Source organism: Mauremys mutica, unplaced genomic scaffold (genome assembly GCF_020497125.1).
Source record: "Mauremys mutica isolate MM-2020 ecotype Southern unplaced genomic scaffold, ASM2049712v1 Super-Scaffold_100095, whole genome shotgun sequence".
Taxonomy (NCBI): Eukaryota; Metazoa; Chordata; order Testudines; family Geoemydidae; genus Mauremys; species Mauremys mutica.
In genome coordinates, this window is record NW_025423264.1 from 1,033,109 (window position 1) to 1,174,631 (window position 141,523).

The following is a 141,523-nucleotide window of genomic DNA, read 5'->3' on the forward strand; positions in this document are numbered from 1 at the left end:
GGCTCCCTCACTAACAGCTGAAATCAGGGAGAGCTGTGTGAAGTGCAGGGCCCCAGGGGTGCCTGAACAGGGGGGAACAACACCCCAGGACTTTTAAACATGGGAGGGCTCTGCCTTGCCACTTTGTAATGACTGTAAGGTCGAGTGAGGGTGGGGAGGGGACGGAGAGCAGTGAGCGGGAGGAGGGTCTTGGGGGAAGAGGCAGCGTAGGAGCGGGGCCTTGGGGAGAAGGGGGGGCAGGGGCGTGGCCTCGAGTGGAACGGGTGGGGCTACTGTTTGGGCTCTGGTGGCTGCTACTTTTAGGCAGGGCAAGTGCGGGGGGCAAGTGGGGCAATTTGCCCCACAAGCCCTGGCCAAGAATCCTTTCCCTGGCTAGAGGCGCCTTTTTAATTTTAACTCACCCGGCAGCGCTCCGGGTCTTCGGATGCACTTCCGCAGCGGGTCCTTCAGTGCTGCCGAAGATGCGGAGCGAGTGAAGGACCCGCTGCCACTGAAGACTCAGACGCCGCCCAGTGAGTACAAGCACCGCAGCGGGTGGCTCCTTTTTTATGTCCGCTCCCCCGCTTTGCCCCAGGCCCCCCAATCCTCTGGGCGGCCCTGCTTTTAGGGAACCTGTTCCGCTCCTGGTGGGACCACAAGGTGTCAAATGGTGCCTGGAACCCTTAAGAAGGATCCACCCCACCAAGTACAACACTTGTCGCTACCTGCTCTCAACCCCACTGAGAATGTTCTGGGGTCACTACTTGGCTTTATCAGAATAGGGGGGTCTCAGAGAATTTTAATGAGCAGATGCTCCAGTGGTGCAATTGGTTAGCATGCAGTATTTATGGGGCAGTGCTGAGAGGAGCTATGCTGAGGTTGTGAGTTCAAGCCTCACCTGGAGCACTGGTTTTCATTAACCCAGTGGCATCAACCCCTCATTTGGCCCTGTGGAACGTAGAATTCCAGCCCAGGGGACCCTGAGAAGGAGTCAAAAATGCCCCTTCAATTATTACCTCCTCTCCAGAGGACAGGTGAGATCTACAATCCTTTCTCCCCCTGCCAGCAGAGCCTGGAGTCCTGCCCATGGCGTCTGTACTATTGACAAAGACTAAGTGACAGGGACAAAACACTCAAATCCCACCTGGTGCAGGGAGCCAGGTTTCTTCTTCAAATTCTGTCGTTCGTACATTTCCAGGTCTGGGAATGTCTCCCAACAGCATTGAATGGGAAGCTGCCTGCGGAACAGTTACACTGCACAGAGCTCCTGTGGAGGAGGGGTGGGAATTAGTAACATTTTGAGGATTGTTTGGGAAATGAGCCTTTGCTGACAAGGGTTGTCTCTGTTCATATTTCACCTTCAGGTGTTATGCTGAGGGATCTTTAGTATATTTTTGGGAGGTTAATAACTATCTCCTCAACTTTATTTACTCAGCTTAAAAATTGGTGTCACCTGATTTTTGCATCTCCCTGTGAAAATGCAACTGACACGTGTGGCTTTCTACAGGGGGTCATGATGTTAAAGTTGAGGAATTAAGTCTCTGTACTTCGGGGGGGGGGGCTGTTGCTTTTTTACAGCTGCCTCACGGCCAGGCACACCGGGCTGTTAGCTGCACCCACTTTCCTTGCCAGGGGCCCCTGCTGAACCCTGGGCGGCTGCACTGCCGTGCTGGGGTGACTCTGCAGGTGGAGAAGCTGCTGTGGAGCAATGTAGAGCAGGTGCAGGAAGGAGCCGGGGTCACTATTCACATTCTGAAGTGTACAATTTTCCAAATTTGGGAATAGATTCATCGATTCATAGACTTAAGGTCAGAAGGGACCATTATGATCATCTAGTCTGACCTCCTGCACAATGCAGGCCACAGAATCTCAGCCACCCACTCCTGTAACAACCCCCTAACCTATGTCTGAGTTATTGAAGTCCTCAAATCGTGGCTTAAAGACCTCAAGGTGCAGGGAATCCTCCACCAAGTGACCCGAGCCCCATGCTGCAGAGGAAGGTGAATGTCTGAGAACAATTCTAGGGGAAGGTGAATGCAGAGCAATGACACTGGAGTTGCCCAGACCTCCAATGGGGGCAGCGTGGAAATTAATAATGGGAAGATCATTTGTGAAATTAGTCGTCACTGACAAGATTTGTCTCTGTTCCTATTTCATGCTGTGGTGTTAGTTAGAGGAATCAGTACAGATTTTTACTATATTAATTAAACAATTTTATTTAACCAAGCCAAAAACTTAATGTCACATATTTTTTCTCTCTCCTAGCAAGAATGAATTGAATTTTGTGACTTTCTGGAAAGTTCAGCGAGATTAAATGTGGGGAATTCAGTCTCTGTGTTTGTGAGCTGATGTTTTCCTCTCACAGGTCAGTGCCTGCATTGAAATACCAAGAGGGATCTAAGGGCTGGTGTACGCTGGGCACTTCACTGGCAGAGCGATGTCTCTCAGGGTGTGACACCCTCCCCAAACCCATCTAGTTAAGGTGACCTAAGCCCTGGTTAGATAGTGCTAAAGAAAAGGAAGAATTGTTCTGTCTATGTAGCTGTTACAGGGATGGGAAAACCCCTCCAGTCACTGTTTACTCCCAAGTGCTATAGCAGTGCCACAGCAGCATTTTAAGTGTAGACAGAGTGAAAGTAGATGTGGCTCCAGTTCGCACTGTGGATGCTCAGGTACTAAGGCTATAATAATAACAACAGCGCAGTTCTTGCATAGTTGGCAGGATTCAAACCTGCGCGGGGAGACCCCAATGGATTTCTAGTCCATCGCCTTAACCGCTCGGCCACAACTACTTGATATGTGCTAGTTTCACTACATGATGATTCTGTTCTCACTGAATGGTCACTTCAAATTGTTTGCTCAGACCAGCTTCCCCAGCACACTCATGGCTGCATTAGTGTAAGTGTATCGTGGGCTGAACAGCGAGAATTCCTGCCCATTTCTCTTCCGGTTGGAGCAGGATGAGAGTGTGTTTGTGTGAATGACATTGCTGTAGATTGTTGTTCATTCCCCACTCTGACAATTCAGACAGTCCCTTTCCTAGTCAAATCTCCAGCACATCATTCCAATAGCAGGGGGCAGAATTTCTCTGAGGCACTGAGGGCTGGTGCGTGAATTCAGTCTTGCATTCCACCCTTGATGTTTCATGGACTAACAACAGCAGCAGAAAGAAAGAGCTGAGCCAGGGATGCAGGTGCCACGTCCCCTCTGTCTGACCATCACATTGCAGGAGAGAAGGGTTCACTGGAATCGAATGCCCTGGCTCAGACCAGAGACACAGGGAGGTTTTGCTGTTCATGGATCTGTGCAAAGGAAATTTTGTCTCTGTGTGAAACTGAGGTCGGAAATGAAACATCCACATGGTGGCCCAATGCTCTAGGGAATGTGGGTGAAGGACTCGGGCTGAGAATTGATTTAACAGGGGTTTGTTTCAATTTATTCCCCTGATTAAAATCTATGGCTAAAAGGCAGCCACTGTTGTTAGTACTTGTACCTGTGTAGGGACACCCCAGTGGGTGTCAAGTCCATTGCCTTCACCGGGGCAGTCGATTATTTTATCAAGGTACAAATTTCTTGGCCAAGGCATAGTCAAGGTCTAGACTCCAGAGAAAACAATACACTGCTGATAAGAAGAAGTACATCAAAAGATTTTGCAGCCACCATGGGCATAACTATGATGTGTCGTGTTTCACTCTTTATATCTGGCACCACCTCCTTTCCCTTTAGCCTTGTAGTTGACTAAGGGCAAAGCTGAACATCTCCTCAGATACCAGGGAGTGTTTATGTTCATTCCTGCGAGCTACACAGGGGTTTGATGTTGCTGCTTTCAATCCTCTGGTTCTGCCGGGATAAGGAACAATTCAGTCTGTCACTGAACTGAAGGAGGAAGATCAGGTTTTGACAGGGAGAGGGACGCCGCCTCTTAAAGGTGTTTGTCTGACTGGCAGTCCTGCTTCCCAGGTCTTGCCCGTGGGGCTCCAGCAGTTTTGGGACCGGGTCACTCCCTTGGCCCCACCTCCCACCCCCAGGGGCCCCGTTAGTGCAGCGGAGCTGAGCAGCATCTGCCTGCTCACTCCAGTGGCTGCCGGCCCCTCCCCATGGCAGGGCAGGGTGGGTCTGTGCCTCCGCGCGCTGTCCCCACCCCGACCCCCCTGCAGGCAATGGGACGCTGTGGGGGCGGTGTCTGGGGGCAGCAGCACACGGAGGCCCCCCAGCCTGCCCTGCCTTGGAGCCCCAGGTAAGCGCCACACTCCTGACTCCCTCCCAGAGCCTGCACCCCCCTCCACACACGCCTGCCCCCAACTCCCTCCCACAGCCTATGCCCTCTCCCTCCACACACCCCCTCCCGCCCGCCCCAATCTCCCTCCCAGAGCCTGCACCCCCACCCCTCCTCCTGTTCCCCCCACCCCCTGCCCCAGCCCAATTGCTGCCGCTGCTTCATTCATCCTTTGGCGGCAATTTGGCAGCGGATCCCTGAGTCCCTCCCGGAGAGAAGGACCCACTGCCGAATTGCTGCCGAAGAAGCGGCAGCAGTAGAGCTGCTACTGAAGTGCCGCTGATCGTGGCAGAGCTGCGCCCCTCTACTTTGCGCGCCCGAGGCAAGTGCCTCACTCGCCTGGCCCTTGTTACAGCGCTGCAAACTCCATCCCAGAGCCTGCACCCCAGAACCCCTCCCCCACCCAAACTCCCTTCCAGAGAGCAGCCTCTCACCCCTTCTGCACCTAAACTCCCCCCAGAGCCTGCACCCCTCCTGCACCCCAATCCCCAGCCCCAGCCCAGGGCCTGCACCCCAGGCCTCCTCCCCCCACCCAAACTCCCTTCCAGAGACCAGCCTCTCACCCCTTCTGCACCCAAACTACCCCCAGAGCCTGCACCCCTCCTGCACCCCAATCCCCAGCCCAGGGCCTGCACCCTAGACCTCCTCGCCCCACACAAACTCCCTCCCAGAGCCTTAGGCAGGTGGGGGGCGGAGTTTTGGGGGGCAGGGTCTGGGCAGTATGAGTGACATTATTGGCCCACTGGGAGGACTGGAGGACTGGCACTGGCGCTAAGGTAAATGGAGGTTGAGACCCTGCTTTAAGGGATTGGAGCAACGCTGGAGAGACTGACAGGCAGGGAGCTGGGGAGCTGTGTGTGCCCCAAGGAGAGTTGTTGTTGTGCTCTGGTGACACAGAGCGGGGGTGGGGAGTTTGTAAGCTGTGGTGTTTGTATAGAAGAGAGAAAGTTTACTAACCCTCAGGTTAATAACTGTTCCTGCTCTGGGCTGTACATGACACTCTCTGTTGTGAGTGTAGGTCAGTGGGTGAATGTTTCCTTCTAGGATAATAGGTTCCTAGTTCCAATCCAAGTGATTCCCTTTAAAAACTTTTTCAAATGAAAATCAATTCCCAGACCCATCTCCAGTATGTTCAGGAGTTCGCTGAATTGGGGTGGGTGGGGCTTGAAATGAATTTAAACACTCAGCATTTTCCTGTGCAAATGAATAAAGACCTAGCAGAGCTGTCCAGCAGCTGAAATCAGTTCCAGTCCTCGGCGTCTCTCAGAGGGACACTCAGTAGCTGAGGCACGTGGGACACCTCTGTGGTGAGGACAAGTGAAAAAATGCTGGATTCAATGAAAGCTGAGCCCATAGGAGGGGAAGGTGAACGGCAGCACCACACAGGGTCATAACACTCAGACACGGGGCTTCACTGTCACCTCCCCTGTGTTTTCCATCATTTCTATCCTAAGGAACACACCCTCCCCCTCCCCCACACACTGTCACACACAACCTTCTCCCCTTGAGCCCCATCCCACCCCTACCCCTCTCCCCCCACACGCCATGGGACACAGCCTCTCGGTGACTCACCCAGATGGGGGCTTGTCTCTGCATCTCCCCAACAGGGGAGCAGAGAGCCGAAAGGGCCACAGGAGACCAATGGAGCTAGGCAGGAATAGAAAAGACTTCCCCTCCCTTCCCTTCCCTTCCCAAGAGTCCCGTTAATCTCACCCATGAGACATTCCAGCACTGGGTGGGCTCAAAGCACCAACCTTCCCCTCAGCAACAGAAGGGGGAACCAGCTCTAGCACATGGAAGGAGGCTCCCCACCTCTGCTGCTGCCATCCTGCAGCCTTTAATATAGATTTGTTTTAGCTAATGCAACCCCCCCCCCACTCCACTAATCCATCCATGAAACATGGAGCCAAACTCCTGAAAACAGGGTCCAGTGGTGTAATGGGTTAGTGCCCAGGACTTGCAGAGCAGTGCTGAGTGGAGTCATGCTGAAGTTGTGAGTTCAAATCTCATCTACATCTCCTTGTTCCATTTAAGCAAATGGCTTCTGCCAATCTTTTTGCCCTGCAGAAAATACAATTGCAGCTCAGAAGACACCAAGGTCCCCTTGCTTTACAGAGAGCAGGGCAGATTCCACAGATCTACCAGGCTCTGCTCTCCACCAGCCGCCTGTGTCAGGAGGAGTCAGGCAGAGCCCAGAGCGCTGCCCCCGACTCCCCCTCAGTCTTTGCTCCCCAACCCACCTGTGTGCTCACCCTCTTCGCTGTGAGACTCAAACCCTGCCTGGCTTTCTGTATGTTGGGTTTTTGTTGTCTGTCGTGTTGATGTGCATGTGGGTCCTGTGTGATTTTTGTGGATGCCTTGCATAGTTTTGTGTGTGTGTGTGTGTGTGTGTGTGTGTGTGTGTGTGTGTGTGTGTGTGACTTTTGCATGCAGATTGTTTTTTGCTAAGTATTCTTTTGGTATGTGGTTTTTGTGCTTTCTTGTTGTGGGCTTTTGCTGTATTTTTTGGTGTGGATTTGTTCTATGTTTTGTGTGGCTTTCCCTTATGTGTCTATGGCTCTGTGTGCTGGGTGGGTTTGGTTTTTGTTTATGTCTGTGTGGGCCTGTGCAGTCTGTGATGTTCTCTTTCTCTCTAGTTGTCTCTCTGTTTGTATCTACATGTGTAAATTCACTGGAACTTTTCAAACTCTCCACAGCTTTGCCAATTTTCACCAGGAATTGTACTCATTAACAAATTCTCACTTGTTCCCTACCAGTTGGTGACCATTGCCCCAGGGGCCTGTCAGTCTCAGGGGCCTGATTTCCCATTGACCCTTCCCCCTTCTATTGGGACTGGGAACTAGCCAACCAAAAAACCCCACTCAGTTTTAGTAAAGGGCCAACAGTCCCCTTACACAAGCTGGGCCTGTGAGGGAGGGAGAGCTCAGTGGTTTGAGTATTGGTCTGCTAAATCCAGGTTTGTGAGCTCAGTCCCTGAGGGGGCCATTTAGGGATCTGGGACAAAAGTCTTTCTGTAGATTGGCCTTGCTTTGAGCAAGGGGTTGGACTAGATACCTCCTGAGGTCCCTTCCAACCCTGGTATTCTATGATAGGGTCACCAATGTTCAGAGAAACTAGCACAAGCTGGGCCCATGGTGTAAGGGTTGGCATGCTGAAATCTGAGTTCAAATCTCAGTGGGACCTTGTGGTAAATCCCTGGAGATCCAAGTGCTTTCCTATCGCCAGCTGTACAAGAACGAGTTGTTTACCTGGTGCTGAGTGACTCATACCCACTGGAGCCAGGTCTTTGGTTGGAATGGGGTCTAGAAGTGACTATGGTTTGACAGGATGTTTGGGATTTCTGATGCCCACAAGTTTGGCCCTTGTGCTTTCTACCACACTTTTCCTCTTGCCCACATGGCGCTTGAAGAAAGGAGTGTCAGGGCCAGGTTTCATAGTCAGGGAAAGGCAGGAGGGAGGCAGAGTCCCAGGCTGGAGCCCAGCACACCTCTCCTCCTCTGGGCACCTAGGACAGAGGTGGCTGGTGCTGACAGCTCCAAGGGAAGCTTAAAAGCCACAGAGCAACCAAGGGCAGGGCAAGAGGAGGGGAGAACCATGCCTATGTGAGGCCAGCAGACAGCCATAGAGATGCCCAGACAGGCTGCTCCCTGCTCCCTGGCATGCTGAACACCCACTGAAAACCACCCACAGCCAGCTGCTGATGTGGCCAACATGAGAAGATGGTAGGAAAGCAGGGCCAGCCCCCCTGGTGGGGCCTCTTACCATTCCCACTCAAGGTGCTGACTTTGGCAGTGGGGCAGGAGATTTTACCCCAAGAGGCTTTTCCCCAGCTGGCAAGAAGCAGAGAAACACCCAGGCTCCCAAGGCACTATGTAGCAACCCCCTCAAGCACAGGGACAGGCGCACACTTGGAAGAGGGAAACTGCTCCACACTCTAGCCCGGGCAGCCACCCATTTTCTTTGGCAAGTCAGGAAGGGCAAAGGCGAGACTGGAAGCACCTGGGGCTCATGCCCCAGCCTTTGTGATGGCCACCCCCCAACTCCTTCCCGGGGCTCTAGCTGAAGCCAGAGCATTGGCCTGAGCGGCCAAGAAGAGGTTCCAGCCCTGAAGGGAGCAGGACGTTCAGCACAAAGGTAAAACTGCACAAGCACAACCACGAAGGGACTCAAACCCTCAATCGCCTGATCTGAAGTCAGACGCCTTATGCGTTAGGCCACGTGGTCACAGGAACAAAACCTCTCCAAGCACTGATTTGGAAAAGGCAGACACTGTGTTTCTCAGGTCCTCTACTGAGTGGGGCCGAGACTCTCTGGGCACAAGAAGTCGAGTTCCCAGCGAGATGTGAGACAATTCTCTGGAGCCAGGTACAGGACTTGGCAGGGAGGCTCAGGCATGAGGGATTGAGGTGCAGCAGATGGACCGGCTGTCTAGGTGCTTAGATTTGGTCTCACTGAGGAGAAGGAGGAATCCTGCTGATAGGCAGTGGCTGTGGAGAAAAAGTGGGCTGTCCAGGCTGCTCCGGTCTCCTTCTTCCAGCTCCTCATCTGGCTGAGCTGCTCCACCGGCCTGGACAAGTCCTGTGCATGCACAGCAAATAGCCCAAGAGCCATTTCTGCCCAAACCTGTGCTGGGGGGTGAGCGTCTGTCTTCCCTGTCCCATCCGCGCTAGAGCAGACCACTAGATTGAGAGAGACAGTCAACAACTATTAAGGCTAAGATTATATAAAGGGGGTCACAGAATTTGTGACTTTCAGAGATCTCAGTGACATTTTCCACCTCAGCCCTGGGGCAGCAAGACTGGAGCTGTCGGCCGGTGGGGGCCTCACAGCTATCAGCCACCAGTGTCGGAAGGGGCTCCCACAGGCCCATGCCACCACGGATGGACCCCACAGCTCCCAGCTGCTGTGGGTGGATCCAAGAGCTCCCAGCCACCACATGGGACAGGGGGACGCTGCAGCTCCCAGTGGGGTGACTGGGTTATAAGGTCCGGTCAGCCATGCTGCGGGGCTCAGGCAGGCTGGTCCCTACGTGTCCTAGGGCACCGCGCTGCACCCTGGAAATGGCCAGTAGGTCCCCCCTGCTGCACCGCTGACCAGGAGCCCCCGAGGTAAGTCTGCACCCCAACCCCCTGCCCCAGCCCTGAACCCCCCCAAACCCAGAGCCCCCTCTTGCACCCCAGAGCCCTCACCCCCCTGCCCCAGCCCAGAGCTTCCTCCCACACCTGGAACCCCTCATCCCTGCCCCCACCCAAGAGCCATCACCCTGTCCTGGACCTCGACCCCCTGTCTCAACCCACAGCCCCCTCCTGCACTCTGAATCGCTCGGCCCCACCCTGCAGCCTGGAGCCCCCTCCTCCACCCCAAACCCCTCATCTCCCCACAGCTCCCGCAGGCAGACCCTGGAGCTCCCAGCAGCCATGGGTGGCGGGGGAGCCCCCACAGCCCCACACCACTGCGTATGGACCCTGCAGCTCCTACGAGTGGACCCCAGAGCTCCCAGCTGCTGCGGATGGACCCAGGATTTCCCAACAGGCCTTGATGGCGGGAGGACCCTGCAGCCCCACGTCATTGCTAATAGACCCTGCAGCGCCGAAGCCCCTGGAGCTCCCGGCCGCCCCAGGCAGGAGAGGAGCCCCCAGAGCTCAGACACCGCAGGCAGAGCCGGGAGCTTCCAGTCACCGGGGGGTGTGTGAGGAGAAGCCACAGCCCCCGGCCATTGCAGGTGGCCCCGCAGCTCCCAGCCGCCGCGGGCGGGCGGACGCCAGAGCCCCCAGCTGCCATCGGGACCCCGCGGCCCCAACGGGCAGGAAGCGTCACCCCGCGACTGGCAGAAAACAGCCGCGCGCGGAAGCCCCTCGCGCCCTGTGACACCCCCCCCAGCGCTGCGGCTTCTCGCCAGGCGGGAGGCGGCGCCGCTGCTGCGGTCTCGGTTCCTCCGCCCGGCAGCGGGACCCGGCCCCGCGCGCCGCTTCTCGCGGGCGGCGCTGAGCGCACAAGTCCCTGGCGGCTCCTCCCCGCATCGCTGTCAGACAACGTCACCAATGGGAGATGAGCCTGTCAGAAACATCAGTTGGGGAGGGCCCAATGGGAGACCAGCTTTCAGAGACATGCCCCACACGAGGGCCAATGGGAGATCAGCTGTAAGAAAACACTAGGCAGGCCAAGGCACCAGCCAACCAGGAACCGCCCCTGATCTCAAACACCCAGACAGCCCCGCCCCCAACTGTCCTATGCCCCACTGCAGCAGCCACCACCAAGAACGCTTCTGTCATTTCCCCCCAGAACCCCCAAACCAACTCTCAATTTACATCAGAAAAACTCCACCAAAAATAGAAAAACCAACCTACCTTCCCCCACCCCCAGCCCCTTCCCCATGTCTGGCAACACGCTCCCAGCTCAGGGTGACATCACACTCCCCGTCGGAGCAGGCTCTGCTCAGTCCGGCTCCCCACACCCTGCACTAAACATGTGGGGCCCAACCCCAAAACTTACTCCTATTTTACCCCAATGGTCTCAAACTGTCACTTTTAATATGCAAATAAGGTGCTGCCACACTCAGGCCACTCCCCAGCTCTCCAGTGGAACAACCCGATAGAAAACCAGGTGATATTTAAATTAGCCAGGACGTCGCTCAGTCATTTTGTCTGCTCCCAGCAGGTGGCGCCGGAGAGCTCCGAGCTCGCTCACTTCCCTTTCACGCGTCGGCTTCAGCCCCCGGGTTACAAACGCACCAACCGGGGAGCAGGAGTGCGGGGCTGCTCCAGGGTGACCAGATGTCCCATGTTTAAAGGGACAGGCCGGTCTGGGAGGACTTTTTCTTATATAGGAGCCTATTACCCCCCACCCCGTCCCGTTTTCCAGTTTCTTCAATGTCACCGTATGGGGCAGCTCTGCGGGGACGGACTTGCACACTTGGGAGCCATCAGCCGGATCTGCGTGCCTGGGAAGCTGCGTCCCTCCAGAGACGCTTGAGAAGCCAAAGGGGCTGTGGGTGAGTTTGTGATGAGGTGAGTCTGAAGTGTGGAAGGGGGAGGGTGGCAAGAGGAGGTTTTGAGAGGAAAAAAGGTGCTGCTGAGCTGGTAGGGGAGGGCAAGGTCCCAGGCGGGTGTTGTGTGAGGAGCTGTGTAGGCCCGGAAAGGCGTCCTACTGGGCAAGGGCAGGTGAGGAGGGCCAGGGCTTTTCCCAGGGCTGTTGCTGCGGCCAAAGCCTTTGGGAAGCAGAAGAGGGCCAGGGGTGTTGTTGCCTGCTAGGGCCCATGCGACGATGTAGGTGTACGCTGACCATAGCTAGTCTGTGGGAGCTGGGGCCTCTCACGCGGGAGACCGGGGTTCGATTCCCCGACGGGGAGGGTGACCCCTTTTGAAGGGGGGACAAAGAAATCCCTGGCCTGCCCACCACATGCCTTGCATTCTCCTTCGACGGCCACTTCCCTTCGCACCCTGCACTGATGACTTTCACCTCCAGAGAGACAATTACCTCGCAAGGACACTCTCGCCCTAGCCAAAGCCTCCGCCGGGGCCTGCCCGTGGGGGCACGTTTCAGAGCGGCAAAGGGAAATAGGCTGGCCAGGGGCATGAGGACAATGGCCCAGACAAACGGGGAGGGACTTGGTCCAGGGGTGGAGGAAGACAGAAAAAGGGACAGGCATGGGATTGGCTTCCTCTCTTTTTTCCTTTGCTCAGCATTTGACCTGTGACTGTAATGGGGAGACTTGAGAAAGACCTGTGGCCGCCGGAAAACCTGCATCTTTTCCGCTGGGCTGCTGCCTGCGCTCCCAGCGCCTGGCCGTGATCGTATAGTGGTTAGTACTCTGCGCCGTTGTTGGTGTCACTGGACGTAGCTACCAGGTAACTCGGGGGGGGTGGAAGACCACGAGTGTCGATGAAGCCCCCCTGCTCTGGCTCTAAGTGAGCCACAGTAACTCCATCTTGTGAACTTTAAGCAACCTACATACTAACAGCCTAAAACCAGAATATGTGAGAGTCAGCTTTTCTAGCAGACAGCTGCGGTCCTGCTTAAACTAACAAAAGTAGTGATAAGAGGGGGAGGAAAGGGGGAGAAGTCTTCATGTGCCTGAGCTGACAAGGCCAACAGATAAACATGCGGATGAGAACTTTTCTAACAAGCTATAATGTAATGCCTAATGTAGCTGCAGTTAACAAGGGAGGGGTAGGGGGGGAATGAAACAAAGGCTTTTACAAACAGGTTGACATATAAAAAGGGAAAATTGCTTGTTTTTGTTGCGCTGGATTTGAGATACTGTTTCTCCTAGTGCCTGCTTTGAGATCTCAAATAAACTTTGTTTTGCTTCTCCACCTTGGTGTGTTTATTGGAGCGAAGCACACCGGGCAACGAACCACTGTTGCTGTCGCCTCAGGCCTTTGGGCCGGTAACAGTTTTGGCGTCCCTGGGTGGGCTCGAGGCAAAATTTAGCCTTGCCCGGATCCCTCCTGGTGGCCGACGGATTGCGACAACGACCGACGCCCAGCGCGCGCCGGTGACTTCATCGGGGGCCTCGGCGGAGACGTGGTTTAGTCGACCCCGGAGGGCACAACGGTGCAACGCACAGATAAGTGGAGAAGCAGCTGCGGGCGACTGTGAGGAACCGGTCCTGTGGATATGGTAGGAACGGTCCAGTGGTGTGGACTTTTTGCCTATTAGGACCTGGGGACGCCCAGTGTCTTCATATTCTTAGAGTATGGGACAGGGACAGAGTACAGCCGGCAGAACACAGTGTACACCCCTAGAATGCATTCTAGCCCTCTGGGATGTGTTCTCATCAGATTCAATGCTTAGAAGTAAACTAAAAAGGTTCTGTACAGTTGACTGGCCTCAATATCAGCTAGAGGACCAGGAAAGGTGGCCACCAGAAGGATCACTTAATTACAACACGATCCTTCAATTACTTTTGTTTTGTCAGCGAACTGGTAAATGGAATGAACATCTCTATGCATATATGTTTATGATGTTAAGAAATAGGACGGATATTTTATATAAGTGCCATTTGACTCCGAAAGACTCGGTAGTAACTGCTGCTAATCCCCAGAACCCTCCCACGGTTGTAATGGCAGAATCGGTGTCCCCTTCGGCTCCAACACCCCCACAGGTTCCAGGGAATGCCCCCTCGGTGGGATTGTATCCGTTGATTACTGAGAATGTGGTAGCCCGTCCTGGAACACAGGAGCGTGCAGCCCAGATTGTGCCAGTGTACTCTCATGTTCCTTTTAATCCTGTACACCTAGCTGCCTTTAAGGCAGAAGCAGGGGAATTCTCAATTAATCCAGGTCGGTTCATTTCAATCTTTGAAGGGTGTCTAGCTAGCCATAAGCCTGACTGGGATGATTGCAACATACTTATGAGAACTTTGTTGTCTGAAGTGGAACGGAGTCAAGTTATAGCTAAAGCTAGAGAGGAGGCACAAAGAAGGTATAATGAGGATAGAGAAGGAAAACCCTTGCCAGAAGCTGTTGTCCCCACAGTGGACCCCGGGTGGAATCCGAATGAGGAGGGGGGTTTGAGGATGCTTAACTCCTATAAGGAATTGCTTATGTATGGCCTCAGGCACTCGGCTGTCCAACATAACAACTGGGCAAAGCCGTATGAGCTAATCCAGGAATCAAAAGAGAGTCCAGTGGCTTTTCTACAGCTCATTCGGGACTCCATCCGGCAAAGTACTAGCGCAGACCCAGACGATCAGACAACTGAGGCAATCATAAAGGGTATCTTTACTAGCCATGCGGCCCCTGATATTAAAAGGAAATTGCAGAAAAAGGAGGATTTAATGGGAATGTCTATGGCTCAGATTTTGGAGACTGCCAACAGGGCCTATGCCCTTAGAGAGGGAGAGAAGGAAAAAGGCAAGTGAAGATGATGTTAGCGGCGGTGCAGGCCGGCGGCAGAGGAAAGTCACAGAAAGGTGAAAGGGGCCGGGGAATGAGAGGCCGTGGACGTGGGCGCCCTGGTCCCCAGGAAAGGCGTTTGGGTCGCAACCAGTGTGCCATATGCCGGAAGGAGGGACATTGGAAAAATGAGTGCCCTGAAAGGGAAGATACCCCCATGATGGCAGCAGAGGATCAAGATTAGGGGTGTCAGGGGAGACGGACCATCCTGCCCCCGGAACCCCGAGTAAAAATGAGGGTGGGAAATTCAGAAATAGACTTTTTAGTAGACTCTGGAGCAGCACGAACTGCCGTGAATCAACCCCTTCAGCTGCCAGTAGCAGACTCCCTTACAGTGGTTGGTGCCACGGGGAAAGGAACCAAGTGCCCAGTATATGCCCCAGCAGAATGTGCCTTGGGAAACACAACTATATCTCACAAGCTGGTTTACCTCCCTGACTGTCCAACATCCCTATTAGGACGGGACCTGCTTTGTCGTTTGGGTGCCACTCTGCATTTTACTCAAGATGATATAAACCTTACCTTACCCCCTGAGAATGCCTGGATAATGGCCCTTGCAGTTGAACCCTCAGCCATGCAAGCCCCAGAGTGGAGCCAGTGGGAGGACCAGGTGTATCCCCTTGCCTGGGCATCAGGGGTCCCCGGAAGGGCAACCCATCACACCCCTGTTAAGGTTCAACTCCTCCCAGGAAAAAGCCCAGTGCGGATCAAACAGTATCCAATTAAAAGGGAAGCCAGAGAGGGACTGCAAAAGCCTATAGCTCGATTCCTAGAGCATGGGGTACTACGAGAATGCCAATCAGCTTGGAACACCCCCATCCTGCCCGTGCAAAAGCCCGATGGGACGTATCGGCTGGTACAGGACTTGAGAGCAGTCAATGAGCGGGTTAAGACTCTGCACCCCCTTGTTCCAAATCCGTATACACTGTTAGCCTCTATAGGGGGGCAGTATACCCATTTTTCAGTCCTAGATTTGAAGGATGCTTTCTTTACAATTCCAGTTGATACCCAATCTCAGGAGATTTTCTCCTTCGAGTGGGAAGACACTGGAAGGGTTAAAAAACAGCTCTGCTGGACTGTGTTGGCACAGGGATTTAAAAACTCCCCTTCGCTTTTCGGCCAGGCGCTGGCCAAAGACCTGCAGGAGTGGAATACTCCGGACGGGATCCTCCTCCTGCAGTATGTAGATGACCTGTTAATTGCGGCTGTGGGATTAACCCCTTGCCTCCAAGCCACTGTGAGCCTCCTGAACTTTGTTGGGCTCCGAGGATACCGGGTGGCTCGGAACAAGGCTCAAATTGCCCTCTCAGAAGTACAGTGCTTAGGGTTTCACATAAGGCAAGGAGAACGGCAGCTCTCTAACGAAAGAAAGGAGGCTATTTGCCAGATTCCTATCCCAAGCAACCGGAAAAGGCTTAGGGCATTTCTGGGCATGGCAGGCTTTTGCAGAATGTGGATCCCAGAGTTTGGACTGTGGGCAAAACCTCTGTATGAATGTGTTAAGGGAGCGGATCATGACCCCTTTCACTGGTCCCCAGAAGCGGACAGGGCATTTAAAATCTTAAAGAGGAAGTTAATGGAGGCTCCAGCCCTGGGTTTACCGGATCTATCTAAGCCGTTCCAACTGTATGTACATGAGAGAAAAGGGGTAGCCCTGGGAATGCTTACTCAGCTGTTAGGTGCTTGGAAACGTCCTGTAGCCTACTTTTCCAAACAACTGGATCAAGTTGCCAAGGGGTGGCCAGCATGCTTGTGGGCGGTCGCAGCCATGGCCCTGGTGCTTGGGGAAGCTGAAAAATTAACACTGGGAGGAACTGTTCAAGTGTATACTCCCCACATGGTCCAAGCCCTGCTGGACACTAAGGGTGGTCTCTGGCTCACTCAGGCTCGGGTGGCTCGGTACCAGGCAAAATTGTTAGAGAACTCTGAAGTTACCTTGCAAACCTGTCCCACCCTTAATCCAGCTACCCTGCTACCAGAAACAGAAAAGCAGGAACATGACTGTCTGGATGTCATAGATGCCCAATACTCCAGCCGCCCAGATTTAAAAGATCAACCGCTCTCAAATGCAGACTGTGAGTGGTATACTGATGGGAGCAGTGCTGTCATAGATGGGCAAAGGAGGGCGGGCTATGCTGTTGTGACCCTCTACGATACAGTGGAAGCAGAGAGTTTACCTGCTGGAACATCTGCCCAGCTTGCTGAACTAGTGGCCTTAACCCGTGCACTTGAACTGGCAAAAGACAAACGGGTTAATATTTTTACTAACTCAAAATATGTTTTTGGGGTATTGCATGCTCACGCTGGTCTGTGGAAACAAAGGGGAATGTTAACTGCTCAGGGTTTTCCGGTCAAGCATGGGTCTCAAATTCTCCAGCTTTTAGAAGCAGTACAGCTCCCCTCAGCAGTAGCAGTGATGCATTGCAAAGCTCACCAGAAGGAGGACCAGGATGTAACCAAGGGCAACGCTAGAGCAGACAGGGAAGCCAAGCGTGCTGCTACCCTGAAATCACCAACAGAGGAGAATGCCCAAATGCATGCCCTCATTCCATCAGTAGGTGAGCTTGCAGCCCCTAAGTACTCCTCTGAGGACAGAAACCTGGCTGACAGGCTTGGTCTCCAGGAAAAAGAGGGATGGTTTTACTCCACAGAGGGAAAAGTCCTCCTGCCCAAGGGCTTAATCCGACCAGTGCTGCAAAAACTGCATCAAACCACCCACGCAGGCAGGGAGGCTCTTACTCAGCTCATGAGCAAGTATTTTCTAACCTCTTGACTTAGACCCCTAGCATCCCAGGTACAGGCTGAATGCCTACTCTGCCAAAAGAATAACCCTCGACCAGGAGTGCCAGTGCTGCCAGCTACCTTGGAACCTACCCCAGGCCCAGGATTGGTGTGGCAAATAGACTTTACTGAGTTTCCTAGAACCCAAGGGTACAGGTATCTCCTCGTCATGGTGGATCGATTCAGTGGATGGCCCGAAGCCTTCCCATGTCGTAACAACACCGCCAAAACAGTGGCTCTTAAGTTTGTCAAGGAGATCATTCCCCGCTTTGGGCTCCCCGAGTGGATGGAATCTGACAATGGGGCACACTTTACATCTCAAATTGTTCAAAGGATTTCAGATGTCTTGCAAATCTCCTGGAAGCTCCACACACCGTGGCGACCACAGGCCAGTGGTGTAGTGGAACATACTAATCAGACACTCAAGCGACACCTCTCTAAGATTTGCCAGGAAGCCTCTCTTAAGTGGCCTGATGCTTTGCCCCTTGTGTTACTCCGCATTCGTGCTCTCCCCAAGGGCAGGTTAGGGATTAGTCCCTTCGAGATTATGTTTGGAAGGGCATGGCCTCTGGATGGTACACCGGTTCTGTTAGGGGAGTGGGAGGTAGGCTGCGGGTTTTTGTCTCAGTACATATGCTCTCTGTCTGCTGTTCTTTCTTCTCTTCACAGGTATACCAAAGATTCACAGCCTCCTCTACTGGATACCCCGGTCCACTCCTTGCAGCCAGGCAATTCTGTACTCGTTCGGACCTGGAAGGATGAGCCTCTCCAAGAGAAGTGGAAGGGACCCTACACCGTCCTGCTTGTTTCCCACATGGTGGCAAAGGTCGAAGGACACAAGAACTGGATTCATCACTCTCGACTGAAAGCAGTGCCTGCTCCTGAACAGTGGACTGTGCAGCCTGCTAAAGAAGCAGCTTCTAGCGACGATTTGGGACTTAAACTGCTATTCAAAAGACAATAAGGGTCGCTGGGAATGCCCTGTGATCTCTCTGAACAGCCACAGCGCACTTCCCACGAGCACCCTGAGCATTGGTTTTATCTATTCACAGAAGGCCGACCTAATTTCTGGTCCTGGTCCTTTTATTTTCTGCTTTGTTTGGTGGCTTTCATTCTTATCCATTGGGCATTTGGGTTGCTGTAATTGCCAGTATGGGTTCAGGTTTAGGGTCTTTTACAACATTCTTTTTTGTCACAGAGGTATTCCTTCTGTTCCCTCCTGTTACACCCACAGCACATGCAGAATGGGGACCTCTCCCTACAGATATGGCTACCAATACATATGAAGCCCTGAAAATTGCTTTTGCCCGTGAGTTTAATCTCTCCAACTGTTGGATATGTGCCCAGATTCCCCATCATTCAGCGGGGCTGCCCTGGCGTGCCATTCCCCAAAATTGGTCTGATATTTGCCAGGAAATATTGATAACTTCTTATAATATACGGCAGCCTCTTATGTCGGGCAGAGTTGGAGGAAACCTAAGCCATAATTGTTCTCAGGAGCGCTTTTATAGTTTGACCAACAGCTCCTGGCAACCCTTTGGCAACCTCTTACAGAAACCTACCCCCATCAGACTCCGGGTTGTACCCCAAGGTCTGCTTTGTTTTAGGGAGCCTTCTTCACCTAATGCCCTATGGTTTGCAGGTAATAGTTCCTGTCACTATTACTTGTCTCCAACAACTAATGTTACAATCCCCTTTCTCAACAGCACTGGCCAGGATACTGGGGAAGGACTCCAGTACTGGCCCCCTCATATTGCCACCCAGCGCCAGCAGGGGATTAATGGGCTGGTTGCTAATGGACAGGCATTTTTTATGTGTGGCCGTAATGCCTACAAGTGGCTCCCACATGGGTGGCATGGAAGTTGCTATAAAGGATTCCTTGCCCCTCCCCTCCGTGTTGTGGCCCACGCTCCCTCAGGTCGCTCCAGTTACTACCGGTCCCTGAGAGCTACCCTTGAACCCATCGGTGAGGGAGACAGGTTTGGAATGATATTCCTCCCTTCTTATGGAGTAGGGCGAATGGCCCAACTTTATAAGAGACTTTCTGTATTCCTTACTCAATTTGCTAATGACACCCTGGCCATAGACAAAGGCATAAGTTCTGAGTTATACCAACTCCGGTTATTATCCCTGCAAAATCGCCAGGCCCTGGATTATATTTTGGCCTCACGGGGCGGGGTCTGTGCCCTTATTGGGGACGAATGTTGTATTTATGTCCCAGAATCTTCACAGGATATTAACAAGCACATCCTGTCAGCTGAACGGGCCTTTAACCTGTGGAAGGCCCAGGAAGCAGAACCTACTATTTTTGATTCCCTCTGGGGTTGGTTACCTGATCTAGGGGGATTAGGGGGAGGTATTGTTCGCCTCCTGCTCACAGGTATTGTAATCTGTTTTGTTCTCTTTCTTTTGCTCGCTTGCTGTAAAGCACTTATACATAAGCTTTGTACCCCCCATTCCCCAGATGTTCCCTTGTGCCCCTTAATTGATGACCCTGATTGTATGGAACTTAATCACTTTTTGTCTTCAGAGTATGAGAAAACTCTGCCAAAGGTTGTTGAGTGTTCTCAAAGGAGGAATTGTTGGTGTCACTGGGCGTAGCTACCAGGTAACTTGGGGGGGTGGAAGACCATGAGTGTCGATGAAGCCCCCCTGCTCTGGGTCTAAGTGAGCCACAGTAACTCCATCTTGTGAACTTTAACCAACCTAAATGCTAAAAGCCTAAAAGCAGAATATGTGAGAGTCAGCTTTTCTAGCAGACAGCTGCGGTCCTGTTTAACTAGCAAAAATAGTGATAAGAGGGGGAGAAGTCTTCATGTGCCTGAGCTGACAAGGCCAACAGATAAACATGCGGATGAGAACTTTTCTAACAAGCTATAATGTAATGCCTAATGTAGCTGCAGTTAACAAGGGAGGGGTAGGGGGGAATGAAACAAAGGCTTTAACAAACAGCTTGACATATAAAAAGGGAAAATTGCTTGTTTTTGTTGCGCTGGATTTGAGATACTGTTTCTCCTAGTGCGTGCTTTGAGATCTCAAATAAACTTTGTTTTGCTTCTCCACCTTGGTGTGTTTATTGGAGCGAAGCACAGCGGGCAACAAACCACTGTTGCTGTCGCCTCAGGCCTTTGTGCCGGCAACACCCTGGCCGCAGCAACCGCAGTTCGAATCCAGATCATGACATTGCTTTTTGGGGGGGAGGGGCTATCCTGCAGCACGCCTCGTGGCTCAGTCTGATGGCGTCCGTTTGCAAAGAGAGCCATCAGCCGGTCCTTAGTTTCTGCTTGGTAAAGGCAAGTCAGTGGGGTTCATCGGTCAGAAAAAGAGTCCCAGGACTTCTTGCTGGGCGCCAGGGTCCAAAAGCAGCGCATTCCCTCCTGGAAAGGGCTGTGTTTGGAATGTCCGTCCAGTGCGCGTTGAAGGGAAGGATCTGCGTGCCTGGGAAGCTGCGTCACCCCAGAGGCGCTTGAGAAGCCAAAGGGGCCGTGGGTGAGTTTGTGATGAGGTGAGTGTGAAGTGTGGAACGGGGAGGGTGGCAAGAGGAGGTTTTGAGAGGAAAAAAGGTGCTGCTGAGCTGGTAGGGGAGGGCAAGGTGTTGTGTGAGGAGCTGTGTAGGCCCGGAAAGGCGTCGTGCTGGGCAAGGGCAGGTGAGGAGGGCCAGGGCTTTTCCCAGGGCTGTTGCTGCGGCCAAAGCCTTTGGGAAGCAGAAGAGGGCCAGGGGTGTTGTTGCCTGCTGGGGCCCATGCGACGGTGTAGGTGTATGCTGACCATAGCTGGTCTATGGGAGCTGGGGCCACTCACCATGCACCTTTCCTTGTTAGTATAGTGGTGAGTATCCCCGCCTGTCACGCGGGAGACCGGGGTTTGATTCCCTGACGGGGAGGGGGACCCCTTTTGAAGGGGGGGACAAAGAAATCCCTGGCCTGCCCACCACATGCCTTCCATTCTCCTTCGACGGCCACTTCCCTTCGCACCCTGCACTGATGGCTTTCACCTCCACAGAGACAATTACCTTGCAAGGACACGCTCGCCCTAGCCAAAGCCTCCCCCGGGCCCAGCTTCGGGGCCTGCACGTGGGGGCACGTTTCAGAGCGGCAAAGGGAAATAGGCTGGCCAGGGGCATGAGGACAATGGCCCAGACAAACGGGGAGGGACTTGGTCCAGGGGTGGAGGAAGACAGAAAAAGGGACAGGCATGGGATTGGCTTCCTGTCTTTTTTCCTTTGCTCAGCATTTGACCTGTGACTGTAATGGGGAGACTTGAGAAAGACCTGTGGCCGCCGGCGAGGTAGGTGGCCGCCCCGAGAGCACAGAGCTGAGCATTTTCCGCTGGGCTGCTGCCTGCACCCCCAACGCCTGGCCGTGATCGTATAGTGGTTAGTACTCTGCGCCGTAGCCGCAGCAACCTTGTTTCGAATCCGGGTCACGGCATTGCTTTTTGGTGGGGAGGGGCTATCCTGCAGCACGCCTTGTGGTTTTTCCATCCTGGTGTTACAGAGATAGTGTACTTTCTTTCTTTCTTTTAATAAAATCCTTTTCTTTTTAGAACCTGATTGATTTTTTCCCTTGTTTGGATTTTCAGGGGAAGTGGAGGGGGAAAAGTGAATCCCTCTTTGTTTGATTCAAGGAGTTTGAATCAAGGTATCTTTCCCAACAACTAGGAGAGGGGGAAGAAGGTGGGGGAATGGTTTATTTCCCGTAGGGTTAAGAGTCAAGGAGTTTGGATCTGTGTTCCCCAGGGAAGGTTAGGGGGAACAGGGCGTGTGCTAGACACTGGAACTTCTAGAGGGTGGCAGCTTTACCAGATCGAAACTGGGATTTAAGTTGAGAGGGGCCCATGCAGGTCCCCATCTTGTGGATGCTAAAGTTCGAAGTGGGGAATAAACCTATGATGGGGCGATGCCCGCATACTCCGAGCCTGTCGACTAAGGGCTCCTGATGAGCGTGGTGGACGGGAGAGTCAGCCATCTGACTTTTGGCCTTGCTGCCCGTAGCGGTCAGGCCAAAAAATCAAAATCCATCCTCCCCAGGCCCACAGCCACCCAGGGGCTCCTCTGCACCATCTTGCCTCCACGAGTGCCGCACTCTGACCAGCTGAACCAGGCAAGCCACGGGAAACTTCTCAAGGTCTTCCCCTGGTGTGGGCTTGGATGCGAAAAGCACCTGGCCGTTCATCAGCTGTTGCAAGAAGTGTGCAGAGTAGGAGTAGCGATGGGGCTGTAGCTTTCCACAGCATCTCAATTTGGGCAGCTTTCCATTCCCCTTTTCTGTGTAATGTCCCTCCCATGGGTTTCACTTGCGGAGCTGTACGACTCTGGCAGGGTGGCCATTTAGAAATCTTTTCCTTGCTTTTCTTTTTCGCCTGGCCCCAGCGTTAGGACCGTTTGGGTGTTTCAGAGTGTCTGTTTTCCCATTTGGAGGCATTTGGAAGTTTGGAAGGGGAGCCGAAAGAGGAGTCTTTTTCACAAGCAAGTTGGCTTTCTGCACAGGTAGGGCCCTTGGCCGTAAAGGTTAGCTCCGTCAGTGCGTCTGCATGGGGTTCCTCCAGTGCCTCAAGAGCCCGTGCTAAACTCTCGGTGTGGGGCGTTTGGCTTGCGCCAGTCAGAGTGCGGTGCCTGCGTCTTCCCAGAGCTGGCTCCCGTGAGGCGCGCATAACTTGGGAGGAAAGGGGTAGAAGAGAAAGCAAGTGAAGCTGACTTGGAGTGGTGGTGCCCCTGGGGGGAGTGGTCCTCCTGCTCCTTCCTGTCGGAGGGGTGGGCTTGGGGGGTCTGGCTGTGGGCGGTGGGAGGATGGTGTCCAGGGAAGTCCCAAAGGTCACCCTGCACCGGCGGAGTGTGAAGCCTCTCCCCTAGGTTGGGGTGCCGAGTATTAAGCCTTCCTCTGTGGCTTGGGCTGGGGAGCGTGATCCGGCGTCGGGTACATTTGGGTGGAGCCGGCGGCCGGCAAGAATTCGGGCCATCAGGTCAACCGCCTGTGGACAATGGGGGTGAGCCGGCAGGCCTGCGATTTTGGCTTCGCGGGCGTGCAGCTCAAGCCTGGCCTCCTATGAGCCTAGAAGGCAGCTGGCCGGGCTCACCCATCTCCAAGTTCCTTTCAGGCAGCAGGTGGAGCGAGGAGCCCAGGGAGGGGAGCCCAAGGAGGTGTCAGGAGCTTGGTGCTGCCCGGCGCCTGTGCCCAGCAGGGCTCTTGCCCACTCCCGGCCCACCTGGTTTTGGCCTCTGCCACCCCTAGCAGTCAGCCAAAAGAGCAGAAGCCACCCTCTCCCTCCTGGAGTGGCCAGCATGGGGCTTGAACCCATGACCTTGGCGTTATTAGCACTATGCTCTAACCAACTGAGCTAGCCGGCCAACAGCAAGCCCTGTCTTGCCTGACCCTTTTGGAAGGAGTCACTGGCTGGCGCGGGGAACAATGTGGCCTCCGTTATCGAATGGATGGATCGAGACACCACCTACCAAGGTAGGGGAATTAGCTCAAGTCTCATGTCGAGCTGCAGGCGCCGCTGTCCTCCCAGGTAAGATCCCGGATGATTCGGTGCCTCTTTCCCCCGCCCACGTGTCCGGGTACCTCTGCCCCCCATACAGAATCCTGGGTGTGTGGGTGTCCGTCCCTCTGCAGAGGATCCCGGAGTGTGGATGCCCTTGTCCCCCCCCCACAAGAACCTGGGTGTGTGGGTGCCACTCTCCCCCCCTAGAAGATCTCTGGTGGGTGGGTCCCCAGGGTGTGAGTGCTCCCATCCCCCGATACAGGCTGGGGGGGGGTATAACTGGCTCTCCCTGTCCTGCCCAGGCGGTGCTACAGCAGCTGTTCACAGGGGCAGCAACCCCACTGTCAACCTGCAGCTTTAACCTGCTCCAGGGGTGACCTACTTCACCCTCCTTTGGGAGCCCTGGGACCCCGAACTGCCCAGAATCACCTGATTGATGCCGAGCTTAGCACAGACACCGGCTCAGCCTGGCAGGGAGCAGCCCTGAGCCCTGACAACCAGCTTCCCTCCGCCTCCTGCTGCACAGCGAGGATCCCACGCGAGAGGCTTCGTGCCCAGTTTGTTCAGGAGCGTCCCAGGCTCCAGCTGTAAACTCTGCTCGTCAGTTCTAATCTTTGGCCACACGGGGGCGGCACTAACGGTCCCATCCAAATGCTGTTTGCATTCGACCCTTCGGATCGCAGATTGTAACCCGCGGGCAGATCTCTGAGCGCAGCCAAATCCTTCCCCAAACTAAACATTGAAGCAGCAGCTCCCGTTAGAAAGATCAGAATTTTTGCCTTAAAAACAAGGAAAATGTCTACAGCGAGAGACTGAAGAAGCTCAATTGATTTCACTGACTGGAGGTTAAGAGGCGATTTAATCACTGGTTTAAATACGTTTTACAAATTCCCAGAGGGGGGGATATGTGATTTTAAAGGGTTCTTTAATTCACCAGACAAAGATTGAACAAGGCCCCATTGGCTCGCAGTCGATGTCAGAAAATCCCAACTGGAAATGACCATTTTTTAACCGTGAGGCTAATTATCTAGTGGAACAAGCTCCGCAAGGGAGGTGCTAAATTCCCCATCACTTGCAGTTTGTAAATCAAGACCACAGCTCAATACCTGGTGTGTGGGTGTCCCTGTTCTGCATTTCGGGATCCCTGGTACATGGTGCCTCCCTCCCACCAGTTCAGGATCCCCACAATGGGTGCTCCCATCCCGCCATACAGTCTCTGCGGGGGAGGGGGGTGTATAAAAAGAGACCGTGTCTCACTGTCTTGTCCAGGCTACGCTGCAGGGGCTATTCACAGGCGCGATCCCACTACTGATCAGCACAGGAGTTTTGACTTGCTCCGTTTCCGACCTGGGCTGGTTCACCCCTCCTTAGGCAACCTGGGGACATCACCATATTGATGTCAAACTTACTGTGGAAACCCGATCGGCACAGCCCCCTGACCAGGCCAGAGAGAGCAGCAGGTTTCCCCTATTGTTTCCTGCTCTTGTTTTCTTGACTACTTTCTCCTCTGCACCAAGTTGTGCTTTTGCTTTGTGAGCCTGGCTAGCTCAGTTGGCAGAGCATCAGACTTTTAATCTGAAGGTCCAGGGTTCAAGTCTGTGGTCAGGTGATAAACTACTCCCCAAGATCTTAAGGTGTCTTGCTGGAGTCCTCTTTGATGTTACTTTTTCTCTTCAGGATTTTCTCTTTCCTCAGAAGCATCTTTTTGTGTGTGGGTTTGCAGGGGCAACTTCCTGACAGCCCCTCTGTCCTTGCAGCCTGGAGGAATAAGGGCCTCTGGGCATAGAGCATGTTCCTCCCCTGCACACACACACACACACGTACAAACACACAGAATATCGTTAAGGAATTAGAATCACCTGCTGCCTTTCCCTGTCCTGCTGGATCCCCAAACGAGGATGCTCTTCAGCCTAAACCCATGTCCCCTCTTTTCCCAGTGCCCCTCAATCCCAACCCACAGGACCCCCCGCCTCACGCTGCTCCTCAATCCCAACCCACGGCTCCCTCCATCCCTCCAGCAGCAGGTGCTTCAGACCCCCTCAGGAAGATTTTCTTGCAAGGTTTCGTGTATGAGTCTGCATGTGGATTTTACAGTATGTTGGAAATAGGTTGGGTTGCTTGCCGAAATGATCACTTGTGGCTGGTGTTGGATTCCCAGTCTCCTTGTTATAGGGTCAGGAGAAATAAAGGGTTGTTATCCTTGTTGTGTGAATCGAGGGCAGCACAACTGTGCTTGGCAGATCCCGATAGAGGGACTCACCCTCAATTCAATAGCACTTGCTAGGCAGGGGACATAGTGACTACGGTGCCTTCTTATTTTCCCCCTTTTCCACCCAGGATGGCAGGTGAACTCTACAGAGGCACCTCTGGGCTTGCACTGACTAAGGACAACAGCTGTGAGTGGGGTGCAGACAGGGGATGGCTCATGTTAAAGGACTTTTGGTTGCTGGACTTACGAACCGTAGGGAGAAGGACACTGCCCAGCTTATCTGGGGGGGTGGATCTTTCCCTCGTGGTTTATGTTTGTGTGTTGGGGCTGCTGACATGACTTCTACTAACCCTGGGCTTACATTGCAGTGTAGACATATCCTGAGAGGGCATCTATATTGTGACAAAATCCCGCTGGTCTGGATGGTCTGATTTGGGCTCCTGGGGCTCAGGTTGTGGAGCTAAAAACTACAGCGTAGACATCTGGGCTCAGACTGGAGCCCAGGCTCAGAGACCCTCACCCCTCGTGGGGTCTCGGAGGCTGGGCTGAAGCCCAAGTGTCTATGCTGTAATTTTATAACCCTGCAGCACAAGCCTCACAAGCCTGAATCAACTGACCCAGGGTTTGAGAATAGTGACTTGGGTGTGTTAATGGCAGTGTAGACATAATGCTAGGCTATGTCCACACTGCAATGAAACACCCACGGCTGTCCCGTGCCAGTGCAGTCTCCCAGGCTAGGGCTGTGGGGTGGTAAATTTGCAGCGTAGACATCTCAGCTCAGGCTCAATACCGGGCTCTGGGAGCCCTCAAGGTTGGGAGGGAGTTTAGCAAGCAAAAAAGGTAAAATGGCAGTGGAGTATTACCCTGGACTCAATGGCATTTCTCCATTGGTCTGTCTGCTTTGGGGCAGGGACAATAACACATCCTGCTGCATTCGTTATTTCAAAGGGCGGTTTAGGATTTTCATTCTCACACACGGTGCACAAAGCAGGACTCAACCCTCGGTGTAAACTAAATGAGCTGCCCACAGGTTCTGGCAGCCACAATGAGCCAGTTGGTGTGAGAGCCCAGATCTGCCCCTGTCCCAGAGGAAGCAGGATCATCTGTGACAGGCTGGACCACTGACCTATCAGCTCTTAACTCCCAAACTTTCAGTAAGTCTGTTATCAGTGCCTGTAATTTAAACAACTATACTGGGCTGGACCAAAGAGCTCTGTGTTTTGCCCTCCCACAGTAGCCAATACCAGGTTGCCCAAGAATTAGTCAACAAGGCACCACTGGGAATTGAACCCAGGATCTTCTGTTTACAAGACAGGTGCTTTAACCAGCTAAGCCATGGTGCATGCCTGTGGCAACATCACTGTGTCTGCCCACACCTGACTCCCTGCCATCCCCACTGGGGCCTGAAAAGCTTTGCTTGTGTTTGGATTCTGCAAAGCAGAGGAGCAGGTGAGGTTTTCCTTGCAAGCTGTGTGTGTGTTTGTGTGTGTGAATCTTTGGCCAGGTCTGCACTACAAGGTTACTTCAGCATCATTATATTGCTCAGATGTGTGAAAAACACACAACGCTCCCTCGGTCGGCAGTTTTTGGCTGGTGCACACACTGCAATACCACGTCTGGCGACAAAATTGCCCTGTTTTGGTGACAAAATAAAACCACCTTGACGAGAGGCCTAGAGCTTTTTGCAGCAAACTTAAAGTGACAAATGTCAGTGTAAATGCTGCTGCTCATTATATCACCATAACTGGTTTCCACCAGTATCCCACCATGCCTGCCGTGAACTCACCTGCCCTGCATTCCTGCTACAGAGGTTGGGCCCCTCCCCTTTCATAGCTCCAGAAAGTTGTGACAGCTGAGCCACTATCTATACCGGGATTAGCTTGATAGAACTGCATTGCCAGCCTAAGTAATGTAATTACACCAACCTAATTTCATAGTGTAGACCTGTCCAAAGAATCACACACACACCTTGGGAGCAAAACTTCATCTGCTCCTCTGCTTTACAGAATCCAAACATGAGCAACACTTGTCAGGGCCCAGTGGGGATTGGCAGAGAGTCAGGTGTAGGCAAACACAGCACTTTAAGCAACAGTTGGTATCCTGGGTTAGCTGGTTAAAGCCCCTGTTTTGTAAACAGGAGATCCTGGGTTCAACTCCTTGTAGTCCCTTGGGAATGGCTTTTGGGGCACCTGGTATTGGCTACTGTCAGAAGACAAGATTCAGAGCTAGATGGACCTATGGTTTAAATTACACTCACAGGCACTGATAATAGAGTTACTGAAAGTTTGGGTGTTAAGAGCTGATAGGTCAGTGGTCCACTCCCCTCAATGTGGTTTTACCATTTCCACTTGCTAAACTCCCTCCCAACCTCTATAAAATTACAGTGCAGACATATGGGCTTGAGCCCAACCTCTGAGGCGCGAGGGTTTCTGAACTCAGGCTTCAGCGTGAACACAAATATCTGAACCACAGTTTTTAGCCCCTCAGCTTTAGCTCCACGAGCCCAAGTCAGATGACTGAGGCCAACCCTGCTGCCATCTTTATCCCAGACAAAGGCTGCTGTTGTTAGTCCATGAAACATCAAGGGTGCAATGCAAGCCTGAGTTCACGCACCAGCCCTCAGTGCCCCAGAGAAATCCTGCCCCCTGCTATTGGAACGATGTGCTGGAGATTTGACTAGGAAAGGGACTGTCTGAATTGTCAGAGTGGGGAATGAACAACAATCTACAGCAATGTCATTCACACAAACACACTCTGATCATGCTCCAACCGGAATGGAAATGGGCAGGAATTCTCGCTGTTCAGCCCAGGATACACTTACACTAATGCAGCCATGAGTGTGCTGGGGAAGCTGGTCTGAGCAAACAAGTTGAAGTGACAATTCAGTGAGAACAGAATCATCATGTAGCAAAATAAGTGCATATCAAGTAGTTGTGGCCGAGTTGTTAAGGCGATGAACTAGAAATCCGTTGGGGTTTCCCTGCGCAGATTTGAATCCTGCCAACTACGCAAGCACTGTGCTGTTGTTGTTATTTTTGTAGCCTTAGTACCTGAGCATCCACAGTGCAAACTGGAGCCAGATCTACTTTCACTCTGTCTACACTTAAAATGCTGCTGTTGCACTGCTATAGCACTTTGGTGTAAACAGTGACTGGAGAGGTTTTCCCATCCCTGTAATAGCTACATGGACAGAACAATTCTTCCTTTTCTTTAGCAGTATCTAACCAGGGCTTAGGTCACCTTAACTCTATGGGCTTGGGGGGGGTGTCACACCCTGAGAGACGTCGCTCTGCCAGTGAAGTGCCCAGCGTACACCAGCCCTTAGATCCCTCTTGGTATTTCAATGCAGGCACTGACCTGTGAGAGGAAAACATCAGCTCACAAACACAGAGACTGAATTCCCCACATTTAATCTCGCTGCACTTTCCAGAAAGTCACAAAATTCAATTCATTCTTGCTAGGAGAGAGAAAAAATAAGTGACACTAAGTTTTTGGCTTGGTTAAATAAAATTAAGTGTTTAATCAATATAGTAAAAATCTGTACTGATGCCTCTAACTAACACCACAGCATGAAATAGGAACAGAGACAAATCTTGTCAGTGACGACTAATTTCGCAAATGATCTTCCCATTATTAATGTCAACGCTGCCCCCATTGGAGGTCTGGGCATCTCCAGTGTCATTGCTCTGCATTCACCTTCCCCTAGAATTGTTCTCGGACATTTGCGTTCCTCTGCAGCGTGGGGCATGGGGTCACTTGCTGGAGGATTCCCTTGAGGTCTTTAAGCCACGATTTGAGGACTTCAGTAACTCAGACATAGGTTAGGGGTTTGTTACAGGAGTGGGTGGGTGAGAGTCTGTGGCCTGCATTGTGCAGGAGGTCAGACTAGATGATCATAATGGTCCCTTCTGACCTTAAGTCTATGAATCTATGAATCTAGTCCCAAATTTGGAAAATTGTGCAGTTCAGAATGTGAATAGTGACCTCGTCTCCTTCCTGCACCTGCTCTACATTGCTCCACAGCAGCTTCTCCACCTGCAGAGTCACCCCAGCACGGCAGTGCAGCCGCCCAGGGTTCAGCAGGGGCCCCTGGCAAGGACAGTGGGTGCAGCTAACAGCCCGGTGTGCCTGGCCGTGAGGCAGCTGTAAAAAAAGCAACCCCACCTCTAGAAGTACAGAGACTGAATTCCTCAACTATAACATCATGACCCCCTGTAGAAAGCCACACGTGTCAGTTGCATTTTCACAGGGAGATGCAAAAATCAAGTGACACCAATTTTTAAGTTGAGTAAATAAAGTTGAGGAGAGAGTTATTAACCTCCCAAAAATATACTAAAGATCCCTCAACATAACACCTGAAGGTGAAATATGAACAGAGACAAACCTTGTCAGCAAAGGCTCATTTCCCAAACCATCCTCAAAATGTTACTAATTCCCACCCCTCCTCCACAGGAGCTCTGTGCAGTGTAACTGTTCTGCAGGCAGCTTCCCATTAAATGCTGTTGTGGGACTTTCCCAGTCCTGGAAATGTACCAACGACAGAATTTGAAGAGCAAACCTGGCTCCCCACACCAGGTGGGATTTGAGTGTTTTGTCCCTGTCACTTAGTCTTTGTCAATAGTACAGACGCCAGGGGCAGGACTCCAGGCTCTGCTTGAGGGATCCTGGCACAGGGGCTGGGGGGGCAGGGGGAAAGGATGGTAGATTCTGACCTGTGCTCTGGAGAGGTGAAGGGGGCATTTTAGACTCCCCCTCCTCAGTGTCCCAGGGCTGGAATTCTACATTCCACAGGGCCAAATGAGGGGATGACACCACTTGGCTAATGAAAACCAGTGCTCTAGGTGAGGCTTGAACTCACAACCTCAGCATAGCTCCTCTCAGCACTGCCCTATAAGTACGGTGCGCTAACCCATTGCGCCACTGGAGCACCTGTTAATTGCTATTATCCCAGTTTCCTAGGTTGATAAAGGTGAGGAGTGACCCCAAAACATTCTCAGTGGGGCTGAGAGCAGGTAGCGACAAGTGTTGGTACTTGGTGGGGTGGATTCTTCTTAAGGGTTCCAGGCCCCATTTGACCCTTTTGTTCTTCCCTGTGTAATAACAGAGCTGGTTAAGACTCAATGGAGAGTCTTGCTGCAGACCAACAGATCTGAAATCACTGAGAACCAGCTCTACGCATTAGTCCTGCTTTGGGACAGTGTCTCTCATGCAAGAAACTGCCCAGTCTGCGCTAGCAGTGAGGCTCCCTCACTAACAGCTGAAATCAGGGAGAGCTGTGTGAAGCGCAGGGCCCCAGGGGTGCCTGAACAGGGGGGAACAACACCCCAGGACTTTTAAAAATGGGAGGGCTCTGCCTTACCACTTTGTAATGACCGCAAGGGCAAGCGAGGGTGGGGAGGGGATGGAGAGCAGTGAGCGGGAGGTGGGGTCTTCGGGGGAGGAGGCAGTGTAGGAGCAGGTCCTTGGGGAGAAGGGGTGGGGCAGGGGCGTGGCGTTGAGTGGCAGGGGTGGGGCTACTGTTCGGGCTCTGGAGGCCGCTACTTTTAGGGAGGCTCTTCCGCTCCTGGTGGGACCACAAGACGTCCCAGAGGAGAGAGAGTGGCCAGCAGAGCAGTGACAGGGTGGAACGGCAAGTGGCCGGCAATGTGGCCAGACAGCAGAGGGAGAAAGGGGCTTTTCCCCCGGGATGTGAGAGGTGAACTCTGGGTTTTCACTGACCCAGGACAGCAGCTGTGGGTGAGGTGCAGTGAAGGGAGGGGAACATCCACAGAGCTTCTGGGGTCTGGATTTAGGAGCCCGAGGAAAAAGGCCACTGCCCAGCGCACTGTGGGTGGGTGTTTTGCTCATAGTGTTGTGTTATGAATCCTGATTGTGGTGTTTTCCCAAGTTAATACAAGGTGATTTTCCTCCTTTTTCTTAAAGTTTCTTTTCTACACTCAGTGCGTGTGAGTGGGGAAAGTATCGCCTCTTAGAGGCACCCAGTGGCCAGGGTTAGTTTCCCCAGGTTACTGGGTGGGGGCTTAAGCAGATTGTGGGTTGTATTGTTGAAGAGGAGCCCCAAGCACCTAAACAGGGAATTGTAACTTCAACCTTCAGAGTAAGAGCCAGAGGTGCTGCCAGCTGAGCTAGCCAGGCCGCCTAAACGTATTAACCCCTTTCACCCCAAGAGCAAACACCGGGTACTTCTGTGCTTCTCAGCAGCTGGGAAAAAGCCTCTTGGGGGAAATATCTCCTGCCCCACCACCAAAAGGAGCCCCTTGAGTGGGACCAGTCAGGGGCCCCTCTTGCTTTCCAACCACCTTGTGATGCTGGCCGGCCGCAGAACGAATGCTGGTCTGTGGGTGGCCTTCAGTGGGGGTTCGGCATGGCAGGGAGCAGGCTGGCCGGGTGTCTCTGTGGCTGTCTGCTGGCCACGCATACGCACGGTTCTCCCCTCCTCTGGCCCTGCCCTCGGCTGCTCTGTGGCTTTTAAGCCTTCCCTTGGAACTGTCGGCTCCAGCTGCCTCTGCTCCAGGTGCCCAGATGATGAGAGGTGTGTTGGGTTCCAGCCTGGGACTCTGCCTCCCTCCTGCCTAGCCCTGACTGTGAAGCCTGGCCCTGGCACTCCTTCCTTTAAATGGCATGTGGGCAAGAGGAAGAGTGTGGCAGCTGCAGGGACCAAAGTTACGGACATCAGGTGAAGCAGCGAGAAACAACCATATGATCAATCCACAGGACTCTCTAGCCAGACTGTTAAGTTCTAGGACCCCAACCTATAGCCGCCAGCCCATTGAACCAGCCAGACCAAAGACCTATCTCCAGTGGGCATCAGTCAGCCAGCAGGAGGGAAAAAACTCACTCTAGTTCACCCTGAGAGAGGGTAGCCAAACACATTGAGCTCCAGGGCTTTGCAGCAAAATCACATATCATCAGGAGGTCCCATTGAGATTTGAACTCAGATTCCAGGATTCAGAGCCCTGCGTGCTGCCCATTACACCATGGGACCTGCTGCTATTTCATTTTCTAGGCCCCCGTGACTTTCAGTTGGCTGGCTTCCACTCTGCACTTATTGCTTCCACCAGCGGCTTCCTCTCGCAGGACTCTCTCTCCTCCTCCTCCAGCGACTGTGGTCCTGCTCTACCAGATCCGCAGGTCCTGCCCTGAGTCCCTGCATCCCCCTGCTTTGTCTCCATTCCCTGCAGGCTTTCTTTGTCCCAAGGACACTCTATCCAGCACGTAGCATAGAAAAACCTTAAAGTTCTGTCCACAGGCAGGTCCCTGCATACCTTGCTGAGGCACAAGGCATATCTGCCTTCTCTCAAGGGGTCAATTGTACAGCTGATGGTCCTTAATGACCCATCAAACAAGCTAGACAGAACTGACACCAACTTGTCTGGGGTGTTCCCTGGAAGCAGAGCACAAATTTGAAATACGGGCAGCATAGAGCCAAAATTCATAACATCAACTACAAAAATGATACACATCTAGAGATAGCATCATTATAATCAGCCAATCAGAACCTCTCCGTAGACCCCTTACACGACAACCTTTCTACAATAGTGGCTGCAAATATAGAACAGTGGTCCCAACGGTGATCTGTACAGTTACAGATTATGTCAATATCGTCACAGGAGGTGACACGGCATCAGTGAGACTGATACTGGAATACTGCCTCCAGTTCTGGTGTCCTTATTTGAAAAAGATGTTGTGAAATTGGAGCTGGGGCAGCAAAGAGCCACCAAATGTTCTGAGGGCTGGAGAAAAATGCCTTCTAGGGAGCTATTGAAAGAGCTCAACCTGTTTAGCTTATCAAAAGAAGATTGAAAGGTGACTTCACTGAAGTGTTGAAGTGCCTTAATGGAGAGAAAAGATTGGGTATGAAAGGGCTCTTTAATCTAGCAGAGAAAGGCATAACAAGACCCAGTGGCTGGAAGGTGAAAAGAGACAAATTCATATTACAAATAAGGCACAAATATTCAACATCGAGGATGATTCACCACAGGAACAAGCTACCAAGGAAAGTGGTGGATTCTCCATCTCTTGATGTCATTTAATGAAGACTAGATGGTTTTCTGGAATGTGTTTGCCCCAAAAGTAGCTATTGTGTCATACAGGAGGCCTGTGATATGCAGGGGGTCAGATTAGATGCTCTAATGGTCTCTTCTGGCCATAAAGTTGACTAATTTCTGAAAAACTGACTGTAACATTGAGAGCAGCGTCTGATGTCTAACTGGCCTGCTTCCTATGGGTTCTATCCCTGGCTCTGGGAGCGGAGGGGGGTCTAGAGGTGAGAGCAGGGGGACTGGGAGCCAGGACTCCTGGGTTCCATAGTGGTGGCTGCTTTTTCCAGTGTCTCCATCCCTACAGATCCCAGCCCAGCCCCCTAGCAGAATCTGACTGGGGGAGGGGGTTGCCCTGCCACTCCAGACTCATGATTCGAACCCCTCCCCCCACGGGGTCTGACATCATGAAATCTCCCACCCCGCAAGTCCGAAAGTAGGAGCCCCTCTCTGCATGCGGAGGAAGCTAGTGAGTTTCTTGGGGGTCTCTGGCGGAGGTGACGGCACCCACCAGACACCCACTCCTGGTTGCAAGGAGACCCCCCTGCACCCTCCTGCACTGCCCCCTGCTAGGAGGGGCTGGGGGCGCCCAGCCAGGGTCAGGAGGTGAGATGGGGTCACAGTGGCAGGAAGGGGGCAGAGCTGGGGGTGGTGCCAGGTCTGGTACTGGCTACACAGGGAAAAACACACTGCTCCCCCGCAACACACACACACACACACACCCCTCCTGGTGTTGGGAGGGGAACAGGAGAAAGGACAAAAGAAGCAAGAGACAAAGAGAAAGGAGGAAGGGATGGATGGATGGAGGAAAAGGTGAAACAAAAAGGACAAACCCTAATGTCCCCGGTGATTCTAAGGGACAAAATCCCAGGTGCAGAATAAAATTCTGCCTCCTTAAATTCGTGTTTTCCATGCCTAGAATTCAACTGTCACCAGATGGATCAGACTGAACAGGTTTCAAACCTCGAGGAGGCTCTTACCTTCTAAACAGGGATGGCTGTTTTCTAGTAAAATCAGGAAAAGGGAAGGAGAAAACTCGAAAGAGGTTCCTCCTGGCACTCACGTACTGAACCCGAATACTCTCTCAGTCCTCAAAGAGAGACCTGGAGAAGGAGACTTGCTGAAGCAAAGCCACAGGGGTCTCTGAGGTTTCCCTGGCCCCTCGCCCCTGTCCTGCCTGGCTGATGTCAGCATCTCTCTGTGAGGTCACCACCTCCCCACCACCTTTGACCAATAGTCTGAGGTCCTGCAAAAGGCCTTTGTGATGTCACTGCCGCACCCCTCCCTTGCTGTGCTAATGTCCTGCCCCTGCCCAGGCACTTTGGAGGTTTGAGCTACTCCCTGTGGATCACCCCACTCAAGGAGCGTTCGTTCTAGGAAGCAAGCCGGCTAGACAGGAAAACATCAGACGCTGCTCCCAATGCTACACTCTTTTTTTTCAGATATTAGTCGACTTGATGTCCAGAAGAGACCATTAGAGCATCTAATCTGACCCCCTGCATATCACACGCCTCCTGTATGACACAAGAGCTACTTTTGGGGCAAATACATTCCAGAAAGGCATCTAGTCTTCATTAAATGACATCAGGAGATAGTGAATCCACCACTTTCCTTGGTAGGTTGTTCCTGTGGTGAATCATCCTCGGTTTGAATATTTGCGTCTTATTTGTAATATGAATTTGTCTCTTTTCACCTTCCAGCTATTGGGTCTTGTTATGCCTTTCTCTGCTAGATTCAAGAGCCCTTTCATACCCAATCTTTTTTCTCCATTAAGGCCCTTCAACACTTCAATGAAGTCACCTTCTCAACTGCAGCTGGATGCAGTTCTTGTTCTTCTGCACAGCGTAGCTCCTGGAAAAGAGGGATCTGCAAATGTACATTCATATGATACCTTTGTTTAATTGATGAAAACATAAACTAGACACTTAGAGGATTGGAACTGATTTCAGCTGATGGACAGCTTCGCTAGGTTTTATGCATTTGGACAGCGAAATGTTGAGTGTTTACATTCATATCAAGCACCCCCATACAGTGGAGCTCCTGAACAGAATGGTGAATGGAAATGAAAATGTTTTCCTTTTGTTTAAAAAAAGGACAGACAGTTATAAGAGAACATGGGGGTTTTTACTGAGGACTACTTGAGTTACAGTAAAGCACTCTATCACTGAGCTATACCCCCTTGACAACAGGAGTATAGAATTGTGATCTCCAGGACTTTGCAGGATAGACCCTGCTTCATCGAGCTCCTTTGCCATTCCCAGCCTACAGGTGGTTTTAAAATTGGGGTTTGATTAAACTTCTTAAATGTGGTAAACACCAAAGCTTGCACACCCACTGATATAGTTTCTCCCACTGACATAGCTGCCACATCTTGTGAAGTGGATTAACTACACCCACAGGAAAAATCTCCCCTCAGCATAAAGCAGTGGTTCTCAAGCTGTGGGTCAGGATCCCAAAGTGGGATGTGACCCTGATTTAATGGGGTTCCCAGGGCTGGCATTAGACTTGTTGGTGCCTGGGGCTGAAGCCAAAAGTCTGAGCCCCACCACTCCCCTGCTTCTGCACAGTGTGGAGGGGGTTGGTGCCTCTTTCCAGGGGCATGTAGTAAGTTTCTTTTGGCAGAAGGGGGTTGCAGTGAAAGGAAGTTTGAGAAATCCTGGCATAGAGCTTCCGAATATGTCTAGACTTGGCTCCTTGTGGCACTGTGGGTGATCAGACACTGAAAGTACAGCCATGGAGACACCACACACCAGCCTTGCCTAGAAGGAAAGAATCAAACCTCCACAGAAAAATGCCCGTTGCTTTTTAACTCATCTCCCTAAGCCCTCAGCCACCACCACTTAACAAAGGGGCTTTTCTACACGATGGTTCTGGTCTCACTGAAGGATCATTTCCAATTGTTTGCTCAGACCAGCATTAGGGAAAATGGTGCCCTGGGCAAAGCTTGTACTTTGCCCAGGGTCTCAGAGAATGATAAGCAACAGTACTTATAGGGCAGTGCTGAGAGGAGCTATGCTGAGGTTGTGAGTTCAAACCTTACCTGAAGCACTGGTTTTCATTAACCAAGTGGCATCACCCCCTCATTTGGCCCTGTGGAATGTAGATTTCCAGCCCTGGGACATGGAGTAGAGGAGGAGTCAGAAATGCCCCCTTCACTTATTACCTCCTCTCCAGAGCACAGGTGAGAATCTACAATCCTTTCTCCCCCACCAGCCCTTGTGCCAGGATCCCTCAAGCAGAGCCTGGAGTCCTGCCCATGGCGTCTGTACTATTGACAAAGACTAAGTGACAGGGACAAAACACTCAAATTCCGCCTGGTGCAGGGAGCCAGGTTTGCTCTTCAAATTCTGTCGTTGGTACATTTCCAGGCCTGGGAATGTCCCACACAGCATTGAATGGGAAGCTGCCTGCAGAACAGTTACACTGCACAGAGCTCCTGTGGAGGAGGGGTGGGAATTAGTAACATTTTGAGGATCGTTTGGGAAATGAGCCTTTGCTGACAAGGTTTGTCTCTGTTCATATTTCACCTTCAGGTGTTATGTTGAGGGATCTTTAGTATATTTTTGTGAGGTTAATAACTATCTCTTCAACTTTATTTACTCAACTTAAAAATTGGTGTCACTTGATTTTTGCATCTCCCTGTGAAAATACAACTGACACGTGTGGCTTTCTACAGGGGGCCATGATGTTAAAGTTGGGGAATTCAGTCTCTGTACTTCTGGGGGGGCCTGTTGCTTTTTTACAGCTGCCTCACGGCCAAGCACACCAGACTGTTAGCTGCACCCACGGTCCTTGCCAGGGGCCCCTGATGAACCCTGGGTGGCTGCACTGCCGTGCTGGGGTGACTCTGCAGGGAGAGAAGCTGCTGTGGAGCAATGTAGAGCAGGTGCAGGAAGGAGACGGGGTCACTATTCACATTCTGATCTTCACAATTTTCCAAATTTGGGAAAAGATTCATAGACTTAAGGTCAGAAGGGACCATTAGGATCATCTAGTCTGACCTCCTGCACAATGCAGGCCACAGAATCTCACCCACCCATTCCTGTAACAAACCCCTGACCTATGTCTGAGTTATTGAAGTCCTCAAATCGTGGCTTAAAGACCTCAAGGTGCAGGGAATCCTCCAGCAAGTGACCTGAGCCCCATGCTGCAGAGGAAGGCGAATGTCCGAGAACAAGTCTAAGGGGAAGGTGAATGCAGAGCAATGACACTGGCGATGCCCAGACCTCCAATGGGGGCAGCGTGAAAATTAATAATGGGAAGATCATTTGCAAAATTAGTCGTCACTGACAAGCTTTGTCTCTGTTCCTGTTTGACACTGTGGTGTTAGTTAGAGGAATCAGTACAGATTTTTACTATATTAATTAAACACTTAATTTTATTTAACCAAGCCAAAAACTTAGTGTCACTTATGTTTTCTCTCTCCTAGCAAGAATGAATTGAATTTCGTGACTTTCTGGAAAGTGCAGCGAGATTAAATGTGGGGAATTCAGTCTCTGTGTTTGTGAGCTGATGTTTTCCTCTCACAGGTCAGTGCCTGCATTGAAATACCAAGAGGGATCTAAGGGCAGGTGTACGCTGGGCACTGAACTGACAGAGCGACGTCTCTCAGAGTGTGAAAAACCTCACCCCCCAAACCCATAGAGTTAAGGTGACCTAAGCCCTGGTTAGATAGTGCTTAAGAAAAGGAAGAAATGTTCTGTCCATGTAGCTATTACAGGTCTGGGAAGACCCCTCCAGCGACTGTCTACTCCGAAGTGCTATAGCAGTGCCACAGCAGCATTCTAAGCGTCAACAGAGTGAAAGGAGACCTGGCTCCAGTTTGGACTGTGGATGCTCAGGCACTAAGTCTACAGTAATAATAACAGCACAGTGCTTGCAGGATTTGAACCTGCACAGGGAGACCCCAATGGTTTTTTAGTCTATCATCTTAACCACTCAGCCACAACTATTTGACATACAGCTGTGTCATTACATTATTATTCTGTTCTCACTGAATTGTCACGTCAAATTGTTTGCCCAGACCAGCATCCCCAGCACACTCATGACTGCACATCAGCGTAAGTGTGTCCTTGGCTGAATAGCGAGAATTCCTGCCCATTTCCCTTCCAGCTGGAGCAGGATGAGAGTGTATTTGTGTGAACGACATTGCTGTAGATTGTTGTTCATTCCCCACTCTGACAATTCAGACAGTCCCTTTCCCATTCAAATCTCCAGCACATCGTTCCAATAGCAGGTGGCAGGATTTCTCTGGGGCACTGAAATTTTTTCAGGGGGTTGGTGCATGAACTCAGTCTTGCGTTCCACCCTGGATGTTTCATGGACTAACAACAGCAGCAGAAAGAAAGAGCTGAGCCAATATGTCCCTGGCAGGGATGCAGGTGCCACGTCCCCTCTGTCTGAGCATCGCCATTGCAGGAGAGAAGGTTTCACTGGAATCGAATGTCCTGGCTCAGACCAGAGACACAGGGAGGTTTTGCTGTTCACGGATCTGTGCAAAGGAAATTGTGTCTCTGTGTGAAATTGAGGCAGGAAATGAAACACCCAATGCCCTAAGGAATGTGGGTGAAGGACTCGGGCTGAGCAATGATTTAACAGGGGTTTGTTTCAATTTATTGGCCTGATTAAAACTATGGCTAAAAGCCCCCTGTAACAGGGGCTGCGGGACAGGACAGGCAGTTCTGCGTGAAGTGTTCAGAGCTGCCCCGTATCTGCCCTTTCTCTGCACCGCCCCTGCTCCCAGAATGCACCAGGCCCTGGACTGAACTCTTCCCCTGCCGGCCGAGCTGGTTTCCTTTGCTGTGATCCTGTTGGCTTGGCAGGGGGGGAAGTGACAGTCCCACCCCAGAGCCAACGCCCCCCTGTCACCCTGCCCCCTGACCCCCAGCAGTGCAGGTCAGCCAGGAGCTGGGCCCTGCCAGGCACTCAGGGGCGTCTCCCCTGCAGCTGGGGGCTCTCCCCAGCGTGGTCTGTGGGAGCTCGCGCAGTAACGGGGCAGCGGCAGCAGCCGCGTGGTGGGTTGGGCTGGTGACCCGGGTCCATCTCCTGGGGCTGGCTGGGTTCATGCTCAGGCGACTGGCCCCAGCCACCGGCCGAGCCCCGCGGCCACGCTGCTGCTGTTACCGCACTAGCCCCTCACGCCCCCATTCCCTCACTGAAGCCAGGAGAAGGTTTGCAGGGAGGAGGGGGGGGGTTGACCCCAATATCCCAGAGCTGATTCTCCTCACAAAGGGGTGTGTGCATGTGGTGGGTGCCGTGTGCAGCGCCCTGTGCCCATGAGGAGGGGACCGGGGCTCTGCCGGCAGGAAGATTTATCCTGCAGGAGCCCTGCCTCCCTCCCCCAGGGGTTCCCCTGGAGCAGAGAAGCTTTGAATCCTCGCTGGAGACTAGAGACGCCTGAGCAGCACAAGCTGCCTGGCAGAGGTTCTGGATCAGGGCCTCACGGGCACATTGGGTTCATTCCTTCAGGGCTGCCCTGCCCAGAGCCAGGGCTGCTCTCACTCCCCAGCACAGAGGGGGCTGCAGGCTCTTTGCCAAGCTGGGTCCCAGCTCAAGGCAGATTTAACACTAGCAGGGGGCCCAGGCATGTGCTGGTGCCGCTCAGGGAGGGAATCTGGGCCAAAGACTGATTAGAAATTGGGTAACACTGAAGTGGGACTAGAAAGACCCTTGCTGGGACGTGGCGGGTAGGTAGCCCCCATTGTGTACCCTGCCCTCGCCGAGAAGTCTCTGGGAGAGTGGATTCTTCCTGATGGGCCACCAACACGTCTCATTGGTCCTGATGTCGGCTGCTCCTTTGCTGATACTGACAAGCTAGTTGTGGGCCTTCCCCACTCACCCCATAGCTCCGGGATGCACAGACAGCAACACTGGTGTGGAAGAAACGAACGCCACTCTCAGGTTTCAAGATCCTTAAGATCACTGACTTGCCAATGTAATTGTCAGGGGGTATAGCTCAGTGGTAGAGTGTTTGACTGCAGATCAAGTGCTCCTTGGTTCAAACCCACGTATCCCCTTAAATGCCTGGCACTTCAACAAAAATAGTTGCATATCCATTTCCATTATGTTCAGGAGCTGCACTGACTAGCGAGGCCTAAAATGAATGAGAACACTCCCCACTTTCCTGTGCAAATGCATAAAAACCTAGCAAACATCTCCCTCCAATGAAATCAGCTCCAATCCTCTAAGTGTCTAGTTTATGTTTTCATCAATTAAACAAAGGCACATGAAGACACATTTGCAGGTCCTTGGCCTCCATGGGCTACAATGTGCAGAAGAACAAGAACCACATCCACGTGGGAGGCATGGACTAGTCTGTATTACATTTGGTAAGTAAGTTGCCATTCGGACTGAAAACTCTCCTGGAGGTGGACAGGAGCCTGTTGCAAAACTAAAATAACCAAGATTTACCAAACTCCCTGTTACACATTCAATCCTCTCTTTTTTCTATTCTATTAAACTGGGAGCAAGTTACCAGTGACCCAGGGCTGGGGCGGAAGGAGGGTGCAGGTGGGGGGAGGAGCGCAGGGCTGGGGCAGCAGGGGGTGTGTGGGTGGGAGAGCACTGGTAGGGGGAAAGGGGAGAGTCGAGAGCTGGGGCAGCACAGGGTGTGTGGGGGGGAGAGCCCAGGGCTGGCTTGGCAGGGAGGTGAGGGTCAGGGGGTAGAGCCCAGGGCTGGGGCAGCAGGGGGGTGCGAGTGGTGGGAGGCCCAGAGCTGGGGAGGCAGGGGGTGCAGGTGTGGGGAGGGGAGAGCCCAGGGCTCAGGCAGCAGGGGGATGGGGGGGCAGACAAATATTTTTTTGCTTGGGGAGGCAAAAAACCTAGAGCCGGCGCTGCCTCCACATACCGTGAGGTAGGTAGGAGCCAGGGGTGGCTCTAGGAATTTCGCCGCCCCAAGCATGGCAGCACTCCGCGGGGGGCGCTCTGGCGGTCGCCGGTCCCACGGCTCTGGTGGACCTCCTGCAGACATGCCTGCGGAGTGTCCGCTGGTCCCGCGGCTCCGGTGGAGCATCCGCAGGCACGCCTGCGGGAGGTCCACCGGAGCCGCCTGCCGCCCTCCCACCAACCAGTGGAGCGCCCCCTGTGGCATGCCACCCAAAGCATGTGCTTGGCATGTTGGGGCCTGGAGCCGGCCCTGGTAGGAGCGGATCATTAGTATCCCTACTTGATAGAGGGAGAAGCTAAGGCTGAGAAAGGAGAATTGACTTGTCTTAGGTCACACAGCCAGTCAGTGGAAGAGTTGGGAGTAGGACACAAGAGCCCTGATTTTCAAACTAACCATCAGATCTTGAATTTCATCCATTGAATGACCTGAATAAAGTGCTCTCAGATGAGCTCCAGACCAACAACAGTGCACAGTAATTATTCAGCAAGTATTTGAGGAGAACTGCAATGTTAGAGAGAATCATGAACTGCTCAGAGACCATTAATGCAGAGAAGCAGCAAAATTTGTCAAACATATAACAGGTTATGACTTATTTCCTTGGTCTTAAAAGAGAACAACAAGGACCTGAGTCTCCTCCCTGTCAATAACCCCCTGCTCAGCCAATCAGGGTAGAGACTGAGGACGGGAGGCTGAGGGTTCTCGCCCAAAGGATGGCCCAGGTCACCAGTGGGGATCACTGCCCAAGCACTATTTCAGCCCCACATTTTTGGGTGGACCTCCCAGAGTGGGAGCTGCCAAGCACTCCCCCGCAACACACACACACACACACACACACACCCCTCGCTCCTGGTGTTGGGAGGGGAACAGGAGAAAGGACAAAAGAAGCAAGAGATGAAGAGAAAGGAGGGAGGGATGGATGGAGGAAAAGGTGAAACAAAAAGGACAAACCCTAATGTCCCCACTGATTCTATGGGACAAAATCCCAGGTGTGCAATAAAATTCTGCCTCCTTAAGCTCATGTTTTCCATGCCTAGAATTCAACTGTCACCAGATGGATCAGACCGAAAAGGTTTCAGACCTCGAGGAGGCTCTTACCTTCTAAACAGGGACGGCTGTTTTCTAGTAAAATCACTAAAAGGGAAGGAGAAAACTCGAAAGAGGTTCCTCCTGGCGCTCACGTCCATGAACCCGAATACTCTCTCAGTCCTCAAAGAGAGACCTGGAGAAGGAGACTTGCTGAAGCAAAGCCACAGGGGTCTCTGAGGTTTCCCTGGCCCCTCGCCCCTGTCCTGCCTGGCTGATGTCAGCATCTCTCTGTGAGGTCACCACCTCCCCACCACCTTTGACCAATAGGCTGAGGTCCTGCAAAAGGCATTTGTGATGTCACTGCCACACCCCTCCCTTGCTGTTCTAATGTCCTGCCCCTGGCCAGGCACTTTGGAGGTTTGAGCTACTCCCTGTGGATCACCCCACTCAAGGAGCATTCGTTCTAGGCAGCAAGCCGGCTAGACAGGAAAACATCAGATGCTGCTCCCAATGCTACACTCAGTTTTTCAGAAAGTAGTCAACTTTATGGCCAGAAGAGACCATTAGAGCATCTAATCTGACCACTTGAGGATCACTTAAGCTGCAGTCAAGCACTGTACCACTGAGCTATACCCCCATGACAACAGGAGTAGGGAATCGTGATTTCCAGGACTTTGAAGGACAAATCCTGCTTCATCGAGCTCCTTTGCCATTCCCAGACCACAGGTGGTTTTAAAAATGGGGTTTGATTAAACTTCTTAAATGTGGCAAACACCACAGCTTGCACACCCACCGATATAGCTTCTCCCACTGACATCGCTGCCACCTCTTGGGAAGTGGCTTAACTGCACCCACAGGAAAACTCTCTCCCCTCAGCACAGAGCAGTGGTTCTCAAACTGAGAGTCAGGACCCCAAAGTGGGTCATAACCCTGTTTTAATGGGGTCGCCAGGGCTGGCATTAGACTTGTTGGGGCCTGGGGCTGAAGCCAAAAGTCTGAGCCCCACCACCCAGGGCTGAATCCCTCCAGCTCTGGTTTTGCCCTCCCCTAACTGGGGCAGGGCTCAGGCTTTGTCTCCCCTGCCTCTGCTCAGTGTGGAGGGGCTTGGTCCCTCTTTCCAGGGCCATGTAGTGAGTTTTGTTTTTTTTGGCAGAAGGGGGATGCAGTGAAAGGAAGTTTGAGAAACCCTGGCATAGAGCCTCTGAATATGTCTAGACTTGGCTCCCTGTGGCAGATCAGAGACAGAAAGTACAGCCATGGAGACACCACACACCAGCCTTGCCTAGCAGGCAAGAATCAAACCTCCACAGAAAGACGCCCGTTACTTTCTAACCCATCTCCCTAAGCCCTCAGCCACCACCACATAACAAAGGGGCTTTTCTACACGATGGTTCTGGTCACACTGAAGGGTCATTTCCAATTGTTTGCTCAGACCAGCATTAGGGAAAATGGTGCCCTGGGCAAAGCTTATACTTTGGCACTTCCCCATTGCCCCTGGACGATCCCCACTCCCCCTTTACCGCTAGCTCCTGCACTCCCAACCTTTGCACCTCCTTCACCCCTAACTCCTGCCCCCTCCTGTGCCCCCTTTGCCCTTAACTCCCTGGGCCACCAGCCATTGCCCCTCTCCTGCAGCCCCTTCACATGGCTCCAGTGCTGGGGGCCCCACACTTGTTCTCCCTTCCCTGGGCTTTGGCATCACTAGCCACTGATTAGTGAGTAGGGTTCAGTGGTCCTCAAAATGTGGGGCATGACTCCTAGGGGGACACAGAGGAACATTCATGGGGGCACCTCAGGGCCTGAGCCAGCCCCCATGGAGGGAGCAGCACTCAGCCCCACTCTGTCCCAGCTCTTCCCCAACCCCACCCTCAGCCTGGGCCTCTGGCTCCCAGCTCAGCCTCGACCCCCTTACCTCTGTCTGCACCCCTCTCCCCTGCAAGCAACAGACCCACTCCCAACCCGAGATCTTGATCGCACCTTCTGAGGGTCCACAGCCATGGATAAGAGGGCACAGTGTGAAATGTTTGGGGACCACTGGTTTAGGGTGATGTTCTCAATCACATCTATGCAGTCCAATAAAAGCTATTCCTCACCCACCCACCCCTCCATCAGGACGGACTAGGTATGTTCTGCTGCCCTTCACTCATGCAGGAAGGATAATAACATTTCATTCTATTCACTCCTAAAGTGATTTGTAACCCGCCACCAGCCAAAAGTGGTCATTTTGGGAAAGCGGCCCCATCATGCTGCATACCTAGGCAGAGTAGGTGTCTATGCAAACACGGTCTGTTCCTGAAGTCTTTCCCCCAGCTCCTCACTAGATGTGAGGGGGGAGCTCATTCAGCCCCTGCTTTCGCTTAGTATTTAAAAACTCCTTATTGTCCCTAGCTCTGCTGGCCTTAGATTTCTCCTCCTGTCCAGTTTTCTAACAGTTCAGATGAGGTGGCCGAGTGGTTAAGGTGATGGATTGCTAACCCATTGTGCTCTGCACGCATGGGTTTGAATCCCATTCTCATCGGATGTGTTTAGTTTTCACCCCTCCTTTGTAGACAACCATCTCCCCCTTTGGTACAATGACAGATCAAACAATGTTGCTTCTTGCAAACAAAAACCTTCTCAGCAACTCAGAACTCCCTTGCTTTAAATAAAATGTCTAAATCCCAGATTTCTTTAAAAAAAAAATTCTCTAGTCCCATATTTCTTAGTTTTTATCTCAAAAGGGAACATCATCATCATCTCCCCCAAACACCCCGGGACCTCCCCCAAATAATTGAAATACTCCCATCCTGAGCAAGGCTACAACAGTGAACCACAGCTAGTGTCTAGGCCAAGCTGTTCTGAAGGAGGCAACTCAAACATTTTCTCCCTGCTTCCCTTGGCAAGGTCTGACTGAGAAAACAAAATTCCCCAAACTGAAAATTTTCTGCTGAAAAACCAATACTAGTCTGTTTGGGGACTTTGGTTTGAAAATATTATTGTTATTATTCTCTTCTGATTTCTGAATCAGTTCAGTCTTTGTCCTCCAGGTGTGTTTCCACCTGCTGAGTTGTGGGGGAGAGAGGCCAAGTCATGATGTCTCTTCCCCTCTTTCATAGTTTCTTCCAACTTGCTAGGAAGCTCCTTTGTTACCATGTGAGTCAAGCAGTGTCCATTGTCTCTGTGCTATCTCGGAGAAGTCTGCATTGTACACGGTTCCTGGGCTAGTCCTTGGGAGTGTGGATCCCTTCAATGGGCCAGCAGCGAGTCTGGCTCCTCCCTTGTCACACCTGAAAGGCTGGTGGGGGGCATTTTGAAACCTCATAACATATTTCAGTAACACACACACATCAAAACTTCATAACTTCCCAACCAATGCAAGCACACACAATCCAGCACGATATTAATGTTCAACAGATCAAGACTTTTGAAATGATACATCACAAGGCAGACTTTGAACAAACCATGTCATCATTATATGAGAGTGATGAATATGGGGCTTCCAGGTGCTGCTCTGAGCACAGCGTGCCACACCTGGGCTTCCATTGCAATGGAGACGTACCCTTAGAGTCCATCTCTCCTGGGATAAAGATGGCCCACACCTGACTCTCTGCCAGTCCCCACTGGGCCCTGACAAGTGTTGCTCGTGTTTGTATTCTATAAAGCAGAGGAGCAGATGAAGTTTTGCTCCCAAGGTGTGTGTGTGATTCTTTGGACAGGTCTACACTACAAAATTAGGTTGGTGTAATTACATTACTTAGGCTGGCAATGCAGTTCTATCAAGCTAATCCCGGTATAGATAGTGGCTCAGCTGTCAGAACTTTCTGGAGCTATGAAAGGGGAGGGGCCCAGCCTCTGTAGCAGGAATGCAGGGCAGGTGAGTTCACGGCAGGCATGGTGGGATACTGGTGGAGGCCAGTTATGGTGATATAATGACCAGCATCATTTACACTGACATTTGTCACTTTAAGTTTGCTGCACAAAGCTCTAGGCCTCTCGTCGAGGTGGTTTTATTTTGTCACCAAAACAGGGCAGGTTTGTCGCCAGATGTGGCATTGCAGTGTGTGCACCAGCCACAAGCTGCTGACCGAGGGAGCGTTGTGTGTTTTTGACGCACCTGAGCAATATAATTCTGCTGAAGTAACCTTGTAGTGCAGACCTGGCCAAAGAGAGAGAGAGGGACACACACACACACACACACACACACACACACACACACACACACACACACACACACACACACACACACACACACACACACACACACACACACACACACACACACACACACACACACACACACCCTTGCAAGGAAAACCTCACCTGCTCCTCTGCTTTGCAGAATCCAAACACAAGCAAAGCTTGTCAGGCCCCAGTGGGGATGGCAGGGAATCAGCTGTGGGCAGACAGTGGGTTGTTCCCCCAGGCAGGCACCATGGCTTAGCTGGCTAAAGCACCTGCCTTGTAAACAGGAGATCCTGGGTTCAATTCCCAGTGGGGCCTTAGGCCTGGTCCACATTAGGACTTTAATTCAAATTTAGCAGCGTTAATTCAAATTAACCGTGCACCTGTCCACACCAAGAAGCCATTTAATTCGACCTAGAGGGCTCTTTAGTTCAAATTCGGTACTCCACCCCGAAGAGGGGAGTAGCGCTAAATTCGACATGGCTAGCTCGAATTAGGCTAGGTGTGGATGCAAATCAAACTTACTAGCTCCGGGAGCTATCCCACACTGCACCACTCTGTTGACGCTCTGGACAGCAGCCCAAGCTTGGATGCTCTGAGCAGCCATATAGGAAAAGTCCTGGGAAAATTTGAATTCCTTTTCCTGTCTGGACAGTTAGAATGTCATTTCGTGGTTGGACATCGGGGCGAGCTCAGCAGCACCGGCAGCAATGCAGAGCTCTCCAGCAGAGGAGTTCATGTAATCTCTGAATAGAAAGAGGGACCAAGCATAGACTGACCGGAAAGTCTTGGATCTGATCGGTGTGTGGGGCGAGGAGTCTGTGCTTTCGGAGCTGCGCTCCAAAACACGGAATGCAAAGACCTACGAGAAGGTCTCCAAAGCCATGAGAGACAGAGGATACAGCCGGGATGCAACGCAGCGCCGCATGAAAATCAAGGACCCCAGACAAGGCTACCCAAAAATCAAAGCGGCAAACGGACGCTACGGAGCCTGCCACCACTGCCCCACCAGTGACCATGGACTCTGACGATGGGACAGTGTCGACGGCCAGTTCCTCGGCGATGTTCGTGGACGGGGAAGATGAGGAAGGGTTTGTGGAGGACGAGGCAGGCGAGAGCGCTTACAACGCTGGTTTCCCCGACAGCCAGGATCTCTTCATCACCGTCACGGAGATCCCCTACCAACCCTCCCCGGCCATTAACCCAGATCCTGAATCAGGGGAAGGAGCAGTCGGTAAGTGCTTTAACCATGTAAACTTTTATTCTTAATATGACAGGAATCTGAAGTATGTGAAAAGGAAGTCTCTCTATATATGGGGATAGAACAGAAATCCTCCTGGGAGATCTCCACGAAGCTCTCCTGGAGGTAATCGAAAAGCCTCCGCAGGAGGTTCCTGGGGAGAGCTGCCTTATTGGGTGCTCCATGGTAGTACACTTTTCCGCGCGAGGCTTTCATGAGGTACTCAGGGAGCATTGCCTCCCCGAGCACGGCTGCGTAGGGCCCTGGTTTGTGCTGGCTTTCACGCAGCATGCGCTCTCTGTCTCCTTCAGTGACCATCCTCAGGGTGATCTCGCTCGGAGAGTCCTGCATCTAATTAGGGGAATTACTGTAATGTTACGCCTGGTCCAAAGTATTTTTAAAAAATCTCCGGACACACGGCATAGCACAGACTCAGCACGCAGCTGCGTGACGAGCGTAACGGAAAGCCAAAGAATCAAATGGACGCTCATGGAGGGAGGGAGGACTGAGGACGCAAGGTATCCCACAGTTCCTGCTGTCTCCGAAAAGTATTTGCATTCTTGGCTGAGCTCCAAATGCTTCTAGGGTCAAAAACAGTGTCCGCGGTGGGTCAGGGCATAGCTCGGCAATTTACGCACCCCCCCCCTCTTGACTCTTTTACATGTCACCGTATCTTTACTGAATGCTGCAGATAGATTTACCAAACTCCCTGTTATACATTCAATCCTCTCTTTTTTCTATTCTATTAAACTGGGAGCAAGTTACCAGTGACCCAGGCCTGGGGTGGAAGGAAGGTGCAGGTGGGGGGAGGAGCCCAGGGCTGGGGCAGCAGGGGGTGTGTGGGTGGGGGAGCACTGGTAGGGGGGAAGGGGAGAGTCGAGAGCTGGGGCAGCACAGGGTGTGTGTGGGGGAGAGCCCAGGGCTGGGTTGGCAGGGGAGTGAAAGTGGTGGGAGGCCCAGAGCTGGGGAGGCAGGGGGTGCAGATGTGGGGAGGGGAGAGCCCAGGGCTCGGGCAGCAGGGAGATGGGGGGGGCAGACAAAAAAATTTTTGCTTGGGGAGGCAAAAAACCTAGAGCCAGCCCTGCCTCCACATACCGTGAGGTAGGTAGGAGCGGATCATTATTATCCCTACGTGAAAGAGCGAGAAGCTCAGGCTGAGACAGGAGAATTGACTTGTCTTAGGTCACACAGCCAGTCAGTGGCAGAGTTGGAAATAGGACCCAAGAGCCCTGATTTTCAAACTAACCATCAGATCTTGAATTTCATCCATTGAATGACCTGAATAAAGTGCTCTCAGATGAGCTCCAGACCAACAACAGTGCACAGTAATTATTCAGCAAGTATTTGAGGAGAACTGCAGTGTTAGAGAGAATCATGAACTGCTCAGAGACCATTAATGCAGAGAAGCAGCAAAATGCATCAAACATATGACTGGTTCTGACTTATTTCCTTGGTCTTAAAAGAGAACAACAAGGACCTGAGTCTCCTCCCTGTCAATAACCCCCTGCTCAGCCAATCAGGGTAGAGACTGAGGACGGGAGGCTGAGGGTTCTCACCAGGGAGCCCAAAGGATGGCCCAGATCACTGGTGGGGATCACTGCCCGAGCACTATCTCAGCCCCACATTTTTGGGTGGACCTCCCACAGTGGGAGCTGCCGAGCACTCCCCTGCAACACAGACACACACCCCGCTCTTGGTGTTGGGAGGGAAACAGGTGAAAGGACAAAGGAAGCAAGAGAAGAGAAAGGAGGAAGGGATGGATGGAGGAAAAGGTGAAACACAAAGGACAAACCCTAATGTCTCCAGTAATTCTAGGGGACAAAATCCCAGGTGCGGAATAAAATTCTGCCTCCTTAAGCTCGTGTTTTCCATGCTTAGAATTCATCACCAGATGGATCAGACTGAACAGATTTCAAACCTTGAGGAGGCTCTTACCTTCTAAACAGTGTTGTGGAAAATTAACCACACCGATGAATTTGGGTCAGACAGCCCGAGGCTCCTTTATTTAGATACAAGTATGCATGCATACAGGGAGGGTTCAGCATGGCCCCATGCAAGGGGATAACTGGCCCTCCTTTTGAAATATTTTATCAAGCTTATAAAGGCTAAAACCGCAAAACGTAGCTTCACACGTAGCACGTGTATCACACAGGGACGGCTGGTCTCTAGTAAAATCAGGAAAAGGGAAGGAGAAAACTCAAAAGAGGTTCCTCCTGGCGCTCACGTACGTGAACCCGAATACTCTCTCAGTCCTCAAAGAGAGACCTGGAGAAGGAGACTTGCTGAAGCAAAGCCACAGGGGTCTCTGAGGTTTCCCTCGCCCCTGTCCTGCCTGGCTGATGTCAGCATCTGTCTGTGAGGTCACCACCTCCACACCACCTTTGACCAATAGTCTGAGGTTCTGCAAAAGGCCTTTGTGATGTCACTGCCACACCCCTCCCTTGCTGTGCTAATGTCCTGCCCCTGGCCAGGCACTTTGGAGGTTTGAGCTACTCCCTGTGGATCACCCCACTCAAGGAGCGTTCGTTCTAGGAAGCAAGCCAGCTAGACAGGAAAACATCAGACGCTGCTCCCAATGCTACACTCCGTTTTTCAGAAATTAGTCGACTTTATGGCCAGAAGAGACCATTAGAGCATCTAATCTGACCCCCTGCATATTACAGGCCTCCTGTATGACACAATAGCGGGTGAGAGTGGGGGGTTGGAGGAGGTGAGCGGGTGGGCAGTGGCGGGGGGACAGGTGAGCTGGCGGCAGGGTAGAGGGCCTGAGGAGACGAGCGGGCAGGCAGTGGCTGGGGGGCAGATGAGCCGGCGGCTGGCCCCAGCTCACCTCCGCTCCGCCTTCCCCCTTAATGCCCCGACCCACTTTCCCCCCTCCCCCCTGCTTCCCGCAAATCAGCTGTTCGTGCAGGAAGCCTTGGCGGGAAGAGAAGCGGTTTGGCGGCTTCGTGCTCAGCTCCAGCAAGGTGGAGACAGAGACAAGGTGAGCTGGGGCAGGGGGGCCGCCCGCATCGCAGCAGGTAACCCGGGGGGGCGCACAGGGGGACCGCTCCCCACACCAGCTCACCCACCTCCCCTCCGCCTCCCTGGGCCTGAACCCCCATTTGCTTTTCATGGCGCATCAGAGGTTGGGCTCGAGCCCATTTGTCTGCACTGTAATTTTATAGTCTTGCAGCCCCAGCCCCATAAGCCTGAGTCAGCTGACCAGGGCTTTGCGACAGGTGCCTTGGCTGTGTTAATCACAGTGTAGACATGACATTAGGCTACATCTCCAGTGCAATGAAACACTCACAGCTGGCCCATGTCGGATTAATTGTGGTCATGTGGCTTGGGCTGTAAAGTTGCAGTGTCCATGTCTGGGCTCAGGCTCAGTCCCCTGCTCTAGGAGCCCAGAAGGTTGGGAGGGAGTTTAGCAAGTGGAAATGGTAAATCCTGGACTCAACGGCATTTCTCCATTGGTCTGTCTGCTCTGGGGCAGGGACAATAACACGTCCTGCTGCTTTTGTTATTTCAAAGGGCGGTTTAGGATTTTTATTCTCACACACGGTGCACAAAGCAGGACTCAACCCTGGGCATGAACTAAATGATCCACCCACAGATTCTGGCAGCCACAATGAGGCATTTGGTGTGAGAGCTCAGACCTGCCCTGTCCCAGAGGAAGGGGGTCATCTGTGAGGGGACCGGACCACTGACCTTCCAGCTCCTAACTGCCAAACGTTCAGTAACTCTGTTATCAGTGCCTGTGAGTGTAATTTAAACCATAAAAACAGCCACCCTGGGCTAGACCAAAGGCCCATCTAGCTCTGAATCTTGTCCTATGACAGCAGCCAATAGCAGGTGCCCCAAAAGCCACTCCACAAAGCACCACTGGGAACTGAACCCAGGTTCTCCTGCTTACAAGCTTAACCAGCTAAGCCGTGGTGTCTGCTGTTGCTGAAAGCGTCACATCTGCCCACACCTGACTCTCTGCCCACCCCACTGGGGCCTGACAAGCTTTGCTTGTGTTTGGATTCTGTAAAGCAGAGGAGCAGGTGAAGTTTTGCTCCCAAGGTGGGTGTGTGATTCTTTGGACAGGTCTACACTACAAAATTAGCTCAGGCCTTGTCTATACTACAAGACTATTTCGAATCTACTTAAGTCAAATTTGTGGATTCGACCTTATGAAGTCGAATTTGTGTATCCACAGTAAATACACTAATTCGAATTTCTGAGTCCACAGTAACGGGGCTGGCGTCGACTTTGGAAGCGGTGCACTGTGGGAAGCTATCCCACAGTTCCCGCAGTCCCCGCTGCCCATTGGAATGCTGGGTAGAGCTCCCAATGCCTCCTGGGGGAAAAATGTGTCGAGGGTGCTTTTGGGTAACTGTTGTCATTGAACCGTCAATCACGCCCTCCCTCCCTGAAAGCTCCGGCGGGAAATCTGTTCGCGCCTTTCTCTGGTCGGTTACAGCGCGGACGCCACAGAACTGCGAGCATGGAGCCCGCTGCGATCATCGCTGCACTTATGGCCATTGTCAACTCCTCGCACCTTATCATCCACCTCTTCCACAGTCAGCTGCTGAGAAATTGGGCGAGGAGGCTCCAGCAGCGCGGTGAGGACAGGAATTCACAGAGTGGCGCAGACCTCTCACAAAGCAGGGTACGCCGCGCCGTGGAGATCATGGTGGCAATGGGTCAAGTTCATGGTGTGGAATGGCGATTCTGGGCCCGGGAAACAAGCACGGACTGGTGGGACCACATAGTGCTGCAGGTCTGGGATGAATCACAGTGGCTGCGAAACTTCAGGATGCGTAAGGGCACTTTCCTTGAACTCTGTGACTTGCTGTCCCCTGCCCTGAAGCACCAGGACACCCAGATGCGAGCAGCCCTGACTGTGCAGAAGCGAGTGGCCATAGCCCTCTGGAAACTTGCAACGCCAGACAGCTACCGGTCAGTAGCGAACCACTTTGGCGTGGGCAAATCTACCATGGGGGTTGCTGTGATTGAAGTAGCCCACGCAATCGTTGAGCAACTTCTCTCAAAGGTAGTGACTCTCGGAAACGTCCAGGACATCATAGATGGCTTCGCCGTGATGGGATTCCCAAACTGCGGTGGGGCTATAGATGGGATTTACATCCCTATCCTGGCACCAGCCCACCAGGCCAGCGAGTACATTAACCGAAAGGGCTACTTTTCAATGGTGCTGCAAGCACTGGTAGACCATAGGGGACGTTTTACCAACATCTTCGTTGGGTGGGCGGGCAAGGTTCATGACGCGCGTGTGTTCAGGAACTCTGGTCTGTTTAAACGCCTCCAGGCAGGTACTTTCTTCCCGGACCACAAAATAACGGTTGGGGATGTGCAGATGCCTACAGTGATCCTCGGGGACCCAGCCTACCCGTTAATGCCCTGGCTCATGAAGCCCTATACAGGCGCCTTGGACAGAGAGAAGGAACTCTTCAACTACCGGCTGAGCAAGTGCAGAATGGTGGTGGAGTGTGCTTTCGGACGTCTCAAGGGGAGATGGCGGAGCTTACTGACTCGCTCGGACATCAGCGAAAAGAATATCCCCGTAGTTATTGCTGCTTGCTGTGTGCTACACAATCTCTGTGAGAGCAAGGGCGAGACCTTTTTGTCCGGATGGGAGGTTGAGGCAAATCGCCTGGCTGCAGTTTACGCTCAGCCAGACACCCGTGCCGAGAGAATATCCCAGCGGGAAGCGCTGTGTATCCGGGAGGCTTTGAAAGCAAGTTTCCTCGGAGAGCAGGGTAACCTATGACTCTCCACTTGCTTTCAAGAGAAACTGACCCTGGGCCTGTGTCTGTATGTGTCGATTTCGATCTGCGGTTACATACCCCGTTCTCCAAGTTTCCCCCACTTCCAAAGCACGTTTTAAAGCAAATTAATTGTTACACTCATTATTAATAAATCTTTGTTTTACTTTGCATTTCTGTTCAGGTGTTGAAACATGGACGCATACTGTGCTGGGCACGGTGTGCACTGATGTACAGACCGCTTGTTCCATAGAGGAATGACATCCTCCTGCTCCTACATAGGTCTCTGGGGTAGGGGACGGTTGCAAGTGGTTGTGCATCAAGGGGAGGGATTGCAGGAAGGGGTGGGTTTGCAGGAAGGGGCGAGTGGTGCCTTCTTTGGATAGGGGTTTGGATGACGGCAGTGGGCTGCAGGTTTGGGCGTAGGAAGGGGTGAGGGGTGTGGGGGAAGGGTGAGTATCTGTCCGTGGATGAGGGCTCTTGTTGGGGCTCAGGGCAGCGGAGGGGCTCGTTGCTACAGTGGAAGTGCATGGTAAGGGCAGCGTGCCTTAACATTAAGGGGGTGGCAGGCGCTAGGACCCTGGACAAGCATACACATCACAGAATGACCCGGGGCAGCATACACCACACAGAGTGACCCTGGTGCCTACTGACTGCAGTGTGTGTGTGCCCTGCAGTTGATCATGGCCCCAAGTCTGTACCCTGGTAATGTAGGCTATACCGTGCAATTATAAATCCCCTCCCCCCCATACACAAAAAAATCCTCTGACACGAAAGACGTGACCGAAACAGTGAATAACAGCAAACAGCTTTTAATAATCTAATACACAGTGGGGGGATGAAACTTGGATTTGGGACTGGGTGAGCCTGTAAGGGAAGCACTTCTACAAATTTATAGCGTGAGAGGTGTGTGGTACATTAGCGCTATGCAGTGGTGCAGTGACAGTTCTCACGGCCCCTACTGCCCCTCCGTCTTGTACTTTTGGGTGAGGGGGGGGCAGGACTTCTTGGCGGGGGAAGGCAGTTGCAGATACACTGCAGGGGGGCTCTGTCCTCCTGCCTGCGGTCCTACAGAACATCAACAAGGCGCCGGAGCGTGTCCGTTTGCTCCCTCATTAGCCCAAGCAGCGTTTGAGTCGCCTGCTGCTCTTCCTGCCGCCACCTGTCCTCCCGTTTGATGTGTGTGCGATGCTGTTGACATAGGGTCTCCCTCCACTGTCTCTGCTCTGCCGCCTCGGCTCTGGAGCAGGCCATCACTTCCGTGAACATCTCGTCCCTAGTCTTTTTCTTTCGCCACCTAATCTGCACCAGCCTCTGCGAGGGGGATGCCGGGGCAGTCCGGGAAAGAGCCGAAGCTGTGTGATGGGAACAGTAACTGATTTCCTTGAACAGATACATGTTTGCGAACAGTGAACACAGTCTAGTCAGTTTCTCTGAACAAGACCATACAGGGCAACAAGTCTCACGAGATCTCAGGACAAGTTCGAGATTTCGGAATACGCTCTCATTGGCTGCGGCATTGCACAGGAGAGCGGACAAGTGGGGAGAGACAGCTGAATCCATCTAGCAGACAGTCCTGGTAAGCCTTACAGTACATTCTGCTTATCAGTTAATGGATAGCTGTGCCCTCCCGCTAAAGGCAATCTGGAAATCATATACTCTGACCCTTTTCCAGCCACTCCCGCCAGTGCACGGGAAAGATCAATGTATGCTTTTCCTATGTGGCCTACAACACGTGGCTGTTAAGCAAGGGTCATTGTTATGCAAAGTAAAAGTCAACCATTCACAACAGTAACAATACACTAATTGCCCTAATTAGATGCAGCATTTCATGAATGAGATCACCCTGATGCGGGTCCCTCGGAGTCACAAAGAGCGGATGCTAAGGGAAGCCCTGCAGAGACCAGGACCATATGCGGCCATGCTTGTGGAGGCGATGATTCCCATCTACATAAGGATGTCCTGGCGCGGAAGAGTGTGCTTCCACGGAGCACCCAACAAGGCACCTCTCCCCAGGAACCTCCTGCGGAGGCTTTTCGAGGACCTAAATGAGACCTTTCTTGAATTGTCCCTGGAGGATTATTGTTCAATCCCTATATGTGTGGACCTACTTTTCATATAGTTTTTCATTGAAAATTTTATATATAGTATTTCTATTTTTTTATACCTGTTTTATAAAAAATAAATGTTTACATGTTTATAGCACTTACCGCCTGATCCTTCCCCTGATTCAGAGTCCGGGTTAACGGCCGGGGAGGGTTGGTAGGGGATCTCTGTGAGGGTGATGAAGAGATCCTGGCTGTCAGGGAAAGCGGTATTGTGTTCGCTGTCGCCTGCGCCGTCCTCCACAGACCCTTCCTCATCTTCCCCATCGGCGAACATCGAGGAGGAACTGTCCAGGTTCACTATGCCATCCACTGAGTCCACGGTCACTGGTGGGGCAGTGGTGGCAGACCCACCTAGAATGGCATGCAGTGCCTCGTAGAAGCGGCATGTCTGGGGCAGGGCTCCGGAGCGTCCGTTTGCCGCTCTGACTTTTTGGTAGCCTTGTCTCAGGTCCTTGATTTTCACGCGTCACTGCATTGCATCCCGGCTGTATCCTTTCTCTATCATTGCTTTGGAGACCTTCTCGAAGGTCTTTGCATTCCGCTTGCTGGAGCGCAGCTCCGAGAGCACAGACTCCTCGCCCCACACACCGATAAGATCCAGGACTTCCCGGTCTGTCCATGCTGGGGACCTCTTTCTATTCTTGGATTGGCCGGACTCCTCTGCTGGAGAGCTCTGCATCGTTGCAGGTGCTGCGGAGCTCGCCCCGATGTCCAGCCACGACGTCAGATTCAAAGTGCCCAGACAGGAAAAGGAATTCAAATTTTCCCGGGTCATTTCCTGTGTGGCTGGTCAGAGAATCCAAGCTCGGACTGCTGTCCAGAGCGTCAACAGAGTGGTGCACTGTGGGATAGCTCCCGGAGCTACTAAGTTCGATTTGCATCCACACCTAGCCTAATTCGAGCTAGCCATGTTGAATTTAGCGTTACTCCACCTGTCGGGGTGGAGTACCAAATTCGAACTAAAGAGCCCTCTAGTTCGAATTAAATGGCTTCCTGGTGTGGACGGTTGAGCGGTCAGTTCGAATTAACGCTGCTAAATTCGATTTAAAGTCCTAGTGTAGACCAGGCCTAAGGTGCCACACATACTCCTGTTCTTTTTGTGGATACAGACTAACAGGGCTGCTCCTCTGAAACCGAAGAGATGAGAAGCCATGTTCTTGTTCAATGAGCATTGAAGCTGAAAAGGGAAATGTTTCCTCTTTGTGTCTGCATTCAATATGGGTAACTGGTCATATTGGGCTGGATTAGTAGGAGCGTTGCCAGCAGACCGAGGGAAGTGATTATTCCCCTCTAGTCAGCACTGGTGAGGCTACATCTGGAGCATTGCGTCCAGTTTTCGTGCCCCCCCCCCCCCCACTACAGAAACAAATTGGAGAGAGTCTAGGGGAGGGCAACAAAAATGATGAGGGGGCAGGGGACTAACGAGGAGACGCTGAGGGCAGGGCTGCCCAGAGGGGGGCAGGGGGGGCAATTTGCCCCAGTCCCTGCAGGGCCCCCAGGAGAATACAGGATTCTATAGTATTGCAACTTTTTTTTATGGAAGGGGCCCCTGGAATTGTTTTTCCCCAGGCCCCCTGAATCCTGTGCGCGGCCCCTGCCCAGACCGTGATGCTGACCCTCCACTCCACCCCCTTCCCTCGTTCTCCTCCCTCTGAGGCCCCCCCTGTGCTCCGCCCTCACTCCCATTTGGCCACTTCCCACCCCTGCTCTTTGGCTGAGGCCTGCTGGTCGCTCGCTCCTCTCCTCCCCCAGGGCCTCCTCGCGCCTCTCCACCCGCTACCCCAAGGTCTGCCTGCTGCCCCCCCCCTCTGTCCCCTCCCCTGAGACCTGCCCTGCCCACACCTCTCTGAGCCCTCCCCTGAGACCCACCCTGCCCATCGCCCACACCTCTCTGCCCCTCCCCTGAGAGCTGCCCTGCCCACCGCCCACACCTCTCTGAGCCCTCCCCTGAGACCTGCCCATCACCCACCCCTCTCTGCCCCCTCCCCTGAGACCCCCCTGCCCATCCCCCCACCTCTCTGCCCCTCCCCTGAGACCTGCCCTGCCCTCCCCTCTCTGCCCCTCCCCTGAGACCTGCCCTGCCCATCACCCACACCTCTCTGCCCCCTCCCCTGAGACCTGCCCTGCCCATCACCCACAACTCTCTGCCCCCTCCCTTGAGACCCCCCCTGCCCATCACCCACACCTCTCTGAGCCCTCCCCTGAGACCTGCCCTGCCCATCGCCCCCACCTCTCTGCCCCCTCCCCTGAGACCTGCCCTGCCCACACCTCTCTGCCCCCTTCCCTGAGACCCACCCTGCCCATCGCCCACACCTCTCTGAGCCCTCCCCTGAGACCCACCCTGCCCACCTCTTTCTTTGGTCATCTGTTGTTATTCCTTGAAACATCAAGGATGGAATAAAAAACTGAGTTTACTCCAGGGTGAGGAAAGAAAGGAGCCACCAACACCCTGGCAAAGCTCAGTGCCCCAGAGAAAACCTGCCCCCTGCTATCGCAATCACTGATGTACTGGGGATATGACGGGAAAGGGACTATCTGAATGATCAAGGCAGGAAATGGACACTCTCCTCATGCTCCAGCCAGAAGGGAAAAGAGCAGGAATTCTTGCTGTTCAGCCACGGACACACTTACACAAGGGCACAGCAGTGTGTGTGTGTTGTGGAGGCTGGCTTCAGGAAACAACTGGAATTGATCACTCAGTGAGAACAGAATTAGAGTGCAGTGAGAACCACCCACCCAGCAAGGAGTTGTGGCCAAGTGTTTAAGGCAATGAACTAGACATCCATTGGGGTCTCACTGGGCAGGTTCAAATTCTGCCAACTATGGAAGCAGTTGTGTTTCTTTAGTTTCAATGGAGCTGGGTCTTGTCTCACTCTCAAGCTATGTCTACATGGAAGAATAACTTGGCTTTAGTTAAAGTGTTTTAATTGAACAGCTGTTGCATGTCCACCCTATGCCCCTGTGTCACCAGAGCACATCCATGCTAGCATCTCTTGGATTGCCACAGAGAGCAGTGCACTGCATTGTGGGTAGCTATCCCACTGTGCAGCTGGCTGCAGGGTGCTTTGGGAAGGGTTTGCAATGCCTCACGGGCTGGTACAGCATCACCTGATGCAGGTTTCTATCCCATTGTTCCATGGGCATCCTACTAGATTGCCAGCTGCTTTCCAACTGCATGTGTGTGGTGGGGTTGAGAGCGTGTGTGTGTGGGGGGGAGAGACAGTGTGTGCGTTGCAGAAGAGTGAGTGTGTCGCACACTGTCTCTAAGTTCAGACAGCTGCTGGAAGCAACCAGTCCTGAGGCAGGGGACAGCCCGATATCAGCCCCCCTTCTCTCACTGGCTCAGCTCAGCACAACACTCTCTGTCACACACACACACACACACACACACACACACACACACACATAGGCGGCAGGTTCATATAATTTTTGGTGGGGCCCAAAATGGTGGTCCCCCCCACCCCCGCTCTCACCCTGTAAGCTGATATCAAATGAAGCTACAATGCGTCAGCACCACAAGATTACAAGGGTCAATTAAAAGTGGAAAGTCAGAAGCAGCACTTGCCTGCTTCAATATACAGTATTAAATTTTGTTGCACCTGTTGTGACAAAGTGGGAATGTTCTTAATGTTTTACCTGAATACTGTGTGGGTGCCTCAGTTTCCCCTGCAAAGTGCCAACTGACGGTGTTGGGGACAAAGAGATCAGGTGGCCTCCTTGTCCGGAAGAGACACAGAGGCCAGAGGAGGGAGTGTCAGTTTGGAGCTGGCTGGGGAAATCGGGAGAGGCCCAGAACTTGGGTCTGGGCTCCCCACCCCCCAAGATGGACCTGACTGAGGGGTCCTGTTTTCTGTACCTACACGCTCTGTTTTAGACTGTATCCCTGTCATCTAATAAACCTTCTGTTTTACTGTCTGGCTGAGAGTCACATCTGACTGCGGAGTTGGGGTGCAGGGACCTCTGGTTGCCTGGGCACACTCGCTGCGGAAAGTGCATGGTGTGGAAGGGCTGAATGCTCCGAGGTCAGACCCAGGAAGGTGTAAGCTTCTTGCCCTGGAGACAGTATGCTCAGAGAGGAGGCTCCCCCAGAGTCCTGACTGGCTTTGTATGGAGTTGTTCCAAAGCATCCCAGCATCCCCTTCCACACCATGCGCTTCCCGGAAGTCCGCACAGGCACTGACACTCCCTCCTCTGGCCTTTGTCTCTTTTCCAGGCATTAGGAGGCCACCTGATCTCTTTGTTCTCCAACACCTTCAGTTGGCACCTTGCAGGAGAGTGGCACAGGCCATCAGTTGCCTGGAGACAGGGTGTCAGCCATTCTCTGTGCAGACGGCATCACACTGGCCCTCTAGGGCTTTACAACAATCACACCCCCTTATCCCACCATTTAGAGCCTTAAGAAATGCATTGGGGAAACTGAGGCACACAGACAGTATTCAGAGAAAACACCTGTATACGACCAGTTACATACTTTGAAGGGTGTAAAATAATCAAATATTGTGCTAAATATTGTGCTAAATACTCCAAACTGACCACCAAATTTAAGTTGCATGTTTTTCCCCTCAGGTGAGGGTTCTGGGGTGGGGCTGGGGATGAGGGGTTCACAGTGCAGGAGCGTGCTCGGTGGTGGGGGTGCAGGCTTTGGGGTGAGGCAGGGCTGAGGATGAGGAACTTGGGGTGCAGACAGGCTGCCCCAGGGCTAGGGCCAGAGAGGACTCCCCATCACCACCACTGGCAGCAGCAAGCTCCAGGGGAGAGACCCCTCCTCTCCCCCTCTGCCCCCCAGAGCACACTCACTCTGCACCACAGTCACTGCACATGTTCCTAGGCCCCCTCTCAGGTCCAGAAATCTCACTCACCTCCCCTATGATGGGTACTAGGGGGTGGGGGGTGGGGTTGCCATCACAGGTGGGCTTCCATGTTGCTGCCCCTCACCATAACTTCACTGTGGATGTTGCTGCCCCTTGCCCAGCATGGGGCAGAAGTGGGGTCTGCACGGTGATGGCTATGGGACGGGGGAGCAGGGTTGGGTGTAATAAAATTCACCCAAGCCCCAGCTGCTCAGGTAGGTCTATGAATCCCCTCCCCCATCTGCCCTGTGGTGGGTGGGTGCTGGAGGGGGGGGCACTGCCTTCATATGGCTTCCTGCCTCCCTGACCCCTGCTGCAGGCTGCAGCCTGCTGCCCCTCACCGTAGCTTCACTGGGGGACGGTGGGAGGGGATGGCATGGGGCTGCCCCTTCCCCAGCGTTGGGCAGGAGTGGGGGCTGGGGCTGAGGGGGGAATCATAGGGTCAAACACTCACGGAAGCTCCAGCAGCCATCTCAGGTGAGTGAGGTCAGTCTCTGAGTCCTGGCCGGAAGTCCCCTTTGCATCTCCTCCAGGTAGGGGGAGGGGAGGGATGCCAAACATGGCACAGCCCCCTCCACTCCGCTCCCCTCCCCCGGCCGCTCCCCTCCCCCCGGCCGGTGCTCCAGGAAGCAACATCAGCTTGCATTGCTGTGCCTGTGTGTTATATTTATTAGCCCTTAGGCAGCAGCCGGCAGCAGCAGAGGCAAGGGAGAGAGACACGCTGTCTGCTTCAGGCAGGGGGGCGGGGCGGGGAGGAGGAGAGGGCTGCCGAGCAGGGCTCCCCCCCCTCCCCTCCCCTCCCCTCCCCTCCGAGATGCTACTCACTGCTGTTATGCTAGGTAGCGGCAGCAGCGGCAAGGAAGAGAGACACGCTGCGTTCATGCTGCAGGGAAGCTCTGGGGCCGGGCGGGGAGGGAAGGGGAGGGGGGAAGCTCCAGCCCTGGCGGCGGCGGGGGGGCGCTCCAAGCAGGGGAGAAGACATTTTGGTGGAGCAGAGCCCCTGCTTGGGAATATTCCTGGGGCTAAAGCCCCAGGGAGCCCATATAAGTCGGCGCCCCTGCACACACACACACACACACACTGCTGCCTGCTTAGCTCTGTGTCAGGGCTGCTGGAACAGGGGGTTTAGAGGGCCAGGGCCCCACCACTCTTTACTGGCTGTTAGGACAAATGATGCGGGGGGAAGGGTGCAGTCTTGGGGAAGAGGCGTTCTGTGGGTGTGGCCTCGGGGGGAGAGGTGGTGTGAGTGGGGGTCCTTAGGGAAGGGGTGTCATGGGGGTGCCACAGTTCAGACAATGGTGCCCCTCCCCCCACTGTAAGGAAGCTTCTGCCGCCCCTGCTCTGTGTTGGCAGAGCGGGAGAGAGCAGCATCCACGGCAGTGATTTGCTCCCCGGGGCTCCGGCAGGGGGGTTCGGAAGGCGACTTAAAGGGCCCGGGGTTCCGGCCGCTGCAGGAAGCCCTGGGCCCTTTAAATCACCAGCCTGGGGAAGCCGGGCCGGGCTGGCACAGCATACTGGCTCTTGCCGGTACCCCATTCCGGAACATACCAGCTTACTTTCACCTCCGGAAGGTCCTCACGTGGATCAATAACTGGTTAAAAGACAAGAAACAAAGGGTAGGAATAAATGGTCAGTTTTCAGGATGGAAACAGGTAACTAGTGGTGTCTGTACTGGGACCAGGACTAGTCAACATAGTCATAAACGATCTAATAAATAGTGAAGTGACAAAATGTGCAGATGGTCCAAAACTACTGGTTTGCTTCCTAGAACGAACGCTCCTTGAGTGGGGTGATCCACAGGGAGTAGCTCAAACCTCCACAGTGCCTGGCCAGGGGCAGGACAATAGCACAGCAAGGGAGGGATGTGGTAGTGACATCACAAAGGCCTTTTGCAGGACCTCAGACTATTGGTTAAAGGTGGTGGGGAGGTGATGACCTCACAGAGAGATGCTGACATCAGGCAGGCAGGACAGGGGCGAGGGGCCAGGGAAACCTCAGAGACCCCTGTGGCTTTGCTTCAGCAAGTCTCCTTCTCCAGGTCTCTCTTTGACGACTGAGAGAGTATTCGGGTTCACGTAGGTAAGTGCCAGGAGCAGCCTCTTTTGAGTTTTCCCCTTCCCTTTTAGTGATTTTACTAGAAAACAGCCGTCCCTGTTTAGAAGGTAAGAGCCTCCTCGAGGTTTGAAACCTGTTCTGTCTGATCCATCTGGTGGGAGTTGAATTATAGGCATGGAAAACACAAGCTTAAGGAGGCAGAATTTTATTCCGCACCTGGGATTTTGTCCCATAGAATCACTGGGGACATTAGGGTTTGTCCTTTTTTTTCCGCCTGTTCCTCCATCCATTCTTTACTCCTTTCTCGTCTTCTCTTGCTTCTTTTGTCCTTTCTCTTGTTCCCCTCCCAACACCAGGAGCGGTGTGTGCATGTGTGTGTGTATGTGTTGCGGGGGAGTGTTCTGCAGCTCCCACTGTGGGAGGTCCACCCAAAAATGTGAGGCTGAAATAGTGCTCGGGCAGTGATCCCCACCGGTGACCTGGGCCATCCTTTGGGCACTCTGGTGAGAACCCTCAGCCTCCCGTCCTCAGTCTCTACCCTGATTGGCTGAGCAGGGGGTTATTGACAGGGAGGAGACTCAGGTCCTTGTTGTTCTCTTTGAAGACCAAGTAAATAAGTCATAACCAATCATATGTTTGACAAATTTTGCTGCTTCTCTGCATTAATGGTCTCTGAGTAGTTCATGATTCTCTCTAACATTGCAGTTCTCCTGAAATACTTGATGAATAATTACTGTGCACTGTTGTTGGTCTGGAGCTCATCTGAGAGCACTTTATTCAGGTCATTCAATGTCTGAAATTCAAGATCCGATGGTTAGTTTGAAAATCAGGGCTCTTGGGTCCTATTCCCAACTCTGTCACTGACTGGCTGTGTGACCTAAGACAAGTCAATTCTCCTTTCTCAGGCTTAGCTTCTCCCTCTTTCAAGTAGGGATAATAATGATCCGCTCCTACCTACCTCAACACACTCACTGTCTCTCCCCACACACAAACAGTCTCCACACTGCAGTTGAACGGCAGCTGGCAATCTAGTAGGATGCCCATGGAACAATGGGAGAGAGAAACCTGCATCACTGAAAGTACAGCCATGGAGACACCACACACCGGCCTTCCCTAGCTGGCAAGAATCAAAGCTCCACAGAAAGATCCCCATGGTGTCAGCCCAGCTCCCTAAGCCCTCAGCCACAAGCACTTAACACAGGGGCCTTTCTACACTCTGGTTCTGTTCTCACTGAAGGGTCATTTCCAATTGTTTGCTCAGACCAGCTTCCCCAGCACACTCACTGCTGTGCAGCTCTGTACGTGTGGCCATGGCTGAGCAGCAAGAATTCTGCCCATTTCCCTACTGGCTGGAGCATGGCTAGAGTGTGTTTGTGGTTAATGATGTTGCTGTAGATTGTTCATTCCCTGCCTTGGCAATTCAGACAGTCCCTTTCCCAACATATCTTCAGCACATCAGTCCCTGGCTGGGTCTCCTGGGCAGTGGAAAACATCCCTTGTTTGGTGCTGCCAAGGGGATCGTGCAGAGCTGAGACGTCCCTCGGCTTGGAACAAAGGGGGAGTTGGATGGAATTTATCACACAACCCTCCCTGCTCCCCTGAGCCCCACGGGGAGAATCTAGAGAAGGGGGAGTCATTCCTCCCCTGCGCTCCCAGAAGAGCTGCTAGGGCTCCTTCCTGCCAGCTACTCACCCCTGGATTCACCCTCAGCTCCTGGGATCTTTCTGCTCCAAAGGCTCCAGAGGCCTGGGGTGGGGAGGGCGTCACTGCACAGTCTGAAAAACAAGGGAGGTTTCTGGAATTGAAGGAAGGAGCAGAAAATGGAGAGGAAAGAAACAGAGAGAAAACGCCTCGTCTCTCTCCTCTCCCCCTCCCAGCAAGAAATGTGACCAAGGACCAGCGTTAGGGGAAATGGTGCCCGTGGCAAAACTTGTACTTTGGCACTTCCCCACTGCCCCTGGACGATCCCCCTCCCCCTTTAGTGCTAGCTCCTGCACTCCCAACCCTTGCACCTCCTTCACCCCTAACTCCTGCCCCCTCCTGTGCCCTAACCCCTACACTGTGTCCCCTTTGCCCTTAACTCCCGCATTCCCCTCCTGTGCCACCAGCCACTGCCCCTCTGCTGCACCCCCTTCACCCCTAACCCCTGCACCCCCTCCTGCACCCACGTGGGGACACTGACCTGTGTGCATGGCACAGCTGGCATTGCTGCCCGCTCCTCCCTGGGATGCTGCTCCTCTGCTGCACCCCCTTCACCCCTAACCCCTGCACCCCCTCCTGCACCCATGTGGGGACTCTGACCTGTGTGCATGGAGCAGCTGGCATTGCTGCCTGCTCCTCCCTGGGACGCTGCTCCTCCGGGCACCCCGAGGGGCTGCAGGGCGGGGGAAGGGGCGATAAGCGACATCATCCGAGCTCCCTGCATCCAGGTCACTTTCCTCAGCCGGGCTGCATCAGGGGAGGGCAGAGAGCAGCAGCTTCTGATGCTCCCCTCACAGCACAGCCCAGGTGGGGAAAGCGACCAGGATGCATGGAGCACATAGTGCTGCTCCTCGCTCCCCCCAGCCCTCTATGGGGCCATGGAGGAGCACTGGGGCAGGGGAGAGCAGTGAGCACCTTTGCACTGCCACACGGTGCCCTTTGACCCCTGGAGCCCTGGGCGGCTGCCGGGGACCCCACCCCTAAGGCCGGCCAGGCTCCCCAGCACAAACAGCAGAGACACAGGGAGACTGGCCCCACACTGAGCAGTGGTAGCCTGGGCGGCTCGTAATGGAGGCTCGGGGGGCTCAGCCTCCCCAAACCTTGCATCGCCAAGGGGGCAGTGGGGCCCATGAATAGGGGCCCAGGCCAAACTGGGCCCCCCTGGAAAAGTCTCCCCCATGTCAGCCCCAGGGCTGGAGGAGCTCCCACTCCCTGCTATGGCCCGGGGGCTGCAGCAGGGCACAGAGCTTCTCTGGTCTCGGGGCCGCAGTGGGGCCGGGGTAAAGGAGTGACAGGGTGGGGCCAGTGGGGGAAGGGGTGGAACAGAGGTGACAGTGGATGGGGCCGTGGGTGGAAGAGGTGGAAGGGGGCAGAGCCACAGACAGAAGTGGGGGTGGACATGGTTCCGGTGCTGGGGACCCTGCCCTTGTTCTCCCTTTCCCTGGGCTTTGGCATCACTAGCCCCTGCTTAGCGAGTAGGGGACAGTGGTCCCCAAAATGTGGGGGACACAGAGGAACATTCATGGGGGCACCTCAGGGCCTGAGCCAGCCCCCATGGAGGGAGCAGCACTCAGCCCCACTCTGCCCCAGCTCTTCCCCAACCCCACCCTCAGCCTGGGCCTCCTGCTCCCAGCCCGGCCTCGACCCCCTTACCCCTGTCTGTACCCCTCTCCCCAGCAAGCAACAGCTCTACTCCAATCCCCGGTTCTCGACCGTGGTTTTCAAGGTGCCACAGCCATGGCTAAGAGGGCACAGTGTGAAATGTTTGGGGAATCACTGGTTTAGGATGATGTTCTCAATCACTTCTATGCAGTCAAATAAAAGCTATTCCTCACCCACCCACTCCTCCATCAGGACAGACTAGGTATGTTCTGCTGCCCTTCACTCATGCAGAAGGATAATAACATTTCATTCCACTCAATCCTAAAGTGATTTGTAACTCACCACCAGCCAAACTGGTCATTTTGGGAAAGCGGCCCCATCATGCTGCATAGCTAGGCAGTGTAGGTGTGTCTGTGCAAACACGGTCTGTTCCTGAAGTCTTTCCCCAGTGCCTCACTAGATGTGAGGGGGGAGCTCATTCAGCCCCTGCTTCCGCTTAGTATTTAAAAATGCCTTATTGTCCCTAGCTCTGCTGCCCTTAGATTTCTCCTCCTGTCTCTTTATTGACATCTCAGATGAGGTGGCTGAGTGGTTAAGGTGATAGACTGCTAATCCATTGTGCTCTTCATGCATGGGTTCAAATCCCATCCTCATTGGCTGCATTTAGTTTTCACCCCTCCTTTGTAGACAACCATCTCCCCCTTTGGTACAATGACAGATCAAACAATGTTGCTTCTTGCAAACAAAAACCTTCTCAGAAACTCAGACCCCCCGCTTGATTTAAATAAAATGTCTAAATCTCAGATTTCTTAAATAAATAAATAAATTCTCTAGTGCTGTATTTCTTATTTTTTATCTCAAAAGGGAACATCCTCATCATCTCCCCCAAACACCCTGGGACCTGCCCAAATTATTAAAATACCCTCAACCCGAGCAAGGCCAGAGCAGTGAACCAGAGCTAGTGTCTAGGCCAAGCTGTTCTGAAGGAGGCAACTCAAACATTTTCTCCCTGCTTCCCTTGGCAAGGTCTGACTGAGAAAACAAAATTCCCCAAACTGAAAATTTTCTACCGAAAACCCAATACTAGTCTGTTTGGGGATTTTGGTTTGCAAGTACTATTGTTATTATTCTCTTCTGATTTCTGAGTCAGTTCAGTTCAGTCTTTGTCCTCCAGGTGTGTTTCCAGCTGCTGAGTTGTGGGGGAGAGAGGCCAAGTCATGATGTCTCTTCCCCTCTTTCATAGTTTCTTCCGACTTGCTAGGAAGCTCCTTTGTTACGATGTGAGTCAAGCAGTGTCCGTTGTCGCTGTGCTATCTCGGAGAAGTCTGCATTGTACACGGTTCCTGGGCTAGTCCTTGGGAGTGTGGATACCTTCAATGGGCCAGCAGCTTTTAACATCCAAACTTTCAGTAACTCTATTATCAGTGCCTGCGAGTGTAATTTAATGGGCCAGCAGCTTTTAACATCCAAACTTTCAGTAACTCTATTATCAGTGCCTGCGAGTGTAATTTAAACCATAGGTCCATCTAGCTCTGAATCTTGTCTTCTGACAGTAGCCAATACCAGGTGCCCCAAAAGCCACTCCTCAAAGTACCACTGGGAGTTGAACCCAGGATCTCCTGTTTACAAAACTGGCGTTTTAACATGCTCACCCATGACTCCCGCTGTTACTAAAAGTATTGTGTTTGCCCACACCTGACTTTCTGCCAATCCCCACTGGGCCTTGACAAGTGTGGCTTGTGTTTGGCTTCTGTAAAGCAGAGGAGCAGGTGAAAGTTTTGCTCCCAAGGTGTGTGTGTGATTCTTTGGACACCTCTACACTACAAAATTAGGTTGGTGTAATTACATTACTTAGGCTGGCAATGCAGTTATATCAACCTAATCCTGGTGCAGATAGTGGCTCAGCTGTCAGAACTTCCCGGTGCTATGAAAGGGGAGGGGCCCAGCCTCTGTAGCAGGAATGCAGGGCAGGTGAGTTCATGGCAGACAGGGTGGGATACTGGTGGAGACCAGTTATGGTGATATAATGACCAGCAGCATTTACAGTGACAATTTGTCACTTTAAGTTTGCTGCACAAAGCTCTAGGCCTCTCGTCGAGGAAGTTTTATTTTGTCACCAAAACGGCAATATAATGATGCTGAAATAACTTTGTAGTGCAGACCTGGCCAAAGACACTCTCTCTCTCTCTCTCTCTCTCTCTCTCTCTCTCTCTCACACACACACACACACACACACACACACACACACACACACACACACACACACACACACACACACACACACACACACACACACACACACACACACACACACACACACACACACACACAGAGCTTGCAAGGAAAACCTCACCTGCTCCTCTGTTATGCAGAATCCAAACACAAGCAAAGCTTTTCAGGCCCCAGTGGGGATGGCAGGGAGTCAGGTGTGGGCAGACATTGTGTTTTGGCCACAGGCAGGCACCATGGCTTAGCTGGCTAAAGCACCTGTCTTGTAAACAGGAGATCCTGGGTTCAACTCCCAGTGATGCCTTGTTGAGTAACTCTTGGGGGATGTGGTATTGGCTACTGTCAGAAGACAAAACACAGAGCTGACTGGGCCTTTGGTCCAGCCCAGTAGGGCTGTTTAAATTACACTCACAGGCACTGATGACAGAATTACTGAAAGTTTGGGAGTTAAGAGCTGATAGGTCTGTGGTCCAGCCTGTCACAGATGACCTTCTCCCTCTGGGACAGGGGCAGGTCTGGACTCTCACACCAAATGCTCATTGTGGCTGCCAGAATCTGTGGGCAGCTCATTTAGTTTGCACGGAGGGTTGAGTCCTGCTTTGTGCACTGTGTGTGAGAATGAAAATCCTAAACTGCCCTTTGAAATAACCAATACAGCAGGATGTGTTATTGTCCTTGCCCCAAAGCAGACAGACCAATGGAGAAATGCCGTCGAGTCCAGGGTAATACTCCCCTGCCATTTTACCTTGTTTGCTTGCTAAACTCCCTCCCAACCTTGTGGGGTCCAGAGCCCGATATTGAGCTTGAGCTGAGATGTCTACAGTGCAAATTTACCACCCCATGGCCCAAGCCTGGGAGCCTGCACTGGCACGGGACTGCCGTGGGTCTTTCATTGCAGTGTGGACATAGCCTAGCATTATGTCTACACTGCCATTAACAAACCCAAGTCACTATTCTCAAACCCTGGGTCACTTGATTCAGGCTTGTGGGGCTTGTGCTGCAGGGTTATAAAATTACAGTGTAGACACTTGGGCTTCAGCCCAGCCTCCGAGACACCACGAGGGGTGAGGGTCTCCAAGCCTGGGCTCCAGTCTGAGCCCCAGGATCCCAAATCAGATCATCCAGGCCTGCCGGGCCACAGGGATTTTGTCACAGTCTAGATGCCCTCTCAGGGTATGTCTCCATTGCAATGTAAGCCCAGGGTTAGTAAAAGTCATGTCAGCAGCCCCAACACATAAACATAAACCACGAGGGAAAGACCCACCCCCAAATAAGCTGGGCAGTGTCCTTCTCCCTACGGTTCATAAGTCCAGCAACCAAAAGTCCTTTAACATGAGCCCCCCCACTGTACCCCACTCACAGCTGTTGTCCTTAGTCAGTGCAAGCCCAGAGGTGCCTCTGTAGAGTTCACCTGCCATCCTGGGTGGAAAAGAGAGAAAATAAGAAGGCACCGTACTCACTATGTTGTCTAGGGACTCACTCATCCCTCCACAGCCACCCTGTCCTAACGTTGGTCTAACACCTACATTTTAGTATTGGGACCCAGACCCCGGCCCACTTGGCTTTGGAACCCCTGTCCCCTGCCTAGCAAGTGCTATTGAATTGAGGATGAGTCCCTCCATCGGGGTCTGCCAAGCACAGTTGTGCTGCCCTCAATTCACACAACCAGGGTAACAACCCTTTGTTTCTCCTGCCCCTATAACATGGAGACTGGGAATCCAACACTAGCCACAAGTGATCATTTCGGCAAGCAACCCAACCTATTTCCAACATACTGTAAAATCCACATGCAGACTCGTACACGAAACCTTGCAAGAAAATCTCCCTGAGGGGGTCTGAAGCACCTGCTGCTGGAGGGAAGGAGGGAGCTGTGGGTTGGGATTGAGGAGCAGCGTGAGGAGCAGGGGCCTGTGGGTTGGGATTGAGGGGCACTGGGAATAGGAGGGGGCTGTGGGTAGGGATTGAGGGGCACTGGGAATAGGAGGGGGCTGTGGGTTGGGACAGAGGAGAAGGGTGAAGAGGAGCAGGCTCTGGTTGGGAGTGAGGAGCAGTGAGCATAGGAGGGACTGAGGGCTGGGATTGAGGGGCACTGGGAAAAGAGGGGACATGGGTTTAGGCTGAAGAGCATCTTCATTTGGGGATCCAGCAGGAAAGGGGAAGGCAGCAGGTGATTCTAATTCCTTAGGGATATTGTGTGTGTTTGTACGTGTGTGTGTGTGCAGGGAAGGAACATGCTCTATGCCCAGAGGCCTTTATTCCTCCAGGCTGCAAGGACAGAGGGGCTGTCAGGAAGTTGCCCCTTCAAACCCACACACAAAAAGGCCCTTCTGAGGAAAGGGAAAATCCTGCAGAGAGAAAACAACATCAAAGAGGACTCCAGCAAGACAGCTGGAGATCTTGGTGAGTTGTTTATCACCTAACCAGTGACTTGAACCCTGGACCCTCAGATTAAAAGTCTGATGCTCTCTCAACTGAGCTAGCCAGGCTCACAAAGCAAAAGAGCAAGTTGGTGCAGAGGAGAAAGTAGTCAAGAAAACAAGAGCAGGAAACAATAGGGGAAACTTGCTGCTCTCTCTGGCCTGGTCAACACTATGAGTTTATATCCAATTTAGCAGCGTTAAATCGCATTAACCCTGCACCCGTCCACACAACGAAGCCCTTTATATCGATATAAAGGGCTCTTAATACCGGTATCTGTACTCCTCCCCGACGAGGGGAGTAGCTCTGAAATCGGTATTGCTATTTCGGATTAGGGTTAGTGTGGCTGCAATTTGATGGTATTGGCCACCGGGCGCTATCCCACAGTGCACCATTGTGACCGCTCTGGACAGCAATCTGAACTCAGATGCACTGGCCAGGTAGACAGGAAAAGCCCCACGAACTTTTGAATTTAATTTCCTGTTTGCCCAGCTTGGAGAGCTCATCAGCACAGGTGACCATGCAGTCCCAGAATCAAAAAAGAGCTCCAGCATGGACCGTACGGGAGATACTGAAGCTGATCTCTGTATGGGGAGATGAATCTGTTCTATCAGAACTCCGTTACAAAAGACGAAATGCCAAAAAGTTGAAAAAAATCCCCAAGGCTATGATGGACAGAGGCCACAACAGGGACTCAACACAGTGCTAAAACTTAAGGAGCTGAGACAAGTGTACCAGAAAGACAAAGAATGAAATGGACGCTCACGGAGGGAGGGACGACTGAAGCTATCCAACAGTTCCCGCACTCTCCGAAAACCATTTGAATTCTTGGCTGAGTTCCCAAAGCCTGAAGGGTCACAAACATTGTTGCGGGTGGTTCAGGGTACATGTCGTCCCCCCCTCCCCCCGTGAAAGCAAAGGGGAAAAAATCGTTTCTCGCCTTTTTTCAATGTCACCGTATGTCTACTGGATGCTCCTGGCAGACGCGGTGCTGCAGAGCAGCATCCCCATCCCTTCCCTTCCAGATGGCAGACGGTACAGTAGGGCTGGTATCCGTCATCGTCGTACCGTGAGTGCTCCTGGTTAGCTTCGGTGAGGTCGGCCGGGGGTGCCTGGGCAAAAATGGGAATGACTCCAGATCATTCTCTTCTTTAAGCTTTGTCTAATGGAGATTCAGTCCTGCCTGGAATATCACAGCAGCTGGAGGCTGCCCTCCCCTCCCCGCTTTGAGCTCTACTTGCAGAGGCAATAAAGTCAGTGTTGTTTCAAATTCCTGCATTCTTTATTACTTCATCACTCAAATAGGGGGATAACTGCCAGAGTAGCCCAGGAGGGGTGGGGGAGGAGGGAAGCAACGGGTGGGGTTGTTTCAGGGGCACCCCCTTGAATGGCATGCAGCTCATCATTTCTGAGGGATGTCTGGGGCTCTGACCTGGAGCAGCCGTTTGCCTCTCTGGTTCTTTAGTAGGCTTGCCTGATAGTCTAGACAGGACTGACTCTCCCTTTAGACAAAACTTATGGAAGGGAACGACCTGGGGAGTCATTCCCATTTTTGTCCATACGCCCCCAGCCGACCTCACCGAGGCCAGCCAGGAGCACCCATGACAGCAGCAAACGGTACAGTATAACTGGTCACTGTCATTGTCAACTTGCAAAGCAGCAGATGGGACGGTATGGCTGGTAACCATCTTTGCTAACTTGCAAAAGGCAAGGGGATGGTGCTGTGTAGCGCTGCAGTACCACGTCTGTCAGCACCATCCAGTAGAGATACAGTGACAGTGAAAAAAGGCTGAACGGGCTCCATGGTTGCCATGCTATGGCGTCTGCCCGGGCAATCCAGGGAAAAGGGCGCGAAATGATTGTCTGCCGTTGCTTTCACAGAGGGAGGATTGACTGACGACATTTACCCAGAATCACCCACGACACTGTTTTTGCCCCATCAGGCTTTGGGATCTCAACCCAGAATTCCAATGGGCGGGGGAGACTGCGGGAACTATGGGAGAGCTACCCACAGTGCAACGCTCTGGGAATGGACACTAGCCTTGGTACAAGGACGCACACCGCCGAATTAATGTGCTTAGAGGGGCCACGTCCACTCGACTTCATACAATCTGTTTCCAAATACAGGTTTCTGTAAAATCAGAATAATCCCACACCTTAGACATACCCTGTGATTAACAACTTTGGTGGCTAACTGAAAGGCTGATGGTTCAAACCCAAGCGAAGATGGAGCTGTTGTTTTTTTAAGTGATGAGAATCCAGTACATTTTAACAGGCAGAAAATCTCCTCAATGCTGCTCTAGCCTCATTGGGCAAGCATAAGGGGTACTTTCACCAGATGCATTGGTGGTATAGTGGTGAGCATAACTGCCTTCCAAGCAGTTGACCTGGGTTCAATTCCCAGCCAATGCAATGATGTGATGTTTTCTCATCTGGGTATTGGTTTAATTTCAGTCACATTGATTTTCTCATTCCATTGATAAACTGATACAATGTCCTGCAGGTCATTCAACACACAATGGAGGAAGAAAGGGGGCGGGACTGTACAATGAGCTGTTGGAGTTATCCTGGTATTACAATGTTTGGTTTATTTTTTTTTTAAATTTCTTTACTTCCCTCTCCCTTTTAGACTCAGAGCCTTTAAGGTCAGAAGGGACCAGTGTGATCATCTAGTCCGACCTGCTGCACCTCGCAGGCCAAAAGACCCCACCCACCCACTCCTGTAATAGACCCGGGACGGGAGGCAGCTCTGTGCACTGCCCCTACCCCAGGCAGCACATGGAGGCCCTCTGCTCCCCTCCCCCCATGGGTGTGCAGAGATGTGCCAGCAGCACTGAGATGGCTCCCTGCCCACTCTGCCTCCGTCCCTCTGTGCCGCTCCCAGAAATAGCCGGCATGTCCCAGCATCCCCTGGGGCGGGGGAGTGTCTCCATGCGCTGCCCCTGCCCCGAGTACCAACTCCGCGGCCCCCATGGTCAAGGAACTGCAGCCAATGGGAGCTCTGGGGGCAGCGCCTGCAGTGAGCAGCACATGGAGATCCCCCTGGCCCCGCCCACCTAGGAGCTGCTGTCGCAGGGTTGTGTGTACCAGTCACTTTGGGAGCTGCAGTGCCCGGGGTAAGCGCCACCCCGCCTGTACCCCAACCCCCTCCCCCAGCGCAGAGCCCGCACCCCACACCCAAATTTCCTCCCAGAGCTTTGCTTCTCTTGCTTTCACCCAGTACCGTCCTTCTTCTCCTGGGCTGCAAGTAGCCATCCCTGGGAAGCCAAGAGGCAGGCACAGGATTCTGCCTCCCAGCACCCAACCGCACCTCCCCAGGCTTTGCAGAACGAAGGGTGACACTCTACTAACCCCACTTAGCCGCACTGAGGCGCTTAGCTTCTGCCCTGCCTTCCTCAGCTCGACTTTCCTCTTTTGCCCCATTCCTGCCTCACTCCCTCCTTTGGCAAGTCACACAGAAGAGCCGGCTACCATAGGCCAACCTCCAAGGGCAGAGGAGACCAAGCCACAAGGCTTCAAAAGGTGAGTGGCCCAGATCCTCTAGCTTTCCCGTGCTGATGCCAAGGCTTTTTCTCAGCTCATTTCACCACTCTCTGCCCTGCAGGGGTTGGGGTTATCACAGGTGTTACCCAAAATTGGGCCAGCTAGTCAGCGTAGGGAGGACTAATGACCCACCAGAGTTTGGCAGAAAGCAGCACGTTTGTTATGACAGCTAAGCTAAAAAGAAGAAGTGCGGAGGGGTGGGGGGTGTCACACTCACACTTGCATACTCTCGCTCCCAGGACAGGCACAGCAGTGAAGATGTCAGGTTTCTGCAAGGTAAGTGTCCCACAGCGCAGCTATGGACGGTGCGATGAAGGTAAGTCTCCCTGAGGCACAATGAAATACAAGGCAGAGAACCACTGGCCAGGCGGTCCGGGCGAAGGGCATTCCCTGGAGGTACAAGCTTGTGAGCGCTCTCCTGAGCACAGGGCCCTTCCCCTTTTAAGGATCTGCACCTAGTGGCCTGCGACTAGAGATGACTTGGCTGCATCTGGTGGGTCACACTCCACCTTGGGCAGTGTCCATGCTCTGGGTGTGTGATCGCTGCCTAATTAGAGTCCCAGACACGATTCCCACAGCTTCCACCCCTCCATCAACCTCAGCCTGGACCAATCTACACGGGAGGTCCACTTCCTAGACACCACGGTGCAAATAAGTGATGGTCACATTAACACCACCCTATACCGAAAACCTACCGACCGCTATGCCTACCTTCATGCCTCCAGCTTCCATCCCGGACACACCACAAGATCCATTGTCTACAGCCAAGCACTGAGGTACAACCGTATCTGCTCTAACCCCGCAGACAGAGACCAACACCTAGAAAATCTCCATCAAGCATTCTCAAGACTACAGTACCCACACGAGGAAATAAAGAAACAGATCAACAGAGCCAGACGTGTACCCAGAAGCCTCCTACTGCAAGACAAACCCAAGAAAGAAACCAACAGGACTCCACTGGCCATCACATACAGTCCCCAGCTAAAACCCCTCCAACGCATCATCAGGGATCTACAACCCATCCTGGACAATGATCCCACACTTTCACAGGCCTTGGGTGGCAGGCCAGTCCTCGCCCACAGACAACCTGCAGCATATTCTCACCAGTAACTGCACACCGCACCATAGTAACTCTAGCTCAGGAACCAATCCATGCAACAAACCTCGATGCCAACTCTGCCCACATATCTACACCAGCAACACCATCACAGGACCTAACCAGATCAGCCACACCATCACCGGTTCATTCATCTGCACATCCACCAATGTAATATATGCCATCATATACCAGCAATGCCCTTCTGCTATGTACATCGGCCAAACTGGACAGTCTCTAAGGAAAAGGATAAATGGACACAAATCAGATATTAGGAATGGCAATATACAAAAACCTGTAGGAGAACACTTCAACCTTCCTGGCCACACAATAGCAGATCTTAAGGTGGCCATCCTCCAGCAAAAAAACTTTAGGACCAGACTTCTAAGGGCTTGGCTACACTTACAAGTTGCAGCGCTGGTGGAGGCTTTCCAGCGCTGCAATTACACCCCGTCCACACTTGCAGGGCACAACCAGCGCTGCAACTCCCTGGTTGCAGCGCTGGCTGAAAACCCATCCCGGCAGGGGTATAAGGAGTGCAGCGCTGGTGATCCAGCGCTGCTCAGCAGGTGTGGACACTCACCAGCGCTTTAAGTGTCCTCCAGGGAATAAGGAGTTATCCCAGAATTCCTGTTCAGCCACTCTGCTCATCAGTTTGCACTCTACTGCTCTTGCCTCAGGTGACCAGCCCTTTAAATGCCCCGGGAATTTTAAAAATCTCCTTCCTGTTTGCTGCAGCCAGGTGTGGAGTGCAATCAGTTAATCTTTCCAGGTGACCATGCCTCCACGTGGCAAACGAGCCCCAGCATGGAGCAATGGCGAGCTGATGGACCTCATCAGTGTTTGGGGGGAGGAATCAGTGCAGGCACAGCTGCGCTCCGGCCGTAGGAATTACGATATCTTTGAGCAGATATCAAGGTCCATGCTGGATAGGGGCCATGATCGGGACGCACTGCAATGCAGGGTGAAAGTTAAGGAGCTGCGGAGTGCCTATTACAAAGCCCGCGAGGGGAATCGCCGATCCGGAGCTGCCCCCACGACCTGCCGTTTTTACAGGGAGATGGACGAGATACTTGGGGGTGACCCCACTGCCAATCCCAGGATAACGATGGACACTTCTGAGCAGGTTGGGGGACAGGAGGAGGAGGCGGAGGCGGAGGCGGCGGCGGGGTGGGGGGGAGGAAACCACGAGTGAAGCTACTGGGATGGGGGAAGACACCCCAGAGTGGGCATGCAGCCAGGAGCTCTTCTCAAGCCAGGAGGAAAGTACCCAATCGCAGCAGCCAGCAGTTGCAGAAGGACAAGCAGAGGAGCGGGTTAACGGTAAGCGGCTTTTATTTTCTGGGTGGAAATGTTTCTGGAGAGGAAGGGGGGTTATGGCTGCATGCATGCCAGCCTCTAGATGTGGAATAGCCCGTTGTTGTGGTCTATCACGTCGCGGTAATCTGCTTCAGTTATCTCAGCAAAAGTTTCAGCCAGAGCGTGGGCAATATGCCTGCGCAGGTTTATAGGGAGAGCCACTGTGTTTCTTGTCCCAGTCACGCTGACGCGTCCGCGCCACTGTTCCGCGAGTGGGGGGGGGGATCATTTCTGAACACAGGCAAGCCGCTTAGGGTCCCGGGCGGAATCCACATTGCTGTAAAAGAGCCTCCCGCTGTCCCCTAGTGACTCGCAGCAGGGAGATATCTTGCAGGATTAACTCCTGTGAAAAATGTTGGGAGACTCTTTAGTGAAGAGATAGGTAGATAGTGAAGATCACCCCTGCAGCTGCATCTTCACTCAACCCCTCTATCACTCCAGATTACCCGAAGCAACCAGCCCTCCTCTATCAATCAAGCCCCACTTCTCCTTCTATAAGCACCCCTCACTCACCATTTCGTGGCTTCTGTCGTGTTATGCGTGTGGGAAAAGAATGTTAAAGTGCGAACTCCCTCAGTGTAACAATTCATGTCTGGAGATAGTGGATACAATGCTGCCCCTGTTAAATGTTTCATTTCTGGGTTTCTACAGTGACCTTGACTCCTGGAGTGGGCAGATGTTCCACAGCACAGAGGCTACAAAATTTGAGAAGAAATCCCCGAAAGAGCAAAGAGGACATGCTGAAGACTGTTCTTCATCACTCTGCTGCAGAGAGAAAGGAATTGAAGGAGTGGCGAGAGAAGGAAAGCATGATCCGCCAGAGACATTGGCGTAGAAACGCTGTGGCAAAGAAGAAAAGCACAAACCAGCTGCTAGAGATCCTGTCGAGCCAAGCGGACTCTCTCAAGGCTATCGTAGCCATGCAGGCAGAGCAGTCCCGTGCTGCCCCACAGCCCCCCCCGTCCCAAAGCTTTTTGCCTTGTGCCCCAATGTCAGCTCAAACCGCCTTTCCCCAGCATTCAGTTTCTTACCACCACCAGCTGCCTCCAACACCTGTACGTTCACCAACCAGCCCTGATACCTACCACCCTTACCCTCTGCACTCAACCCCCATAACCATGCAGTATATGCACCCTGAAGTGCAGGAATCGTTAAACAGCACTCCAGACAGGACATATGCAAACTTGTGACTGTAAAGTTCACCAACCCACACCCTTTCCCTCTTGTGTTCATGAAATGTTGTGTGTCTGTCTGTCTGTCAAGGAATTTTTTTTCTTTACAATAAAACAATTCTTGGCTTTGAAAACAGTCTTTATTATAGCAGATAGTGAAAGATACCTTAGCCCAGTAAAGAAAGAGGCACTGCAAATCATTTTAGGGATAATAGAATAACAGTGTAAACAGTGCAATTCACTCCCATGCAAGTCAGCAAACATTACTGTTGGCTTTCAGCCTCAAATTCTTCCCTCAAGGCATCCCTAATCCTTGAAGCCCTGTGCTGGGTCTCTCTATTAGCCCTGCTCTCTGGCTGTGCATATTCAGCCTCCAGGACTTGAACCTCGGTGGTCCATGCCTCACTGAATGTTTCACCCTTCCCTTCACAAATATTATGGAGGGTACAGCAAGCGGATATAACCGCGGGGATGCTGCTTTCCCCCAAGTCTAGCTTCCCATACAAGCAACGCCAGCGTGGCTTTAAACGGCCAAAAGCACACTCCACAGTCATTCGGCACCGGCTCAGCCTGTAGTTGAACCGGTCCTTGCTCCTGTCAAGCTTCCCTGTATAGGGTTTCATGAGCCAAGGCAGTAACGGGTAAGCGGGGTCTCCAAGGATCACAATGGGCATTTCGACGTCCCCTACTGTGATCTTCCTGTCTGGGAAAAAAGTCCCTGCCTGCATCTTCCTGAACAGGCCACTGTTCCGAAAGATGCGTGCATCATGCACCTTTCCAGGCCAGCCTGTGTAAATGTCAATGAAACGCCCGCGGTGATCCACAAGCGCCTGGAGAACCATAGAGAAATACCCCTTTCGATTAACGTACTCTGATGCCAGGTGGGGGGGGGGGCAGAATAGGAATATGCGTCCCATCTATTGCCCCTCCACAGTTAGGGAAACCCATTTGTGCAAAGCCATCCACCATGTCCTGCACGCTCCCCAGAGTCACGGTCTTTCTTAGCAGGATGCGATTAATTGCCTTGCAAACTTGCATCAAAACGATTCCAACGGTCGACTTTCCCACTCCAAACTGGTTCCCGACCGACCGGTAGCTGTCTGGATTTGCCAGCTTCCAGATTGCAATAGCCACCCGCTTTTCCACCGTCAGGGCAGCTCTCAATCTTGTGTCCTTGCGCCGCAGAGTGGGGGCGAGCTCAGCACACAGTCCCATGAAAGTGGCTTTTCTCATACGAAAGTTCTGCAGCCACTGCTCGTCATCCCAGACTTCCATGACGATGTGATCCCACCACTCAGTGCTTGTTTCCCGAGCCCAAAAGCGGCGTTCAACGGTGCTGAGCATTTCTGTGAATGCCACAAGCACTTTGGTGTCACACGCGGCAGGAGAATCGATATCGATATCATCGTCAGACTCCTCGCTGTCACTTTGGAGCTGAAGGAATAGCTCGACTGCCAAACGTGTTGTGCTGGCGACACTCATCAGCACAGTCCTCAGCAGCTCGGGCTCCATTTCCCACAGAAATCGCGATTCACACACAGAGTAAAACAGAAAGACACTCACAATGGCACCAAACGTTGCCGGAAAGACAGAATGCTGGGATGTGAAGCGATGCACCACGGGGCGTTGGAACAGGAAGCGGAATGACCCACACACTTCCTTCCCCTTCCCACAATACTCAGCGCCAAAACGGCGCCAAAACGGGACAAGGTGCTCTGTGGGATAGCTGCCCACAATGCACCTCTCAATACAGCGCTGGAAAGTGCTGCAAGTGTGGCCACACTGCAGCGCTGGTAGCTGTCAGTGTGGCCACACTCCAGCGCTGGCCCTACACAGCTGCATGACCAGCGCTGTAACTCCCAGCGCTGCAACTTGTAAGTGTAGCCAAGCCCTAAGAGAAACTGCTGAGCTTCAGTTCATTTGCAAATTTGGCCTGGTCTACACTAGGCGTTTAAATCGGTTTTAGGAGCGTAAAACCGATTTAATGCCAAAACCGTCCACACTAGGAGGCACCTTATATCGATTTTAATGGCTCTTTAAACCGGTTTCTGTACTCCTCCCTAACGAGAGGAGTAACGCTAGTATCGGTATTAACATATCGGATTAGGGTTAGTGTGGACGCTGATCGACGGTATTGGCCTCCGGGAGCTATCCCACAGTGCACCAGTGACCGCTCTGGACCGCAATCTGAACTCGGATGCAGTGGTCAGGTAAACAGGAAAAGCCCCGCGAACTTTTGAATATTTCCTGTTTGCCCAGCGTGGAGCTCCGATCAGCACGGGTGGCGATGCAGTCCGAAATCAAAATAAAAAAAAGAGCTCCCGCATGGACCATGCGGATGTGATCGCTGTAAGGGCAGGCAAATCCGTTCTATCCGTTCTATCAGCGCTCCGTTACAGAAGATGAAATTCAGAATCCTTTTTTAAAAATCTCCAGACAGACGCCATAGCAGGGACTCAGCGCACTGCAGCGTGACAAGCGTAACGGAAAGCCAAAGAATCAAATGGATGCGCATGGACTGGAGGACTGAAGCTATCCCACAGTTCCTGCAGCCTCCTAAAATTATTTGCATTCTTGGCTGAGCTCCAAATGCTTCTAGGGTCAAACACAGTGCCCGCGGGTCAGGGCATAGCTTGGCAATCTACTCACCCACCCCCCACCCACCCCCAGAAGCGAAAGGTAAAACAATCCTCTGACTCTTTTACATGTCACCCTATCTTTACTGAATGCTGCAGATAGACGCGATAGTGCAGCACTCAACACCAACATCCTTGCTCCCCCCCCCGTCATGGGCGGCTGATGGTACAAAAGGATGGAAATCCATCCTCATCATCAGCATAAGCTGATCGTGCAAAAAGATGGAAATCCATCCTCATCATCAGCCTCAGCTGATGGTACAAAAGGACTGGTAACCGTCCTCGTCATCAGCCTATTGGCCCTAATTTTTTCTGGTGGATGGATGGTGCAATATGGCTGGTAACCATCCTCATCATAGCAACAGGGGGCTGAGCTCCATCAGCCCCCACCCTTCATGTGTAAAGAAAAGATTCAGTTGCCCCTGGACTAGCAGTGGGATGCTGGGCTTCTCTCCTACACACTGCTTAATGTCCTGTCTGGACTATCATAGCAGCTGGAGGCTGCCTTCCACTCATTTCTCACTAACAAGTCAGTGTGTCTTATTCCTGCATTCTTTATTAATTCATCACACAAGTGGGGGGACAATGCTACGGTAGCCAAGAAAGGCTGGGGGAAGAACGGAATCAACAGGTGGGGTTGTTACAGGAGCACCCCCTGTGAATAGCATACAGATAATAATTTCTGCGGGCTCTGACACAGAGCAGGTGGTTCTCTAGCACACTTGCCTATATTAGGCAGCACTGATTCTATTTTTAGATACCAAAAAGGAGGGATTGACTCAGGGAGTCATTCCCAATTTTTGCTTTTGCGCCCCTGGCTGATCGGCCAGGGGCACTTATGACAGCAGCCAATGGTACAAAACGATGGAAGGTACAATATGGCTAGTAACCACTCTTGGCTTTTGCGCCCCTGGCTGATTGACCAGGGGCACTAGCAGCAAATGGTACAAAAGGACTGGTAGCCATGATCATCCTCAGTTCCAATTTATGGAAGGGTTTGGATGGTGCAATATGGCTAGTAACCATCTCTGCTGTCATGCAAAAGCAAAAGCATGCTTCTGTGTAGCGCTGCTGAATCGCCTGTGTGAGCGGCATCTAGTACACATACGGTGAGAGTCACAAACGGCAAAAAAAGCTCCATGATTGCCATGCTATGGCATCTGCCAGGGCAATCCAGGGGAAAAAGGCACGAAATGCTTGTCTGCCGTTGCTTTCCCAGACGAAGGAGTGACTGACGACATTTACCCAGAACCACCCGCGACAATGATTTTTGCCCCATCAGGCACTGGGATCTCAACCCGGAAGTTCCAAGGGGCGGGGGAGGCTGCGGGAACTATGGGATAGCTAGGGAATAGCTACCCACAGTGCAACGCTCCAGAAATCGACGCTAGCCTCGGACCATGGACGCACACCACCGATTTAATGTGTTTAGTGTGGCCGCGCGCACTCGATTTTATAAAATCTGTTTTACAAAACCGGTTTATGCAAATTCGGAATAGTCCCGTAGTGTAGACGTACCCTCAGACACCATCAGTTTAGGATTAAACAAAGAGTGTGAATGGCTTGCCAACTACAGAACCAGTTTCTCCTCCCTTGGTTTTCACACCTCAACTGCTAGAACAGGGCCTCATCCTCCCTGATTGATCTAACATCGTTATCTCTAGCTTGCTTCTTGCTTGCTTATATTTACCTGCCCCTGGAAATTTCCACTCTTGCATCTGACGAAGTGGGCATTCACCCACGAAAGCTCATGCTGCAAAACGTCTGTTAGTCTATAAGGTGCCACAGGATTCTTTGCTGTTTTTACAGAACCAGACTAACATGGCTCCCCCTCTGATACTTGAATCCTAAAGTGATTTGTAACCCACCACCAGCCAAAACTGGTCATTTTGGGAAAGTGGCTCCATCATGCTGCATAGCTAGGCAGAGTAGGTGTGTCTGTGCAAACACGGTCTGTTCCTGAAGTCTTTCCCCAGCTCCTCACTAGATGTGAGGGGGGAGCTCATTCATCCCCTGCGTCCACTTAGTGTTTCAAAAGTCCTTATTGGCCCTATCTCTGCTGGCCTTAGATTTCGTCTCTTGCCCCTTTTCTAGCCATTCAGATGAGGTGGCTGTGTAGTTAAGGTGATGGACTGCTAATCTGTTGTGCTCTACATGCATGGGTTCAAATCCCCTTCTCATCAGGTGCTTTTGGTCTTCACTCCTCCTTTATAGACAATCATCTTCCCCTTTGGTACAATAACAGACCCAACAATGTTGCTTCTTGCAAACAAAAACCTTCTCAGGAACTCAGAACCCCCTTGCTTTAAATTAAATGTCTAAATCCCAGATTTCTTTTTTAAAAAAAGAATTCTTTAGTGCTGTATTTCTTAGTTTTTCTCTCGAAAGGGAACATTTTAATGGAGATATCCTATCTCCTAGACCTGGAAAGGTCATCAAGTCCAGTCCCCTGCCTTCACTAGCAGGACCAAATATTGATCATGCCCCAGATCCCTAAATGGCCCCCTCAAGTATTGATCTCACACACCTGGGCTGAGCAGGCCAATGCTCAAACCACTGAGCTATCCCACCCTCTCCAACAGCCTCATCCTCTCCCCTAAAACACCCTGGGACCTGCCCAAATAATTAAAATACCCGCATCCTGAGCAAGGCCAGAACAGTGAATCACAGCTAGTGTCTAGGCCAAGCTGTTCTGAAGGAGGCAACTCAAACATTTTCTCCCTGCTTCCCTTGGCAAGGTCTGACTGAGAAAACAAAATCCCCCAGACTGAAAATTTTCTGCTGAAACACCAATACTAGTCTGTTTGGGGATTTTGATATGAATGTATTATTATTATTCTCTTCTGATTTATCTCAGTTTAGTGTTTTTCCTCTGGAGGTGTTTACAGATATTGAGTTGTGGGAGAGAGAAGCCAATTCATAATGTCTCTACCCCCCTTTCATAGTTTCTTCCAACTTGCTAGGAAGCTCCTTTGCTACGATGTGAGTCAAGCAGTGTCCATTGTCTCTGTGCTATCTTGGGGAAGCCTGCATTGTACACGGTTCCTGGGATAGTCCTTGGGAGTGTGGATCCCTTCAATGGGCCAGCAGTGAGTCTGGCTCCTCCCTTGTCGCTCCTGAAAGGCTGGTGGGGGGCATTTCCCAACCTCATAACATATCTCAGTAACGCACACAGAGCAAAACTTCATAACTTCCCAACCAATGCGAGCACACACAATCCAACATGATATTAATGTTCAAAAGATCAAGACTTTTGAAATGATACCTCACAAGGCAGACTTTGTACAAACCATGTCATTATATGAGAGTGGTGAATATGGGGCTTCCAAGGTGCTAAAGGTAATAATTGGAGATATACCAATCTCCTAGAACTAGAAGGGACCTTGAAAGGTCATTTTGTCCAGCCCCCTGCCTTCACCAGCAGGACCAATTTTTGCCCCAGATCCCTAAGTGGCCCCCTCAAGGATTGAACTCACAATCCTGGGTTTAACAGGCCAATGCTCAAACCACTGAGCAATCCCTCCCTTCTTTAAGGCGAGTGTGCCACACCTGGGCTTACATTGCAGTGGAGACGTATCCTTAGAGTCCATCTCTCCTGGGATAAAGATGGCAGCAGGGCTGGCCTGGGTCATCTGACTTGGGCTTATGGAGCTAAAGCTGAGGGGCTAAAAACTGTGGTGCAGATATTTGTGTTCACCCTGAAGCCTGGATGATCTCCAGAGCCTGCAGACATCAAACGACGAGGAATTCTGCACACAGAGAGGACCCTGCTAGTGGAAAATGCCTTTGGAAAGGCCCCTTCTGTCACCAGCTGTGGTCGTACAGTGCTCAGTGCTCTGCGTTGTGGCCTCAAGAGCCATGGATGCAAGTTGAGTTACAATGACCTTTTCCTTGTCCATGTTTCTTAGGTGCCTCCTTCCGACACTTGTCAGAAAAAATGACCGGTTTCTTTTGGAAGCATCTGCACTGCAAGGCAAAGGCATCTTCTCTGTTTCCTCAAAAGATTGACCAAAAGGTGGGAAGAGCAGACACATTTGTTAAGGCACCACTGGGTGCTGCATCCCTAACCTCCACTTTACCTGGCACATGCCTGGCCCAGCTTAGCCACGGTGCCACTCTCTGGGACTTTTCTCCCAGCTGCTCCATTTCTCATCACTGACAATCAAAAGGAAGGTGACATGGCCTCTGTGTGTGGACATCCCCAGCGAATCACAAGGACGTGTGGCACAGGCTCTCGTGTTGCAGCAATTGCAGTCGAAGCAACCGCCATGCTAATGCCAGTCACAGCAGCCTTTTCATCAGCTCCAGGCTTGTGATTTGATTCTTTCCAATGCTTCTCTTCAAAGAAGCCTTTTCCTTAGCAAGCAATTACTTGGATACCAAGAGAGGTCTCTTCTATTTCCTAGAAAGACACAGGAAAATGTGAGCAGAGGAGACAAAAGCTGTACAACAAGGCACCACTGGGAGTTGTCCACAGTCCATGCCCTGTCACTAGCAAATAATGGTCACCATGGATCCACCCCAAGGTGGCTACATCTTAGCAATGTGGGAAGCAACCCCTCACAGAGACCATTTGTCATGGGGTTTGGGATACTGCTGGACCCACGCTGCACTCAGAGTGACCTCCTCATCCCATGCCAGATGGAGAAAAGAAAAGGGTCCAGCCAACTCTCCCGTTACCAGCTAGGAACCACTGATCCCCCAAACAGGGGGAGGTCTCTGGCTTTGATGAATCTTAAATGTGTGGCTGGTCTCTTTCATTGGTAAACATTTTAACAGAAGTAAAGGAGGAACAAATGATTCTCAAAGGAGAGGGGACAGATGATCACTGGGCAATTTAACTCCCTGCAACAACCAGGATGGAGCCCGCCCACTTCCTGGATACTAATAGGACAACCAGGATGGAGAATGACTCAGGGCAACAGGTTCCCTCCAAGGAAGGAGAAGTTGCTGGGATTTAGAGACATGGGGAACAGCCCCGAACCCAACAGGATTTTTAATGGATATTTGATAATGACATAGAAAGAGGGAAATCCTGAGCTTTGAGATCAATGTTCAGAAATGAAAGCAAAAGGGTGGAAATCTGAGTGATTTTGGATCCATTTTTGCCAATTATAGAGGAAAGTGGAAAATCGGAGGGATTTTATATCAGTTGTTGGGATGACGTAAAATCTGAGTGTATTTCACATCAGTATCTGATAAATGAATAGAGCGGAAATGGGCACCATTTGCAAATATGTTATATCCATGAATCTGAGGAAAGCTATAAATCTCCGATTTTCTTTGTATTTTATCATTAGAGAGACAAGGAAAAAAATCTCAGGGCACAGTCACTTAGAATTAGACAACTAAAGAGAAGTGGGGCAAATGTTTAGGGTATTTTATATCAGTCTTTGAGATTTGCAGAGAAAACGAGTCACAAGCTAAGCAATTGATAACATGAGAGCAAAATACCAAGATCTGAGGGGGATTTTATGTTGCTATTAAATAACTAAAGGAGAAAGGGGGATTGTTTGACTGGATTTTATAAGACTATCCAATACATAAACACAAAGTGATGGTTCCCCCCACTGCCACCATTCACATGGGCAGCAGGGAGCCCTTTGAGGAGCTGATTTAAGAGGGCGGGGGGGAGCTGGAAGGCTCCCTGGACAAAGGAAGGGGGCAGCAGTGGGTGACAAGCAGGTGACTGGCAACTGAGGGCTGGAGGAAACGGTGTTGGTAGTTTGGGGACAGGAAGTGGGATTGAGAAACCGGGGTCCGGGCAGTCTCCATAGGGAACACGTGCCCCTCCCGTCCCCACTCTGGCAGAGAATGGGCATCTCACCCCCCCCCCCACGCCAGGGCAGCCATGTTCTGGGGAATGACCCAGGGCAACAATTTCCCACCCGAACAAGGACAAATCGCTGCAGGTAAAATGGGGGGGGGGGGGAATAATCCCACACATCAGAGAGATTTTAAATGGACACTTGAGAAGTATGGGGAGACCAGGGCAATATGGGGGGAGATCAGAGAGCTGATCATCGGGGGGAATCTCCCTGGATTTTATAGCCACGTGTGATAACGAGAGAAAAGGGGGAAAACTTGACAGACTTTGTATGCGGGAGGAAGTGGCACAAACACGGAAGGATTCAGTGAACTGACCGCCCCCCCGGGGAATTTCCTGGCTGCACAAAACAGTTCAAATTTCTCGCCCCAATGACCTTCCCGCCCCCCGCCCCCCCCCCCCCCCCCCCCCCCGCAACCCCGACTCACCCCACAGCTCAACTCCCCACCCCGGATTGTGCCCTTTAGCCCCCCCGCAACCCCGCCTCCAGCTGCCTGCCCCCCCCCGCCACCATCAATTCCCTGCTCAGCCCCCGGCCCCCCCGCTCCCATCGCCCCCCCCCCCGCCCCTGGAACCAGCGCCCGGCGGAACGTTCCGGCTGATACGGGCGGGGGGAAGGGCAGCGGCTTCAGCAGCTGTTACTGAGCATGCGCAGTGCTACGGGGAGCGATTTAATACCCCGCCCCCCCCCGGCTGGGGCTGGGACTGGGACGAGCAGAGGGTTAATCCCGGGGCCCCTGCACAGACCCGGCAGCAGCGGCGGCGGCGGCGGCTCAACCCCGGGGTCTCTCACTCACCGGCTCACACGGAGGCGGCAGCAGCACCTTTATTCTCCCGCCCCCAGCGGGGCTCGCACGGAGCATGCGCAGTTCCAGCTACTGACCCCTCCCTCACTGGGCTGGGGAGGACGGACGCGCCCCCAGGGCAGGCTGGGAGATGTAGTTCTGGACTCTCCTTGAAGCGGAAGTGACGTAAGCGAGGGAGGCGGAGCCGGAGCGCGAACGCGCGCGGGGCGCTGCGGTTCTGCCTGGCTCGTGCGGGGCCGTTGGAGCCTCTCCCGGGCCGGAGAAGGTTTGTGCTGTTGGGGCTCTGGGCATGCGCAGATCGCGGCGGGAGAGACCTTCATTAACCCCCTCGTGCCCGGCCCGGGCCCCGCCCCCGCTGCGGAGCTGCAGCCTCCAGGTCCCGGCGCGAGGCCGGGGGCGGGGCCGGGGCCGGGCGGTGACTGGGGTCCCGGCGGGGGGAGCCGGTGACCCCCGAGGAGCGGGGAGAGAAAGGGGGGGGCTGAGATCCCCTCGGATTTACCGCCGCCCCCCCCGTCCTGCCCCCTTTCTCCCTAGAGAGCCACGAGCAGCCCCCAGGGTGACCCCCCCTCCCCCCACCCCTGAGAAGTTCCCTGTTCCCCCCCCCGATTGTGCCCCATTTTCTCTCCCCTTCGCCAGTGGCCAGTTCAGAGCTCGGGTTTGGGGGGTTTCCCCCCATTTCCCCTGCAGGGATTTGTCCTTGTGCGGGTGGGAAATGGTTCCCCCGAGTGATTCCTGGGCTGGGCAGAGGGTGAATGGGCAGAGGCTGGGGGGCCCTGAGACAGGGACACCTCTGGGCTGGGCTGGGGGGGGGGGCTCTCTCTGCTGGCAACGGGGCCTGGGAAGGGCCAGGAAGGGGGGGGGGGAGCAAGTGTCCCCCATGGAGACGGCCCAGCCCCAGGTTTCCCAGTCCAGCTACTGCCCCCCTCCCCCACCCTGCCCAACCCAGCAGCCCCCCCCCCGCCACCTCCTCCATCGCCTGCTAGTCACATTCCCAGACCCCAGTGCCAGCCCCTCCCCACAGCCAGTGACCTTCTGGCTCCAGCCCCCTCCTTTCCCCTGTGAAAGCCACATCACCCAGGGCTCCCTGCCGGCCATGGGAATGTGAGGCAAGAAGAATCCATCCCATTCTGTTGTTGATTCAATATCGCTGTATAATCCCCTCAAATTTCCCCTCTTTTCTCTTAAATGGTTGAATCTCCCCACCTGTTGATGCTTGTCCCTTATATTGGCAAATATTTAGTTTGTGCCCCATTTTCTCCTCCGTTCTGAAATACTGATATCAAATTCTCGAAAATCTTCCTGCTTTTCTCTCCAGGTGTGTGACTGAGATCAGGGCTCTTATCATACTGAGCGTGGCCCTGTTCTGCCAGGCGCTGCAGAGACCCCAACTGAGATCTGGGCCCTGGTCTGCCAGGCGCTGCAGAGACCCCAACTGGGATCTGGGTCTTGTTCTGCCAGGCGCTGCAGAGACCCTAACTGAGATCTGGGTCTTGTTCTGCCAGGCGCTGCAGAGACCCCAGGTGAGATCAGACCCCACTGTTGTGCCAGGTAAAACTGAGACCTGGACCAAGATCACGGTCCCCCTTGTGCCGGGCAACACACGACTGCAACCCAAACTGCTGCCTCCATTGTGCTGGGCACTTCAGAGACCTCGACTGAGATCTATGTTCCCGTTGGGTCTGGCCCTGCACTGACCCCGACCCAGATCACGTCCCACCACTGTAGTGGGCACTGCACAGACCCTGGCAGAGCTCCTGGCCCCACATTTTGCCAGGCGCTGCAGGGGCTCTAAACAAAATCTGGGATCCTGTAATGCCGGGAGTTGCAGAGCCCCGGACTGAGATCAGGCCCCCTGTGTGCAGGACTCTGCGCAGACACTGACCAAGATCAGGGTCCCCATTGTGACAGGTGCTGAACGGACACTCAGGGTTTCTCTACCCTGCCATTAAAACCATGGGCGGCAGGTTTGTAGAAATTTTGGTGGTGCCCAGAACCCACCCCGGCCCAAACTCTGTCCGTCCCCCTCCCCCAAAACTCTTCCCCCCCCACCTACCCAAGGCTCTGGGAGGGATTTTGAGTGGGGGAGGAGGTCTGGGGTGCAGGAGGGGTGCAGGGTGCAGGCGCTGGGAGGGAGTTTGGGGATGGGAGGGGGTGTGGAGGAAAGGGGTGCAGGCTCTTGGAGGGAGTTTGGAGAAGGGAGGGGATGCAGGGGTGGGGCTGGGTTTGGGATGTGGGAGGGGGCTCAGGACTATGGCAGAGAGGAGGGGTCTAGGGTGAGGGCTGTGGGCTGGGGATGGGTTCATGATGCAGGAGGGGGCTCAGGGCTGGGGCAGAAGGTTCGGGTGTGGGGGGATGAGGGCTCTGGCTGGGGCTGGGGATGAGGGATTTGGGGTGCTGGAGAGGCTCAGGGCTAAGGTAGAGGGTTGGGGTGTGGGGGGATGAGGGCTCTAGCTGGGGCTGGGGATGAGGGGTTTGGGGTGCTGGAGGGGCTCAGGGCTAGGGTTGAGGATGTGGTGGGGGGATGAAAGCTCTGGCTGGGGGGGTGGGCTCTGGGGTGGGGCAGGGCTGGGGATGAGTTTGGGGTGCAGGCAGGCTGCTCCAGGACAGGGGCCAGAGAGGAGGACTCCCCCCAGCCCTTTCCCTGCCGGCAGCAGCGAGCTCAGGGGAAGGAGCCCCCCTTTCCCACCCCCCCACAGTACACTCACCCCCAGCACTGTCACTGCAAGTGCTCCTAGAGCCCCTCTCAGGTCCAGAAATCTCCCTCGCCTCCCCCATGGTGGGTGCCAGGGGGTGCTCTGTGCTGCCCTTCCCCTGCTGTTTTCCCTGACTGTAGCCACACTGGCGGTGGGGGATGGGGCTGCCTCCTTGCCCAGCATGGGGCAGGAGTGGTGACTGTGGGCGGAGGGAGCCTGTGCTGATAGAGGTCCCACCGGAAAAGGGAAGGGTCTGAGGTAGAAGGGCAGGCTCAGAGTGTGCCCTGGCAGTCGATTTGGAGGGCACTAGGACCCTGCAGCAGGGCAGCATGGAGCTGCACAGAAGAAGCAGGGACGCCCTGCTCCTGGGTCAGCAAGGGGGGGAGGGGGCGGAAGACACTCAGGAGGTGGGGGAGGGGGCAGTAGGTGGGGCTGGGCGGGAGACCTGGCCCCAAACATTGGTGGAGCTGGGCCCCTGGGCTCTGAATATTGCTGGTGCCTGGGCACAATGTGGGTATATAACTTGCCGCCCATGATTAAAACCCCCCAGCTGGCCCATGGCAGCTGCCTCAGGCTCACAGGGCTCAGGCGAAGGGGCTGGTTAATTGCAGTGTAGATGTCTGGACTCGGGCTGGAGCCAGGCTGTAGGACCCTGCGAGGTGGGAGGGTGCCACCTCCCACCAGAGCCTTGGTCAGGGCTCTGCACAGACACTGACCAAGGTCAGGGTCCCCATTGTGACAGGTTCTGAACAGACACCCAGGGTATCTCTTCCCAGCCGGAACATGGACACCACAGTTAAACAGCCCCGTGGCCCGAGCCGTGTGAGTCCAAATCAGTGGGCACGGGCCAGCCGCCGGTGTCTGACTGCAGTGTAGATGTGCCCACAGGGACAGAGAGGCCTTGCCACAAAAAGCTCAAAGGCTAAATAGGCCAATGGTGGGAGGTGACTCTCCATTTTACAGATGGGGAAACTGAAGCTCCGAGAGCTGAAGTAATTTGCTCAAGTTTGCACGGAGAATTTGGGGCAAAACTGGGAACTGAACCCAGATTGTTTAAATTCTTGCCTCTCCCCTTAACCCCAAGCCCCAGCATGTGTGTGTACAGCGTGTTTTGGGCTGTGTCTGCCTTGCATTGGCTTCCAAGGGAGGCTGTGGCATTTCCTTCACTGGAGGTTTCTAAGACCAGGTTAGAGATACACCAGTCTGGGAATGTCTAGGGATACTTGGTTCTGCCTCAGCACAGCGGGCTGGAGTAGACGCCCTCTCAAGATCCCTTCCAGGCCTCCGTTGAAATCATTCTCTTTCCTGCTGTTGTGTTCTACGCTGAGCTGTTTTGCATGGTGCCGTTTGGAACTGGAATCGCCCTGTGCTGTGCTGCAGAGTTTTATGGTGCATTGTTTTGCCTCAGCTTGTTTGGTGTCTGTTGTGTTGGTTTGAGTTGAGCTCTTTCGCACTGTGTACTTTTGTCCTAGGGTGTGTTAGTTTGCATTGTGTTGCTTTCTTCTCCTTTGTATTGTGTCATTTTAGGCTGTGGAGTGTCGTTTTTTGTTGTTGTTTTTCTGAATTGCCTGACACTATGTTGTGGTGGGTTTTACTCTGTACGTTGTGTTTTATACGTATCTATTTCATAGCATCAGAGACATGTAGGGCTGGGCAGGAGCTCAAGACGTCATCAAGTCCAGCTCTCTCTGCCGAGGCAGGACCAAGTCTATGTAGATTATCTCTGCCAGAGGTTTGTCCTACCTGTTCGTAAAAACTTCCAGGGACAGAGACTCCCCAGCCCCCCTTGTAAGTCCCTTCCAGAGGGAGGGGGAATGAACGGGGGGGTTTGAGAGGCACTGGCTGGGGGAGGGGCGCTGGCTGGGGGGTCTCGGGAGAGGGGATGAGCGGTGGGGGGTCTGAGAGGTGGTGGCTGGGGGAGGGGGGTTGGCTGAGGGGGCTCTGTGGGGGGCTGGGCGGGGGCTGCTGGTGGGGGGGGAGACCGGGCTGGGGGAGGTCCCGGGGGGAGACCTGGGAAAGGGGTGGATGGAAAGTGTCGGTGCAGCCCGGACATGGCCGGGGGAGGAGAAGAGCCAGTGACCCCCGAGGAACGGGGAGAGAATGGGGGGGGCAGAGATCCCCTTGGATTTACCGCTGCCCCCCCCCGTGGGGACCCCCCCTCCTCTCCCGCCCTGCCCCCTTTCTCCCTAGAGAGCCACGAGCAACACCCAGGGTGACCCCCCCTCCCCCAAACCCCTGAGAAGTTCCCTGTTCCCCCCCCCCCGATTGTGCCCCATTTTCTCTCCCCTTCGCCAGTGTCCAGCTCTCCCTGTGGCTGGTGGGGGCTCTGGGGGTGTCTGGAGTCCCTGGCCAGGGACTCTGGGGACTGGGTGCCAGGGAAGATCTGGCAGGACCCTGGCTGGGGCTGTGGGGGTGTCTGGGGCCCCGGCTGTGGGGTCTGGGCTCTGGGTACTGGGGGGTGTCTGGGGGCTGCTACTAACCGTGATCCTGCTCCCGGATCAGTTTGTGCCACAATCCTGGCTCCAAGCGCGGCCAGGCAGCCCCCAGCCAGGCCCACTCACCCTGATAACTTTCTATCCACTTACCAAACACTGTCAGGTGAAATCACAGATTTTGCTTTTTTCTGCTCTTGAAAACTGCAAGAACTTCCAATCCCGTAGGAATTGTCCTAGATCTGGGGGGTGAGGCAGGTGGGAAGGGGGCTAGAAATGCCACACAATGGTCTCTTCCACAGCATTCTGGACTCATTCATTCTGAAATCTGGTTTCATTGAGACCATTGTTAATCCAGAGTCACTGCATGGAAAGACAAGGAGTGACTCCAGATGGACAGTGGGGCAAATGAGATCAGCAGTTCTCCCTGTGAGGAGGGGCTCTCATTAGCTGCTCTCCCCAGAGAGCTAAAGGAGGGAAGCTGCTCAAAGGCTCTGTCCCTCTCTGCTCAGGATATTGGGGTTCAGCTTTCTGGGTCAGACGCTGCAGCCTCCATTGTGATCTGGGAGACCAGGCTTAGCAGCTGCTGCTCCCCCAGCGGGGTTCTGTGCTGGGATGTGCCCTTAATTAAAGCTTCTTCTCTGCCTAGCCCAGGTGATGACTTTCTCCAGCTGGTCCTAGCCCCTTGGGGCAGCCCTGGGCCCTGTTAATGCAAATTCTGAGCTACAGACTCCAGGTAACTGAAAGACCTCAGGGAAAGTGCTGGGGACTGGCAAGAAAGTGACTCTGCACAAACAGCCCCCCCCCCCATTTCTCCTCTCATTAGTAGTTGCCAGGAGCAAATCCAGCCCTGGGAGAGCAAAGCCCCCAGGAATGGGACTGTCCCAGCCAGAGAGGCAGGGAGAGAGGACAGGGGAAGGAGAGACTGAAAGGGGCAGTGGGAGAAATGAGTGGGGGGGAGAGATTTCCAGCTCTCTAGTCCACCCAGACACATGTATTGCAGCATCCCTGGGCAGAACCACTTTCCAGTGATCAAGAAAAGGATCAGACAGAGGAAAAGCCACTTTCTGACTCCATATTTCCCCTGCTGGGGTGTGACTGCCGAGGGGTCAGTGTCTGAGGGAATCCCCCACAGTGACTCCTTTGGTTCTGCTCTTTTCTAGCCTTGTGTTCAGAGACTTTGTTACGGGGTGAGGGGAGGCAGAAGGAAGGTTAAAAATCTCTCTGTGGGCTTAGCCTGGCAGGAGGGGCCAGGTCTACACTGTAATAAAGAGATCAAGCATGTTCCCAGCATGGCAGAGTCTAGGATGTCTGTGTGCAGGGAAAGGGCCTTGGGGACTCGTGATGTGAAATTAACTAAAGCCTCTTCTGAAACCTCCACAACTGCCCTTCTCGTCCTGCCAGGCTGCAGAATGACATCCATGTTTCGCTCCAGCTCATCTCATCCTCCCATGGGACAGGGAAGAGAAATGGCTGCAGTGGAGCCAGCTCAGGTAGTGATTATTCTTTTGAGGGGGGGTTGGTGGGTTCCTACAGGAGGAAGAGGGACAGCAAATACAGCGGAGATGGGAAGGTTTGCTCAGTCTGGTTTGGAGCGGGGCAGGAAATGCACAGGGTGGAGAAAGGGAGGAGGACAGGGTGTGACAGACCTGCTGGGAGTTGTTTTATAAGTGGCCTAGATTCTAGGAACAGACCCATGAGGTTCGGAGGTGGAAATGCTCTAGTTTGTGGAGCAGAAAATAACCCACGTGAATGGGGCTGGGAAAACTGACCAGACTCATAGTGCTGGAGCCTGACCCGACTAACCAGTGGCTGCTGTGAAATATGAAGGGGATACCCACCAGTGAGGGTTAGGGTAGATTCCCCTCCCTTCATATCCAGCTCCTCACAATGAGGAGGGTGTTGGGCTTCCTACCAGGGATCTCTCCCTGGTCCCTGCTAGGGGCTCCCTCTCCTCTATCAGTCTGTGGCTAGTAGGTATGTGATGGATCTGCTGGGAGAGATAAGGGGCTCTCTTTGTCCCCTCACTCTGATGTTTCTGGGATGCTCTGAGCAGGGTGGGGTTGGGACTTTGTTGACTGCAAGCCACCCGGGGCTTCCCTTTGATGGGCTCCTCTCCTCACAAATAGTGGGGCTGTGAATGGGGCAGCAGGTATTGAGTGTTGGACTCTTGCTCTTTCAGGGGCCGGTGACCTTCGAGGACGTGGCTGTGTATTTCACCAGGGAAGAGTGGGCTCTGCTGGACCCCGCTCAGAGAGCCCTCTACTGGGATGTCATGCAGGAGAACTATGAGAATGTGACCTCACTGGGTAAGGGTTACTGTCCCCTCGGTTCTTGGAAGGGGAAATGGAGAGAGAAGGTTTACACCAGCCCCACAATTCCACCCCTACTCTGCCCAGTTTCAGCATCGCCCCAATATGCCAGTGACACACACACTGCCAGAGACCCTCCCCTGCTGCAGAACACTTTGGGAACAGAGCACCAGGAGCCGTATCCCACAATGTCAGATATCTCCTGTTTGCTCAATTAAAACTGAGGGTTAAGTGCAGCATAATCAACAGAAGCTTCCTAGGGGTCACCAGATGAAATTAATAGGCAGCAGGTTTAAAGAAAATAAAAGGAAGTTCTTCTTCACACAGCGCACAGCCAACTTGTGGAACTCCTTACCTGAGGAGGTTGTGAAGGCTAGGACTATAACAGCGTTTAAAAGAGAACTGGATAAATTCATGGTGGTTAAGTCCGTCAATAGCTATTAGCCAGGATGGGTAAGGAATGGGATCCCTAGCTTCTGTTTGTCAGAGGATGGAGATGGATGGCAGGAGAGGTAATAGATAATAAAGGTAATAATTGGAGATATACCAATCTCCTAGAACTGGAAGGGACCTTGAAAGGTCATCTAGTCCAGCCCCCTGCCTTCACTAGCAGGACCAATTTTTGCCCCAGATCCCTAAGTGGCCTCCTCAAGGATTGAACTCACAACCCTGGATTTAGCAGGCCAATAGCTCAAAGCACTGAGCTATCCCTCCCCCCTTGATCACTTGATCATTGCCTGTTAGGTTCACTCCCTCTGGGACACCTGGCATTGGCCACTGTCGGTAGACAGGATACTGGGCTAGACGGACCTTTGGATCTGTCCCGGTACGACCGTTCTTATGTTATGTATGTATGTGTGCATTTGGTGCAAGGAGCTCCTGGCCCTCAGAGACCGTGTGGAGGCTTTGGAGGCCAGGGTGTTGGAACTGGAGGAGCTAAGGGAGGCAGAGAAGTATGTTGATAAGGCTTTCCGGGACACTATAGAATTGTCCCAACTCCGGTCAGACAGCCCCCCGCACTGTTGAGGAGGATGGAAGGCCCAGGGAATGAGAGCAGTCAACGGGAGCAGAGGGAAAGCTTCTCATAGTTGGGACCCTCCTTCCAGATAGTGTTGGGGTAACCTCTTGCACTGAGGTTACCTCACCGGGGGAGGGAACTCCAGTCATTAAGAAAATGCAGCTGTTAGTAATGGGAGAGTCGATCATTAGAAACAAGGATATCTGGGTTTGTGATGACCGGGAGAACCGTATGGTGACTTGCCTGCCTGGTGCGTAGGTTGCGGATTTCTCAAGACATCTAGATAGATTTATGTGTAGTGCTGGGGAGGAGCCAGTGGTCATGGTACATGTAGATACCAATGACATAGGGAAGGGTTAGTGAGATGTCCTGGAGGCCAAATTTAATCTGCTAGGAAAGAGACTGAAATCCAGGACCTCTATGGTGGCATTCTCAGAAATGCTCCCAGTTCCACGCGCAGGGCCAGGTAGGCAGGCAGAGCTTCGGAGTCTCAATGCGTGGATGAGATGATGGTGTAGAGAGATGGGGTTTAGATTTATTAGGAACTGGGGAAACTTTGGGGATGGAGAGCCTGTACAGGAAGGATGGGCTCCACCTAAACCAAAGTGGATCCAGACTGCTGGCACTTAACATTAAAAAGGTTGCAGAGCAGTTTTTAAACTAAGAGCTGCGGGGAAAGCCAATGGCTGCAGAGGAGCACGTGGATCGGACAGAGACTTCTCTTAGAGGAGAGTGTAGTGATAGAGATTTTTCTAGTTTTAGTCAGGAAGAGAGGCTGGAAGAGGATAAAGTAGGGGCCAGATCAGACGAGAAGCATTCACACACAAAAGAATCTGACACATCAGAAAAGGGCAGACAAATAAATAAACAGTGACAAGTTTTTAAAGTGCGTGTACACAAATGCTAGAAGTGTAAATAATAAGATGGGTGAATTAGAGTGCCTCGTGTTAAAAGAGGATATTGACATAATAGGCATCACAGAAACCTGGTGGAGTGAGGATAATCAATGGGACACAATCATTCCAGGGTACAAAATATATCGGAAGGACAGAGGAGGTCATACTCGGGGGGGTGGGGAGGGGAGTGGCACTGTATGTTAAAGAAAATGTAGACTCAAATGAAGTAAAAATCTTAAATGAAACTGCATGTTCCATAGAATCTCTATGGATAGTAATTCCATGCTCTAATAAGAATATAACAATAGAGATCTATTATCGACCACCTGTCAAAGACAGTAATAGTGAGGATGAAATGCGAAGGGAGATTAGAGAGGCTATCAAAATAAAGAACTCCATAATAGTGGGAGATTTCAATTATCCCCATATTGACTGGGTACATGTCACTTCAGGACAAAATGCAGAGACAAAATTTCTCGATACTTTAAATGACTGTTTCTTAGAGCAGCTGGTACAAGAGCCTGCAAGGGGAGAAGCAACTCTCCATTTAGTCCTGAGTGGAATGCAGGATCTTGTCCAAGAGGTAACTATAACAGAAACTATGCTTGGAAATAGTGATCATAATATAACAAAATTTAACATTCCTGTGGTGGGAAGAACAGCTCAACACTGTGGCATTTAATTTCAGAAAGGGGAACTATGCAAAAATGAGGGGCTAGTTAAACAGAAATTAAAAGGTACAGTGACTAGAGTGAAATCCCTGCAAGCTGCATAGACGCTTTTCAAAGACACAATATTAGAGGCCCAACTTAAATGTATACCCCAAATTAAAAAGCACAGCAAAAGAACTAAGAGCCACTGTGGCTTGGCTTAACCATGTAAAAGAAGCAGTGAGAGATAAAAAGGCATCTTTTAAAAAGTGGAAGTCAAATCCTAGTGAGGTGTCTATAGAAGGGAGCATAAGCACCGCCAAATTAAGTGTAAAAATGTAATAAGAAAAGCCAAAAAGGAGTTTGAGGAACAGCTAGCCAAAAACTCAGAAGGCAATAACAAAATGTTTTTTAATTGCATCAAAAGCAGGAAGCTGCTAAACAACCAGTGGGGCCCCTGGACGATTGAGATACAAAAGGAGCCCTTAAAGACGATAAAGTCATTGCGGAGAAACTAAATGCATTCTTTGCTTCAGTCTTCGTGGCTGAGGATGTTAGGGAGATTCCCAAACCTTTTGTGGGTGACAAATCTGAGGAATTGCCACAGATTGAAGTGTCACTAGAGGAGGTTTTGGAACTAATTGATAAGCTTAACTGTAACAAGTCACCAGAACCAGATGGCATTTACCGATGAGTTCTGAAGGAACTCAAATGTGAAATTGGGGAACTATGAGCTATGGTTTGTAACCTGTCCTTTAAATCAGCTTCTATACCCAATGACTGGAAGATTGCTAATGTAACGCCAATATTTAAAAAGGGCTCTAGAGGCGATCCTGGCAATTACAGATCGGTAAGTCTAATGTCTGTGCCAGGCAAATTACTTGAAACAATAGTAAAGAATAAAATTGTCAGGCACATAGAAGAACAAAAATTGTTGGGCAAAAGTCAACATAGTTTCTGTAAAGGGAAATCATGTCTTACTAGTCTGTTAGAGTTCTTTGAAGGTGTCAACAAACATGGACAAGGGGGGATCCAGTGGACATAGTGTACTTAGATTTCCAGAAAGCCTTTGACAAGGTCTCTCACCAAAGGCTCTTACATAAATGAAGTTATCATGGGATAAGAGGGAAGATCTTTTCATGGATTGAGAACTAGTTAAAAGACAGGGAACAAAGGGTAGGAATAAATGGTAAATTTTCAGAATGAAGAGGAGTAACTAGTGGTGTTCCCCAAGGGTCAGTCCTCGGACCAATCCTATTCAACTTATTCATAAATGATCTGGAGAAAGGGGTAAACAGTGAGGTGGCAAAGTTTGCAGATGTTACTAAACTGCTCAAGATAATTAAGACCAAAGCAGACTGTGAAGAACTTCAAAAAGATCTCACAAAACTAAGTGATTTGGCAACAAAATGGCAAAGGAAATTTAACGTGGATAAATGTAAAGTAATGCACATTGGAAAAACAACCCCAACTACACATACAATATGATGGGGGCAAATTTAGCTACAGCTGATCAGTAAAAAGATCTTTTTGTCATTGTGGATAGTTCTCTGAAGACATCCAGCAGTGTGCAGCGGAAGTCAAAAAAGCAAACAGGATGTTAGGAATTATTTAAAAAGGGATAGACAATAATACAGAGAATATCTTATTGCCCTTATATAAATCAATGGAAATAACTAATTTAGACCCCATCATTTTATATGTATATTTGGGATTATGTTTTCCAGTGGGCTGCACTATGTGTTATCCTGACATTTAGTAGTGCTGAGATCCTGCATCCAGTAATATCCCTGCCCTTCCTCTCCCCTTTTTCCACTGAGCCCCACGCTTATGTTTCCAGCTTCCCCAGGACTCTCTCTTTGTCTCTGGACCTGTCTGTCAGCAAGAAGCAGAGCCAGGGAGACTTGCCCTCTCTCTGGATACTTCGATTTCTGGGACATGGATTTACTTTCTGTGTGTTTTAGGAGACTTTGAAATTGAGTGTCTGTGACATTAAGCATAGTACAGTCTGGAGTGTTGAACAGCTGTGTCCCCTCAGTTCCCCAGGCTGGGGTGCCTTTTACACTGCTCTACTGTGAGAGCAGCCACTCCTGGGCAGGTAACACGCAGTCTCCAGCATGTAACTCGCTCCCAGCTACACAGTTTTGAGTGCTGCTAGTCATAAGAACATAAGAACATAAGAAAGGCCGTACCGGGTCAGACCAAAGGTCCATCTAGCCCAGTGTCTGTCTACCGACAGTGGCCAATGCCAGGTGCCCCTGAGGGAGTGAACCTAACAGGCAATGATCAAGTGATCTCTCTCCTGCCATCCATCTCCATCCTCTGACGAACAGAGGCTAGGGACACCATTCTTACCCATCCTGGCTAATAGCCATTTATGGACTTAGCCACCATGAATTTATCCAGTCCCCTTTTAAACATTGTTATAGTCCTAGCCTTCACAACCTCCTCAGGTAAGGAGTTCCACAAGTTGACTGTGCGCTGCGTGAAGAAGAACTTCCTTTTATTTGTTTTAAACCTGCTGCCTATTAATTTCATTTGGTGACCCCTAGTTCTTGTATTTTGGGAATAAGTAATAACTTTTCCTTATCCACTTTCTCAACATCACTCATGATTTTATATACCTCTATCATGTCCCCCCTTAGTCTCCTCTTTTCCAAACTGAAGAGTCCTAGCCTCTTTAATCTTTCCTCATATGGGACCCTCTCTAAACCCCTAATCATTTTAGTTGCTCTTTTCTGAACCTTTTCTAGTGCTAGAATATCTTTTTTGAGGTGAGGAGACCACATCTGTACACAGTATTCGAGATGTGGGCGTACCATGGATTTATATAAGGGCAAAAATATATTCTCAGTCTTATTCTCTATCCCCTTTTTAATGATTCCTAACATCCTGTTTGCTTTTTTGACCGCCTCTGCACACTGCGTGGACATCTTCAGAGAACTATCCACGATAACTCCAAGATCTTTTTCCTGACTCGTTGTAGCTAAATTAGCCCCCATCATGTTGTATGTATAGTTGGGGTTATTTTTTCCAATGTGCATTACTTTACATTTATCCACATTAAAATTCATTTGCCATTTTGTTGCCCAATCACTTAGTTTTGTGAGATCTTTTTGAAGTTCTTCACAATCTGCTTTGGTCTTAACTATCTTGAATAGTTTAGTGTCATCTGCAAACTTTGCCACCTCACTGTTTACCCCTTTCTCCAGATCATTTATGAATAAATTGAATAGGATTGGTCCTAGGACTGACCCTTGGGGAACACCACTAGTTACCCCTCTCCATTCTGAGAATTTACCATTAATTCCTACCCTTTGTTCCCTGTCCTTTAACCAGTTCTCAATCCATGAAAGGACCTTTCCTTTTATCCCATGACAGCTTAATTTACGTAAGAGCCTTTGGTGAGGGACCTTGTCAAAGGCTTTCTGGAAATCTAAGTACACTATGTCCACCGGATCCCCCTTGTCCACATGTTTGTTGACCCCTTCAAAGAACTCTAATAGATTAGTAAGACACGATTTCCCTTTACAGAAACCATGTTGACTATTGCTCAAGAGTTTATGTTTTTCTATGTGTCTGACAATTTTATTCTTTACTATTGTTTCAACTAATTTGCCCGGTACCGACGTTAGACTTACCGGTCTGTAATTGCCAGGATCACCCCTAGAGCCCTTTTTAAATATTGGCGTTACATTAGCTAACTTCCAGTCATTGGGTACCGAAGCCGATTTAAAGGACAGGTTACAAACCTTGGTTAATAGTTCCGCAACTTCACATTTGAGTTCTTTCAGAACTCTTGGGTGAATGCCATCTGGTCCCGGTGACTTGTTAATGTTGAGTTTATCAATTAATTCCAAAACCTCCTCTAGTGACACTTCAATCTGTGACAGTTCCTCAGATTTGTCACCTACAAAAGCCAGCTCAGGTCTGGGAATCTCCCTAACATCCTCAGCCGTGAAGACTGAAGCAAAGAATCCATTTAGTTTCTCCGCAATGACTTTATCATCTTTAAGCGCTCCTTTTGTATTTTCATCGTCAAGGGGCCCCACTGGTTGTTTAGCAGGCTTCCGGCTTCTGATGTACTTAAAAAACATTTTGTTATTACCTTTGGAGTTTATGGCTAGCCGTTCTTCAAACTCCTCTTTGGCTTTTCTTATTACACTCTTGCACTTAAGTTGGCAGTGTTTGTGCTCCTTTCTATTTGCCTCACTGGGATTTGACTTCCACTTTTTAAAGGAAGTCTTTTTATCTCTCACTGCTTCTTTTACATGGTTGTTAAGCCACGGTGGCTCTTTTTTAGTTCTTTTACTGTTTTTCTTAATTTGGGGTATACATTGAAGTTGGGCCTCTATTATGGTGTCTTTAAAAAGGGCCCACGCAACTTGCAGGGATTTCACTTTAGTCACTGTACCTTTTAACTTTTGTCTAACTAACCCCCTCATTTTTGTATAGTTCCCCCTTTTGAAATTAAAGGCCACAGTGTTGGGCAGTTGAGATGTTCTTCCCACCACAGGGATGTTGAATGCTATTGTATTATGGTCACTATTTCCAAGCGGTCCTGCTATAGTTACCTCTTGGACCAGCTCCTGCGCTCCACTCAGGATTAAATCTAGAGTCGCCTCTCCCCTTGTGGGTTCCCGTACCAGCTGCTCCATGAAGCAGTCATTTAAAGTATCAAGAAATTTTATCTCTGCATTTCGTCCTGAAGTTAAATGTTCCCAGTCAATATGGGGATAATTGAAATCCCCCACTATTATTGGGTTCTTAATTTTGATAGCCTCTCTAATTTCCCTTAGCATTTCATCATCACTATTACTGTCCTGGTTAGGTGGTCGATAATAGATCCCTACTGTTATATTTTTACTAGAGCATGAAATTTCTATCCAGAGAGACTCTATGGAACCTGTGGATTCGCTTAAGATTTTTACTTCATTTGAATCTACACTTTCTTTAACATATAGTGCCACTCCTCCCCCTGCATGGCCTGTTCTGTCCTTCCGATATATTTTGTACCCCGGAGTGATTGTGTCCCATTGATTGGTCTCAGTCCACCAGGTTTCTGTGATGCCTATTATATCTATATCCTCCTTTATCACAAGGCACTCTAGTTCACCCATCTTATTATTTAGACTTCTGGCATTTGTGTACAAGCACTTTAAAAACTTGTCCCTGTTTATTAGCCTGCCTTTTTCTGATGTGCCAGATTCTTTTTTATGTGACTGTTTGTCATCTGATCCGGCCCTTACATTATACTTCTCATTCCTCTGCTCCTGACTATAACCTGGAGATTCTCTATCATCAGACTCTCCCCTAAGAGAAGTCTGTGTCCGATCCACACGCACCTCTGCAGCAGTCGGCTTTCCCCCATCTCCTAGTTTAAAAACTGCTCTACAACCTTTTTAATGTTTAGTGCCAGCAGTCTGGTTCCACTTTGGTTTAGGTGGAGCCCATCTCTCCTGTATAGGCTCCTCCCATCCCAGAAGTTTCCCCAGTTCCTAATGAACGTGAACCCCTCCTCTCTACACCATCGTCTCATCCACGCATTGAGACTCTGAAGCTCTGCCTGCCTACCTGGCCCTGCGCGTGGAACTGGGAGCATTTCTGAAAATGCCACCATAGAGGTCCTGGATTTCAGTCTCTTCCCTAGCAGCCTAAATTTGGCTTCCAGGACATCTCTCCTACCCTTCCCTATGTCATTGGTACCTACATGTACCACGACCACCGGCTCCTCCCCAGCACTACACATAAGTCTATCTAGATGCCTCGAGAGATCCGCAACCTTCGCACCAGGCAGGCAAGTCACCATACAGTTCTCCCGGTCATCACAGACCCAGCTATCTACATTTCTAATAATCGAATCTCCCATTACTAACACCTGCCTTTTCCTAGAAACTGGAGTTCCCTCCCCCGGAGAGGTAACCTCAGTGCGAGAGGCAACCCCAGCACCATCTGGAAGGAGGGTCCCAACTACGGGAAGGTTTCCCTCTGCTCCCATCGACTGCTCTACTTCCCTGGGCCCTTCTTCCTCCTCAACAGCACAGGAGCTGTCTAAGCGGAGGTGGGACAATTCTACAGTGTCCCGGAAAGCCTCATCAACATACCTCTCTGCCTCTCTCAGCTCCTCCAGTTCCGCCACCCTGGCCTCCAAAGTCCGTACATGGTCTCTGAGGGTCAGGAGCTCCTTGCACCGACTGCACACATACGCCATCCGCCCACAGGGCAGGTAATCATACATGCGACAGTCAGTGCAATAAACTGGATAGCCCCCACCCTGCTGCTGGGCTTCTGCCTGCATTGTCTCCTAGTTAGTGAAAGGGTGGTTTACGGAAAGTAGTTTTGGAATGTGGTTCGGTTTATAGGTTTTAGGGGGGGGCCACGGGGAAGGGGTTAGGGCTGGCGAGGGGCTCCCACTCCCTTCCCACTCCCCTGCCAAACTCCCTTGCGAAACTCCCTGTTAGCAGCCCCTGGTCGCTTGTGCGCGGCTTTATAAAGCCCTGGCCTGGCCTGAGTGAATGCCCCGCCCACTGATTAAGGCTCAGCCAATTACCAGAGGCTTCGAGCTTTCAAACCTGCCTCCAACTGCCAGCCAGAGCACACGGTCCCTCAACCAACCAAACAACCAAACAGACTGACAAACACAAGCTCAGCACACAGCAAGTAACCCCCAAACACAAACAAACACACACTACAGACAGTCACTTGCCCCACAGATGCTGTATTAGCTCCTCCTTCACCTGGAGAACTCCCTTGCGAAACTCCCTGTTAGCAGCCCCTGTTCACAAAGCTCCCTGGTCGCTTGTGCGCGGCTTTATAAAGCCCTGGCCTGGCCTGAGTGAATGCCCCGCCCACTGATTAAGGCTCAGCCAATTACCAGAGGCTTCGAGCTTTCAAACCTGCCTCCAACTGCCAGCCAGAGCACACGGTCCCTCAAACAACCAAACAGACTGACAAACACAAGCTCAGCACACAGCAAGTAACCCCCAAACACAAACAAACACACACTACAGACAGTCACTTGCCCCACAGATGCTGTATTAGCTCCTCCTTCACCTGGAGAACTCCCTTGCGAAACTCCCTGTTAGCAGCCCCTGGTCGCTTGTGCGCGGCTTTATAAAGCCCTGGCCTGGCCTGAGTGAATGCCCCGCCCACTGATTAAGGCTCAGCCAATTACCAGAGGCTTCGAGCTTTCAAACCTGCCTCCAACTGCCAGCCAGAGCACACGGTCCCTCAAACAACCAAACAGACTGACAAACACAAGCTCAGCACACAGCAAGTAACCCCCAAACACAAACAAACACACACTACAGACAGTCACTTACCCCACAGATGCTGTATTAGCTCCTCCTTCACCTGGAGAACTCCCTTACGAAACTCCCTGTTAGTCAGCAACTCCCGAATTACAGTACCCCACCGGAGAACCCCAGAAAATTCTCTGCTCCCAGACATCCCCCAGAAATGTGCATCTTGTCCTGTCCAGCACACTACTGAACAGTGGGAGCTCATATGAAATCTGTTATTTCATCAATGGAAAATGACATGCACCAGCCTTGTTATTCCAAATGGAGTTTCCAACACACTTTAATCCATCCACACTGGTTAGATAAAACAATAAACCAAGATTAACTACTGAAGGAAAAAAAAAAAGATTTTCAGTGACTACAAGTAATGAGGCATAAAAGTCAGAATTGTTTACAAAAGAAATGCAAGATAAAACACAAACTAACATCTAAGTTAACCAGCTAAAATGATTTAAAACAAATGTTTCTCTCACCATCTGCTGAGACAGGCTGGCTTTCCTTTCAGCCAGGACTCCCCTAACCCGCCCCTGCTGCCCACATTCAGTTCTTCAGGAGTTGTCATGAGCAGAGGGAAAGGGGGGAGAGAGAGAGAGAGAGTCTCATGCATTTTCCTCACCTCTTTTTATAATTCAGTCCTTTGTACTAGAAACAAATCCAGTTCTCAGCTGAGTCATGGTGACAGGCTGTCGTAGATATGAGCTTCAAGTGGTCCCTGTGATAGAATGTAAATGTCTTCTTCACACCTTCCCCCTCCTGGAGAATGGCTATTTGACCAGCTGTTTTCCTTGCTGTCTCTGACGAACTTGGGGTTAAGGTTGCAACTTTTTCAGTAATATCATACTGTAAAATCTCATAACTTTACATACAGTGTTGCTACACATTTTAAGGAGGATATTCAGTAGATTGTCTTTTAAAATGATACCTCACAAGCCATACAGTGATAAATGAAGGGGAGAAGAGGGATCTCCCTTTTATAAACACCCAGCCAGCCAGATTGCTGTAAAATCCTTGGTGGTGTGACTTCTCTGCTTGCTTTACCTGTAAAGGGTTAACAAGGCCATAGGTAAAAGAAAAGGAGTGGGCACCTGACCAAAAGAGCCAATGGAAAGACTAGAACTTTTTAAAATGGGACAGTAACTTTCCCTTTGTCTGTTGTTCTCTGGAGAAGGCGACACGGAGTAGCGATGCTATGTATGGCTTGAAGCAGGTTTGAAAATTCATCTTCCATCCCTAGAAGAAATTATTTGGACAGGGAATGTTTAGACAGACACAATCACGTTTATATTTTTTTATTTTGGCTTTTGGAGCTCCTCTGTGCTATCCCAGATGCTTTTGTTTGCTTGTAAGCTTTAAGCTGAACCCCCAAGAAAGCTATTTTGGGTGCTTACAACAATTGTTTCTTTTAAGATCTAGCAAAAGCCTAAGTTCCAGATGTATTGTTTTCCTTTTCAATTTTAATAAAATTTACCTCTTTTAAGAACAGGGTTGGATTTTTGGTGTCCTAAGAGGTTTGTGCATGTTGTTTGATTAGCTGGTAGCTAATATCCTTTGTTTTCTTTCTCAGCTCTTTCCCGGAGGGGAGGTGAAAGGGCTTGAGGGGTACCCCAGAGGGAAGAATTCTCAAGTGCTCCTTCCTGGGTCCAAGGGTTTGGGGGTTTTTTGCATTTGGGTGGTGGCAGCATTTACCAAGCCAAGGTCAGAGAAAAGCTATAACTTTGGGGGTTTAATACAAGCCTAGAGTTGCACAAATTAATTTTTAGAATCCTGGCGGCCCCCCACTTTCTGCACTCGGAGTGACAGAGTGGAAATTCAGCCCTGACACATACTATGAACAAAATTGATCATAATTTTCTAGAAGAGTGAACATAGGGGCACAGACTTGCACAGTGTCTGTCTGTGTGTTCCCAACATATATGTGGGTATTTCAGTCCCTCAAAAGCAAGGTGTTAGGCATCTTCAAACACCTGGGGAACCGGTCCTGGGAATTCACTGGTTTATTAAGTGACACTGTAGGGAATTGAGACACATTTTATATTATTATTATTTTATTATAAATACCAATATGATGAAATTGCAATGAATCGTGCTAGATATGCCATGTAAGGTGTCAATGAAAATGTTATGATTTTCCAAGTTTGATAATCTTGTGTCTATCTTTGTATTGTGAGTTATAGATATGTAGGGTATATCTGTATTCCAGACTTGTGTAGTGTTTCTGAGTGACACCCCCAGACATATTGGCATCAGTGCTGCCCAGCCTGTTCGATGGCCCATCCGGGGTCATCAGCTGTACAATGAACCCATTGAAAAGATCAAGGGGAGACACCTCTTGAGTCAGCAAGACATGCAGGGGTATGCCTGTGTACTGAGACCTCCAAGGCTTTTCCATGCCATGTGCTGTGAAGCTTGTGTTTGGGACACAGGAAGTAGAAGCCACTTGGCAAAAGGAATATAAAGGGCAGCTGCATCATCTCCATTTTGTCTTCAATCCCTCTTCCTACCTCTGGAGCAACTGCTCTACAAACTGAACCGTGGAACAAAGGACTGAATGATGTGGATGTGTACCAGAGAGCCTCTCAAGCCAGCAACTCACCAATACTTGTGGAACTCCTTACCTGAGGAGGTTGTGAAGGCTAGGACTATAACAATATTTAAAAGGGGACTGGATAAATTCATGGTGGCTAAGTCCATAAATGGCTATTAGCCAGGATGGGTAAGAATGGTGTCCCTAGCCTCTGTTCGTCAGAGGATGGAGATGGATGGCAGGAGAGAGATCACTTGATCATAGCCTGTTAGGTTCACTCCCTCAGGGGCACCTGGCATTGGCCACTGTCGGTAGACAGATACTGGGCTAGATGGACCTTTGGTCTGACCCGGTATGGCCTTTCTTATGTTCTAATACTGCTAAGAACCAGATATATAGATTTCTAAATGTATCTGACTGTTTTCCCATTTTAACAACTTCCTTTTTCTTTCCTTCTTTTATAATAAACCTTTAGTTTAGATGCTTTCTTGCTTATAAACCTTTAGTTTAGATGCTAAGGATTGGCTGGCATCATAGTATTCTGGGTAAGATCCAAAGCTATACAGACCTGGTAATGTGGCTGACTCTGGGGTCAGAACAACACTTTGTTTATGTGAGCAGAGTTTTTAAATAACCTGTCACTGTGCCGGACCTAGGTGCTGATTGGGAGTCGGAGAACTGGAATGCAGTAAAGGGGGCCGTGTGATGTCTTTTTTCAGTTTCTCGATAACCAGTGTGGGGGATCAGAAGCACAGTTGGTGACTGATCAGTGAATTTAATTTCCGTGTTAACCACCAGTTTTGGGAGCATCTGCTCTCCCTTTTTCAGCCTGCTCTGATCTTGCCATTTTCAGTGTGGACTTCCCCAGGCACACTGGGTCACACTAAGCACTGAAGTTAAATTAATAGTGTTTTTTATGACACAGTCATATGAAATCAACTGAACTCCTTTGTTTTCTTTCATCTGAGCAGGGTTTCCAGTTTCCAAACCTCATATAATCTCCCAGCTGGAACAAAGGGAAGAGACATGGGTCCCAGACCTCCAGGGTTCAGAGGAAAGAGAGATCCTGAGAGCTCCCTGCACAGGTGAGGAAACATTAAACCACCTCAGAATCTGTAAGTGCCTGAAGGAAACATCTGGGATGCCCTACAAAGCCTTTAGAAGGTTTCTCAGTTCATTACTGTCCCTAGCAGGGGTCGTATCCTTAGGGTAAATATAGCTCATGGCTTCCTGTAAACCCTAGCAGACACCAGGCAGTAGCTTCCTCCCTTCCTCCTGTGAATTTGGATGGGATGTGAGGGCCGAATTGATCCCCTCCTCTCTCCTGTTTAGAGGAAGAGTTTGGAGGAGTTCAGTTCTTGTTTTTATTTGACCTCTCTCCAGCACTTGTATTGGTTTGGCCTTCCCCTTTCTATCCCTGTTTGAGGTTTCTGTCTCTATCACAGCAGGTGACGCAATGGTAGGTGAGAAAGAGGAGCAGAATTCTCAGCAGGAAAATGTTGAGCAAGTGGCTAAACACAGAGAATTATCGCAAAGATCGAAAAGGAATGTGTCCTGGAGTCATGAGCAGGGAAAATCCTGTGAGATTCAGCACAGACCAGAAAGAGAGCAAGGAAACCAGCCAGAGGAGAAAGTGGATAAATGTATTTTCTCTTGGGGAACACAGAAGGTCCTCATGGAAACCACAACACAGCAGGAAATTCTCAGGCGAAAGAGAAAAAATACATGCAGTGGGTGTGGAAAAACCTTCTCTCGCAGCTCAGCCCTTTCTGTACATCAGAGAATCCACACAGGGGAGAGGCCCTACAAATGCAGTGAGTGTGGGAAAACCTTCAGTCGCAGCTCAAACCTTATTAGGCATCAAACAATTCACAGAAGAGAGAGTCCCTATGAATGCAGTGAGTGTGGGAAAACCTTCAATCGCAACTCCCACCTTATTAGTCATCAAACAATCCACAGAGGAGAGAGGCCCTATGAATGCAGTGAGTGTGGGAAAAACTTCACTCACAGATCTGCTCTTTCTGTTCATTGGAGAATCCATACAGGGGAGAGGCCCTATGAATGTCGTGAGTGTAGGAAAAGCTTCACTCACAGATCAGTCCTTTCTAGACATCAGAGGATCCACACAGGGGAAAGACCCTACAAATGCAGTGAGTGTGGAAAATGCTTCACTAACAGCTCAACCCTTTCTGAACATCAGAGAATCCACACAGGGGAGAGGCCCTTTGATTGCAGTGAGTGTGGGAAAACCTTCACTTTCAGTTCAGCCCTTCTTATCCATCAGAGAATCCACACAGGAGAGAGGCCCCATGAATGCAGTGAGTGCGGGAAAACCTTCAATCGCAGATCAGCCCTTTCTAGACATCAGAGGATCCACACAGGGGAGAGGCCCTACGAATGCCGTGAGTGCGGGAAAACCTTCAATAGGAGCTCAAACCTTATTACCCATCAGAGAATCCACACAGGGGAGAGGCCTTATAAATGCAGCGAGTGTGGGAAAACCTTCAGTCACAGATCACACCTTCTTACCCATCTCAGAATCCACACAGGAGAGAGGCCCTATGTATGCAGTGATTGTGGAAAAAACTTCATTCACCGCCAGCAGCTTAATTGCCATCAGAGAATCCACACAGGTATGCGACCCAATGGAAGCAGTGAGTGTGGGAAAACCTTCTCTTGGCTGTCAGCCCATGTTAGCCATCAGAGAATCTGCAAGGGGGATCAACATTGTAAAAATCTCTAGGGCTATCAAGACTTTCTTTTCTTTAAAACTTTTCCTGATTCCCACATAGTAACTTTTACAGCTCTTTGAACTGTGTGCAGCACCGTTATCCCTCAGCTTGTCCAGATGAGTGGCCCATTTTTGCCTTTTGCAATTCGCCCTCTTTTGAGATGGACCTATTTGTCCTTTCTATTGTCCCACAAGTAATTGGAGTGTGCCCTTCCTATTAGGAACCAGGGAGCATCACATTTATACCATTCCTCCTATTGCAAAGTTATTGTTAGTCACCTACTATACAGATTGTATCCTTGCCAGTTGTTCTCCCGTTGCTCTGGGTTTTGCTGAAGAGCAGATATATTGGGAATTTTTCAAATTACATGTAAATGAAGAGGAGCAGGGGCAGAAAAAAAGTATAATTACAGCTTCTGTGACACTGGAAGGAGATGGGGTGACTCAGAGATTCCCCCCTTCCCCATCACTGCAGAACTGTTACCTTTTGCCTGAGCCATGCAGAGGTCATCTTCATCACGTTCTATCCATCCACTTCTGAAAGTGTCATGTGATGAAGCATTCTGCATTGTCTGTGCTTTAAGATGATGTTTTGACTTCTTTAATCCTATATCAGAGTCGCTGTGACTGGAGATTAAAGTGTCCAAAGTCCTGGGAGCGGAATTCAAATGGATCCCAAATACAGTGTTGTTGGAGTTTAAATCCCAGGTTCCATCTATTGTAAAGCCACTTTTGGCAAGGTGGCTGTTTTTCCCTCATTATGGGAATGCTAGGATACTAAAAATGTTGTAATTAACATAACTGACTATGTAGACAGGGATGAGTGAAGCAGGTTTGAATGGATCAGAGGAGAATGTGATGGGAGAATCTCTTGTCCCGATTCTGAATAATCAGATGTAACCTGCTCTGGAATTTGACTTGATACTTTCTTTGTAATGTATTCTCTCTATGTGATGTGGGTTTCTATCTTTCCTGAAGGCTATTTGGTCACCCAATTGGATATTAGTTCAGTTTGATAGGATGTAGCTCAGATGTATTGGAGAATTTAAGACAATGACCCTTAGCTAAAGTCCTCATTTATGATTTCAGCTTTGCTTTTTCCCCATCCCTCCATGATGACATGGAGAAAGTTGAAGTGCAGTTCTATCAACAGGAGAGAACTCTCTAATTTACTGGACAGGCTAACAAGGAAACAGCAGTGATTTAAAATCTCCACTCAGAAATGGTGAACAACAGCAGAACCCCAACTAACTGAAGGAAGTGCATCTAATCACAGTGTAGTTCAGTTGTTTAAGGCAATATTGTCTCAGATGATCTGGGAAGAGAATTCCATGGTAAGTGATTTTGAACTAGGCAAAATGCCCATGTGTTTGGTTCCCAAAGCCTTTGTAACTCAGGCCCTACAGAAGATCTCTCCTAGCTAATCCTGTGGTATGGGAAATGCTGCCCTTCATGACACAGATGTTGAGGAAATAGAAGTGGAGTTTTTTGTCAAATTTATCTTTTGTAGGAGCTAAAGATCTGTATAAAATTAAACCAGTGTTGAAAATGTAATATCTTCAGAAAAATAGCCATTTTTAATAGAATCTCCAGCTCTGGTAACTAACGAAGATTCTGCTCCACGCCTTTATCCGGTCCCTTCTCTGGACCTGTGCCACCAAATTAAAGAAAAGCTTGGGCATGTTTCAGGAAGCCATTCCTCATTAACACTGCTGAGATTTGAAGTGGTTTTGTAAAGGATTCTACTTCAGAGAAGTGTAAATTTACCCTATCCAAGACCAAGGATTTGGAAAGAGCTGAGGTTGAAAGAGTCCACACCCAATTCTTGGTTTCCACCCAGGTAAAGGAAGCGATGGTGACCCAAGGAAAATTGATTGTGCAACTCCACTTCCTAGTTCAGTGTCACTGATTACACTTCCAAAGGATGCCAGGGTTAGATTGAGAACAGTCATCTTTCACTGTTTGGATGCAAAGAGAGAGTGCTTCATAGGACAGTCTTTCCCTGTGGATCCCAAACTGGCTGCCTGATTGGGTAACAAGGACTTTCAGGCTGTAGAAATGATGGTAACCAATGAGGCAACGAATTTGTCAGGCTCCAATTTCAGACTTGCAGATACATGCATGTTGAGTCCTGATTCTATGGTTTTGTGTCTGACGCTGTGGCTACACTATAAAGCTGATGTTGGCACAGCTGCACCAATGTAGCTGCACTGCTATTACAAACGCTCTAAGCCAATGGGAGAGATTTCTCCCATCGAACTTGATTAGTCCAACCCTTGCAAGCGGTGGTGGCTATGTTGGCAGGAGAAGCTCTCCCGCTCATGTAGCGCTATCTACCCAAGGGGATTAGGGCTGTGTAACTGGATTTTTTACAGCCCTAAGCAATATAGTTATCCCCATAAATGTCTTTAGTGTGGACCAGACCTTAGTTTTCTCTTGTGTTTTATACATTTACATTACTTCTCTAACTCCTCCTACTTTGAAAGATTAAAAAGTGTGAAAAGAGAGGTATTTTTCTCCATGATGCAAACATTCCGACATAGAAGACCCCTTCTACGAACACATGTGGCAGAAGAACCAGAGATATATGAACTCACAGAAATGGTTGGGACCTACGTTGGGACAAACCACAATAAGAACCAGGGTTCAGTTGTTGGCAATGGGGATTAAAAGAAAACTAACATATAAGACAAGAATTTGTGATCTTTGAATATGTTATTGTTACCAATTAAAGTGAAATTATAGGTGAAGTTATTGGTTAAAGAGTAAGAGACTGTGTGATAATCTGAATTATTTTGGAAAACTGAAAATTGTCTTGTTTTTGTGTTTTGTTCGTCGTACAGGCAATACGCCAGGAAAAGGGACTGTCTGAATTGCCAAGGCAGGGAATGAACAAGCTATAGCAACATTAACATACAACATCATTAACCACAAACACACTCTAATCATGCTCCAGCCATTGCTGTTCGGCCATGGCCACACGTACAGAGCTGCACAGCAGTGAGTGTGCTGGGGAAGTTGGTCTGAGCAAACAATTGGAAATGACCCTTCAGTGAGAACAGAACCAGAGTGTAGAAAGGCCCCTGTGTTAAGTGGTTGTGGCTGAGGGCTTAGGGAGCTGGGTTTGAAAGCAATGGGCGTCTTTCTGTAGAGGTTTGATTCTTGCCAACTAGACAAGGCTGGTGTGTGATGTCTCCATGGCTGTACTTTCAGTGTCTGATCACCCATGGTGCCGCAGGGAGCCAAGCCTAGATGTATGCAGAGGCTAAGGACAAGTCAACATTTCAAACAGTGAGTCTGTGCTGCTGCAGCTCAGTAATGGAGATGCTCTATGCCAGGGTTTCTCAAATTCTCCTTTCACTGCAACCCCCTTCTGCCAAAAAACTTACTTGGCCCTGGAAAGAGGGACCAAGCACCAAGCCCCTCCACACTGGGGGGAGTCAAAGCCTGAGCCCTGCCCCAGTTGGGGGAGGGCAAAACCGAAGCTTGAGGGATTCAGCCCTGGTTGGTGGGGCTCAGACTTTTGGTTTCAGCCCCAGGCCCAAACAAGCCTAATGCCAGCCCTGGCAACCGCATTAAAACAGGGTAATGACCCACTTTGGGGTCCCGACCCACAGCTTGAGAACCACTGCTCTGTGCTGATGGGAGAGTTTTCCTGGGGGTGCAGTTAATCCACTTCCCCAGGAGGTGGCAGCTATGTCAGTGGGAGAAGCTATATCGGTGGGTGTGCAAGCTGTGGTGTTTACCACATTTAAGAAGTTTAATCAAACCCCATTTTTAAAACCACCTGTGGTCTGGGAATGGCAAAGGAGCTCGATGAAGCAGGGTCTGTCCTGCAAAGTCCTGGAGATCGATTCCACTCTACTGTTGTAATAGGGGTATAGATCAGTGGTAGAGTGGTTAACTACAGATCAGGTGGCCCTTGGTTTGAGCCCACATGCCCTGTTATAACCTCCTTCCTTTTTTTTAAAAATAAGGAAAACATTTTCATTTCCATTCTCCATTATGTTCAGGAGCTCCACTATACGGGGGTGCTTAATATGAATGTAAACACTCAACATTTCGCTGTCCAAATGCATAAAAACCTAGCAAAGCTGTCCATCAGCTGAAATCAGTTCCAATCCTCTAAGTGTCTAGTTTATGTTTTCATCAATTAAACAAAGGTATCATAGGAATGTACATTTGCAGATCCCTCTTCTCCAGGGGCTATGTTGTGCAGAAGAAGAAGAACCACGTCCAGCTGCAGTTCAGGAGTCTGATGAGCAAAGGCAACTTGGTGCAGGCTAAAGTCACCAGCACTTTGGCTCCTTCACATTCAGCCAGCAGCTGGGCCCCCAGGACAAGGTATGAGAAGAAGACAGTGGCTGTGAGCAGGAAAATAGCCACCAAGAAGCTGGCTAAAGCTGTCAAGATCCCCAGGAAGGTCACCATGCCCATGTCTAGAATGTGGTTGTGGAGATTAATGGAAGGAGGAGGCACACGTCAGAGCCCTAGGGGGGCTCAGGTCAGGGCCCTAGTGGGGCTCTGGGTGATCGCTACTTCCCACCACCCAACACAGATGCAATGCCGTTGAGTAGTGTCAGCAAAAGAGAAACTAAACAGCTAATTATTCCTCCAGAAAGGTTTTTAATGACTTACGACTATCAAGGCAACACAGACAGAATAAGAAAAACAGAATGAAAGACCAGCACTGAGTGAGGATTAATACAAACGGCAAGTTATACTGGAGACAAGCACAAGTCCAAGTAATATTATGCATTAACTGCCTGTTCCTATAAGTGCACATATAAAAGGTAAATAATATTGAAAATAGTCACAAGCACGTGCAACGCTACTATTACTATTACTGATTGCCCAGCAACTTTACATGTACTGTAACCAACCCCAACAAAGACAATTCTCTATGTAATACTAATACATTGATTCACTATATTTTACTAACCTTAACCTACCTATAACCTTATATAACAACTTATCGACTTTGATTTACTTTTATGATAAACTTGATGGTAACTTATGATTGCACTCTTTAAATATATCAGAGGGATAAATACCAGGGAAGGAGAGGAACTATTTCAGCTCAGTGCTAATGTGGACACGAGGACAAACGGATATAAATTGTCAGTTAGGAAATTTAGGCTTGAAATTAGACGAAGGTTTCTAACCATCAGAGGAGTGCAATTCTGGAACAGCCTACCGAGGGAAACAGTGGGGGCGAAGGTCCTCCATGACTTTAAGATTAAGCTGGATAAGTTTATGGAGGGGATGGTATGATAGGCCAACGGGTTTAGTCAATAGGTCAATAACATGCCACACTGGTAATTAGTACAAAGGGTCAATGTTGTAATATTGTTAGCCTTCTTCAGAAGGTCTCTCTAGAGAGTCTTGCCCGCATGCTCGGGGTTCAGCTGATCGCCATATTTGGGGTCGGGAAGGAATTTTCCTCCAGGGTAGATTGGCAGTGGCCCTGGAGGTTTTTCGCCTTCCTCCGAAGCATGGGGTAGGGGTCGCTTGCTGGTGGATTATCTGCTACTTGAAGTCTCTAACTCACGATTTGGAGCATTCAACAGCAGAGTCAAGGGAGAGAATTAGTTCAGGAGTGGGTGGATCGGCTTATGTGGCCTGCATCTTGCAGGAGGTCAGACTAGATGATCATAATGGTCCCTTCTGATCTTGAATTCTATGATTCTATGAACTTATACTGAAGACAGGCACAGCGACTTGTAAAGCTATTATGGTTTATAAACTACTAGCTTCACCAGTGAAGGACATAAATCCACACCGTGTAGAGGTCAAGCATAGGAGTTTATTACACACAGCGCTGGTGGAGTGTCACCTTGCTTATTAGGCTCAGAGACACTGTCAATCAATTGATTATAACAGAATATATAGATTTTCCATGGGCGGGGGAAAGTGATGGGGTAGGCAGTGCCACACCCCAGGATAGATTTTGCAGCAAGACAAAATAGCAGATTAGCTAATGGTTAACAGGTTATATAATGTTTCCGCCCATGGTTTCAAGTTAGCAAGTTAACATTTAATGAATACTTTGATAAAATGTTAGTAGTATAAAATATCTATGTTGAATTCTGATTTGGGGTCCATAGGAATGGAGCAACTCCTTTGATTGTCCAACAGGTACATTCCTAGGGGTTAAAGCAAAGAACCAGTGAAAGTATATGGCAATAAAGATTGTTTTCTGTGTGTCTAAAGGCAAGGCATTGGTCCCTGGGAAGGGAGGTGGAAGGATGCCATATCTTATACTGACATGTGCCAACTTCTCATAAACTCAAGATTGTATCTGTGGGAAGAACGTCTCCCTACAGAAGAAACAAATACAAGAGAAACAGGGATTCTTTGTTCAATCTGCAACTCTGAATAAGACACAATTCTTTAGTTCTTAGCTCCAACACCTGGCAATTTGCTGACCAGGCCTATCTTAGCAAGCAAGGCTTTCTGTTTACCCAGCTTTCTCTTAGCTGATCACGATTTGCTAGGCCTTTGGTCCCTTGACCCTATTCTGGACTTTGGGTCTGGAAAAGAGCTGGCACAATCCATAGACCAGGTTGTTATACAAAATTCACATGGATTTGAACCCTGCACATACAGTAATGGCAAAGTTCTTGGTTTGGCTTGTAGCAGCGATGAAAGAAACTGCAGGTTCAAATCAAGTCTCTGGAGTCCATCCACAGCTGGGATGGGTCATTCAGTCCTTTGTAGAGAACTTCAGTTTGTAGCAAAGTCCCTCCAGGGGTATGAAGCAGGATTGAAGACAAGATGGAGATGAAGCATCAGCCTTTTATAGTCACTTGCCATGTGGTCTTTGCTTTCTTTGTCCCAAGGACACTCTATCCAGGACGTGGCATAGAAAAACCTGAGTTCTGTCCATAGGCAGGTCCCTTTGCTGAGTCACAAGGTGTATCTGCCTTCTCTCAATGGGTCAGTTGTATAGCTCATGGTCCTTAATGGGCCATCAAGCAGGCTAGGCAGAACTGACACCAACTTCTCTGGCTGGAGTGTTCCCCGGAAGCAGAGCACAAGTTTGAAATACGGGCAGCATAGAGCCAATATTTATAACATCAACTACAAAAATGATACACAGCTAGAGATGGCATAATTATAATCAGCCAATCATAACCTCTCCATAGACCCCTTACACGACAACCTTTCTACCATATTGGCTGCAAATATAGAACAGTGGTCGCAACGGTGATCTATACAGTTACAGATTATGTCAATAACGTCACAGGAGGTGACACGGCATCAGTGAGACTGATACTGGAATACTGCCTCCAGTTTTGGTGTCCTCATTTGAAAAAGATGTTGTGAAATTGGAGCTGGGGCAGCAAAGAGCCACCAAATGTTCTGAGGGCTGGAGAAAAATGTCTTCTAGGGAGCTATTGAAAGAGCTCAACCTGTTTAGCTTATCAAATGAAGATTGAAAGGTGACTTCATTGAAGTGTTGAAGGGCCTTAATGGGGAGAAAAGAATGGGTATGAAAGGGCTCTTTAATTTAGCAGAGAAAGGCATAACAAGACCCAGTGGCTGGAAGGTGAAAAGAGACAAATTCATATTACAAGTAAGGCACAAAAATTCAACAGCGAGGATGATTCACTACAGGAACAAGCTACCAAAGAAAGTGGTGGATTCTCCATCTCCTGATGTCATGTAATGAAGACTAGATGCCTTTCTGGAATGTGTTTGCTCCCAAAGTAGCTCTTGTTTCATACAGGAGGCCTGTGGTATGCAGGGGGTCAGATTAGATGCTCTAATGGTCTCTTCGGCCATAAAGTTGACTAATTTCTGAAAAACTGAGTGTAGCATTGGGAGCAGCGTCTGATGTTTTCCTGTCTAGCCGGCTTGCTGCCTAGAACGAATGCTCCTTGAGTGGGGTGATCCACAGGGAGCAGCTCAAACCTGCAAAGTGCCTGGCCAGCGGCAGGACATTAGCACAGCAAGGGAGGGATGTGGCAGTGACATCATAAAGGCCTTTTGCAGGACCTCAGACTATTGGTGGGGAGGTGGTGACCTCACAGAGAGATGCTGACATCAGCCAGGCAGGACAGGGGCGAGGAGCCAGGGAAACCTCAGAGACCCCTGTGGCTTTGCTTCAGCAAGTCTCCTTCTCCAGGTCTCTCTTTGAGGACTGAGAGAGTATTCGGGTTCATGTACGTGAGCGCCAGGAGGAACCTCTTTCGCGTTTTCTCCTTCCCTTTTAGTGATTTTACTAGAAACTAGCCGTCCCTGTTTAGAAGGTAAGAGCCTCCTCTAGGGAAGGGGTGTCCTGGGCGTGTCACAGTTCGGATGCCAGTGGCCCCCCTACACTGTCAGGAAGTTCCCACCACCCTGCTCTGTGTTCGCAGTGCGGGAGAGAGCAGCATTCCACGGCAGTGATTTGCTCCTGGCTGCTGGAGCAGAGCAGCAGGTTCAGCTGTCAGAACTTCCCAGAGCGATGAAACGGGAGGGGCCCATGGCTCTGTAGCAGGAATGCAGGGCAGGCAAGTTCACGGCGGGCATTGTGGGACACTGGAAGAGGCCAGTTATGGTGATATAATGAACAGCAGCGTCTACACTGACACTCTCGCTTTAAGTTTGCTGCAAAAAGCTCTAGACTGCTCATCAAAGTGGTTTTATTTTGTCACCAAAACAGGGCAGTTTTGTCGCCAGACATGGCATTGTAGTGTGTACACCAGCCACAAGCTGCTGACTGAGAGAGCATAGTGTGTTTTTCACACACCTGAGCAATATAATTCTGCTGAAATAACTTTGTAGTGCAGACCTGGCCAAAGATTCACACACACACACACAGCTAGCAAGGAAAACCTCACCTGCTCCTCCGCTTTGCAGAATCCAAACACAAGCAAAGCTTGTTAGGCTCAGGTGGGAATGCAGGGAATGAGGTATGAGCAGACACTGTATTTTAGTTACAGGCAGGCACCATGGTTTAGCTGGCTAAAGTACCTGTTTTGTAAACAGGAGATCCTCGGTTCAATTCCCAGGGGTGCCTTGTTGAAATCCTTTTAGAGCACCTGGTATTGGCTACTGTCAGAAGACAAGATTCAGAGCTAGATGGATCTTTGGTCTAGCTCAGTGTGGTTTTTCTTATGGTTTAAATTACACTCACTGGCACTGATACTAGAGTTACTGATTGTTTGGGAGTTAAGAGCTGATAGGTCAGTGGTCCAAGCCCCTCACGGATGACCCCCACCCTCTGGGACAGGGACAGGTCTGGGCTCTCACACCAAATGCTCATTGTGGCTGCCAAAATCTGTGGGCAGCTCATTTAGTTTACACCCGGGGTCGAGTCCTTGATTCACATATCAAGGATAACAACCCTTTGTTTCTCCTGCCCCAATAACAAGGAGACTGGGAATCCAACACCAGCCACAAGTGATCATTTCGGCAAGCAACCCAACATATTTCCAACATACTGTAAAATCCACATGCGGACTCGTACATGAAACCTTGCAAGAAAATCTTCCTGAGGGGGTCTGAAACACCTGCTGCTGGAGGGAACTGTGCGTTGGGATTGAGGAGCAGCGTGAGGAGAAGGGGCCTGTGGGTTGGGATTGAGGGGCACTGGGAATAGGAGGGGGATGTGGGTTGGGACAGAGAAGGGTGAAGAGGAGCAGGCTCTGGCTGGGAGTGAGGAGCAGTGAGCATAGGAGGGACTGAGGGTTGGGTCTGCGTGGCACTGGGAGTAGAGGGGATATGGGTTTGGGCTGAAGAGCATCCTCATTTGAGGATCCAGCAGGACAGGGGAAGACAGCAGGTGATTCTAATTCCTTAGGGATATTCTGTGTGTTTGTGTGTGCAGGGGAGGAACATGCTCTTTGCCCAGAGGCCTTTATTCGTCCAGCCTGTGAGGTCAAAGGGGATGTCAAGAAGTTGCCCCTTCAATCCTCCCCACACAAAGACCCTTCTTAAGAAAGGCAAAATCCTGAAGAGAAAGAAGTAACACGAAAGAAGACTCCCGAAAGTCAGATTTTTACAATCATAGTAATAAGTTTATCACCTGACCAGGGACTTGAACCCTGGACCCTAAGATTAAAAGTCTGATGCTCTACCAACTGAACTAGCCAGGCTCACACAGGAAAAGTGCAAGTTGGTGCAGAGGTGAAGCTAGTCAAGAAAAAGTGAGACAGACACAATAGGGGAAACCTGCTGCTCTCTCTCTCTTCCCAGCCCTGGCCTGGCATTAGTTCTGGTTAAAAAGACAGGAAAATATCGGCATCTACCAGCCTCTCATAGCTCTACAAGACTCAGGCACAATACAGAGGTGCCCATCTGCAAGTGCTGAATGGTTGAATTGGCTAATGCAGCCTGCAGACGTCCAGGGCTCACTAGGATATATTTCAAAGGGATAATGACAGTGATAGGAAGGTTCACAACTGACTCAGTAGTTGCATACAAAGGTGCATGTTTGGCAGATACATTGGGAAATTCTGGCTTCTTCTCAGGCTCAGGTTGGCCACCCCGGTGTAGATGTAGAAGTTACAACATTTAAACTTGAACGAGGGGCCAATTTCCCCATCATTACACACCTTTACATCCAAACACGATGACTTTCTGAATGAACCCTCCTCGTTCAGCCAGAAGATCTTGGGGTGGGTGTAGGAGTCACTGGGTAAAATTCTCTGGACTCTGTTCTGAATCAGGTGTAACCCTTCTGCCCCTCTGAGCTGGCAGCAACAAGGGCCGGGTTCAGTATCCAGGGGTTCCTTTTCAATAACACAATGCAAAACTGGCTCGAGCCCCCACCCAGTGACCTGGGACAATTACATACCACCCCCCCGGGCGCCTCTTGGAGGCAATACTTCCCCTCTCGCAAGCAAGAGTCCGAGTGTAGCAAATTCCTTTTAATAAAGGAGGGAAACAATGCGGCATCACGTTGGAGAGACACCACAAACAGGACTATACACAAACCATAAGCAAAAAAAACCCACCTCCAAGCACATTTGGCACTGTCCTTTCCCCCTTAGGGTCTTAAGTCCAATCACCCCAAAGTCCAACAACCCAAGAGTCTCTGTCTCTGGTCAGTGCCACCCCAGAGTTCAAAAGTTTATCTGCAGAGTTTTACCCCACCCCCAGCCTGGGTGGAAATGGGGGGGGGCACGCACACAGGGTGTTAAGGGGCACCTTACGTGCACCAGGGCCGACTGCTCCGCCTCTCCATGGAGTTCTGCTGCAGCCTTCACCACGACTGGCTGCACTCCACCAGCTGTGCCACTCCTCCAGTCGACCCGTGAACCATGTCAGCCGTCCCCGCAAACTGCTCCACACTGCCAGCCGCTTAGCAATAGATCTTCAGGCTCCTCCACCAGTTAACACAGCACTCAGTGATCCCAGCTCAGTAAGCTTAGCTCTTTTAGTGATTCCACCTCTTAGTGGTTTCAGCTTGTAGTAGGGGAGCCCTGATGCTGGTGCACCATTGGCCCAATGTGAAGTCAGGTCAGCAGTCTCTAGATGGACTCCTAAAGGATTCAAAATGAGCTCTGCTCTTCAACAGTGGAGAGAGGAGAATGTGCAATTGGTGTTCCAGGCCCTCAAAAGGGGCCAGGACCCAGGCAGGCACCAGTCCCCAACCTCTCTCCCTTCACTGGGTTTTGGAACCCATGTCCCTTGTCTAGCAAGTACTATTTAATGTAGGTTGAGTCATTTCTGTCATAAAGCAGTCTCATAGTTCCTCATTCACATAATTAAGGTAACAGCACTTTTTTTCCTTCCTGCCCCAATAACAAAGAAATTGGGGATCCCACAGCTGTGAAAATAACCATCCCAGGCTGCTGTGTATTATGCTAAGTATAGTGGGTTTGTCAATGCAAATGAACATTCCTGAAATTCCTTTGCCCACTCCTCATAATTTACCACCAGATGTCAGGGTAGAGCTCATCCTGACTCTGCTTACATAAACAACACCAAAAGTGGAAACACCCCAATCTAACATCTAACAATTCAGCGTGAAATGACATTCCACAGCACAAAGTGACAACACGTAGGAGTGCAAAGCCCGACAATTCAGCGCCATGCAAATGAACGCCCCATAGGGCAAAATGACACACTGCAAAAGAGCTCAGCTCAAACCGACACAACACAAGGCAGTGCAAAAACCATACAACACGAAACAATGCGTCAGAGTGCAAAGTGACACTGTGCAAAACAGCTCAGTGTGGAATAACGACACAGCACAAACCCACACAACAGAATCATATAGAAAGGTAGGGCAGGGAGGGACCCCAAGAGTCAGGGCCAAGTATCCCTAGGGCACCCCGACAGGTGTTTGTATAACCCCTTCTTATAACCCTCCAATGAAGGAGATTCTGCAACTTTCCACTGGGCCCTCTGCCATGCAATCGACAACTCTTGGCTTGTGGTTCAGGGCAAGTCTGTGGCTCAGAAAATCTGGATTCAGTTCCCAGTTTTGCCCTCTGAGCAAACATGGACAAATTGCACCATATCTTTGCGGCTCAGTTTCTCCTTCTATAAAATGGGAACCGCCCTCCCACACTTTGTCCATTTCCCCTGTGAGCTCTTGGCAGCGAGGACTCTCTCTCTCCCTGTGAGTTGTACAACTTCCGGCAGAATCAGGGCCCCCACCCTCATCAGGATCTCTGCAGTGCCTGGCACAACTGGAGCACCTGCTCTTGGTTGGGGCATCTGCAATACCCAGCACAGCAAGGGCCCCAATCTGGGAACCATACGATTTTTGTTAAGTCCATTTTTAGCCTTCAAGTTCAGCCAGAAAACATGGCCCAAGAGTCTCAGAAGAACCAAGAAAAAAATAACATTACTCCCAAAAGGCAGCGGTTCTTAAACATAAGCAACCCTTGGGATTTTTTAGGCCTGACTCCTGGTTATTGAGTGTTGGGTGCTGCATAGATAACAAATATTATAATTAATAACTATGTGCCCCAGTCATCATGGGGCTCTCTATTTATCATCTCGCAATGACTCTAGGTTCAACTTGCTCAGGTTAGAAAGAAAGATTTTTTTTTTTTTATTGGGAGCCTGGAAATAGTCTCGAGTGTGAAAGTCAGAGCGGGATTATTTCGAGTTCATGCACCCTTATCACTAATGAAGGAGTAAAGGAACATGCAAACCAGTGAAGCCTTAACATGTCATTTGCATCCTCAAGGCTTGTCTCTGTGGCAGGATCTCAAGGACAGACAGAAATGTTACTCGGTATCAGGAGGGGAGAGGAAAGCACTTTCCCTCATGTATTTCCCCAGGCTGTTGTGCAAGGCAGCAGAGGCGCTTTAGGGCATTTTCTGTCACTGATTTTTTCACGTTGGTGTGGGAGGAAAGACTTGGACCTGCCCACTTTTTGAACGTGTGAATGTGAAGTGACCAAGTGGTGAGTTAACCATGATGCTGTTGCACAGGATTTGACTGGAACTAGAAAACAAAAAGCCCTTAAAGTAGAACTCTTGGGTGAACAGAATGATCTGATTTGTATTCAACCTTAGAAGGCAATAGATTGTTACATCAGTCAGAACAGCCTGGTTTGGTTTGTTTGTTTGGTTCATTGGTTGTTTTCCCTGATAAATTGCAGAGGGTTCAGAGAAGAGCCACAGGAACGATTAAAGGCTTGAGCAGGGAGAGAAGTTTAAAAAGAAACCGAACCTTTCCTCCGCCTGCCGGCTGTGACTGCTGAGGACATTTTCCTTCTCTACTCCAGGGTCTCTCTTCTGCCAGAGTCTCAAAAAGTCAGGCCCCCTGCAGACTATGGCAGAGCAGTTTGGTAATAGGCTGCAGGACTCACCACGTAAGAATGTAGCTGCTGTAGCACCTTGACTGTCCATGGGCCAAATCCTGCAGCCCTGGATAACCTCCCACTGATGGTGATGGGAATTGAGCCTTTGTAACTAGCTGCTGGTACCTGCAGTCTCAGCTATGGATTAAACTGGTGGCAAACAAAGCTTCAGCCAAAGACGTGAAGGATGTAAGAGCAAAGCTGGCCCTGGGGAGCTGCTGCAGTCCCATCAGCACAGCTGGAATGGAGAAGAGGAAAAACTCCCTAAAGTGCTGGGAGCAACACTGAGAAAAGGAAGTATCAGAGGGGTAGCCGTGTTAGTCTGGATCTGTAAAAGCAGCAAAGAGTCCTGTGGCACCTTATAGACTAACAGACGTTTTGGAGCATGACCTTTCGTGGGTGGATACCCACTTCATCAGATGCATGTTAAAAACACTTATCTTAAACTGGAACTGCCTGTTATTAAAGGCTGGTTCCCCCACATCAGTTCCATAAGCTCTGCTAGAAACACCCTGGGTTCTCTCCTGCCTCGGTGGGAACTGGAGGGAATCGTCCCCTGCTGCCCTTGGCTCCAGGCTGGTTTTTCTGGGGAGGGGACGTGGAATTGATTTGTTTGCTGTTGAGAAGGGAGCCAGGCCAGTTCTCAGGGAACGAGAACTCCCAGCATCTTCCCAGCCCATCCCAGGCTGCTGCCCTGTCCCAGCCTCTGTTCCCCTGGGGGCCCTGCGTGTTTGACTCTAGAGCAGGCCGGGAGCAGCAGCTGAGGCAGAGGACAGCCTGGGCCAGGCAGATAAGAAGGAGTTTAGCCAGCAAAAAAGGTAAACTGGCAGCGGAGTATTACCTTGGACTCGACGGCATTTCTCCATTGGTCTGTCTGCTTTGGGGCAGGGACAATAACACGTCCTGCTGCATTTGTTATTTCAAAGGGTGGTTTAGGATTTTCATTCTCACACATGGTGCACAGAGCAGGACTCAACCTTTGGCGTAAACTAAACAAGCTGCTCACAGATTCTGACAGCCACAATGAGCATTTGGGTGAGAGCTCAGACCTGCCCCTGTCCCAGAGGGAGGGGGGTCATCTGTGTGGAGACTGGACCACTGACCTATTAGCTCTTAACTCCCAAACTTTCAGTAACTCTATTATCAGTGCCTGTGAGTGTTATTTAAACCATAAGAAAAAAACACACTGGGCTAGACCAAAGGCCCATCTAGCTCTGAATCTTGTCTTCTGACAGTAGCCAACAAGGCGCCACTGGGAACTGACCCCAGGGTCTCCTGTTCACAAAACAAGTGCTTTAGCCAGCTAAACCATGGTGCCTGCAGGTGGCTAAAACACAGTGTCTGCCCACACGTGACTCCCTGCCATCTCCAGCGGGGCCTGACAAGCTTTGCTTGTGTTTGGTTTTGCAAAGCAGAGGAGCAGGTGATGTTTTCCTTGCAAGTTGTGTGTGAGTGAATCTTTGGCCACATCCGCACTACAAAGTTGTTTCAACAGAATTATATTGCTCAGGTGTGTGAAAAACACACAACATTACCTCAGTCGGCAGCTTGTGGCTGGAGTACACACTGCAATGCCACGTCTGGTGACAAAACTGCCCTGTTTTGGTGACAAAATAAACGACTTCAATGAGAGATCTAGAGCTTTTTGCAGCAAACTTAAAGTGACAGAGTGTCAGTGAAGACGCTGCTGTTCATTATATCACCATAACTGGCCTCCTCCAGTATCCCACAATGCCCACCATGAACTCACCTGCCCTGCATTCCTGCTACAGAGCCATGGGCCCCTCCCCTTTCACCGCTCTGGAAAGTTCTGACAGTTGAGCCTGCTGCTCTGCTCCGGCAGCCAGGAGCAAATCACTGCCGCGGATGCTGCTCTCTCCCTCCCTGCGAACACAGAGCAGGGTGGCGGGAACTTCCTTACCTTGGCGGGGGGGGGGGCACCGGCATCCAAACTGTGACACGCCCCCAGGACACCCCTTCCCTCAAGGAGGCTCTTACCTTCTAAACAGGGACGTCTGTTTTCTAATAAAATAACTAAAAGGGAAGGAGAAAACTCGAAAGAGGTTCCTCCTGGTGCTCACGTACGTGAACCCGAATACTCTCTCAGTCCTCAAAGAGAGACCTGGAGAAGGAGACTTGCTGAAGCAAAGCCACAGGGGTCTCTGAGGTTTCCCTGGCCCCTCACCCCTGTCCTGCCTGCCTGATGTCAGCATCTCTCTGTGAGGTCACCACCTCCCCACCAATAGTCTTTGACCAATAGTCTGAGGTCCTGCAAAAGGCCTTTGTGATGTCACTGCCACACCCCTCCCTTGCTGGGCCAATGTCCTGCCCCTGGCCAGGCACTTGGGAGGTTTGAGCTACTCCCTGTGGATCACCCCACTCAAGGAGCGTTCGTTCTAGGAAGCAAGCCGGCTAGACAGGAAAACATCAGACGCTGCCCCCAATGCTACACTCAGTTTTTCAGAAATTAGTCGACTTTATGGCCAGAAGAGACCATTAGAGCATCTAATCTGACCCCCTGCATATCAAAGGGCTTTTGTATGACACAAGAGCTACTTTTGGGGCAAACACATTCCAGAAAGGCATCTAGTCTTCATTAAATGACATCAGGAGATGGAGAATCCACCATTTTCCTTGGTAGCTTGTTCCTGTGGTGAATCATCCTCGCTGTTGAATTTTTGTGCCTTATTTGTAATATGAATTTGTCTCTTTTCACCTTCCAGCCACTGGGTCTTGTTATGCTTTTCTCTGCTGGATTAAAGAGCCCTTTAATATCCAATCTTTTCTCTCCATTAAGGCCCTTCAACACTTCAATGAAGTCACCTTTCAATCTTCTTTCGATCAGCTAAACAGGTTGAGCTCGTTCAATAGCTCACTAGAAGGCATTTTTCTCCAGCCCTCAGAACATTTGGCGGCTCTTTGCTGCCCCAGCTCCAATTTCACAACATCTTTTTCAAATGAGGACACCAGAACTGGAGGCTATTCCAGTATCAGTCTCACTGATGCCGTGTCACCTCCTGTGACGTTATTGACATAATCTGTAACTGTATAGATCACCGTTGCGACCACTGTTCTATATTTGCAGCCAATATGGTAGAAAGGTTGTCGTGTAAGGGGTCTATGGAGAGGTTATGATTGGCTGATTATAATGATGCCATCTCTAGATGTGTATCATTTCTGTAGTTGACGTTATGAATATTGGCTCTATGCTGCCCGTATTTCAAACTTGTGCTCTGCTTCCGGGGAACACTACAGCCAGAGAAGTTGGTGTAAGTTCTGCCTAGCCTGCTTGATGGCCCATTCAGGACCATCAGCTATACAATCGACCCATTGAGAGAAGGCAGATACGCCTTGTGCCTCAGCAAAGGGACCTGCCTATGGACAGAACTCAGGTTTTTCTATGCCACGTGCTGGATAGAGAGTCCTTGGGACAAAGAAAGCAAAGACCATATGGCAAGAGACTATAAAAGGCTGATGCTTCATCTCCATCTTGTCTTCAATCCTGCTTCATACCCCTGGAGGGACTTTGCTACAAACTGAAGCTCTCTATAAGGACTGAATGACCAATCCCAGCTGTTGATGTATTCCAGAGACTTGATTTGAACCTGCAGTTTGTTTCATCACTGCTACAAACCAAACCAAGAACTTTGCCATTACTGTATGTGCAGGGTTCAAATCCATGTGCATTTTGTATAACAACCTGGTCTATGGATTGTGCCAGTTCTTTTCCAGACCCAAAGTCCAGAGTATGGTCAAGGGACCAGAGGCCTAGCAAATTGTGATCAGCTAAGAGAAAGCTGGGGTAAACAGAAAGCCTTGCTTGCTAAGATAGGTCTGGTCAGCAAATTGCCAGGTGTTGGAGCTAAGAACTAAAGAATTGTGTCTTATTCAGAGTTGCAGATTGAACAAAGAATCCCTGTTTCTCTTGTGTTTGTTTCTTCTGTAGGGAGACGTTCTTCCCACAGATCCAACCTTGAGTTTATGAGAAGTTGGCACTTCGGTATTAGATATGGCATCCTTACACCTCCCTTCCAAGGGACCAATGCCTGCCTTTAGACACACAGAAAACAATCTTTATTGTCATATACTTTCACTGTTTCTTTGCTTTAACCCCTAGGAATGTACCTGTTGGACAATCAAAGGAGTTGCTCCATTCCTGTGGACCCCAAATCAGAATTCAACATAGATATTTTATACTAATAACATTTTATCAAAGTATTCATTAAATGTTAATTTGCTAACTTGAGACCATGGGCGGAGACATTATGTAACCTGTTAACCAATGGGTAAGGTGCTATCTTGTCTTGCTGCAAAATCTATCCCGGTGTGTGGCACTGCCTACCCCGTCACTTTCTCCCGCCCATGGAAAATCTATATATTCTGTTATAATCAATTGATTGACAGTGTCTCTGAGCCTAAGAAGCAAGGTGACACTCGGCCAGTGCTGTGTGTAATAAACTCCTATGCTTGGTATGGATTTATGTTCTTCACTGGTGAAGCTAGTAGTTTATAACCATAATAGCTTTACAAGTCGCTGTGCCTGTCTTCAGTATAAATTACCATCAAGTTTATCATAAAAGTAAATCAAAGTTTATAAGTTGTTATATAAGGTTATAGGTAGGTTAAGGTTAGTAAAATATAGTTAATCAATGTATTAGTATTACATAGAGAATTGTATTTGTTGGGGTGGTTACAGTACATGTAAAGTTGCTGGGCAATCAGTAATTGTAGCGTTGCACGTGCTTGTGACTATTTTCAATATTATTTACCTTTTATATGTGCACTTGTAGGAACAGGCAGTTAATGCATAATATTACTTGGACTTGTGCTTGTCTCCAGTCTAACTTGCCATTTGTATTAATCCTCACTCAGTGCTGGTCTTTCATTCTGTTTTTCTTCTTCTGTCTGTGTTGCCTTGATAGTTGTAAGTCATTAAAAACCTTTCTGGAGGAGTAATTAGTTGTTTAGTTTCTCTTTGGCGGACACTACTCAACCTCATTGCATCTGTGTTGGGTGTTGGGAAGTAGCGATCACACAGCCCCCCTAGCGCTCTGACGTGTGCCTCCTCCTTCCATAAATCTCACAACCAAATTCCAGACATGGGCATGGTGACCTTCCTGGGGATCTTGAGAGCTCTAGCGGCTTCTTGGTGGCTATTTTCCTGCTCACAGCCAGTGTCTTCTTCTCATGCCTTGTCCTGGGGGCCCAGCTGCTGGCTGAATGTGAAGGAGCCAAAGCGCTGGTGAGTTTAGCCTGCAGCAAGTTGCCTTTGCTCATCAGATTCCTGAACATCAACTGGACGTGTTTCTTCTTCTTCTGCACAGCACAGCCCTGGAGAAGAGGGATCTGCAAATGTACATTCCTATGATACCTTTGTTTAATTGATGAAAACATAAACTAGACACTTAGAGGTTTGGAACTGATTTCAGCTGATGGACAGCTTTGCTAGGTTTTTATGCATTTGGACAGCGAAATGTTGAGTGTTTACATTAATATCAAGCACCCCTGTATAGTGGAGCTCCTGAACATAATGGAGAATGGAAATGAAAATGTTTTCCTTTTTTTAAAAAAAAGAAAGAATGGAATCGTGATCTCCGGGACTTTGCAGGACAGACCCGGCTTCATCGAGCTCCTTTGCCATTCCCAGACCACAGGCAGGGGCGGCTCTAGACATTTTGCCGCCCCAAGCACGGCGTCATGCTGGGGGGGTGCTCTGCCGGTCGCCGGTCCCGCAGCTCCGGTGGACCTCCCGCAGGCGTGCCTGAGGAGAGTCCTCTGGTCCCGCGGCTTCGGTGGAGCCCAGCACAGTTTCCCCAGCACACTCACTGCTGTGCAGCTCTGTACGTGTGGCCATGGCCGAACAGCAAGAATTCCTGCCCATTTCCCTACTGGCTGGAGCATGGTTAGAGTGTGTTTGTGGTTAAAGATGTTGCTGTAGATTGTTCATTCCCTGCCTTGGCAATTCAGACAGTCCCTTTTCCCGTCGTATCGCCAGCACCTCTGTGAGTCCAATAGCAGGGGCAGGTTTTCTCTGGCCACTGAGATTTTTCAGGGAGTTGGTGGCTCCTTTCTTTCCTCACCCTGGAGTAAACTCAGCTTTTTATTCTATCCTTGATGACTCATGGAATAACAACAGCAGCATGAAGAGGAGAGGGAATATCTCACTGCCGCGGGGCGGGGGGTGAAGGTGGACACATCCCCTCTGTTTGACCTTTGCCATTGCAGGAGAGAAGGGTTCACTGGAATCGAATGCCCTGGCTCAGACCAGAGACACAGGGAGGTTTTGCTGTTCAAGGATGTGTACAAAGGAAATTGTGTCTCTGTGTGAAAATGGGGAGGGAAATGAAACGCCCACATGGTGGTGCCTAAGGCAGAAGGGACCCCTATAGGATTAGAACAGGACACGTTCTCAAGCAGCAGGTTTCTTACTTTGCCCATCTGTCAATTTTGATTATTATCGATGGAAATATTTTGCCATTGGGTCGTGTGTTTACACAGAAATTGACATTTACCAACAAACACGTAATTCTTCCCGTCCTGCCGAGTCTGCCGGTGGTGAGTTTAGAGGGACACACTCACTCTTCCCACTCCCCATGCCAGGCCTGGGCTCTCCAGAGTGTCAACTTCCCACACAGCTGGGATCCTTCCCTGATCTCCCTTCAGACATCTACCTCCCACCCCCATTTCTGGGATCCCCTCCAAACACTGTCCAACTCCCCTGCTCGCAGGATCCCTCCCCATTCTTTTCATTTCCTGCCTCCCCTCTGAGCAAAAGCTCTGGACTGTGCCCATGCTGGGAATTGAACCCAGGCCACCTGGATGAAAACCAGGAATCCTGAGCACTAGACCATATAGGACTTGCATAGTCACATAACCATTTACACATTCACTAACATATTCACACATTCACATTCATTAAAATTTAAAAGTAGCCATTCAAAAAACTTCAAAAACAGACTTCAAAGAGAAATAGCAGAGTTACAATTTATTTGCAAAGTTCACACCATTAATTTGAGCTTGAATAGGGACTGGGCGTGGCTGGCTCACTACAAAAACAATTTTCCCTCTCTTGGTATTGACACCTCCCCATCAATTATTGCGAGTGGACCACATCCACCCTGACTGAATTAGGCCTTGGCTACACTTGCAAATTTGCAGGGCTGCAGCAGGGTGTGAAAACACACCCTCTCCAGTGCTGCAAATTGCAGCGCTGCAAAGCGCCAGTGTAGTCAAAGCCCCAGCGCTGGGAGCGCGGCTCCCAGCGCTGTCCGTTATTCCCCACAGGGAGGTGGAGTACGGACAGCGCTGGGAGAGCTCTCTCCCAGCGCTGGCGCTTTGACTACACTTAGCGCTTCAAAGCACGGCAGCACTTTGAAGTGTAAGTGTAGCCAAAGCGTTAGCCTTCAAACACTGGTTCTCCCCTTGTAAGGTAACTCCCTTCACTTCATGTTCCAATATATATTTATGCCTGTATCTGCAATTTTCACTCCATGCATCTGAAGAAGTGTGTTTTTGACCTATGAACGCTTATGCCCAAATAAATCTCTTAGTCCTTATGGTGCCACCAGACTCCTCGCTGTTTTTGTGAAATAAAAGCAAAACACATTCTAAGCTGATCTTAACTCTTTCAGTGCCCTTACAAACTTAGATGCTTCTCACCACAGTCTGGCTGGTTGCTTTTCAGCCAGGCTCTCCCGTTTCATCAGCTCTTCAGTCACTTGGTGTGGTGGTGGAGGTGGAAGAGAGAGGAAAAGCATGGCAAATGTCTCTCTCTTTTATCATGTCCTTTCTTCCCCATTGGCTTTGTGGCCCTCTTCAGAGTCAGGTGAGCATCACTGCGTCTCTCCAAGCAAGGCTGAGCAATTCCCCGTGTGTGGCCTCATGCAGGTGACGGCTGATTCCCCCAACTTACAACATAGTGACAACCATACTGCACAATTCTCATAACTTCATATGCATGAATGGTATACATAGATGGGTAGAGAAATGACTTGCAGCAGATCATATCCTTTCCCCTGATACCTTACAAGTCATGCTCTATATGTAAGATCACAATTATATGAAAATTAGGAATATGGGGGTTACAGCCGCTCCCCCAAAGGTCTAGAATGTCACACTGAGATTCTATTTTCATTTATGTAACCAACTTTGACCTCTCTGCCTAACACTTATAATCACTTACAATCTATCTTTCTGTAGTTAATAAACTTATTTTAATGTTTTACACTGACTTGTGAAATTGTCCAAAGTGCTTGGGAAAGCTGCTCAGATTAAAAAGGCTGGTGCATATTCACTTTCTTTTTGAGGAAGTGGTGAATTAATTAATGAGCTTGCACTTTTCAAGAGGTTTTGAGCAGTGTAAGATGGTACATTTCTGAGGTGCAAGGCTGAGGGCTGGGGAGATATGCTGGTGTCTCTCTATGTATAATTGAGGAGTGGCTTATAGAGCATTCATGCAACTTAGTTGGGTGCATTGCTGCATGTTGTTGGCTGAGTGATCACAGCACACGGAGGGGGTTTTGCTGCTTGTCACTAGTGCAGCATTGTAAGACACAGCCCAGGCTGGAGAGATAAGAGAACAGAGCAGTTCCACAGTTTGGGATTGTACCCCGCGGATCCCACCACACAGAGATCCTGCTGTGACCAGCCGTGGTAATACTGTGCTTAGTGCTCTGCCTTGTAGCTTCAACAACTGCACATGCAAGATGAGTTACAGTGACCTTAACCTTGTTTCCATGTTTATCCAAAGCCTCCTTTTGACAGTTGTCAGCAAAAAGACCCGTTTCTTTTGCAAGCATTTGTATAGCTAGCCAGAGTCGGGCTTCTCCATTAACAAAAAAGATTGACCAAAAGGGGACAAGAGGAGGCACGTTCAGCAAGGCAGCACTGGATGCTGGATCCTGAATCTGCTCTTTATCCAGCAGCTCTCTTGGCAAGCTCTGCCATGGTGCCACGTTCTGGGACTTCTCCCCAAACTGCTCCATTTTTCATCAACAATAACATGAAAGGTGAAAGGACAGTCATTCTCCATTTCCTGCAAGCCCTGCAGAGAACCCTGTAGAAGGGGCTCTGTGCACAGATATCCCCAGCGAATTGCATGGGTGCCCAACACAGCCTCTCCTGACACAACATATTGCAGCCGGAGCAACCTCCTTGCCAATGCCAATAGCCTTTTGATCAACTCCAGACTGAGGATTTGATTCTCTCCAATGCTCTGCTGGAAAGAAGCCTTTTCCTTCACAAGCAATTACTTGGATCGTAAAGGGAGGTCTCTTCTGTTTCCTAGAAGGACACAGGAAAATGTGAGCAGAGGAGACAACAGCTATAAAACAAGGCACCACTGGGAGTTGAACCCGGGATCTCCTGCTTACTAGACAGGTGCTTTAGCCTACTAAGCCATGGTGCCTTCCCCAAGAGGACATTTGCAACCACTACACTTGATGGTCCAAAACTACACCTTCAAATTCCAAAGTAAAACTGTTCCCCATTTCCCTCAAGACTTGCAGACCTTGAGCAGGCTGGCTCAGTGCACAGAAAGCCACAGTTGAGCTGACAGAGGGCTTCTAACATGCGCTTCTCCCACCAGCTGCTGTGATCAGATACTGATTAGTGCTCTGTGTTTCAGTCACAGCAGCTTCAGCTCAACTCTGAGTCATGGTAACCTTTCCATCAGCTCCAGACTTGCCATTTAACACTTTCCAAGACTTAGCTGCAAGGAAGGGTCTTTGTGTCTTGAAAAAGCACTTACAAGGATTGTGCAGTGAGGTCTTTTCCTTTCATGAGAAGAAATAAAAGAAAGGAGCTTGACAGAAAAGCCAGGTTCAGCAAGGAGGAACTGGCAGGCCAAGCCAGGATCTCCTGGTGAGTAGGAAGGCTCTTCAGCCAGCTCTTCCCAAAGATCACTATCCAGAGGCCACTTCCCACAGAGACTGATTATGGTTACAGACCCATCCTGAAATTGGAGCAGGATATTTTAAAGCTTATTCTCACAGTAAAGCAACACAATTCAGCCATGTCGGCACAGAGGAGAAAGCACTCCGTCATTTCACAGTTATTGCTACTGATCTCACTGACAAACTTCCTTTTCCCCGGGCTGCTCCCAGCACTTTAGGGAGTTTTTCCTCTTCTCCCTTCCAGCTGTGGTGATGGGACTGCAGCAGCTCCCCAGATGGCCAGCTTTGCTCTTTCACTTACATCCTTCACTTCTTTGGCTGAAGCTGTGTTTGCCACCAGTTTAATCCATAGCTGAGACCTCAGGTACCAGCAGCTAGTTCCAAAGGCTCAATTCCCATCACCATCAGTGGGAGGTTATCCTGGGCTACAAGGGCTGCAGGATTTGGCCCATGGACAGTCAAGGTGCTACAGCAGCTACATTCTTACGTAGTGAGTTCTGCAGCCTATTACCAAACTGCTCTGCCATAGTCTGCAGGGGGCCTGACTTGCTGAGAATCTGGCAGAGGAGAGACCCTGGAGCAGAGAAGGAAAATGTCCTCAGCAGTCACAGCCGGCAGGCGCAGCAAAGACTGAGTATCAGACACACTTTTTCACCAGGACAGTAAATGTGCACAACCCCCTGATATATTCTCAATTCACGCCCCCTCCCAAGGAAGCCCTATTCTGCTCTATTACACTCTCATGGGATGAGAGGGAAGGTCCTCTCATGGGTAAATAACTGGTTACAAGGTAGGAATAAATGGTGAGTTTTCAAAATGGAGAGAGGTCAATAGTGGTGCCCCCCAGGGGGTCTGGGACAAGTGCTATTCAACATATTCATAAATGATCTGGAAAAAGTGGTAAACAGCGAGGTGGCAAAATTTACAGATGATCCAAAACTACTCAGGAAAGTTAAGTCCAAAGCAGCCTGAGAAGAGTTACTAAAAGAGCTCACAAAACTGGGTGAAAGGGCAACAAAATGGCAGATTTGTTGATAAATGCAAAGTGATGCACATTGGAAAACATAATCCCAACTATACATATAAAATGACGAGGCCAAAAATAGCTGTTGCCACTCAAGAGAGATCTTGGAGTCACTGTGGATAGTTCTCTGAAAACATCCACTCAGTGTGCAACGACGGGCAAAAAAGCAAAGAGAATCTTGGGAATCATTGAGGCTTCTCGGGACAAAACATAGTGGTGGTAGTAGCCACTTTACCTGACCCTCTTGTATAATTTAATTACCAAACGTCTATCAAATGTGACTGCACAGAGCTGCACATACAGTTACGTACAGTTACATTCACTGAAAGTGAGCAACTGTCCCCAGAACTCACTGACGGGAGCCTTAAAGTATCTGCCAGTGGCACAGGTACTTTTTAAATACCGAGACGTGCAGTGGCACATCTTTCATGGGAAGCGGCTGGCGTGTGCATGGCCGGTGTATGCAGAGCAAAGGTTGCCCACGGGCGCTGTGTTAGGCTCTGGCACCGCATGAGACAATGGACCACTTTCTGGTAGCTGTTTTTTTTCCCCAACAGGTGTGGGGACTTCTGGCTACATGATGGTGGCTGCCAGACTCAGTTGGACAGGATTCTTCTCAGCTCACCTGAGGCTTGTTCCTGGACAAACGAGGGCAACCACAGGGCGCCAGCAGAACCAGCTGCAGCAAGGGCGCCCTACGCAGGGGCCGCTGTATAGCGGGCGGGTGTCACGGGACACACTGCGCCTGCTCAATGTCAGAAAATCCCCTTCAGACTAAACCAGTTTGTTTCTCGAAATCAAAACAAGTGGGATGAAAGTTCTTTGCAAAAATATTTTGTTGCAAAACAAAAGCATCTCCTGATTGTCACAGTGTGTTAAATTGTCTCGTCACACACAAAGAGGAGACACTTAGACCACAAACATTAGATAAGATGCTTCAGTCTGAGCTAAGTAGTTGCTGCTCTTAACAATTTCAAAATAAAAATCAAATAGACTATTTCAGCTATTCTAATATGTCATAATCTGCTCTGAGTAAACGTGATAGGACACCTCATATTATGCACTACTCCTAGTGACACTCTCCAATGGATCCTCATCCTCCACCCACCATGAGGTAGGTAGGAGCGGATCATTATTATCCCTACTTGAAAGAGGGAGAAGCTAAGGCTGAGAAAGGAGAATTGACTTGTCTTAGGTCACACAGCCAGCCAGGGGCAGAGTTGGAAATAGGACCCAAGAGCCTTGATTTTCAAACTAACCATCAGATCTTGAATTTCAAACATTGAATGACTTGAGTAAAGTGCTCTCCGATGAGCTCCAGACCAACAACAGTGCCCAGTAATTATTCAGCATGTATTTTAGGAGAACTGCAATGTTAGAGAGAATCATGAACTGTTCAGAGACCATTAATACAGCGAAGCAGCAAAATTTGTCAAACATATGACTAGTTATGACTTATTTACTTGGTCTTAAAAGAGAACAACAAGGACCTGAGTCTCCTCCCTGTCAATAACCCCCTGCTCAGCCAATCAGGGTAGAGACTGAGGATGGGAGGCTGAGGGTTCTCACCAGAGAGCCCAAAGGATGGCCCAGGTCACTGCCCGAGCACTATTTCAGCCCCACATTTTTGGGTGGACCTCCCACAGTGGGAGCTGCCACTCCACACACACACACACACACACACACACACACACACACACACACACACACACACACACACACACACACACACACACACACACACACACACACACACACACACACACACACACACACACACCCCCCTCCTGGTGTTGGGAGGGGAACAGGTGAAAGGACAAAAGAAGCAAGAGACGAAGAGAAAGGAGGGGGGGAGGGATGCAGGAAAAGGTGAAATAAAAAGGACAAACAATAATGTCCCCAGTGGTTCTAAGGGACAAAATCCCAGGTGCGGAATAAAATTCTGCCTCCTTAAGCTCGTGTTTTCCATGCCTAGAATTCAACTGTCACCGGATGGATCAGACTGAACAGGTTTCAAACCTCGAGGAGGCTCTTACCTTCTAAACAGGGACGGCTGTTTTCTAGTAAAATAACTAAAAGGGAAGGAGAAAACTCGAAAGAGGTTCCTCCTGGCGCTGACGTCCGTGAACCTGAATACGCTCTCAGTCCTCAAAGAGAGACCTGGAGAAGGAGACTTGCTGAAGCAAAGCCACAGGGGTCTCTGAGGTTTCCCTGGCCCCTCGCCCCTGTCCTGCCTGGCTGATGTCAGCATCTTTCTGTGAGGTCACCACCTCCCCACCAATAGTCTTTGACCAATAGTCTGAGGTCCTGCAAAAGGCCTTTGTGATGTCACTGCCACACCCCTCCCTTGCTGTGCTAATGTCCTGCCCCTGGCCAGGCACTTTGGAGGTTTGAGCTACTCCCTGTGGATCACCCCACTCAAGGAGCGTTCGTTCTAGGAAGCAAGCTGGCTAGACAGGAAAACATCAGACGCTGCTCCCAATGCTACACTCAGTTTTTCAGAAATTACTCAACTTTATGGCCAGAAGAGACCATTAGAGCATCTAATCTGACCCCCTGCATATCACAGGCCTCCTGTATGACACAATAGCTACTTTTGGGGCAAACACATTCCAGAAAGGCATCTAGTCTTCATTAAATGACATCAGGAGATGGCAAATCCACCACTTTCCTTGGTAGCTTGTTCCTGTGGCAAATCATCCTCGCTGTTGAATATTTGTATCTTATTTGTAATATGAATTTGTCTCTTTTCACCTTCTAGCCATTGGGTCTTGTTATGCCTTTCTCTGCTAAATTAAAGAGCCCTTTCATATCCAATCTTTTCTGTCCATTAAGGCCCTTCAACACTTCAGTGAATTCACCTTTCAATCTTCTTTTGATAAGCTAAACAGGTTGAGCTCATTCAATAGCTCACTAGAAGGCATTTTTCTCCAGCCCTCAGAACATTTGGTGGCTCTTTGGTCATCAGATTCCTGAACTGTAGCTTTTTCTTCTGCACAGCATAGCTCCTGGAGAAGAGGGATCTGCAAATGTACATTCATATGATACCTTTGTTTAATTGATGAAAACATAAACTAGACACTTAGAGGATTGGAACTGATTTCAGCTGATGGACAGCTTTGCTAGGTTTTTATGCATTTGAACAGCGAAATGTTGAGTGTTTACATCCATATCAAGCACCCCCGTATATTGGAGCTCCTGAACATAATGGAGAATGGAAATGAAAATGTTTTCCTTTTAAAAAAAAAAAAGAAAAAAGGTTATAAGAGATCACAGGGGTTTGAACCAAGGACTACTTCTTTGGCAGTCAAGCACTCTACCACTGAGCTATACCCCCATAACAACAATAGAATGGAATTGTGATTTCCAGGACTTTGAAGGACAGACCCTGCTTCATCGAGGTCCTTTGCCATTCCCAGACCACAGGTGGTTTTAAAAATGGGGTTTGATTAAACTTCTTAAATGTGGTAAACACCACAGCTTGCGCACCCACCAATATAGCTTCTCCCACTGACATAGCTGCCACCTCTTGGGAAGTGGATTAACTGCACCCACAGGAAAACTCTCTCCCCTCAGCATAGAGCAGTGGTTCTCAAGCTGTGGGTCAGGACCCCAAAGTGGGTCATAACCCTGTTTTAATGGGGTCGCCAGGGCTGGCATTAGACTTGTTGGGGCATGGGGCTGAAGCCAAAAGTCTGAGCCCCACCACCCAGGGCTGAATCCCTCAAGCTCTGGTTTTGCCCTCCCCCAACTGGGGCAGGGCTCAGGCTTTGTCTCCTCTGCCTCTGCTCAGTGTGGAGGGGCTTGGTCCCTCTTTCCAGGGCCATGTAGTAAGGTTTTTTTTGGCAGAAGGGGGTTACAGTGAAAGGAAGTTTGAGAAACCCTGGCATAGAGCCTCTGAATATGTCTAGACTTGGCTCCCAGTGGCACTGTGGATGATCAGACACTGAAAGTACAGCCAGGGAGACACCACACGCCAGCCTTGTCTAGCAGGCAAGAATCAAACCTCCACAGAAAAACGCCTGTTGCTTTTTAACCCATCTCCCTAAGCCCTCAGCCACCACCCCTTAACAAAGGGGCTTTTCTACGCTATGGTTCTGGTCTCACTGAAGGGTCATTTCCAATTGTTTGCTCAGACCAGCATTAGGGAAAATGGTGCCCTGGGCAAAGCTTGTACTTTGGCACTTCCCCATTGCCCCTGGACGATCCCCACTCCCCCTTTACCGCTAGCTCCTGCACTCCCAGCCCTTGCACCTCCTTCACCCCTAACTCCTGCCCCTCCTGTGCCCCCTTTGCCCTTAACTCCCTGGGCCACCAGCCATTGCCCCTCTCCTGCAGCCCCTTCACATGGCTCCAGCACTGGGGGCCCTGCACTTGTTCTCCCTTTCCCTGGGCTTTGGCATCACTAGCCCCTGATTAGCGAGTAGGGTTCAGTGGTTCCCAAAATGTGGGGCATGACTCCTAGGGGGACACAGAGGAACATTCATGGGGGCACCTCAGGGCCTGAGCCAGCCCCCATGGAGGGAGCAGCACTCAGCCCCACTCTGCCCCAGCTCTTCCCCAACCCCACCCTCAGCCTGGGGCTCTGGCTCCCACCTCAGCCTTGACCCCCTTACCTCTGTCTGCACCCCTCTCCCCAGCAAGCAACAGACCCACTCCCAGCCCCGATTCTTGACCACGGCTTCCGAGGGGCCACAGCCATGGATGAGGGCGCAGTGTGAAATGTTTGGGGACCACTGGTTTAGGGTGATGTTCTCAATCACTTCTACAAAGTCCAATAAAAGCTATTCCTCACCCACCTCTCCATCAGGACGGACTAGGTATGTTCTGCTGCCCTTCACTCATGCAGGAAGGATAATAACATTTCATTCCACTCAATCCTAAAGTGATTTGTAACCCGCAACCATCCAAAACTGGTCATTTTGGGAAAGTGGCTCCATCATGCTGCATAGCTAGGCAGAGTAGGTGTGTCTGTGCAAACACGGTCTGTTCCTGAACTCTTTCCCCCAGCTCCTCACTAGATGTGAGGGGGGAGCTCATTCAGCCCCTGCTTACGCTTAGTATTTAAAAACTCCTTAGTGTCCCTAGCTGTGCTGACCTCAGATTTCTCCTCCTGTCTCTTTCATAACAGCTCAGTCCATTGTGCTCTGCATGGGTGGGTTTGAAACCCATCTTCATTGGATGTGTTTAGTCTTTACCTTGCCTTTATAAACAACCCTCCCCTCTTTGATACAGTAATAGCTCAAGCAATGTTGCTTCCTGCAAACAAAAACCTTCTAAAAACTCAGACCACTGCTGTGATGGAGTAGGGGCTGTCTGTGTGGGGGATGGGAGAGCAAGGGAGGATTTTAGGTGAGATGCAGGTATTCAGCCTGTAACATGAGCTAGGCCTGGGGGAGGGGAGGTGACACCTCTGCTCAGGGGCTAGACAAAGGAAAGGGGCTGAGGGGGAGGGTTGAGTCAGTCTTTGGTTTTGGGAGCTGGGTGGTGGGTTTTCAGGGGATCCTAGGCTGGGATCCAAGCACCCTGAACCCCCCAGAAAGGCCAGATCGAGGGGTCCTGGCTCTGAACACAAGCTGGGCTGTATCCTGTGTTCCTGTTGTTCAATAAACCTTCTGTTTTACTGGCTGGCTGAGAGTCACTGTGAGTTCAGGAAAAGGGGTGCAGGGCCGGATTCCCCCACACTCCGTGACAACTGCCCCGCCCTTTGAAAAAAAAAGTCTAAATCCCAGATTTCTTAAAAAAAAATTCTCTAGTGCTGTATTTCTTAGTTTTTAATCTCAAAAGGTAACATCCTCATCATCTCCCCCAAACACCCTGGGACCTGCCCAAATTATTAAAATATCCTCAACCCGAGCAAGGCCACAACAGTGAACCAGAGCTAGTGTCTAGGCCAAGCTGTTCTGAAGAAGGCAACTCAAACATTTTCTCCCTGCTTCCCTTGGCAAGGTCTGACGGAGAAAACAAAATTCCCCAAACTGAAAATTTTCTGCTGAAAAACCAATACTAGTCTGTTTGGGGACTTTGGTTTGAATGTATTGTTATTATTCTCTTCTGATTTCTGAATCAGTTCAGTCTTTGTCCTCCAGGTGTGTTTCCAGCTGCTGAATTGTGGGGGAGAGAGGCCAAGTCATGATGTCTCTTTCCCTCTTTCATAGTTTCTTCCAACTTGCTAGGAAGCTCCTTTGCTATGATGTGAGTCAAGCACTGTCCATTGTCTCTGTGCTATCTCGGAGAAGCCTGCATTGTACACGGTTCCTGGGCTAGTCCTTGGGAGTGTGGATCCCTTCAATGGGCCAGCAGTGAGTCTGGCTCCTCCCTTGTCGCACCTGAAAGGCTGGTGGGGGGCATTTCCCAATCTCATAACATATCTCAGTAACACACACAGAGCAAAACTTCATAACTTCCCAACCAATGCGAGCACACACAATCCAACATGATATTAATGTTCAACAGATCAAGACTTTTGAAATGATACCTCACCAGGCAGACTTTGTACAAACCATCTCATCATTATATGAGAGTGGTGAATATGGGGCTTCCAGGTGCTGCTCTGAGCACAGCCTGCCACACCTGGGCTGACATTGCAGTGGAGACGTACCCTTAGAGTCCATCTCTCCTGGGATAAAGATGGCAGCAGGGCTGGCCTGGGTCATCTGACTTGGGCTCCTGGACGTAAAGCTGAGGGGCTAAAAACTGTGGTGCAGATATTTGTGTTCACACTGAAGCCTGGGTTCAGAAACCCTCCCCCCGCATGGGGCCTCAGAGGTTGGGCTCAAGCCCGTTTGTCTGCATTGTAATTTTATAGTCTTGCAGCCCAAGCCCCATAACCCTGAGTCAGCTGACCCGGGCTTTGGGACAGGTGCCCTGGGTGTGTTAATCACAGTGTAAACTTAATGTTAGGATACGACTACAGTGGAATGAAACACCCATGGCTGGCCCATGTCATATTAACCAAGGTCATGTGGCTTCGGCTGTAAAGTTGCAGTGTCCGTGTCTGGGCTCAGGCTCAGTCCCCTGCTCTAGGAGCCCAGAAGGGTGGGAGGGAGTTTAGCGAGTGGAAATGGTGAAACCGTATTGAGGGGACTGGACCACTGACCTATCAGCTCTTAACACCCAAACTTTCAGTAACTCTATTGTCAGTGCCTGTGAATGTAATTCAA

The 141,523-nt window shown here is 50.7% G+C and overlaps 12 non-coding genes across 12 annotated transcripts; 6 read left to right on the forward strand and 6 right to left on the reverse strand.

Annotated features, from left to right (window-relative positions):
• Positions 1-791: 791 nt before the first annotated feature.
• On the forward strand, positions 792-885 carry TRNAI-UAU. Its single transcript has 2 exons — positions 792-829; positions 850-885. It is a non-coding gene; the product is annotated as a tRNA-Ile (tRNA).
• Positions 886-2,689: 1,804 nt separating this feature from the next.
• TRNAS-AGA lies at positions 2,690-2,771 on the reverse strand. Its single transcript has one exon. It is a non-coding gene; the product is annotated as a tRNA-Ser (tRNA).
• A 20,436-nt stretch (positions 2,772-23,207) lies between these two features.
• Positions 23,208-23,281, reverse strand: TRNAI-AAU. Its single transcript has one exon. It is a non-coding gene; the product is annotated as a tRNA-Ile (tRNA).
• A 3,615-nt stretch (positions 23,282-26,896) lies between these two features.
• TRNAT-UGU lies at positions 26,897-26,974 on the reverse strand. Its single transcript has one exon. It is a non-coding gene; the product is annotated as a tRNA-Thr (tRNA).
• Positions 26,975-30,460: 3,486 nt separating this feature from the next.
• TRNAI-UAU lies at positions 30,461-30,554 on the reverse strand. Its single transcript has 2 exons — positions 30,517-30,554; positions 30,461-30,496 (listed from the first exon to the last, which is right to left on the reverse strand). It is a non-coding gene; the product is annotated as a tRNA-Ile (tRNA).
• A 10,056-nt stretch (positions 30,555-40,610) lies between these two features.
• TRNAC-GCA lies at positions 40,611-40,682 on the forward strand. The gene has a single exon. It is a non-coding gene; the product is annotated as a tRNA-Cys (tRNA).
• A 4,331-nt stretch (positions 40,683-45,013) lies between these two features.
• On the forward strand, positions 45,014-45,095 carry TRNAS-GCU. Its single transcript has one exon. It is a non-coding gene; the product is annotated as a tRNA-Ser (tRNA).
• A 1,887-nt stretch (positions 45,096-46,982) lies between these two features.
• Positions 46,983-47,056, forward strand: TRNAT-UGU. Its single transcript has one exon. It is a non-coding gene; the product is annotated as a tRNA-Thr (tRNA).
• A 21,450-nt stretch (positions 47,057-68,506) lies between these two features.
• TRNAT-UGU lies at positions 68,507-68,580 on the forward strand. The gene has a single exon. It is a non-coding gene; the product is annotated as a tRNA-Thr (tRNA).
• A 4,454-nt stretch (positions 68,581-73,034) lies between these two features.
• On the forward strand, positions 73,035-73,106 carry TRNAG-UCC. Its single transcript has one exon. It is a non-coding gene; the product is annotated as a tRNA-Gly (tRNA).
• Positions 73,107-119,702: 46,596 nt separating this feature from the next.
• On the reverse strand, positions 119,703-119,775 carry TRNAK-UUU. The gene has a single exon. It is a non-coding gene; the product is annotated as a tRNA-Lys (tRNA).
• A 13,000-nt stretch (positions 119,776-132,775) lies between these two features.
• On the reverse strand, positions 132,776-132,849 carry TRNAT-AGU. Its single transcript has one exon. It is a non-coding gene; the product is annotated as a tRNA-Thr (tRNA).
• Between the last annotated feature and the right edge of the window lie 8,674 nt (positions 132,850-141,523).